This window comes from Polypterus senegalus, chromosome 1, assembly GCF_016835505.1.
Source record: "Polypterus senegalus isolate Bchr_013 chromosome 1, ASM1683550v1, whole genome shotgun sequence".
NCBI classification, from domain to species: domain Eukaryota; kingdom Metazoa; phylum Chordata; class Cladistia; order Polypteriformes; family Polypteridae; genus Polypterus; species Polypterus senegalus.
Window position 1 is genome coordinate 305,961,698 of NC_053154.1, and position 125,242 is coordinate 306,086,939.

The 125,242-nt window shown below is 39.0% G+C and overlaps 1 protein-coding gene and 1 non-coding gene across 2 annotated transcripts; one reads left to right on the plus strand and one right to left on the minus strand.

Moving 5' to 3' along the window:
* Positions 1-28,364: 28,364 nt before the first annotated feature.
* trnas-uga lies at positions 28,365-28,446 on the plus strand. The gene has a single exon. It is a non-coding gene; the product is annotated as a tRNA-Ser (tRNA).
* A 29,912-nt stretch (positions 28,447-58,358) lies between these two features.
* dnajc12 (DnaJ (Hsp40) homolog, subfamily C, member 12) lies at positions 58,359-119,033 on the minus strand. The gene is made up of 5 exons (XM_039735088.1): positions 118,824-119,033; positions 88,569-88,647; positions 77,483-77,622; positions 70,527-70,722; positions 58,359-59,870 (listed from the first exon to the last, which is right to left on the minus strand). The coding sequence occupies exons 1-5, from the start codon at positions 118,902-118,904 to the stop codon at positions 59,785-59,787; spliced, it is 582 nt and encodes a 193-aa protein (XP_039591022.1). The 5' UTR covers positions 118,905-119,033; the 3' UTR covers positions 58,359-59,784.
* Between the last annotated feature and the right edge of the window lie 6,209 nt (positions 119,034-125,242).

Consider the following 125,242-nt stretch of genomic DNA (forward strand, 5'->3'; position numbering starts at 1 on the left):
ATCAATGTCAAAAAAGCAAATTAAAACCATTGTGATTCAATGTTGTAAAGCAATAATAGATAAATTTCATATACTTGTATGTCTGGGGTCATTTTTGGTTCAGTTTCAGCATGTGGAAAGATGACTATTTCCCTGTAGAATTCCCTGATACCAAATAGAATCCATTTTTCCTTTAGTGATGAGAAGTCACAGAAGACCCAATGTATCCAAACCAAGGTTATTATAGTTTTGCCTTTTTATATTAGTTTTTATTTCTATATTTTTTCTGACCTTACTTGGAAATTCAGTTTAGTTTTAGTTTTCCTTCATTGTGTATTTTTAGTTTTAGTTTAGTTTTTATTTTAAAAATACATTTCTATTTTATGTATATATATATATTAGTTTCAGTTTTAGTTTTGGTAATTATATTATGGTTAAAGAGCTACTATGGTGTTTAGTTTTTGTGTCACAATGAGACAGAACTGTACACTTAACGAGTTTGAATATAATATGAATTTAATGTTAGTGGAAGTTTACTACACTACACGATAGAGTTTACTATTTGGCTTTGGTTTTGTCTGATAAAAACAAGCATAATCAAAATCAGGCACTGAATATGAACAATCTTACACAATTTTATAATTTTTAAAATATTTTCTATGCCATTTGTGCTAAACACATCTATGTTGCCTGTTGGAACTTTTTTTCCTTTTCCTTTTATCGTCCAGAATGGGCCGATTTGTAATGAAATATTGGTGAATTTTAAGGTGTGAGGGTTTTTTACTCTAAATATCTACAGCACACAACATCTCCTGTTCCAACGACAATGTCCTTATAATGAATGCCTTCAATATTGCATTCAAAAATCTCAAATACTTTGCTTTGTTATTTTCTACCAACCATATTGATCTCTGATTCCATCTCAAGCACAATTTATAGACAGAATTTTGCCACCTGCAGGCCTGAAAAGATAAAAAATTAGAAAACAGAAAATACTGTGTCCTGGCAGGTGTGATCATAAAAATCATGGGGGCTTAGGAAGAATAAGGCTCTTGGGCTTGAATCAGTGTGCAGACCCCACCTAGCTGTATTGAGGGAAATAAAGAAAATCAAGCATGTAGTGCCAAGATTAGGAGCAGTGAGACTTGAATAGTCCATCATAAGAACAGTAAACCCATAATGAATATGTGTGGGTGGCTGGTGGTGGATGACTTTCAGTTTTAGAGTTAAACGTTATCAGGGTTCAAAACTAACAGCAGGAATATTCATTCAAAAACGAAAACTAAAATTATTTTAGTAAATTATTATTTTCTTTCAGTTAGTCTTTTCAGCTACGTTAATAGTTTCATTTAGTTTTATTTTTTCATTTCGGTTTTGTTCATTATTTTATTTCAGTTTAAGAAAATGTTTTTTTAATAATAGTCTCAGTTTTGATTTTAGTTCTCATTAACTATAACAACCTTGATCCAAACACCACCAATCAATAACTGGACCTCTATCAACCACTGGGCATGAGAATTTTCAGGGTTTGGTTTTCTAACGTAAACCGAATCGTGAATAAACTCTTATGATTTGTACTATCCGCAATCGCCACTAGATGTCACACTTCGCTCATACATTTTCAGAGCCCAACTACAAATCCAAAATGGTAAGGATTCTCGTGGCTGAATAATCAACTCTGTAGGGGAATCTCGCACATAAGACACTTTTGAGTCGACTTAAATGAGTGTTGTTGTATATATGACATCTGATGTTGTGTGTCAAGTATGATATATGCATTCAATGTCTGTTGTTGGTATGCTAATTTAATTCCCTGAATGAACCTGTAGAAAAATGTGCATTTTTGTGCACTGGCGGCAGTGAAGTTATGGATTTAGTTAGACGACGTTCCCATTGCTGGACAAATATCTAGACCTCAGTTTCTGGTATACCCTTAATTTCCTTTGTCACGCTACGCTGGATGTGAGAAATGGTTAGTAATCTTTCACCTTTCATTGATGTTTTTATTTTTGGGAACACCCAAAATTCACAAGGGTCTAAAGCCTGGTTTATATCTAACGCATGCAGAGGGAACGCAAACCTCATCGTATAGCGCTTGCGCAATGAGCAATTTAAACACTTACTTGTTGCGACCTTTTCAATCGGCGCATTGATAGTCACTTAGTCAACAGTAAAAGAATTTGGACAGTGTCGCATTGCAAATAATGTCACGACAGAGGTTATGAGACTATACGGAGGAAGAAAAGAAGAAGGTGGAGTTGTCAGACCTACTGATCGAAAGTGGTTAAGGAAGGGCAAGTGTAATATTCTTGTGAGTTGGGGACCTACATGATGAACAAATGCATTTCAAATGTTTTTATATGTCTTCCTTGCGTTTTGATTGCCTTTTGCGTCATATTCAGTCCATCGTTTATCATTCTGGTACCCACGTAACCAGCCTCTCCTTGAAATGTACCATTTGTAATACACAGCCGCCACCTGCACTGCACCGCACAGGTTAGAAAAATTTTTGCGCGGGGCGTGTCTATAAAACTGACGTAATTTTCGCCGCACAGCCCTCGTGCCTACCGCGGATGCGACTGATTTAGGGAGGTGAATACGGTGAATTTGGCAGTTAGTTTTTTGCCAGGACATCCTGAATTTCTGGCATCATCGTTAATATGCAACTGTCCTGCTTTTTCTCTTTCTCCTAGTCTTGCTTTCTTTCCGCTTTTTACTTCCAGACATGTAAATCCTCCACAGCTATATATATATAAAATCCAACGTCTGTCTGTCTGTATGTCTGTCCGCTTTTCACGAGAGAACTACTTAACGGATTTAGATCAGGTTTTTTTCTACAATTTGCTTGAACATTGCAGTTGATTTTGCGACATCCCTCGTTGCGCTAAGAATCGCCTGCAGGAGCGATATATTCAAGCTAATCGGAGAGAGATGCTGCGGGCCGAGGGGCGGGGAAGCGTGACGTCAGGAGTAGGGAGCCGGGCAGGGCCCTCCTCACTGTCCAGTTTCACTACTACCCGGGCGGAGTGCGGGGGACGATTAGTGAGCTATAAAAACGATATTACAAAAGTAACGTTCATCACAAACACTCGCACAATGAAGATTGGGTCCCCTGTGCTGGAGTCTCGATTAGGTCATTGTAGCGTGTCAGTGCTATGCTTCAAGGATGGCTTCCCACAAATTTATCATTACAATGTTCCTATGTAAATGAACATCCTTGGGGCACTAAAAACAATTCTCTGTTTTAATTTTTTACGTTGTGACCAAAAGAGGATACCCCACAGCCCCAGACTCCTGACACAAGTGCACAGACACAGTCAGGGGTTTCAATCAAGTGAAATTTTATCATATAAAAGTATCTTTCATGGGTTCTTACTTCTAGCACTCAAGCAACCACGATGTAATAATGAATTTCCACCACTATCCACCAGGCAAGCCAAGTCCTCCACCTCCCAACTCCAACTTGCCTGGTTGAGGCGGAGTGTCCTCCTTTATACCAAACCTTCCAGTGCTGCCACATTGCACCTAGGAAGCACTTCCAGGTCAGATGGAAGCCTCACAAAGTAGGGACAACCATTCCATGCAGCACCTCCTGGCGGCAACAATGGACTGCAACTCCCAGTGTTCCTGCTGTTGTAGATTTGGGTACACCAGCCCAGGAATGCTGCCATTCCGTCCAAGTTGACCTGGTGTGTCCAGCTCCTGGCTGAGATATGACATGCCCTGCCCCTGAATATTCACTGCTGTGGCCTCCTGGCCAAGCGACAAATGAGGGTCCATTCCGGCCAGAACCCCAACCCATTCTGGCCCTTCACTACAATGTATTTTGCTAAATGACATGTTTGGTAAGTTTTTAAGCTTTCCCTCCATGCCCCAAAGTCTCCATTATAAACTGCCAGTGCAGATAAGATATATATTTTTTAATTTATACAAAACGCTTGACTGTTTCAAATGCATATATACCATGTTTGTGAAAAAATAAGTTTGACTTGAAAAATACTGAACTCTTCCTTTAAATAAGAATTTCAATGTACTGTGTACATATTACAATAAATTCAAATTGGAATTTTAGAATATGCGAGAAAGCTCAAGCAAAGGCGAGGACAATGTGTCCACTTGGACTTAATGTCACTCCGTGTGCTACCAAAATCATCCTTTACATTTATTACATTCAATTTCATAAAAAGAGATGATGTTCTAATAATTCAATGATGGAAAATGCATTATGTTCTGGCCCTTTGAGTTTCAAATTCAAAGTGTTTAGAAGAGGGCAGTCGATGAAGATGGGGGATAAAATAAAATTGTATCTAGATTCAGACAATACTTTGCCTTGATATTTCAGTGTTTTTGAAGTTTATTAAAAAAAATACAATTGACCTTAAACATTGCACTGCTCCCAGGACACACAGTGTGAGAAAAATACAGGTTTCAACAGAAAGCTGTCAACAGCTCACTTCAACATGCTGGAGTATCTGTAGAGGCGCAAATTGAACACCAGAGCATTCAAACACTCCTGTAGAGCAAATCCAAAGGTGACATGCACTCTAATGTAACATGTGAAAAGAAGCATCACTGAACTGATTTACACAGTACTGGCAGATGGGCGACTTGGCGACATATTGGTGAAGACTTCATTACCACAGCAGTGGCCCAAGTTCATTATCCAGCACATTGACTATATATGTGGGGTTGGGCTTGACCACCAATGTCATGAGGTCCTTCTTCCAGTACTTAAATGTCTTTATAAAGACAGGCATGTAAGGTTAGCAGATGTCTCTGAGCTGGTCTGGTAGATGTGCACGCTCCCTACAATTCCCTGCTGTCCCATTCAGAGTTTGTTACTGCCTTGCACCAACACTGTTAAAAATAGTATTTCTTTAGGACAGTAGAAAAACCTTTTGATGTTAACAGGCCATTCAGCCCAACATTTGCCAGTCCTATCCAACTTATTCCTCCAAAATAACATTGAGTCAAGTTTTGAAGGTCCCTAAAGTCCTATTGGTAATTTATTCCATGTGTCCATTGTTCTCTGTGTGAAGAAAATGTTCTAACATTATTGAGCTTATTTTAAAGTAATAGCCTTGATCCATGTTACTAACTTCTTTCATAATTTTAAAAACTTCATTCATGTCACCTCTTAATTTCTTTTGATTAACCTGAAAATGTTAAACTCTTTCAATCTTTCTTCATAACTGCAGCCCTAGATTCAGCCTTGTCCCTCTTCTTTATACTTGTTATAGCATTGCCACTGAGGGGAATGCTATTCACTCGACTCAGGACCCCCACTTAGGATGCCGACTCAGGCTGCTCCGTTCATGACAGCATGTCGGTTAGAACACACAGATGTATCAGGAAGGTTGATAAAGATCAATAGGCATGTAGTCTTCAGTATTCTTTATTAAAGGATCATGCTGCATTCAAATAACAAATTCAATAGTGTAGTAATCTGCATCTTGCCATTCATCCTTTCAGATATATGCACAAAACCAGCAACAGTTGTAATTTAGACATGAACAAACATAACAGGTAGTAGTAAGAAGATTGTAGGTTTACATCCTGGGTCCTCCCTGCGTGGAGAGCACTTTGAATAGTAAGAAAAGCGCTATATAAATGTAAAGAATTATTCTTATTATTTACATTTCTTCTATAAATATAGCGTTGAATTGCAAACTAAACTTAACTCTAACTTAATGGACACGCAAGTAACTCTGCCTTAATGTGTTACACCATGCCGCCAGCTGCACATCAGCCATTTTTTCTTTTATCTTCAGTACTCCTGCTGCATCCACAGCCACTGTACACAAATTTGAATGGCTCTGCCTTTCTTACAGCCACTCTCTTTAAAATCAAGGTGCCAATGTGGTTCTTCAGAGAGATACCATAGGGGAATCATGTTTGGCTCCCAAAACAACCACCATCATGATGGTTCAAGAAAGAGTTTGTATTGTTTAGATACATAACAAGGTCCAGAATAACCATTAAAAGATAATAATAGATTTGTGAGAAAACAATGGGTACATGATTTTAAAAGAACAATAACTTGGACTAACATCAGGTTTTCTAAATGTGTTTGTATCCTGCTAGGTAGCTGACATTATATATTAAAGGTTTCTGGTTTAGATTCACATTTTCACATTCTTTTTCTTGTACTAACAATTTTATTATAAATGGCTACATTATAATGTTCACATATGTAACACTCTTAAAAATAAAGGAGGCAAAGTGGTTCATTAGAGTGATGTCATAAGGCAGAGGTGGGCAATGTCGGTCCTGGAGAGCCACAGTGCTGCAGGTTTTTGTTCTAACCCAGTTTCTTAATGAGTAGTCAATTATTGCTGATGAAGTGCTTATTGCTTAAGTGAAATTTCAGTGCTTCAGTTTAGTGGTCTTGCGTGTTAAGGTTCCCCACCCTTAATTGCTTATTTCAGTCTTAAATAGCTGCATTCACTGTTTTAATGTCTCCTTATTAGCAATATGAAGTAAATGACAAAGCAGCAGTAGATCTCCATCTAACTTATTTCCATTTACACTGGATCCTTGGTTTGCGAGCATAATTCGTTCCGGAAACTTGCTCGCAGTCCAAAGCACTCGTATATCAAAGTGAATTTCCTCATAAGAAATAATTGAAACTCAGATGATTCGATCCACAACCCAAAACTATTCATATAAAAATGATTAATACAAAATATAAAGTAAAAATACATAAAACAAATTAACCTGCACTTTACCTTTGAAAAGAATCATGACTGGTGTGAGTGAGTTTCTAAACTCTTGTGGGATTCCACCCAACGGGACGACACGCAGAAGAGCGTCTCAAAGCAATCACAGTCTCCCAGCACTGTAGCAGAGACACACACACCCGCGCACGTGATAAGAGCCATCAGCTCAGTTGTGGTCACATGACGCTCAGAAGACAAAGCGTATCCATACTACTCGTATTGCAAGACCTCGCTTGTTTATCAAGTCAAAATTTATTAAAGATTTTTGCTCGTCTTGCAAAACACTCGTAAACCAAGTTACTCGCAAACCGAGGTTCCACTGTACATCTGTATGCGTTCATCACGAACTGCTTGATTTAATAAAAAACTTAATAGAAAAATGTGACAGACTGAAAATGATCCCTTTTAGGATTCAAATCATTTGGATGATATCCTTGAAAAGAAAAAATCTACGGTATAAGAACCTAACATTGCAGACTAACAAGCCATATAATTAAATACGGTATAAGATTGGCAAGGATTGGTTTCTAATGAAGCAATTGGGTTGGAACAAAAACCAGCAGCCACTTCAGCCCTCCAACACTGACATTGCCCACCCCTGTCATAGGGGAACCATTTTTGGTTATCAAAAGAATTATCCACATGATGGTTCCAGAAGTAACCTCTGTTTATGTATATCCATAACACAGATCCATAACTTTTATATACCATTAGTAGTATTTTAAAATCAATTCTAAAGGACACGGTTAACTGATATAACAATGCTAAGACTAGTGAGGTGTTCAGATTTTCTTTTTCTAGCTAAGATCCTTTCTGCAGCATTCTGGACTAACTGCAATGAAATGATGTCTTTCTTAGGTAGACAAGTTAGGAGTACATTACAGTAATCTAGCCAACTCAAAACAAAAGCATGAATTAATTTTCCACCTCTTGCAAAGTTATAAGAGGTAATTTTGCAGTGTACTGTACTTTAAATGGAAAAATGCATTTCTAGTAATCTGGTTAATACGTGATTTAAAATTTAAGTCCAGGATTACACCTAAATTCTCTATTGCTGTCTTGACTTTTAATTCTAAGATTATTTCTAATACCCTCATTATTTCCAGTTTTATTAACAACTAAGATTTTAGTCGGTTTTTTAGAAGCAACAAAAACGGGCTGCTCTATCCGAAGAGGAAAAGCCCGCACGAGGGAAAGGGATCAGGTGCATATGATTATACCAGACCAAATGGACAACCCATATATCAACTAAAAAATATAAGGTCTATGTTGATTACTTGATTTCAACCTGTCCTAGATGAAAAGCACAGCTAGTAAGTTATAAACTTCATCTAATAATTTCTTACATGTGTTATTGCGCAGCACCCTGGTTTTTTTGGGCATTTTGGTTCCAAATGTCGAGCAGTTTATGCAGTCTTGTGTTGTTCTTAATTCCATCCTGGGCCTAAAGGCACACCATTTCATTTCACCATGTACTTTGAAATGGGATGTGAGAGCTAAAAATAGTACTTGACTTGACAAAACTCCTGGGCAAGACATACAGCAGACCATGATGGATGCAATCACAAAATAACAGATTAATGCAAGTGGTGCCACACAAATACAAGAAGCGGGAAAAGTTTGAGGAACATGGCAGAGAAACTTTATAAAAATAGCCAGACAGAGATTGACAAATGCTGTATTCCATTTGAACTGGGAAGTTGGAAATTCCAAGTTCCTAGTTGAAATTTGCAAGTAGAAGGCTAGAGGCTAGTCTGTCAAGTCCGAGTTTGTCCAACTTCAGATTATGACATCAATCCAATCCACCGCAAACCTTAGTGAAAGCTGTAGTATTATACTGTTTATTACCACTTCTGTCTAGTTGTGTTTCATTAAATCTGTCGTACACACAGCACTGTCCAAACTCTATCTGTGGACATTTTGTAACAGTGTTTGGATGTGCAAAATATAATCGATTGTTAAATAGCTGTCTACATTCCAAACGAGCAAGCACAACAAAGGTTTTCCTAGAAGCATCCATATTTTCTTCTTCACGTTTAACTGGAATGCAATCAACTCAGGTGTGACCTCATCCCTAATTCTGACATCCGACTTCTGAGGTAATTGGAACGTAGCAAAAAAAACACAACAGCCCTGCTGTTCACAGGAACAAAGTTACTGCAGTGATCAAAAGTTTTACCGAGGGGTATATATCTGATTCATAGGATTCAGGTTACAGCTAATGTTTGGCCCCACTGAAAGGGGCCTGTAATCCCGGAAAGTGTTGGTCTTGAAAGATAGTGGAAGAAATTTCCAGGACATCTGCTTGTATTGTGAATATTATGGCTTTACTGGTTTAGGATATTGATACTCTACAGTGGTGTGAAAAACTATTTGCCCCCTTCCTAATTTCTTATTCTTTTGCACGTTTGTCACACAAAATGTTTCTGATCATCAAACACATTTAACCATTAGTCAAATATAACACAAGTAAACACAAAATGCAGTTTTTAAATGATGGTTTTATTATTTAGGAGAAAAAAATCCAAACCTACATGGCCCTGTGTGAAAAAGTAATTGCCCCCTGAACCTAATAACTGGTTGGGCCACCCTTAGCAGCAATAACTGCAATCAAGCGTTTGCGATAACTTGCAATGAGTCTTTTACAGCGCTCTGGAGGAATTTTGGCCCACTCATCTTTGCAGAATTGTTGTAATTCAGTTTTATTTGAGGGTTTTCTAGCATGAACCGCCTTTTTAAGGTCATGCCATAGCATCTCAATTGGATTCAAGTCAGGACTTTGTCTAGGTCACTCCAAAGTCTTCATTTTGTTTTTCTTCTGCCATTCAGAGGTGGATTTGCTTGTGTGTTTTGGGTCATAGTCCTGTTGCAGCACCCAAGATCGCTTCAGCTTGAGTTGACGAACAAATGGCCGGACATTCTCCTTCAGGATTTTTGGTAGACAGTAGAATTCATGGTTCCATCTATCACAGCAAGCCTTCCAGGTCCTGAAGCAGCAAAACAACCCCAGACCATCACACTACCACCACCATATTTTACTGTTGGTATGATGTTCTTTTCTGAAATGCTGTGTTCCTTTTACGCCAGATGTAACAGGACATTTGCCTTCCAAAAAGTTCAACTTTTGTCTCATCAGTCCACAAGGTATTTTCCCAAAAGTCTTGGCAATCATTGAGATGTTTCTTAGCAAAATTGAGACGAGCCCTAATGTTCTTGCTTAACAGTGGTTTGCGTCTTAGAAATCTGCCATGCAGGCCGTTTTTGCCCAGTCTCTTTCTTATGGTGGAGTCATGAACACTGACCTTAATTGAGGCAAGTGAGGCCTGCAGTTCTTTAGACGTTGTCCTGGGGTCTTTTGTGATCTCTCGGATGAGTCGTCTCTGCGCTCTTGGGGTAATTTTGGTCGGCCGGCCACTCCTGGGAAGGTTCACCACTGTTCCATGTTTTTGCCATTTGTGGATAATGGCTCTCACTGTGGTTCGCTGGAGTCCCAAAGCTTTAGAAATGGCTTTATAACCTTTACCAGACTGATAGATCTCAATTACTTCTGTTCTCATTTGTTCCTGAATTTCTTTGGATCTTGGCATGATGTCTAGCTTTTGAGGTGCTTTTGGTCTACTTCTCTGTGTCAGGCAGCTCCTATTTAAGTGATTTCTTGATTGAAACAGGTGTGGCAGTAATCAGGCCTGGGGGTGGCTACGGAAATTGAACTCAGGTGTGATACACCACAGTTAGGTTATTTTTAACAAGGGGCAATTACTTTTTCACACAGGGCCATGTAGGTTTGGATTTTTTTCTCCTAAATAATAAAACCATCATTTAAAAACTGCATTTTGTGTTTACTTGTGTTATATTTGACTAATGGTTAAATGTGTTTGATGATCAGAAACATTTTGTGTGACAAACATGCAAAAGAATAAGAAATCAGGAAGGGGGCAAATAGTTTTTCACACCACTGTATATGCTCAACAGTTTGTGGACACCTGACTATCACACCCATATGAGCTTGTTGGACATTCCAGTCCAAAAACCATGGGCATTAATATGGTGTTGACCCCCTCTTTATGGCTTTAACAGCCCCTGCTCTCTGCTTTTCTTCAAAGTAGCAGTTAAGAAGAAAGTACCATAAAAGAGACACAACATCCCAGTATACAGGTAGTATCTACTCCATTCAAGACTGTAAGGCACTACTGAGGGCTGTAAAGATGTCAAAGAAAGTACCAGCAACCAGCTACCCTCTGCTCAAGAAATACACAACACATACAGAATTTGAAAAACAAATAGGATTATTAAAGACCTCAATCATCCTGCACAGCCAGTTTTCTCACTCCTCCCTTCTGGCAAATAATACAGGAACACTGGCACTAACTTCAGTATATTTATGGAACGTTTCTAACCCTGTCATAAGGTTACTAAATAGCCAATCATAATAACAAATGTTTCTGCATGTATACACTATATAGCCAAACTTTTGTGGACACCTGACCATCACACCTATATGAGCTTGTTGGACATCCCATTCCAAAACCTTTGGCTTGATTATGAAGTTTAATCCTCACCTTTGTGGCTATAACAGACATTCACTCTTCTGAGAAGCCTTTCCACGAGATTTTGGAATATGTCTGTGGGAATTTGTGCCCACTCAGTGGAAAATCATTTGTGAGATCAGGTATTGATGTTGGATGAGAAGATCTGGCTCACAATCAGTATTCCAATTCATCCCAGAGGTGTTCATTAGAGCTGAGGTCAGGGCTGTGTGCAGGCCACTTCCATATTCTTCCATGTCTTTAAGGACCTAGCTTTGTTCACTGGGGCACTGTCATGCTGGAAAATGTAATATTAACAGAACTCTTCACTGGAGTAAATGGGTCAAGCCCAAGCCCTGAAAAAAGCCTCAGTCCATTAGTCGCCTCCAATAAACTTTACAGAAAGCACTATGCAGTCCAGAAGTTATCAATCACCTGGCATCTGCCAAACTCAGATTCTTCCATCAGATTGTAAGGTAATGAAGTGTGGTTCATCCCTCTAGAGAGCATGTTTACACCGCTCCAGCCGATGCTTGGTATTGCACATAGTGATCTTAGGCTTGTGTGCAGTCACTCAGTCATGGAGACCTATTTCATAAAGCTCCCAACTCACAGGACTTGTGTTGGTGTTGCTTCCAAAGGCAGTCCGGAACTCTGTTGTGAGTGATGCACCAGACAGTAGGTGATCTGTTATGCGCTGTGTACTTCGGCATTTGGTGGCCCCGCTCTGTGAGTTTGCATAGTCTACCACTTTGTGACTGAGCTGCTGAAGGCCCTCAACACTTCCACTTCACAATAACAGCACTTATAGTTGACCAGGGCAGACCTAGCAGAGCAGATATTTCAGCTCTGACTTGTGACAAAAGTGGCATCCTATGACAATGCCATGTTTAACATCCCCAAGCTGTTCAGTATAACCCATTCTACTGCTAGACTTTATACCCTTGTTAGCAGTGAAACATCTAAACTCAATAATTTGGATGGGTGTCTGCATTACACTTTTGGCCATATAGTGTTTGTATGTTCATGAAGCTACAGATGAATAACCTGATATGCCTAAATTTAAAAAGTCTATCATTAAATATTGGACCAAAAACAATAGACCTGGAGCCTGTAACAAGACAAATATAGTGTAACTTGTTTAAAAAGAGAGGTCCTTTTTTTGGAAGTTATCATTATACATAGCATTCGGGGTGGATATCTCAGATAGCCTTGTCTTCTTCATGTTTGTATCTTTGTGATGATGTAGTCATTCAATAGCAGTTCACAATAAACAAAAGAAGCATGATTTTTCCAATGAAAATTGTAATTTTAAGACGTGAAAATTAATTTAGATTTTTAATAGGCAGACACGCATGAAGAGACCTTTTCAACTTTTCTCAATGTTTTGAACACTATAGAATTAGAATCTGAACTTAACTCAATAGCAAAATTTTTGACCCCATAACCAAACTTCCACATACATGGAAGTAAAAAGAATAAAGTGATGATGACCTCAAAAAGGAAAGAAAGAGACTAACTACCACAATTGAAAAAGGAACAGATGAACACCCTATGAGATTAGGTGAGTATTGTTACTAAAAAAAATCAGCAGCAGAACTGTAATGACCAATGAAGCATTCAGAAAATAAAAAGTGCTAGTAACTTTCACTCTAAATACAAATGTATCATGTCAACAAAGAATTATCGCAACAGTTTGCTGCTAGCTTTTTGGATTCTGTCTGTTTTTGATAAAATTAAGCTGGTCCACTGTAAAGTGAATTAAGTTTTCCTTTACATTTAAGTGCATTTTAATTACCACGCATTTAATAATTAGCAGTATAAACTCTAGATGCCCCAGAGGACATTTGGCCATCCTGCCCAGGATGGAGGTGAAGTCCTTACCCGGCCATGATACTGTAATGGAAGGATGGACTAAATGGGGGCAATTCCCAGTCGGGGGATGCCTTACAATCCTCATCCTGAATGCTCAAAGATTACAAGAACTGGCAGGAGAGCATGGCAGGGAGCAGTTCATCTCCCACTTTAACAGGTGGTAGTGTCCCTCATACAGAGCCCCAGTTTGGACACAAGCAGGTCTACATGGGAGTTGGAGTCTGGAAGAGAAACCCTGTAGGGATCCTTGGAGAACGACAGTGGGTGCTGCTAGGGGAGGATCTCCCTGCTTTTCTTGTATCCCAGAAGTGCTTCCAACTGGCTATATCATGTCACCGGATGTACTCATGGGTCCTCAATAAAAGAGACTGCACTGCCTTGTCAAGGGGAGTTGGAGCTGGGAGGAAGGAAGGCAATGCTCATCTTGGAAGAGTGTGTTGGAGAGAGGGGGGAAGAGTGAAAGAAGGAGATATGTCATGTTTATTGTTTGTACAAGGTATTCTTGTAATAAAAAACCCTTGTATTTGAACCCAGTTATTTGAACCCAGGACTGTTTTTATACAGATTTGTGTTTAAGGTTCGGGGCTTGGTGGTGCCCTTTGGCTTTCACAAAACCCAAGTTTTTAAGTTGGCTACACAAAAAAAATTAAATTGTTCCAAAGTACTCTTTTTACAATGTGTAAAGTGTTTTGAGCATCATCTGTCCCTCCTGAGATGGAAAGCCTGGTCTCCTTATTGTGCCACCAAAGTCCTACTGTGCCACCTCTTTATGTATCATCCATCTATCCATCCATTTCCAACCCGCTGAATCCAAACACAGGGTCACGGGGATCTGCTGGAGCCAATCCCAGCCAACACAGGGCACAAGGCAGGAACCAATCCCAGGCAGGGTGCCAACCACTGCAGTTTATGTATCATGTACACAGCAAATAGAAGTAGATATATGAGTTTTTAAGCTGGCAACATTTACCACATTTAAGTTGTTCCAAACAGTTTTATCTCATTATTTTTTAGCATTTTCATGTTAAATTGTGACATCAGCTTAAAAACAGTATCCACTACACAGACATCACTTTGATCATAGCAATGTGTTTATACAGTCACTGTCACTCTAAGCAAGTGTGTTGGCAAGTTAAGTTGGCAGAACTGAGACATCCTACTTAAAATGAAGGTGGGGAATAATCACACCACTCAAGTGACTTCATTAAGTCACAACACAACCATGTTTTTTAACACTGAATTAAGGAAATAGAGTTGAAATTGCTTACAACAGTTAGTTGAAGTAATGACTATTATTATTGTGTCAGCACAATGTACAGTATTAAATTATAATAAACTTGAAGAAGGGAATAATAGAGCATTAAACCTGGAGTGTGGTGGCATAAGTGTGTGAGTTGTGGACAATGAAAAATACATTAAGTTTTAAAATATGCATCTGGTGAAAGCTGAGTGGACTAAAGGAAGACAAACAAAGAGGTCCTGCATCTGGTAGAAAATGAATGTGGGCTGGATTAATCATTAAGCAAAATAAGCACGTGCCGAGGGCATCAAGGGAAGGGTGGGCACCACAAAAATTTTCCATTCCCAGATTTACCGTGGGCCATATAATTTTTAAAGCTTTAAAGCTGCTAATGCTGCAGCTGAAGCAAAAAGGGGCTCCAACACTGAATGAAAAAATTACATACATACTGTGTATTACAATAATACAAAATAATAAAATAGTAGTGATAGAGGTTAATGATATATGTTAATCTTGAGAATTCAACAAAATTAGAATCTGGTAACTGCAACGTAGTGAACCGAGGCAATAACACTAACTTCTCAGCTGAGCTTCAGCAGTTTCACTCATACGTATGTGTATCATAACTTCAGTGCAACAAAAAATGTAAAAGGAAGATTCAGTTACGCTGAACATTATAAAATAATTGTAGAAGCCAATACCGTATTGAGTGTGTCTGTCTAAATTTAGACATTTGTTTTTGTATATTTTTAACATTAATGGTCACAAATTGCTCAATTGAGCATTCATTTTCTCAGTCAAAGTATATTAAAAAATCCCAACAAAATAACTATGCAAAAAGGCACGCTGGACGCCATATCGCTGCTAAGTATAGAAGCAGATGTGTTACATAAGATTAGTTTTGACGATCAAAGGCTTTGCAAACTTTTCAAAAATAAATTAAGTAGAAGTATACAAAAATAAACTTTATTTTCCATCTTACTATTTTGTTTTTTGTTTTTTTGAAAAATACAATTTTAGTTTATGGTGTAAATGACTGCGAAATCATTCCACACGTAATGATGTACAATACCGGAAATGTGAAGAAACTGTGAGGAAGTAACTGAGGACAAACGCGATCTCTGAAACAGTGACCTTTGGAATTGTTGCACCCCTTGGTAAGTGGAGCGAGGTACGCAATTGATTATATGTTGTTTCATTTGTTCATTTTTTCTGTTTCTTTGTAGAATATTAAAAAATTTATGTTTATATTTTTTGCTTATAGTTTTCACTGTGCATAACAACAGTAATAAAGAATTAAAGTTTGAGATGTGAATAAAGATACTGTAAATGCACCAGTCTGAGACTCTTTGCGTGTCCAATCAATTAAATCAAGGGCTGCTACATATGGTTTTATTATTGTTTATATCCATCCATCCATTTTCCAACCCATTGAATCCGAACACAGGGGTCTGCTGGAGCCAATCCCAGACAACACAGGGTGCAAGGCAGGAACCAATCCAGGCCAGGGTGCCAACCTACCACAGGACACACACAAATAGTGCCAATTTAGAATCGCCAGTCTACCTAACCTGCATATCTTTGGACTGTGGGAGGAAACCCACACAGACATGGGGAGAACATGCAAACTCCACGCAGGGAGGACCCGGGAAGCGAACCCAGGTCTCCTAACTGCAAGGGAGTAGCGCTACCACTGTGCCACTGTGCCACCGTGCCGTGCTATTGTTTATATTTTTAATTAAATATACATGGTGGCACCAGATCTTAGTGGCTTAGGGCCTCTAAAGGTCTTAATCTGGCCCTGGAGTGGACTCATCCAATTAATCATTAAAAGGAAGAAAATATGGACTGGACATGACCAGAGAGGGAATGACCTGATGGAGAAAGTTATTGAGAGATGATTCCTGGAGAGAGAGCCAAGAGGACAGAAAAAGATGGCAGTGTTGTATAGAATATGGAGACATGGGCAGATGAAATCGGAACAGATGTGGACGAGAGACTTGTGACTATGTGATAATGTAAATAACCATGGTAATCCTGTAGAAGGTAGTAGAGCACATATTAGGGGAACTATATACAGTATCGTATGCAGAAAAAGTGTTAGCAGCAATGTTATCACCCCTATGTCTATGTTTCTCTGTTTTTGTCTCCTGAGTCTATGTTTCTTCATCACAATCATGTATTTCTTTTAGCACAATTCTTGAACTACAGTTTCTTGTGCACATAAATTTATTGTTTCGTACTTCTTAACAAAAACTGCACATTTCTAAAATGTAATTACTAGTTTGTGCATAACCAAATTAACTTGGTGATTGTAATTGGTGACATGTGCCTTGACATCACATCCTGCACAGTGAACATGCCTTAATGTCTGTCAGTCATGTGCTGATGGCAAAAGTGGTCGTTAAATATTAACTGCTACACTTGGAAACCAACAAAATCTGCCATCAGAGACGTTAATGAAGGACAGTGCCATAAACCATGTGTTGTGAGAAACGGAAAAAGTACAAACAGGAAAATTTTAAGTTAAAATTGTTGATCTGAGTGAGGATGAGCCCTGTTTAATGTTCTGCTCCCAAGCTTGAATTTGACATTTCCTGCTTAATTATCGGGAATATGATACAGTTTTTTGACACTTAGATTTATTTGGCAGGCATGTGCTGTTGTTGTATTTAATTAGAAAATTCCTTGTACTGTATACCTTACTAAACATGTCTGTGTTTTTCTGTTTATTGAGTTACATGGTCTATGTTTTTCCTAAAAGCCAAGAGTGGTTGCAGTTGCTGCCAGTACCAGCTTAGAGAAGCATATAGTTGTAATGTTTCTGTAATGATTTAGGATTGTAATAAAGTTCACTTAAAGAACCCCCAGTTTGTTCTTATTTAAGTAAATAAACGACACGATACCAGAAGTAGACCTGGAAAAAGTCTCCAGAAGGTTGCTTTGACGAATAGTTTCAGAAGTGTTTGTAGGAACGAAAACTGAACTGAAGACGCCGACCAAAAGTGTGAGTAATAGTATCTGTCAGTCGACATGGAGAGCGTGAAGCCGCCTCAACCTGTGAATTGGACTGTGAATGTGGATAGAGAATGGCGTGTTTTCAAACAGCGTCTCATGCTGTATATGCAAGCGGTTGGCTTAGACAGCAAACATGACACATGGAAGATTGCGCTGCTCCTAACAATCGCCGGACCCCGGTATTCAATACAATTGTGTTTGGACAAGCAGATGATACACAAAAAATCGATGAAAATTATCGAGAAATCCGACGAACGCTGTTGGCCAAGGAAGAACGAACCCTACGAGAGGTATGTCTTTCGCACTTGTACTCAACGGCAGGGAGTGACTCTCGATAATTTCTTAACGGACCTTAAATTAAAGGCTAGCTCATGTAATTTTGGGGAATTACAAGACTCCATGATAAGGGATCAAATAGTATATGGCATTCAAAATGAAAAAATCGAAAGAAAGGATGCTGAGAGAGGCTGACCTAACAATGGCGGGAGCAATACGCCGCGTATATGAGATTGGTCGTCAGCGCCACACGAGAACATTCTGTGAAAAGTCGAAAGCGGGTAAATTAACAGGAGCAGCGAGGTAGCCGCAGTGTTTAAGAAAGGGCACGCGAAGAAAAGCGCTTCTAATAAAGTAAAGCAGAAACGAGAGGAAAGCAAATTTAATTGTAAAAGACGTGGAAAGTAGCATGCTCCGAAACAATATCCTGCCTTTGGAAAGCAATGTGCAAAGTGTAAAAGACTGAATCATTTTGCTAACCAGTGTTTTACTAAGCACTAGCACGGAAAAGTTTGAGGGGCAAAACAAGCCATAAATCATATATTTTTGTGCGCAGCCTGTTGGTTTATATGTGAACACTATTGGTTTATAAACATTTACTATCGGTTTGCGTGCGTACAATAGCGGTTTCATTCATATGAATTATATTGGTTCATGTCCGTATATTATCGGTTTGTGAATGAACTGCATCAGTTTGTATATGCATGCCAGTGGGTTGCATATGAACTATACTGATTTGAATTGGTTCCAGTACGTTTGTTACTGGTTTGTGAACGAACTGCACCGGTTTACGCGCACATACTGTCAGTTTGTGTATGAACTATATTGCTTGCATTTATATACTAATGCTGTGCTGGTATACCAGTAGATTTGTGTATGCATTGTAGTGGTTTTATGTGAGTAACATGTCGGTTTTGCCCAATGTTATTGATTTTATGTGTGTACTATGTCGGCTTCTCGTATGAAACATACTGCTTACTTCTACACAGCCTATCGCAGCTTTATGTATGAACTATATTGGTTCTGCGTGCGAACTATATCGATTGTTCACGTGATCTTCAGCGGAAATGGGAGGGGCAAGAAACAGGCACTGCCGGTGTTCTGACGAAACATCCTACCCATCGAAATGATCTACTCACTGGTACTACGCGGTATAGTCATGGTCCGTGAAGAGAAGTTATAATAATAATAATAATTATTATTATTCTTTGCATTTATATAGCGCTTTTCTTAAAACAGCGCAATTATTTACGTTTGCGAAAGAACTTGCTGGTAATTATTACTATTTAACAGAATCTAGTCTGAAATGAACACAAGACTGACGTTAGGTACTTATTCGATCGTCTTCTTTTTCGCTCCTAAGCTACATGCTTGCTTGCAACCCGACACTGTACCTTTTCACACAGCTTTTGTAAACCAGTTACTTATTATAAAGGCAAAATATTCTGCATTTATGACTGATACTTCTGGTTACATGTCTTTTGCCCAGCGTCCCCGCACCGCGTCGCACAGACAGGTGGAGTGACTTGCTTATGGTCACACGGTGTCAGTGTCAGAACTTGAACCCACAAACGCAGGATTGAAAATGCAAAGCCGTAACTGCAATGCCACAATGTCTGCACATCTACAACGTGTATATTAATTGACATAATAAAAACGTTTCCATTCAGGACCTGCTTTGGGAGAGAAATGTCATATTAGCCCTCCTTACCTTTCACAGTTTTGTGACAAGGCAGATGCTATTGTTAAGATGCAGCCGAGTTTTGCCCTGCACACTGCGGGTACCTGGGTGAAAATGACAAAGAATATCTACTCCATTATCTGATAAATGGGATTTACAGTGATATTTAAAAGGCAGTGTAAACGGTTAAATCACGTCGGCCCACCTTCATTTTTACAGCTTTGTGACAAGACAGATTCCTTTGTTAAAGTTGAGTTTAACATTTTCAACCCATGCAGGCCCAAAATGTGCAATATTTATTTTTTCAAATCATGGATCAGTTTGTAATGATGCTGATTAATGTAGGCCAACACGCTGTGGAATATTTTGCCTTGTTAAAACAGAATATGAAACGGGTTTCCAAAAGCTGTGTGGATAAGTAGCTGACTGCAAGCAAATATTGTATGTAGTTTGGTGAATTTTAAAGCCAGCTGGATGTGTACCTAACTTCAGCCCCGTGATCATTTCAGAATTAAGGGAAAATGAGTGTTAAAAATAATTACTATAGAACCATTTCACAAACATACAGTGATGTGCGAAAGTATTCGATCCCTCTAAAAGTCATTTTAATTTTCTGCATGGCAAAAGATTTGCCCAATTTAATATGAACTCTTATGCTGTAACAATACATTTCCAAAGTCAAAGTAAACCATTTGTCTAGATATTTAACAGAAGAAGAAAAACTCCAAAATTTGTGTTTGCATCAAGTATTCAAACCCTACATCATTTCAGAATTAAAGGAAAATAACTGACAATAATTACTACCAAGCCATTTCACAAACATACAGTGACGTGGAAAAGTATTTAATCCCATTAAAAGTCATCCTGATTTTCTGCATGATGAAAGACTTGTCCACATATTTATCCATTCAGTATTTTTAATGTGAACTATTATGCTGTACAATACATTTCAAAAGTCAAAATAAAACATTTTCTCTAGATATTGAACAGAAGAAGAAAAACTCAAAGTTAGTGTTTGTATAAAGTATTTAAACCTATGTGCTTTGGAAGCTCCAGGTTTACACAAATGACCCAAAAGTGACAATCTTTTGACAGTCATAATCTTCTTATATCATACGCTACCATGGCTATCCATTTGTCTGTCTAGGATTTTGAATCACCAGTAGCTCGCAAACCGTTTGAACTATTGACCTGAAATTTGGCACACACATACTATGTGACGTCTATCGTCCGCTTTTGGGGTGATGCTTGACCTCCAAGGTTATTCCTCTTTTTATTTTTATTTTATTTTATTGTAGAATCAACTCTCGGCAGCAGCCAGCAGGGCGGCCATGCAGTGCATGCATACGGGTGCCGTTCTCATCCCTTCCACCTTCACTGTCACTTCCCCAACCTCTTCATATCTTAAATCATTCTTGAGGAGATTGAAGACTTAAATGCCAGCCTAAGTGAAAAATTAAGGAAAATGTATTACGTAACTGCAAAACAAACACTGACTTAATCAGTTGTAACGTGAAAAGATGGTGACGAAAGAAGAGAAGCAGCAGGCCGCTAGGGTATCAACCTCTGAGCAAACGAATGCTAAACATACAAAGAAAGAGGAGATTAAAACTAGAAATGCTCAAGTCAAGTGTATTCATTGCACGTTATTGTGCAGTGCACCATTACTGGTTAAGCATAATTAGGTACGACTTGTGAGACCTTTATATCTCTGAATATAAAAAGCACCCTTTGCAAGGGCCATAATCTTCGTTAGATAATCACTGCAAAAATGAAGACAAAGGAGCATTCTGCTTTTGTGAGAAACGAGTCATTGAAATGCACAACACAGGAAATGGCTACAAAAAATACAGAAGAGTTTAAATGTCCCTTTAAGCATCCATCATCAGAAAGTGTAAGGTTCATCACAGCACTCAGACTCTATTTAGAACAGGCCATCTCTCAAAACTAAACATCACAACAAGATGTGGACTGGTGAGAGAGGCGACTAAAAATCCAACTGTTGCTCTCAGAAGTCTTCAGTGCTCTTTGGCTGAAAACTGGAGTGAAGGTGCAGGGGTCCACAATTTCAAGAGCTCTCCATAAAACAGGTCTCTACAGGAGGGTAGCAAGAAAGAAGCCATTCCTTAAGAAGGTTCACATAAAAGCACGTATGGCATTTGCTACAAAACATGAGAAAGACCCTGTTTCAAAGAAGTATGTGTGGCATAAAACAAACACTGCCCATGCCTCAAGAAACAACCTACCTATGGTGAAATATGGTGGTGGTAGCATCATGCTATGGGGATGCATTTCATGTTCTGGGACAGGGAGTCTTGTCAAAGTTGAAGGGACAATGGATGGACACAAATACCACATAGTATTGCAGGAGAACTTGTTCCAGTCTGCTATGAATCTAAAACTTGGGAGAAGACTTATCTTTCAACATGACAATGACCCTAAGCATAAGGCCAAAGTGACACTTGTCAATCTTGTCGAAGTATTAATATGTAGGGTTTGAATACTTAATGCAAACACAAATTTTGGAGTTTTTCTTCTTCTGTTAAATATCTAGAGAAAATTGTTTGACTTTTGGAAATGTATTGTTACAGCATAAGAGTTCATATTAAAGTGGGCAAATCATGCAGAAAACTAGTATGACTTTTAAAGAGACTGAATACTTTTGCACGTCACTATGTTTGTGAAATAGCTTGGTAGCAATTAATTTTAACAGTTATTTTCCCTTAATTCTGAAATGATGACGGCACTGAAGTTAGGTACACATTCAGCTGGCTTTAATATTCACTCCTAGCTAGTGTGACAGATAGAGGGTGCTGTCATCCCCTTGAACCCTCGGATCAGACGCCAGACACCATATAAAAGTCCAAAAGTTGACTTTATTTAATTTGCACAAAACACCCTCCACTCCACAATACTCATAACTCACAATACAATCAATAATCAATAATCCTCCACTCTCCCAAATGCGTTGCCACCCTTCCTCCCAGTTCAACTCAACTGCTGGGATCTCCCACAGTCCTTTTATATTCCCTGACCTGGAAGTGCTTCCAATCCCCCCAGTCCATGTGATTCTTATGACTTCCAGGTCAGATTAAAACTCTTCTTTTCTTCAGCCCGGTAGTATGTCATCTCCTCTGTCACCGTGACTGGGAATTACTTCCGGGCTATATGGACGATATAAGTCTCTGAGCCTCCCTGCAGCATTCCCTTGCGGTACCCATAGTATCCAGCAGGGCTGTAAAGGAAGACTACAATATCCATGATACCCTGCTGGAATTCAGGGCACCTCCATGCTGCCGGAAGGGCTCCATCTAGCGGCGTGGGGTACTGGCCGGGATGAACAGCCGGCCATATCTCACACTAGATACAGTATATGCTTGCAGTCAGCTTCTTATTCACACAGCTTTTGCAAACCAACTTCTTATTTTGTTTTAACAACAAGGCAAAATATTATACAGCATATACATTAATTGTCATCATTACAAACTCATCCATCATTTGAGAAAAGAAAATTCCATATTTTGGACCTGCACAGGTGGAAAATGTTAAACTCAACTTTAATTTAACAATAGAATCTGTCTTGGAACAAAACTGAAAATGAAGGTGGGCCAATGTGATTTAACTCTTTACTGTACCCATTAAATATCGCCATTTATCAGAAATTGGACTGGGAAAACTTTGTCAATTTCACCCAGGTACCCGCACTGAGCAGGGCAAAACTCGGCTGCATCTTAACAATAGCATCTGCCTTGTCACAAAACTGTGAAAGGTAAGGTGGCCCAATATGGCGTAACTCACCCATGCAGGTCCTAAACATGGAATATTTAGCTTTTTAAACAATGGACATGTTTATATTATGTCAATTAATGTACATGTTGTAGATGTGCAAGCACTGTGGCATTGCAGTTACAACTTTGCACTTTCATCCCTGTGTTTGTGAGTTTAAGTCCTGACACTGACACCTTGTGACCATGAGCAAGTCACTTTACCTGTCTGTGCGACGTGGTGTGAGGACGCTGGGCAAAAGAAATGTAACCAGTAGTATCTAAATGTTGTGTGTTGGATAAAGGTGTCAGTCATAAATGTAGAATATTTTGCCTTTAGAGTAAGTAACTGGTAAAAAAAGTACATATCGCAGGCTGCAAGCATGCATGTAGCTTGGGAGCGAAAAAGAAGAAGTTTGAATATGTACCTGACTTTAGCCTTGTGTTCATTTCAGACTGAAGGGTAGATTCTGTTAAATAGTAATAATTACCACCAAGTCCTTTCGCAAACGTATTGTGCCAAAAAAATATATTGCGCCGTTTAATGCAGATCTGTCTCCTACCCGCTTCTCTTCACGGACCATGACTCTACCGACACTTGAGTTTGTTTCTTGCCCCTCGCATTTCCACTTAAGATCATGTGAAAAACTAATATAGTTTGCACGCAGAACTGGTAGAGTTCATACATAAAGCTGTGATTGGGTGTGTATGCATAACCAGCATGTTTAGTATGAGAACCAGACATAGTACACATGTAAAACCAATAGTGTTCAAGCGGAAAACTGACATGTTACCCACGTGAAACCAGTATGTGACGTGCATGAAACCATTATAGTGCATACACACTATACCAGCACAGCATAATTCGTTCTGGAAACGTGCTTGTAATCCAAAGTACTCGTATATCAAAGTGAATTTCCCCATAAGAAATAATGGAAATTCGTTCCACAATCCAAAACTATTCATATAAAAATGATTAATACAAAATATAAAGTAGAAATACATAAAAGAAATTAACCTGCACTTTACCTTTGAAAAGAATCATGGCTGGTGTGAGTGAGTTTCTAAACTGCTTTGGGATTCCACCCAACGGGGCCGACAGGTGGAAGAGCGTCCTCAGGCAACTGCAGGCTCCCAGCACTGTAGCAGCTCACCGTAAAGGCGAATCCAAAAAGATTGCGGACATGCTATAAGCGCCTGCCGTTGATGGGTGATACAAGGAAAATTAAAAATGCAGGGCACAGTATTACTGCCTGACTGCTGTGTCTGTGTATAGGAGAGTGGCAGATCCAGCTACAATAAATAACCGTGCTGTTCCTGTTTCAAGCTGAATAAAGTTGGTGATGCTAAAGTACTGAGACTCAGCTTCATGTTTTGGGGTGCAAGACAGGGACTCACACGTTACAACACATACACGTTGTCACAATGCTATAGTAAATAGTATACGCTCGTACAGATTTTTTTACGATGTATCTCATGGGTTTTGGCAGTTGAAATTGCATAACGGCAGTTCAGTTATGTACATTTAATACCCCTTATGGCCGGTACATGTTTTTAAGGTTACTATTTGGTATTTCATCACGCCATGGAGCACATTATTGAGGGTATTTATGGTGTACGTTTTTACATAGACGATATTTTATTATGGGGGTCGGCACTGGAACAGCACAATGAAAGGCTTACCAGAGTACTGCAGAGCGTACAAAGGTATGGACTGAAACTAAATAAGGCTAAATGCCAGTTTGGTGTTGAAGAAATTACATTTCTGGGTGACAAACTGCCACAAGATGGTGTGCAACCTGATAGGAGTAAGGTAAATGTGATTCTGAATATGACCAGACCAAGAGACCAAAAAGCTGTACTATGAGTACTGGGAATAGTTAGCTTAGTTGTGAAACTGTGTATATGAGAGAACTGTTATGTAATGCAAATGAGTTTAAATGGACTAATAAGCATGAAAATGAATGGCATAATTTGAAGACCATTCTAACAACAGAACCAGTTTTAACTTTCTTTGATCCCACAAAGCAGACAAAGATATTAACAGATGCATCTAAAGATGGCCTTGGTGCAGTTCTCTTATAGGAAGATGGTGCAACTTGGAGGCCAGTGACATATACTTCAAGGACAATGTCTCTAGCTGAGTGTCGCTACGCACAGACAGAGGAAGAGTGTCTTGGTCTCGTGTTTGAGATGGAGAGGTTTCACAGCTACAGTATGTGTATGGTTTATCATCATTCCTAGTAGAAACTGATCATAAACCTTTAATAGCCATTATAAAGAAAAACTTGAATGTCTCCAAGACAACAGAGACCATGATGAAGCTTCGACACTATGATTTTGAGCTGATTTATACTGCAAGCAAGTTGTGTTAGCTGATGCTCTGTTATGTAAATGAGACCTTTACAGAAACTGATGTTGAGGTTCATGTTAACTTAATACTGGGAAACCTGGTGTCAGACATTGAATCCAAACAGATTATAACAGAAATAAAAAAGATGAAGAGTTGCAGAAGGCAATTGAACATTTGAATAACTGGTGGTCTAAAGGTTTTTGCAAACAATATTTTAAAATCAGAAGTGAACTGAGTATTGTGAATGGATTGTTGTAAAAGCAAGGTAGAGTTGTTATTTCTCTGTCTTTAAGACAAGGTATGCTTAAGAGATTACATGAAGGTCATTTAGGGAGAGAAAAATGTAAAAGATAGGCCCGAGCTGCAGTTTATTGGCCTGGAATGAATGCTGATATTGATCAAACGGTTTCTAGCTGTGAGGCATGCTCCAAGTATCAGTGGACAAACAAAAGAACTAATGATCATGGCTGATTTACCTGAGGAACCTTAGCAGAAAATTGGAACTGATTTACTTCATCTAGATGGTTAGACATACCTGTTAGTGATAGACTACTTGTCAAGTTATCTAGGGATGGCATTACTATCTAATTTATGTGCTACTTGTGTAATCACACACATGAAGTTTATCTTTGCAAGGAATGGGATATCACAAATAATATTTAGTAACAATGGACCTTGTTTTAATTGTGAAGAGTTTCAAAAATTTGCATCAGACTATGACTTTCAGCCTAGAACTTCAAGTCCTCTTTGTGCTCAGTCAAACAGCAAAGCAGAGAAGGACGTTCATATTGTTAAGCAGTTAATTGAAAAAGAAAAATAAAGTAATTCAGATCATCATTTAGCTTGGTCAAATTACTGACCGTCCACTTTAGAAAATGAAATTTCACCAGCTGAGATTTTAATGGGTCATAAGTTACACACTACACTGCCATATACGTTTAAGCCAAAGGAACATTGATGGAAGAAAAAACAGGAGCACTTGAGAAACAGGCAAAAGAAAAATTATGATAAAATATCGAAGACATTGAAGCCTTTAACAAAACATGATAGGGTAAGAATTCAAGGGATAAATACATGAAATCCAACGGGCAGAGTTCTAGAGGAAGTAGGTCCAAGGTCTTTTACAATTCAGACAGACGATGGACATATTCTGAGAACTAAAAGTCTTCTGAAAATAAAACAGCCACAGCACGAACAGACCAGCTGAGACAGATGATCCTAGCACAGTTCAGCAAACACCATTACCAGTACTAAGATCTACTCCAATTATGAAAGCAGCTGAACGACTAAATTTGTAAAATAGGATTTGAAAATCTAAAATCCTGTATTTAAAATGTGTGTAAGTAATGTCAATATATATTAGCAGGAAGTGCCCAGCTTTATTTAGTACAGTGTATTATGCAATATATTTGTTTAGGGGATGTGGTGATGATGTAAACAAGCATGGTAATCCTGTAGAGGGCAGTAGAGTACATAATAGGGAAACTATATACTGTACAGTACTGTATATAGAAGAAGCATAAGCAGTATTGCAGTTGCTGTCACTACCTGCTTATACCTTTAGTTGCAGTGTTTCTGTAATGGTTTAGAATTGCATTAAAGTTCACTTAAAGAACCCACAGTTTGTTCTTATTTAAGTAAACAAACAACACACGATCTGTCTAAAACAGAAGACTTAATGATGCTAATGATAGTAAGCCGGGCACTCTAATACATATATAGTCAGGTCGTTTGCAAAGTGCAATGGGCAAATTAGCTTCGACGTTGTAACAAGAATTTCATTCCCATATAATTCGTTAGCTTCCTCGAGTTTCCAGATTGTTTTTTAACGTCTTCATCCCTGGGTGCTTCTCACAATTTCAACTACTGCATGGCGCACCTGGCAACGCGCGGCGTCCATAGTTTCAAAATGCCCGTAAGAGGCAAATGCACGAAAGTAAGCGCGATGAAACCAAATGCCCAAAATCGCCTAACGTCTCAGGTCACTCGACAGCCTTCATCTTCATACTGATATATATCAATAAGTAATGGCACTTATAAGTGGATACTTGAAATAATGGATTATATTTGTTTGTCCTTTATAATTATTAAAACGTGCCTATTTTTGGATTAAGAAAAGGCTGTGAATACCCTCACGTAAACAGCTCACTAATGTATGTAGGATAATGGCAACATTTTTTGTGACGTGCAGTGTACTGTTTGTGTGCCTAAATATATACTGGCATCACGGCATGTTCTCTGTATTAACGGCCAGTGAGTGCAGGCACACGACTTTAAGCCTCCCTTCCTCCATATAGCATATACTATGTATCCGATTTTCCCATTCCAGGATCTCAGGTTGTAAAGAATAACCAATACTGAAAAAGATACACATAAACACCAGAAATATACCTTTCAGAGACACGTTTAACATTCCTTAAATATAGGATAAAACAAATAATAAACAAGCCAACCCGTTCTACTTCCTCATCTGCTAACCTACCCGATTTGACAGATTGCCTTCTGTATGCACGTATTGCAGATATTTGCGAACCGCGCCATCTTGTGGCGCTATATAAATGCGCACTGAGCGAACGTGGTAAATGACACGTAGCCGATCACCATGTCTCGATCAGTCATCATTCAATTTTTTTTTTCTGCCCTGACTGAATTATTTGACCCGTCGTGCTCTGTAATTACACAAGTCAGCGATTTTATTTAGGTGGGCCTTTCTGTGGATTGCAATTTTAGTTTTCACTTATAATACAAATACCACGAAAAGTAACATTCGGAGATAATTGTTTTTCTTCCAACAGAAGAATAGGAAATGACCTGAATATAAGAGTAAATAAAACTTTCACAGAGTAAACATACTTTTACAAACATTCATAAACTGAACCGATTGAATGCGGTATTGAAATACGAATGTAAATAGAATACTGAACAGCCAAATAGCAGCGATGGCCGAGTGGTTAAGGCGTTGGACTTGAAATCCAATGGGGTCTCCCCGCGCAGGTTCGAACCCTGCTCGCTGCGAAAAAAAGTTTTCACAATGTTTTAGCTACAGAACTCCCTTTTTGTAAAAAGACAAAAATACTAACGAGGCGACCCCTACCGTCAGTAACACCAAGTTTGAAAATAAATAAAATCCTCATCATTAGCAGCTTGAACGTTGTAATTCATAACTGAATCGGTAGGTAGAAGCGACACTGACAGGTGAAAAGGGACACATTTCTAGAAATCGACAGAAGATACCCGGATGTACAGACAACCGCTCCAGTCAGCATTGGCAACATACGACAAAAGGTCACAGGGCTAACCAGCTATGTGCCTCTTTTATCTCTTTTATGTTAGTGTACACTTCTCAATTTGTTCGCGAGCATTTATACCGTCTCTTTGATAACTTTCTGCTGCAATTCTTGAGAGACGATCTACCAGAAATTATTGCAGGCACGGGAGTTAGAATCCCGCTCAAGGCACATTGCCGAATGGAAAAAAAAAACTTCCTCTTCAACCAACGGTGCTTTGAATCCTACATTGCAGTTGTAGTTTGTTTATTTTTCTTTTTTGATTAAACGAAAACTGTTTAGTGAATGATTTGTCAAGGAACACACAGACAAGCAAAGTTAAAAATCACACTTAAACAAAGTGCCCGCCCATTCTATTGAATCAGAATTATAACAAATAATAATGCATTTCACTTCCTTATATAGTGCCTTTACTGTGGTCTGAGACGGCTGCACAGATAATCAAGAAGGATAAAATAAAAATGAAAGCACAATAAGAATGAATAAATAATAGTGCACAGCTTTGTGTTTGTATGTATTTATAACATTTGGGAAGTAATATATTCTAGTTGATGCTGACAATTAATTTGAAGTAGGTAAAAATAAATATTTGGAAATATTGCTAAGGGAAATGTTTATATACTTAGTGCAAAATAACTATGTGTTCTAGTAAACAGCATACACACCACTTATATATACAGTATAGCATCGTCTGAGTATTAAAGGTGTAGGTCTACTTTATAAGCATAACTTATAACATCAATGTTAATATAGAGTATTATTATTATTATATATTGGCCTTGATATGAATGATTTGTGAAATTAGTGTTAAGTATTTAAAAAAAAAGCATACCAGTCTCTTGTTTTTACAGGTACATATACAGTATACACAGTATATATATATAAAATTTTACTGCAGTAATTCATGAACAATTATTGGTCTTTATATACCAGAAAGACTTTCCAAGGGTCTTTTGTAGGAAATATGTACACATAGTTGATTTTTCATTTTCAGATAAAAATGAACTCGCCCAAACAATTCAGTTTAAAGTTTTTAAATTGGCAAAGATAAAGTCAAGAAAAAAATCTTTTCACTTTCTATGATTTGTATTTTTATAATTATAGAGCACTTCATATTATTATTTTTAAAGCTCACTCTGTAAAATTGAACTGATTATACAATTCAATGTTTATTATATTTATAGATTATTATATCTGTCTTTACACGTGTTGCACAAATATTTAATAAATGTAATAAACTTAACCAAGAATGTTTAAAAAATCATTAAAAAAATGTGCAGGTAAATGTAAATATATCTGCACAAACTGACATTCTTGAAGTAGGTAAAATTAAATATTTGAAAATATTGCAAAGGGAAATGTTTATATACTTAGTGCAAAATAGTTATATGTGTTCTAGTAAACAAGCATACACACTACTTTTATATATATATATATATATATATATATAAATATACTGTATATATATCATTAACTATATATATATCTATAATATATATGCTATTCTACAGCATGAGTAGAATCATCTGAGTATTAAAGGTGTAGGTCTGCTCTATAAGAATAATTTAGTGTTAAGTATTAAAAAAAAGCATACCAGTCTCTTGTTTTTACAGGTACATATATATATACACAGTATATATATATATATATATATATAATTTGTACTGCAGTAATTCATGAACAATTATTGGTCTTTATATACAACAACAACAACAACAACATTTATTTCTATAGCACATTTTCATACAAACAGTAGCTCAAAGTGCTTTACATATTAAAGAATAGAAAAATGAAAGACACAATTATAAAACAAAATAAATCAACATTAATATCGAATAAGAGTAAGGTTCAATGGCCGGGGGGACAGAAAAAACAAAAAAAACTCCAGACGGCTGGAGAAAAAATAAAATCTGTAGGGATTCCAGACCATGAGACCGCCCAGTCCCCTCTGGGCATTCTACCTAACATAAATGAAACAGTCCTCTTTGGATTTAGGATTCTCACGGAAGGGCTTGATGATGATGATGGTCACGTAGACTTCTGCCTTTTAATCCGTCCATCATTGTTGGTGCATCATGAAGCTTTGAGTAGGTGGTGGTGCCGGAAAAAGAAACAGAAAAGAGAGTAGGGGTCAGTACGGATTTTAGAGCCACCATGAATAGTTATTTTGAGGAGATTGAACATACAGAGTATCAGGATTAAGTTAAGTTAAGATTAAAAATGAAGTTATAAAAAGGCCATGTTAAAGTAATGTGTTCTCAGCAGTGTTTTAAAGTGTTCCACCGTATCAGCCTGGTGAATTCCTATTGGCAGGCTATTCCAGATTTTAGGTGCATAGCAGCAGAAGGCCGCCTCACCACTTCTTTTTGTTCTTGGAATTCTAAGGAGACACTCATTTGAGGATCTGAGGTTACGATTTGGAATATAATGTGTCAGACATTCCGATATATAAGATGGGGCGAGATTATTTAAGGCTTTATAAACCATAAGCAGAATTTTAAAGTCAATCCTGAATGACACAGGTAACCAGTGTAGTGACATTAAAACTGGAGAGATGTGTTCGGATTTTCTTTTCCTAGTTAGGATTCTAGCAGCTGCATTCTGCACTAGTTGCAAACGATTTATATCTTTTTTGGGTAGTCCTGAGAGGAATGCGTTACAGTAATCTAGTCGACTGAAAACAAACGCGTGAACTAATTTCTCAGCATCTTTCAGTGATATAAGCGGTCTAACTTTACTTATGTTTCTTAAGTGAAAAAATGCTGTCCTAATGATCTGATTAATATGTGATTTAAAATTCAGATTACAGTCAACAACCACCCCTAAGCTTTTTACCTCCGTCTTGACTTTTAATCCTAATGTATCCAGTTTATTTCTAATAGCCTCATTGTATCCATTATTGCTGATCACTAAAATTTCAGTTTTCTCTTTATTTAACTTGAGAAAATTACTATTCATCCATTCTGAGATACAAGTCAGACATTCTGTTAGTGAATCAAGAGAATCAGGGTCATCAGGAGCTATTGATAAGTACAGCTGTGTGTCATCAGCATAGCTGTGGTAGCTCACTTTGTGCCCTGAGATAATCTGACCTAACGGAAGCATGTAGATTGAGAAGAGCAGCGGACCCAGGATAGAGCCTTGTGGAACACCATATTGGATATCATGTGTCTTCGAGTTGTAATTCCCACAACTAACAAAATATTTTCTCCCTGTCAGGTAGGATTCAAACCAATTTAAGACACTGCCAGAGAGGCCCACCCATTGACTAAGGCGATTTCTAAGAATGTTGTGATCAATGGTGTCAAATGCAGCACTCAGATCTAAGAGGATGAGAACAGATAAATGGCCTCTGTCTGCATTTACCCGCAAGTCATTTACTACTTTAACGAGTGCAGTTTCTGTGCTGTGATTTGTTCTAAAACCCGACTGAAATTTATCAAGAATAGCATGTTTATTTAGGTGGTCATTTAACTGCATAATGACTGCCTTCACCAGAACTTTACTTAAGAAAGGCAGGTTAGAGATGGGTCTAAAATTTTCAAGAGCTGAGGAGTCCAGATTATGTTTCTTAAGTAGGGGTTTAACTACAGCAGTCTTAAGACAGTCTGGGAAGACCCCCGTATCTAATGACGAATTTACTATGTCCAGAACATTATCAATTAGCACGCCTGATACTTCTTTGAAAAACCTTGTTGGTATCGGGTCAAGGACGCAGGTAGAGGGTTTTAATTGAGAGATTATTTACTTTAAATCAGGTAAATCTATCCTAGTGAAAGAGTTTAATTTGTTTATAACAGGATGCTGGGGTTTAGGAGGATCCTTAGTGTTGGGGAGATATATTATGTTATTTCTAATATCATTAATTTTTTGATTGAAATATACCAGAAAGACTTCCCAAGGGTCTTTTGTAGGAAATATGTACACATAGTTGATTTTCTCTATGTATTTTTATAATTATAGAGCACTTCATATTATTATTTTTAAAGCTCACTCTGTAAAATTAAACTATGATTATACAATTCAATGTTTATTATACTGTATTTATACATTATTATATCTGTCTTTACACGTGTTGCACAAATATATAGTAAATGTACTAAACTTAACCAAGAATGTTTAAAAGAATCATTCAGAACATGTGTAGGTGAACGTAAATATATCTGCACAAACCGACACTAGTGAGTAACATTTTTAGACAGTTCAAAAAGCAACGCAAATCGCGAAGCGTCTGTGTGCCGACTCGGAGGTTGGCCCGCCCTCTTCGAGTTTTGGTAGTCGTGATTCGTCAATTCTTGGTAGCAGAGCGAGCCGTCATTGGCCAATTCTTGGTAGCCGAAACGGGGCGCGATTGGTCAATTCTTGGTAGCCGATACGGGCCGCGATTGGCCCGTGCTTTCAATTCTTGGTAGAATCTTGCAGTGTTTGGTTCATGCTATGTAAATTATTTAGTTAGAAAGAGCCTGAGATGGTCGGGAATTTATAATGGAAAAAAAGACTATTCCGAAAAATATCCGAATGATGTTAACTACTGCACGTTGCAAAAGGCACTATATTAAGTAGTAAGTTATTTTAGTGGATTGTTTGAATTAAGGTCGGAATTCTGTTACAAACTGGATTTAAACACTAATTAAAAGTTATTTATTACTCTCAGTTACTGATTCCCTGTGATCCTGAACTGAATAAAGTGGGACTGAAAAATGAATGGAATGGATGTCAATAAGAACTCTGCTGTTAGCTTCTGGATGGCTGTCTGCTGGCAGAAAACAGTGTCATGCAATTTTGAAATCTTTACGCTAAATATATGCCCCTAACATGGATGAGTTTGTAGTCAAAGTGTCAGGGACAAGCATAAACACTACAAGACATCTCTGGCTCATCCATCTTACTGCTTCCTCCAATGTCCTTCTGGCTGGGTAAGGTAGGGCAGGCCTTCCACCCTGACAGGTGGGTCAGTCCATTTATTTACATTCTAGGTTATTTTGTGCCTTAGGCTAACAATATTAGTCCACCAACCGACTGTTCGGCAGCTAAACTGTGTGGTTGGGTCCCCCCCGCTCCCCCCAGGCAATTACCATAATGGTGGCACCATCCTTGTATATGTTTTACATATGTGAAAAGGAAAGGAAAAAAAATCTTTCCATGCTGAAAAGGAAAAAAATTCTCTGGCAGAAGCATACCGCTACAGCCATTCCCTAGATCTCTCTATATACAATGTAAATATATATAAAGACAACTTTTCGATATAGCACTGAGTGCAGACACAGAGCACAATGTACAATTCTCATTTTAATTGTAAGTATAGAATATGCTAATTGTATGTTATATATATACTGTATTTTTATATGTATACAGACATACACATGCACACAGGGATTACAACTTTCAGCTTTGCTTAGAGAGTCTGGACATTCGGCAGAAGTAGCTGGAGCAAGTTGCTTAGCACAGGGTAACCTGGCCTGTCACCTTTGTTTTTTTTTAACAGTCTGTTTTGTACCAGTGATGCTAATTTATCTGAGGAGAGATTTAAAGGTGTATATAGAAGCAATAAAAAGCATTCACCCTTAAGAAGTTTTCACATTTTATTGTTATAAAGTCCAGCGCCATCTTAATGTATGGGCACAGTGGGCACTGGCCAGGGGTCCCAGGACCGTAGGGGCCCACAGTGTTTCTGTTGTCCATGTATGTTTCCGATTTGCTATCAAAACTGGGGCCTCAATGCACTGCTTTGCCTGGTGGCTTTTTATGCTGTTAAGATGGCCCTGTAAACAACATTGAATCCCCTTGACCCTGCTCTGGATTAAGTGGGATTAGAAAATAGTGTGGTGTGTTATGGTATGGTATGGTAGAACAATTAATCATTGAGCATTGAATCACAGTGGATATGATTGGCATTTCTGACACTGATCAACAAAAAAGACTCTTCAAAGTCAAAGTGAAAACAAAGTGGACTGAATTAATGCCAAAAATAAAACACAAAATAATTCCTCAAATATGTATTTGCCCTGTTCAAGTTGTAGCGGGGCCACATAGTTAGTGTTTAATGTCAGTTCTGAGTGTGTCTCGTTTCATTGTCCCATTGGCTGTTTGTATGTGTATCAGTTAATGCCGTCCCCGTAAAGGAGGACGGATGATGGAAGGAGACCACAGCCGCAAACCTGGAAAATACCTGTGCTTAATCAATCAATTACTGCCGTCACTGACTATTTAAGAGGAAGGAGAGAGAAGAAGGGGAGAAACCGTGTTTTCTGTCAACTACTTCAACTTGCTTGCTGTCTCATTTCATTGCGCTTTGTTCCAGTTTGTTTTTCATTAATCAGGACTGTCTTTCAACCTGCGTCTGCTGAGACCCCAGGGTCGATTCATCATCCACCATACGCCGAGGAATCACGGTGAGGTTGCTCCAAACGCCGGGAAAATCAAACACCACAATTGCCGCTAGTTCAGTCATCCGTAATCAGGACATTTTTACTTTCGGACTCAAATTCACAACCATTCTGTTCATTAGTCATTTTGTTGCTTGTGTGGTGTGTGTTATATGTTACAGGGACAAGGGAGGAGTTTTTGTATGTATATTTGGTGCTGTCTTGAGGTTGCTGGGGTGGAGGTAGATTTATATGTGCATTTGTTTTGTGGCATGTCTTGTTTCATTTAATACATTTACTCCGTTTAATTTTACATTCTGCTTTTGTGTACGTGCATTTATACCGTCGATTGTGGGGAAAAGTTTAATTGTGTAGAGGTACGGCTTGATAGTAAGATTTCTCAGTAAATTATCCAGGCCACAGGTCTTGGAGGTGTAGCTGCCGGCTGGGTAAAGGGGTCGGTCGTTACAAAGTCAGTATTTAATAGGTGCACCTTGGCACGCATGACAGCCTCGAGTCTGATCACATCTGCACACTACCATTTCTCCATTCCTCTTTGCAAAACTGCTCAAGCTCTGTCAGGCTGCATGTTGACCATGAGTGAAGAGCCTTTTTCAAGTCCACCTAAAAATTCTCACTTGGACTGAGATGTGGGCACTGTTTTTTGCCACTCCAGGACAATAACATTGATTTTTATGCCATTCCTGAGTAGCTTTGGCAGGCTTTATGCTTTGTGTCGTCGTCTTGCCGAAAGCTGAACTGATCTCTTGCCAACCCCATCAGGTTTCCTCCAGATTTTCATGTATTTTACTGTATTCATGTTCTGCTTACAAACCTTTCAAGGCACGCAGCAGAGAGGCATCCCTCCAGGCTGATGCTGCCACCACCATGCTTTACTGTGGGGATGGTGTGTAGATACAAAGATGTCCTAAACTATGGATTTTTTGATGGTGACTTTATCTTTGCCAATCAACCACCTCCAAACTACAATTGAAAGGGGCAAATAAAAGAGTTACTACAAGAATCCTGAACTAAAGGTGTTGAGAAAGTAAGGATAAAGTGCATTTAAGACAGACAGCAGGGACTACTTCAGAAAAAGAGTCATTGAAATCTGTGGAAAATTACTGAGTCACGAGGTTGGAAACCTTGACAAATTTTAGAAAGTATCTGGATGAGATATCAGGACAACTCAGAAAATAATCAACCAAACAAGTGAGGAATGGATGTAATGGCCTCGTCTTATTTGTCAGACTTACCTGGTGGTCCTTCAGCCCTTAAAGAGCCTTGGCATTCTTTATGATTTTTCAGTGTTCTGGTCCATCAGCTACTTTCCTTCCCAAAGTTTTTACTATTAGTGTAACTTTTTATTGCTGTTTAACTGGAGAAAATTGTAAGTCATCCATGACTTCATGTCTTGTAGACATACCATAAGAGTATTTGAAGGGAAAACAGAAGTGCATTTAGTGAATGGATAGATACAGCTGTTTGATATCAGCATAACAATGAAATTAATACCATGGTGTCGAAAGAAATTACCTATTGGGAAGATGTAAATGAGAAAAAAAAGCAGCCCCAAAACATCATACCTCATGCACAGCGATGAACAGTCCTACTTCTGCCTTTTTCCCACACTGCACTGGGTCTCTTTCTACTCAAATAAGATGAAATCCATTCAGGATTAAAAAAGTTTCAGTGTGCCTGTATGTGCCATGACCTGCTATGAGAGCAGAAAGTTCGTCCATCTTACCTGAAAGCAATAGAACTTTATCTGTTACAGTGGATGGCAGAACAATTTTGAATCCTTTTTCCCTTGCTTTTATTCTTATGCTAGCTTGTTGCCTTCTGCTGAACCAGAAATATACAATCCTCAGGTTCCAAATCCCTAAAGAAGATCAAAAAATGTTTCCAAAATTGTACATGAAGATAATAAAATGTTTCTGAACACTTTCAACTATAACCGTGACTAGCTTGGATTTGGACCAAGTTTCCTAGAGCTCTAAGGTGACTACACCACTGTGCTGTTCCGGTCACAAAAACGTCTCCAGTAGTTGTTGTCCTGTACTGGCACATCCATAGTGAGATGTGGTGGGGGAGTGCAGGTGTTGCACACAGGCATCCACTTTGGCCAACCTCCTACCTTAGTGTGAAGAAACAATTCTTGAAAAAAGCCAGCAGGAAGCTAAGATTCGATTTGTGCCTCTGTGGGGAAGGCATGGCATCAGGACAAGCAGTTCACATGTGCTGACAGTTGTGAGGTGGAACTGGAAACAAGATGTCAGGACAAGTCCAGTTATAGTTATGATATGGCCAAGTGTCTTTTCTTTTTATTAAATCATTTGTTTTTCTTTTAAATATTGTTTTAGTTTTTGATTATATTATCCTTGTCTTTGTATTTTATTATTGAATGTTTGTGTTTAATTTGTTATGGTCAAGCCATCGTGTTTAATGTGCTTTTTGTTTTCCTTGTTTTATATCCAATATTGTTCATTTTTTCCTTTTGATTTTTATCATATTGTTGTTATATTCTTTTATTATATTGTTCTGTTCCTTTATTTGTTTAATTATGCATATTCTGTATTTTTTTTTCTATTTGGTTATTATGTAGTATCTATTTATCTTGTAGTTCTCTCATGTTCCTTGCATTTTGTGGATGGACCCCCAACCCTTTTTGAATTTGGGTTTGAAGTCCAGTGCAATTCATTCTAAATGCACTCTGGTAAATTTTGGTGGGTCTCGTAAGTAGTATGTTTTCTGGGATTTTTGCTCTGGTTTTTGACGTATTTTTCTCTTATGTGGTTTGTTCTAGTGGATTTTGATTGGGACTCCTATACGTTGGATTTCCATTTAGGCAAATCGTCTTTTGATCATGTTTTGTTCTTTTGCACTTTTGTTGTATTTTTCCTTTTGTGTAAAGAAATCCACATTTATAAATATTTATTGTGGCTTTGCTCTATACAAGCCAGGGGCTGACAATTATCCTCTCCCTTGTTTGATTGTTTTATAGAGTTTATTCAGCTTGAACTTTGAGAGTGTAGCACATTTTGGCCCAGTGTAGGTCAAAGCCAGGGGACTCGAGTGTACTGATGCCTTTAGGTGCATCTCCTCTAGGCAGGCTGGTGGGATTCAGGATTGCTTCCCAGGTTGTTTTTGAAGGCCTCGTACTATTCTTGGCTACTTGTGAGGCATCATTTTTTTGCATTGTTTTATTTTTTCATAATTATATTGTATTTTTGAATTATGTTAATTATGTATTTACGTGTTCCTTGTCCATTTTATGTTGAGCCTAATGGGTTGTGGCCCCTGATATTCCTGCGGTGGGATGACCCCAAGGCCTATATAAACCTGTGAAAGCCTTACACTGGCACTGAGGCTTTCGTATTTCACTGTTTGGCTTTCCTTCTGCATTTACATTTTTTTAAGTTTTTTTTTTCTTAGTTTTCTTTTGTGTGTGAACGTTGGCTCTGCTTTGGATTTAATTGAGTGGATTATGGACTAGTTTTGTTGCTTTTAGGTTTTCCATTAAGCATATCTCTTTGACACCTATTTGTGTTATGATATCTTCTAATAAAACCTTTCTAGTTTTTCTGTAATTTCGTATGTCGTTCCTATAAATCTGCATCAGGTTTATATGGTTTTGAGACCCAATGAATTCAAATATGGGGTCTGATTTTTGTCTAGAGCCAGTTTTGAGAAAGGTCATCATTTATTTCCATTTTTGTTATGACGGCATGTTTGTTTCCAGTTTAGACACAGCTGTGTTAAGTTTGTATTTCTGCCTTCTCCATGGAGCTGTGACCCAGAATTCCCTGGGTGGGAGGGGATGCACTCATTCATGACGTTAATCTGGTGAAGATACAAAGATCATCTCAGGCATCTCTAGGATGTCAGAGCTTGATGGCTAAGCCTTGTTTCGCTACATTCATAGATCGTTATTTAGGTCTTCTGGTTTTTTGAATCCCCGCTATTGTTTTTGACTCTGAATTTTCTGATTACATTTTGACTTTGATGAAAGATCTCCTCTGTGGTGGGCTGGTGCCCTGCCCAGGGTTTGTTTCCTGCCTTGTGCCCTGTGTTGGCTGGGATTGGCAGACCCCCGTGACCCTGTAGTTAGGATATAACAGGTTGAATAATGGATGGATGGATGAAAGATCTCCTTGACTGCCAGTTTTGACCTTTAGTCTGTTCTTTGACTTACAATTCTCAAGGTCCTTCCTTCTTTTCTTGAAAGTCAGTATCAATTGTGTCTGCTTTGTTCTTGTTTTTTCAACATTTGTTAAATAGATCCCTAAATATAAAGGAATATTTTGTTATTGTGGACCAGGAGAATTTTTTACCATTTCCCGCTCCCTTTTATCAGCCTTGGGTTCATTTTTGCTTGTGTAGGCCATATAGTCTTTTTTTGAGTTTGTAGCCATGCTGTTTATTTTCATTTTGTATTTGATTGTTTTTTTCCCCCTAAGCTTCATTGAAACAAACTCCAGTGCTGACGTCTGACAGTGATTCTCCTGAACATGCCAAGGCCTGCAAACTCTGGTTGAGCCAGCAACTCCATTCAAATGATTAGCCCAATAAATAATAAACACAGGGGTTAACGCTCCACTTCAGCCCAGATACAGATAGTGGATTTTTCCCTTAAGTTCTTCTTCCATCTTGCAAACACAATCAGGTTAAGGTGACTCTAAATTGGCCTGTCATGAGTGTAGGTGTGTGCAGGAATGGGCCATGTAATCGACTGCCACCCTTTTCTCTACAGACCACAACCCTAAATGATCCTGAATTAGGTTGAGCGGAGTTGAAAATGAATGGATAATTACAATACAGTAGAGTCTCCGGCACACAGCAGCTTTGGATGCATGGATGGCTGTCTTTGAAAATGGATGGATAAGTAACTTTACATCTTTACAACTTTATCTTGTTATGACAGAACCCCTCTAACCACTAAACAGGACTGAGAACTCAAAGTAGGCCTGGCCTTGAAACTCAAAATCTGTAAAATGGCCCAGTGGGTGTGCATGTGAGTGGCACCCTAACCCTTACACCCAATGCTACCAGGATAGACTTCAGGCTCCCATGACCCTAAACTGGATAAAATGAATTTGAAACGGGTGGATGGATGAATGGATGGATGAATGGATAATATTTTGCTCTTAATGTATTGCCTTATAAATATCTTACAATGCCTATTGCAGTTCCGTACAATATTATGGTAATAAAACTCTAATCGTTATGAGATAGCACAGTGCTGCAGTATTGATTCTGCTGCCTCATGGAACCAGTACACTGGACTCGACTTGTCTACTAGGTCATTGTCTGCTTTGAGTTTGAATGTTTTCCTCATATCCGTATGAAAGTTGCCTTCATTCTCCTAAAAATGTGCCAGTTAGGTTCATTGCTGATCCTCCAATGGCCATTGTATGGGGTTTGGGTGTGAGTAAGCACAATGATGGACTGGTATCCTGTCTGCAGATGCTTCAGGCCTTGTACTTCATGCTGCCAGGATCAGTTCCAAGCTGCCTGACACCATAAATTGGATTAAGCAGGTTGGAGAAGATCATGGTATGCAATGGCATCTAACAGTTATGGTCAGGTAATTCAGGAGGAAAGACGAGAAGTGGAACAGATTCACTCTCCTCACAAAGTCAGACAGCTACCAGCAGGTTCAGTTAAATACAGACAATGTTAAAAATATTCAAGAAGGTCTCAACACCAACAGTACTTCACATAATGAATATTGCATACTTTAGGGAAGGCGGAGATATAGGAGTGTCTTGTGAGGGTGGAAGAGCAGGAATGTCCTGCACAGGTGCCATATTCTAAGATGGATTTGTTTAAAGCTGATAACAGTTAGTAGCTGGATGTATTTTCTATGAAAGGCATTGCTACCTTAAAGAGAACAAAACTTTTATTTTAATCGTTTTCTTAAAAATGTAGAAAATCAGGAACACGTAGAATGTGCATCTTTCTTTTTAATCATTTTTCATGTAGTAAACATAAATACAAGATTGCCACCTTGTGGACAAATTAAGTTGGCACTGTAAGCCTGTAAAAACACTCATGTAGTGTCACTAGAGTTCAGTTCCAATTTGATCACAAGTACGTTGTTTTTCTTGTGTTTGTCTTTTTATTTAACTAATAAACACAGGCAGTGACCTCGATACACAGACAACATAATACAGAATGTACAACTCCTGAATTAGAGCCGCCATTAATAAAAATGTCAAAAACAAAATCAGATAATGAGCAGCAAGTTGGATGTTATCTCTCGAAAGCCCAATAAATAAATAATATGATTTTTTTTTATCAGAAACCTAGACATCGTGATTACTGAAGACCATTATTTTTAAAAAGAAATCAAGCAAGTCAAAATTTTAACTAGAATTCAACTTATTTAATGAAACAAGTGAATAAAACAACGTGCAGAGAAGCCCTAGTGTGAACAGCTTTCTGCTAATGAAGGGAATACGTTGCAATGTATTGGGCTTTATGTTTAGGCTACTTTGTTTCATGAGAAATTGCCACTGGCTTGGTTTTTGTATGTTTATGCAAGTGAGAATTCACAACACTGACTCTATAATATTGGTTTGTGTGTATGCAAACAATAGAAAGTAGCAAATGTGACGATTTTGTCAATACAGACCTTGAACTTCAAGGTAAATTCAGTTATTTCAGGTAAGGAAAACAGACGTTTTGAGGTAAAGAAGAGAGACATTTCGGGGTAAAGTAGTTCCACTCACTATTTAAAGTGAATGAGAATGGTGATGTGTTGTACATTGATTAGCACAGGTGACAATAATGACCCTATGAAGCTACGTGTTATTATTCTGCATTCATATGAATTCTGTTGGCCTGCATGTACGTGTTACTGAGCTACACACACACACACACTCCTAGTTTGTGTTCGCGTGTGTCTGTGGTCCGCTTGTGAACAGAATGCATTTGTGTGAATAATGAATTGGTTTATGTCTAATTATAAAGATTTATATGTAAACCTTATTATTACTTTCATGTGAACATTTTATTGGCTTCTTCTCTGAATGATCTTCGTTTGCTTTAAAGTATTACTAAAACATACGAGTTTGTGTGTTTGTCTTTTCAGTTTGTGTCTGCTTATATTGGTTTACTTGCATACATTAAAGTACACTATATGGCCAAAAGTATTGGGACCCCCCTCCAAATCATTCAACTGAGGTGTTCCAACCACTTCCATGGCCACAGGTGTATAAACTCAAGCACCTCGGCATGCAGACGACTTCTACAAACATTTGTGAAAGAATGGGTCACTCTCAGGAGCTCAGTGAATTCAAGCGTGGTACCGTGATAGGATGCCACCTGTGCAATAAGTCCATTCGTGAAATTTCCCCACTACTAAATATTCAATGGTCAACTGTTAGTGGTATTATAACAAAGTGGAAGCAATTGGGAACAACAGCAAGTCAGCCACAGAGTGGTAGGCCACATAAAATCACAGAGCAGGGACAGCGCATGCTGAGGTGTGCGGAAATCACCAACTTTCTGTAGTCAATAGCTACAGACCTCCAAAAGCTCAAGAACAGTGCAGCATAGAGCGAGAGCTTCATGGAATGGGTTTCCATGGCCGAACAGCTACATCCAAGCAATGTAAAGCGTCGCATGCAGTGGTGTAAAGCCTACCGCCACTGGACTCTAGAGCACTGGAAACATGTCCTCTGGAGTTTCGAATCACGCAATCCGATGGACGAGTATGGGTTTGGCAGCTGCCAGGAGAACGGTACTTGCCTGACTACATTGTGCCAAGTGTAAAGTTTGGTGGAGGGGGGATTATGGTGGGGGTTTGTTTTTCTCAAGGGTTGGGCTTGGCCCCTTAGTTCTAATGAAAAGAACTCTTAATGCATCAGCATACAAAGCCCTTTTGGACAGTTTCATGCTGTGGAAACAGTTTGGCGATGGCCCTTTCCTGTTCCAACATGACTGCACACACCCCAGTGCACAAAGGAATGTCCATAAAGAAATGGATGAGCAAGTTTTATGTGGTGGAACATAACTGGCCTTCACAGAGCCCTGACCTCAACCTGATAGAACACCTTTGGGATGAATTAGAGCGGAGACTGTAAGCGAGCCGGGCTTTCTTGTCCAACATCAGTGTCTGACCCCACAAATGCTCCCCGGAAGAATGGTCAAAAATTCCCATAAACACACTCCTGACCCTTGTGGAAAGCCTTCCTAGAAGAGTTGAAGCTGTTTTAGTTGCAAAAGGTGGCCAACTCCATATTAAAGCCTATATATTAAGAATGAGATGTCATTAAAGTACATGTGTGTGGTAAAGGCAGGCGTTCTAATATTTTTGGCAATATAGTGTATATTAATTTATGTGAATGCTATTGATACATTTATTTAAATACATGTTATTGGTTCGCATCTAAATTGTGTCAGTTAGTGTGCAAATACAATTGGAATGCATATGGAGTAAATCTGTCTGCATGCATATGAACTGCATGGTTTGGGTTCATCTACTACTTGAATTATATTGGTTTGCTTAACAGTATTAATAAATTGTTTTGTAAATATATTGGTTTATGTGCATTCATTATTTGTCTGAATCTAAATTGTACTGATTAGAATACATACAGTATTTTATTCATTTGCCTCTAACATATACAGTATTCACTATTCACATTACGTTACGTAGCTGCTAAAATTATTTAAATTAATTTTTTAACAACATCAAGCAAAACTCAATACCCCAGAATGACAAAGCAAAAATAGGATTTTAAAGTATTTTGCAAATTTATTAAAAACTATACATGAAAACAGGTAACAGAATAAATACAAAAAAAATATATGATATCTCTTGCCATACATGTACCTTCAGCACCTTTTCTCTGGATGGGTGTTTTCTGAACCTCTCTTGACAATGGTGCCCTCTGTTGAGTGCATTCCCATAAAGCCTTCTTCTCTGACTCATTTCGTGGTGCCTTGCTCACCTCCTGTCCACTTTTATACTTCTCGTCCTTGAAGGTGACTCTTGATGTGCCTCCTATGCCTTTACACCTCCTCATACATCTCACATTGGAACGTCCTCTTTTGATCATGTCACCAAAGCAAAGATGAACAATCAGATTGCTCAGAGAGACTGGACAAACACACAGACCTTAACATTGTATTATATAGTAGATAGTAAACTGAACTATCACATCACATTCTTCTAGGGTATGACGCAGTAAACTCCATATACCAGGATTTGGGGGTTTTCTGCTGTTATTCTCTGCTGATCCTCTCAAGCCTCTGTCAGGTTGGATGGAGACCCTCAGTGGACAGCTTTCTCCAGAGATGTTCAGTTGGGTTCAAGTCCAAATTCTGGCTGAGTCACTGAAGAGTATGCAGAGAGTTTAACCAAAAGCACATTTGTCTTGTCATTGGTTTATGCCTAGGGCCATTGTCCTGTTGGAAGATGAAACTTCAGCCCATTCTGAAGACAAGAGCACACTGGAGAAGGGTATCCTTAAGAATATCTCTGTACTTTGCTCTGTTCATCTTTCTTTCTTTCTTTCTTTCTTTCTTTCTTTCTTTCTTTCTTTCTTTCTTTCTTTCTTTCTTTCTTTCTTTCTTTCTTTGTCTCCCAGTCCCTGGCAGTGAAAAGCAACCCCACAGCATGATGCAACACCCCCATTCTTCAATGTTGGAATGTTATTGTGCAGGTGATAATTTCCTCTCTTCATGATACTAACCTTGGTTTCATCAGACTTTAGAGTCTTGTTTCATACAGTGCGAGAGTCTGTAATGTGTCTTTCTGGAGGAGAGGCTTCTGCCTGGTCAAGATCGATGGAGTGTTGAAGTGAAGGTTGTTCTGAAAGTTTCTCCTATTTACACACAGGTTCTCTAGAGCTCACTCAGAGTGACCATCAGGTTCTTGGTCACTTCTCTTACCATGGCTCTCCACCCATGATTACTCAGTTTGGCCAGTGTCCAAACTCTAATAAGAGCCGTGGTGGTTCCAAACTTCTTCCATTTCACAACTGTTAAGGCCCCTATGCTCCTGGTAACATGGTTTTATCCACCTGTCATGACCTATCATGGAGGTTTCCAGAGAGGTCATTGGACTTTATGCCTTGGTTGTCATGCAGATTTTAATTGTGGACTTTCATATCCACAGTGGTATGCCATTCAAATTGATGTCCAATCAAATCATGTTGCCACTGGTGGACTCCAATCAAGTTCTAGAAACATCTCAAGGAGAATTAAAGCAAACAGGAAGTTCCTGACCACAATTTGGAGAGCCACTGCACTCCAGCAGTTTATATATATATAAAAGATTTCAGTTTTTGCTTTTTAATACATTTCCAAACTTTCTGGCAACATTGATTCATTTTGTTATTATGGGTTATTAAGCATATGGGCAAAAATGGCAAATGTATTAAAAATAAATCCACAACAAAAAGTGTGCAGAGGGAGAAGGGGTCTGACTATCTTCTGAATCCCCTGTATTTGCATACTAAATGCAGCAATGCACATTCAACATAAATTGCATGTACTTTCTTTTAAATTACAATAAAATGTGCACTAACCATGTACAGCTGGAATATACAATTTACATTTTTTTTAGTCCCACTGGCTGAACACAGGAAAGGACATGGCCAGGCTATTTAGCTAATTTTATTTTTCCATGCCATTAACAGTTATAATGAAATGTATTTTCCTGGCGAAGACAGTTGTCATAGAAACACAACATCTCATTTACTGGATGTAGCATTAGCAAGCTTGGGAAAATTTATAATAAAGTGTGCCATCTAATTGAACCCTGCAGTGGTTGCAGATAATAGGTGCATGACATTTGTTTTGATTAATAATTTTTTTAATTTGCTAGTTGTATTCATCTCATCTGCACTTGATCAGAAAATATGCTGACGGCACCGTTTATCACAAGTGTTCAAAACAGACATATGAAATAGTTATTAATACCTTCTTAACTTCAGCTGCGTGATGGACCACAGTAATTGACGACAATGGGAATCTTCTGAGCTCTGTGGATACGCTTATGGAGACCCAAAAGACTGCTGCACATTGGACGATTTCACTACGAGTGTTTTCTGAATGCACAAGTACTGCCACATGTACACCTGCCCATCAAATCTGTCTCCATGGAAACCGATGGTAACAGTGGATTAGGAAGGATGCGGCAGCAGAGGTGAAATCGCTGCAGCAGTTATGGGTTATCTAGAGTTTTGCTCCCAGATAATGAAGACAAAAGAAAAGCTGGCTGCTGGCATTTACTGTATAGAGATACTGCATATGAGAATTAATCGGAAGCGGACCTAATTTACAATCTGTGCCACTGCCACGCTACAGACTGATACCCAACACAAAGTCCCCCTGTGACTCTCTTGTGAGTGAATCATTTTGAGGTAACAATAGTTAAGTATTTTGGTTTGCAGTAGAAATGTCATGAAGAGAACTACTGAAATGGTTAAATAAATGAAAGATAAAGATGTATCAGGAGAAGTTTGATGTAATACACAAAATGTACTAGGAGATGATTGAGAAATCAGCAGATGTCCTGTAAAGAACAAGACCGGACAGTTGCTACATACACAGAGATTTCAAGGGTAATAGCTAAGAGATATGAGAAGGACAAGACTGTAGTAGAATAGACTTTTAGTTAGATAAGTTAATTTGGTTGTAAGTCAAAGATTCAATCAAAGTAAATGTGTATGCATTATTTAGCACTGTTATGTAAATTCAGTTGCATATAAAACTGACCTCTGCCCTTATTTTTCTGACCATTCTGTAACAGACTGGGATGAATGCTCCTGAAGAGTAAATAAAAGACGCAATGAACGGGTGTTCTCCTCTAAAGAGGTTTTTATCAAACTTGTCCTAGTAGAGGGAGGGTAAGTTTCTCTCTTTAATTACTATGTTGATTTAAGAGTCATAGTGGACTCTAAACTATCGACTTCCAGACAGTGTTCAGAAGCCATTAAGAAGGCTAACAGAATGTCAGGTTATATAGCGCCTTGATGTGTGGAGTACAAGTCACAGGAGGTTCTGCTCAAGCTTTATAACACACTGATGAGGCCTCATCTTGAGTACTGGGTGCAGTTTTGGTCTCCAGGCTACAAAAAGGACATAGCAGCGCTAGAAAAGGTCCAAAGAAGAGCCACTAGGCTGATTCCAGGGCTATAGGGGATGAATTATGAGGAAAGATTAAAAGAGCTTGCAGTGGGTTGGCTCAATGCCTGGGGTTTGTTTCCTGCCTTGCACTCTGTGTTGGCTGGGATTGGCTCCAGCAGACCCCCGTGACCCTGTAGTTAGGATATAGTGGGTTGGATAATGCAGGGGTCCTCAATCCCAGTCCTGGAGAGCCGCAGTGGCTGCAGGTTTTTGTTCTGACCTGGTTGCTTAATTAGAAAGCAATTCTTGCCAATAAAGCACTAACAAGCTATGAAATTAAATTAACTCTGCTATGTCAGGTCATTCTCATATCCTAGATTTTCTTTCCCTTTCTATCATGCAAATGATTTGAAGGCTAAAATGGACGAGTAATTCTCAGTCCTTCACTTTTTTCTCTTCATTTTTCTTCCAAGTATTTAATTAAACCCAATAGTGCAGATAAATACACACAGGTGTAAATGTAAATAAGCTAAATGGAGAAATGCTGCTCTCTCTTGTCATTTGCATGTTATTGATAATAAGGAGCAACAAAAATAGCCGTTTAAGACAAAATTAAGCAATAAGGGCTCAAAATCACTAAAGTGAAGCAGAAGTGTTACTTTAGCAATAAGTGCTTTTTATTAAGCAACTGGGTTGGAGCAAAAACCTGCAGCCACTGCGGCTCTCCAGGACCGTGATTGAGGACCCCTGGGATAATGGATGGATGGATTAAAAGAGCTGAGCATTTACAGTTTAAACAGAAGAAGATTAAGGGGAGACCTGACTGAAGGGTTTAAAATTATGAAGGGAATTAGTCCAGTGGATCGAGACTGTGACTTTAAAATGAGTTCAACAAGAACACGGGGACACAGTTGGAAACTTGTTAAGGGTACATTTTTCTTTACACAAAGAATGATAGACACTTGGAATAAGTGACCAAGTAGTGTGGTAGATGGTAAGACTTCAGGGACTTTCAAAACTCGACTTGATGTTATTTTTGGAAGAAATAAGTGGATAGGACTGGTGAGCTTTGTTGGGTTGAATGGCCTTTTCTCATCTAGATTGTTCTAATGTTCTAATGATAATTCTTCATTAATAAAATTATTAATTTAATAAATAAAATATTAAAAATGAAAACAAAAGAAGCAACATGAGATTCTATCGCCACCCAAAACAGCGAGAAGGAGAAGAGAGAGACGGATAAGAAGGAAAAAATATATATTTTTTGAGAAATGATAAAATGACCGGTAGCATTAAAGAGTCAGTCACAGGCCCAGCATGCTAATTCTAATATATTATTAATGAATTCTTGTCTTGTTTTAAAAAGTTTTGATCATGTCCTTTAAGAGCGAATTGAATTTTTTTCTAATTTGATATGACATAGAATGTTGCTTACCCACTGAGTTACCGAGGGTAGGTTGGGATTCTTCCAGCCGAGCAGGAGAAGTCTGTGCACTGGTAGTGTGGTGTCAGCCATTTGCACTTCAGTAGCCTCCAAGGGTACACCAAATATCACCATTAATGGTTTAGAAGTGATTGTAACACCGAGGCTGTCTGTGGAGTATGTTGAGATTTTTATTCAAAATGATCGTAATTTTAGTGCATTCCCAAAACATATGGTCTAGTAGAGCTGCAGCTAGATGGTAGCACTCACAAGGTGGGCCTTGCCTGGGTACATTTTAAAAAATTGTATTTATTTACTTTATTGTTTTTTATTTGAAGAAAACAACATTGCATACAATCAAGTCAAACTTGTAAAACAAATTAATTTATTGTCAAACTAAAAAAAAAAAGTAGAAAACAAAAACATTAGCAAGTTTAAAAAAGAAAGCAGGAACAAAAGGAGATGAAACCTAATAGAAATAGAATTCAGCTCCATTTTGTACAATTTTAAATAAGATAAATGTGATTGATGAAAGATCTTTATTTGAAATATGGAACGCCTGGCACATACAGAACTAAAGTCAGACATTTTCTCACCCACGTAGTCCTGAACAGGGTCGGGGTGGATGTTGGAGCCTATCCCAGCTGGCATAGGGCACAAGGCAGGAACAGACCCTAGACAGGGTGCCAGTCTATTGTAGGGTGAACACACACACACTGCTCCTCTGTCTGGAGATGGTACTGTTCAGTGGATGCAGTGGTTTCTCCATGACTGACAGGAGCCTGCTCAGCGCCCGCCGCTCTGCCACGGATGTCAAACTGTCCAGCTCCATGCCTACAATACTGTAGAGCCTGCGTTCCTCACCAGTTTCTCCAGGTGTGAGGCGTCCCTCTTCTTTATGCTGCCTCCCCAGCACACCAACCGCATAGAAGCTAACAACATACGTGCTAAAACAACATATAAGAAAAATTTGGTCCTTCATCTCTTTTGATGTCTGTTTTGTTTGATCAGCTGGATGATATGGAATCTTTTGTTTCATAATTCTGCCACTGCTTTGGATAACCAGAAGAAAGTTTACCCATCAATGTCGTCTCTCAAATGCATTTTACTGGAAAAAATGATGCACCCCACCCCTCCCAGTCATTAGTGTTGTTCCCCAGGGATCGGTGTTTGGCCCCTTACTCTCTTGAATATATCTACTCCCTTTAGGTGGTACTTTTAAGAAATTTGGAATTGATTTTCATTGTTATGTAGACGATACTCAGCTCTGTATATCTACAACGCCCAACTCTGTCCTCCTCCTTCCTGCCTCAATGACTGTCTATTTGAGGCAAAATCTTGGTTTTCTTCTAATTTCCTCCAAGGCAGAGGTTCTTTTTATTGGCTGCAAGTCTACTTTATCAAAATTTAAGTTTCTCGCTTAGCATTGATGGTACCTCATTCCCCTCAGGTTAAGAGTTTGGGGGGTATCTTTTGATAGTACTGTCTTTTGAATCCCATATCAATAATGTTACATAGTCATCTTTTTTTCATCTCAGTAGCATCGCACACCTGTGACCCTCCCTCACACTAAATTGCACCGCCATCCTTACTCATGCATTGGTCGCTTCCCACGTTGATTATTGTAATTCTGTTCTCATTGGTCTCTCACCTAAGCTTCTTCATAAACTCCAGCTTGTTCAGAATTCAGCTGTCTGTATTATAACTCAGACCTCTTCCGTGTAACACATTACCCATCTCTTAAACAGCTTCATTGTCTTCCTGTAAAATTTTCCATTGATTTTAAAATTCTTCTACTTACCTTCAAAGCACTTCATATGCTTGCTCCATTATACCTCTCTGACCTCATACATGTTCATACACCTAATCACACTCTTAGGTCTTCTACTTCTGGTCTTCTCATCACCTCCCTGCACGTCTGATCACCTTGGGTTCTCCCAGGGCATTTAGTCGTAGAGCTCATCGTTTCTGGAACTCACTACCACAAAACATTCAGGACTCCCTACCTATTTTCAAATCTCGTCTTAAGACTTATCTATTATTATTATTAGCTTACACTACGTGACCTTAGGCTGTATTCTTATTGCTGTATTTTCAGTTCCATAGATATAGATGAATATGTGTATGTGTACATTCAAGTTTTGTTGGTTTTATGATTTTATTATCCGTATGGTGTCCTTGGGGGTTTAGAAAGGCACCTTGAAATAAAATGTATTATTATTATTATTATTATTATTATTATTCTGCTAGCAGCATTGGTTGTAACCCTGCAAATCTAAAATCTGAAAAATATATTGTTGAACAGCACCACACAATAAAAGCATCAAAAGATAACAAAAGCTATCCTCTTTTTGAGGAGGAATTCTATTGTAACTAATCAGGCTGTTCAATCCATTAGGTGACACAGGCAATTTTTTAGGGCACCATCACCTGAGGGACACTGTCTATGAAAGACAAGGGGCACACGTGTTCCAGACAGCAAGAGGGACACTCATTGTCCTCAAAAGTCTAACAATATTGAAAGCATGGCACAGAGGTGTGCCATTTTGGTAACTCAAGAAGTACCCACTCTGAACACAGAGGGGGACCCACCCCCCTAGTCTTCAAAGTCTGATAATAGATAGATAGATAGAAATGAAAGGCACTATATAATAGATAGATAGATAGAAATGAAAGGCACTATATAATAGATAGATAGAAAGAAATGAAAGGCACTATATAATAGATAGATAGATAGATAGAAATGAAAGGCACTATATAATAGATAGATAGATAGATAGATAGATAGATAGATAGATACTTTATTAATCCCAAGGGGATTAATTAATACTGAAAACATGCTATGGGCACAGAGCCCCCAAACTTCTGTCCATTTGAGTAACTCAAGGGGTGCGCACCCCAGCCTAAGGGTTCCATTTCGACTGACTATTTAACATAAGTTTGTTAATTTTCATATGTCAGTATGCTTAAAAGATTCAGCCAACCAGTTTTTTTATGCTTAATGTTGGCTTATTCTGTTTTGACAGACATCAGTATATTGTAATATAAAATAAACTAGATGAATGAACTGTAATCATATAAATTATCCTGCTAGCTGCATCGGGTGTAACCCTGCAAATCTACACTTGCATGTGGGGCCAATTTAGTGTTGTAATTAACCTAACATGTCTGTAAGAAGGGAGCCACAAACCCAGCACAGACAAGAGGAGAACTTGCAAACAGGTATGGAATTCAAACCCAAGATGCTGCAGCACACGCTGTCCACAGACATTGCAGTTTGTGAAAGACAGAGTAAGAAATGGTTAAAAAAAAAAGGGAACACAGAGCTAGGCCTGTCAAGAAGATAAGAAAACTTTAATAATAAAGATGGCATACAATACAGAGCATCACATGTCTTCAGATCACACGATAGAGAAAAGCAATAACACTGCAGCTTGCCACGTCACTGCAATAAACAGAGGGTCTTTAAATTGGTGCTTAATGTCATTTTGTTGTCAACTCTAGCCTTTATAAAAAAAGAAAAATCACCATGGGATTACATCAGCATTGAAATTCAGGAAATGAAAGCCCCTGTGTCCAGAAGGTATCTGCAGTTTACTGTTTCATTGCGGTTGCTCTTTTGTGTAGTCTACCTCACATCACAGAAGCCATAATCCTTTAGGCATACATCTTAAGTAAAAAAAGAAAAAGTAAATAAAAGACTTGTTTTGGTGTGATGAGCTTATCTGGAAATACTGATCTCTGGCTTGATGATGATGAGAAAGGACATCAGCCTCAGATTAAACCATCAGCATTAGAAACACACAAGAGACCCTCAGCTGTAGTCTAAATGGCACAAGGTGAGAATCCACAGGTTAAGAGGTGTTGATAAGAGTCTGTCCAGTAGTAACCCGTGTTGTCTGAGCATTGCAAAGGTGTTTTATATATACAGTATATGCTCAATGCACAGCTTGGACTCTGGAACCAATCTCCTTGAGAGGGGCTGGACTCTCTACCACTCTGGAGTTGCCACCAGTGAGAGGCGCCGAGCGGGTGTGGGCATACTTATTGCTCCCCAACTTGGAGCCTGTACCTCGGTGGACGAGAGGGTAGCCTCCCTCCACGGGTTCTAACTGTTGTTTGTGCGTATGCGCCGAACAGCAGTTTTTAGTACCCACCCTTTTTGGAGTCCCTGAAGGAGGTGCTAGAGGGCATACCTTCTGGGGACTCACTCATACTGCTGGGAGACTTCAATGCTCACGTGGGCAATGACAGTGAGACCTGGAAGGGCGTGATTGGGAGGAATGGCCCCCCCGATCTGAACCCGAGTGGTGTTTTGTTATTGGACTTCCGTGCTCGTCATGGATTGTCCATAATGAACACCATGTTCAAGCATAGTGATGTTCATATGTGCACTTGGCACCAGGACACCCTAGGCCTCAGTACGATGATCGACTTTGTGGTCGTGTCGTCGGACTTGCGGCCACATGTCTTGAACACTCGGGTGAAGAGAGGGGCGGAGCTGTCAAATGATCACCACCTGGTGGCGAGTTGGCTTCTATGGTGAGGGAGGATGCCGGTCAGGCCTGGTAGGCCTAAACGTGTTGTGAGGGTCTGCTGGGAATGTCTGGCAGAGTCCCCTGTTAGAAGTAGCTTCAACTCCCACCTCCGGCAGAACTTCGACCATGTCCCGAGGGAGGTGGGGGACATCGAGTCCAAATGGGCCATGTTCCGTGCCTCTATTGTTGAGGCGGCTTACCGGAGCTGTGGCCGTAAAGTAGTCGGTGCCTGTCGTGGTGGCAATCCCCGAACCCATTGGTGGACACCGGCAGTGAGGGATGCCGTCAAGCTGAAGAAGGAGTCCTACCCCGAATACAGGCGGAGAGTCTCCTCCGCAGGGTGTCTGGGCTTTCCTTTAAAGATAGGGTGAGAAGTCATCTGGGAGGGGCTCAGAGTAGAGCTACTGCTCCTCCGCATCGAGAGGAGTCAGATGAGGTGGCTCGGGCATCTGATCAGGATGCCTCCTGGACGCCTCCCTGGTGAGGTGTACCGGGCATGTCTAACCGGGAGGAGGCCCCGGGGAAGACGCAGGACACGCTGGAGGGACTATGTCTCCCTGCTGGCCTGGGAACGCCTCGGGATTCCCCTGGAAGAGCTAGAAGAAGTGGCTGGGGAGGGGGAAGTCTGGGTATCTCTGCTCAAGCTGCTGCCCGACCTCGGATAAGCGGAAGAGGATGGATGGATGGATATATATCTATAACTGGTTTAAGAGCTCATAAAAGGCATCGTTAGGGATCTTGTATGAAGAACTTAACAGCCAAAATAATCGGTCTGACATTTTTGTGCTTCCACAGGTGTCACCAAGTCCGGTCCTGGCGGACCACCATGGCTGCAGGTTTTCATTCTAACCCTTTTTTTAATGAGTGCCCTGTTTGTGCTGCTAATTAACTTCTTGTGAATTTATTTTAATTGACTTCTCTTTTAAGATTTGTTCCCCAGATCATTTCTTTGAATTGCTTCATTTCTTTCCTTAAATGGCACCTAAACAGAAATGAAATTTGAAGTGAGTGAGCCGACAGAAGACCAACTAAGTCAGGGCCTCAAACGCCAACCAATTTCACTCCAACCAGCTGCTTAATGAGGTGTTGATTCTTGTTGATACTTAAACTCGTTCTTTAATTTCATGGCTTGTTGCTGCTCTCATTGTGTAATAGCAGACATTTCTGGAATTGTTGATTTTCTCTTTTCTGTTAAAATGTTTTGTGGACCTGAGCAGATCAACATTCCTGAGAGCTTTGTCTTTCTTAATTTTCAGATATTGTATGACGGACTCCAGTTGTTTTGGCACATTTTGTATCTCATTATTGTTTGGCTGCTAATTAAGGAAAAAGAAACAGAAGGGGCCCGAGTCTTCAAGAGCAATTAAATTAAAATTAGTTCAAAAGAAGTTAATTAGCAGAAAAACAGGTCACTCATTAAGAAAAGGGTTAGAATAAAAACCTGTAGCTATGGTGGTCCTTCAGGACCGGAGCTGGCGACCCCTGTTGTATAGGACTACCAGGAGCAAAAGTGACATCAAGATGTCACAGGGCAGAGGTCAGTCCCCAGTAAGGGATGGAAATCAAGTACAATGTGTCCCTACTGGACTAAGAGAAAGCGTAAAAACAAGGTCATAAATAGTTGACACAACTCTGGTTCGGTTCTACCAAGGGTGAGAGCCGCACTGCCAATTTAAAATGGCTAGCAGCTATGAAGCCACCTTTAAGGCCTGGCAGTTTCAGGGAAAGTCGTGACTCAAAGATTGAAGGATACCAGAGGCCAGCAGACAGAATTCTGATCTGGTGGTTCTGCACCTTATAGGCATAACCCTGACTCTAGGAAAAACACCAGATTGGGGTATACAGTAAAGACAGCCAGTGCTACCATAATGTTCAAGTCAACTAGGGACTTAGGCAAGGGCTTTCTGAAAGGGAAGAAGGAGACCAAAGGAACAAGAAGAAAGGCGAGTGCTCGATTTTATGGTTTTGATCGAGTGGGCAGCCTCCCAAACAATCAGGCAACATCCTGGTCAGGAAGGCCAGTGGGGCAGCAGGTGTAGTTCTCTTTGTCACTCCCACTTAGATACCACAGTATCTTTTTCATACAGTTTTTCTATTATATTGTCCACCTCGTATAGCTTAACAAAGAAAATGAGTTGAGAATTTCTTTGACTATCAGTGAACTCATTTATTTTCAAATGAGCTTCAGCAGGGACAGAAATAAAGCAGAAATATACTGCCCAGATATAACATCAAGGTGTTCTAGGTGGGTATCCATGGGCCCATGATGGCAAGGAGCCTTTTAACCAAACAACGGTCGATTATAGAATGGAGTATCCATGAGCCAAAATGATCAAGGGAGATAATGAAGCAAGTCTCATTATCAAGAGTCAGATATACTACACTGCATGAAACGATTCGATGTCCATGCCCTGCATCTTTAAAAGCTTCATCAACTCTCTGTCAAGGAGAAAAGTCACCCAGGAGTGGGGGGGGGGGAATCTTAATCTGGCCCTGCTCACAGGACACTCTGAGGGAAAAAAAGGATTTAATTAATGGATGGATCCCATGACTGAGGCCTAGAAAAATCCAACTTCACCAAAAAATTCCCATAATTGTGTAGAAATTGAAGAAAACCATAATGATATTTTGTATTTCATTGTCAGAAAGGACAATCTTAGTGTCGAGTTAGCGGAATACCGTAGATGGCAACATGTCTGACTGTTTGTCACTGGTATGAGTCCTACCTGCATCACTTTTTTATTTTTGATCTTTTTCATTTTTTGTATATAAAAATATATGCAGAAAAATAATCATCATTACTAAGGACGGAATATAAAAAATGATTACTATAAAATGATCTCTTATCATGGAAAAAATAATTCTCCTGTCCTGTTAAAAAAATTAAGATATTCACACCATTCATTTTTTAATTTTATCTGTTGTTTATGTTTAAAGATATGCAATTTTTTTATTTTACTGTCTGAAACCAAAGTATTTGACTTGCTATACATTTTTTTTGTAGTCTTCTGCATTCTGTAACTTAAACCGATTATATTATCACTTTATCATTTACTGCACATGAAGGAAACCTATCATTGTTTCTGACAAGCGTCTGATAGCATGCTTAAAATATGTACACGTATGTTAAAATGACTGGATCTTTTAGGAGTGTGGGTCAATGAAGTCTGCAAACCTCCCTAAAGAGATCAGAACAGTCCCTATCTCTATCTATCCCCAATTATTATTATTTACTAGCTGTGTAAGCCCATGCTGTAAAAAGCCTAGGCTCCTAGAAACCATGGATTCTGGTGCTTTAATCAATCAGTCGCATCGGTTGCACATTAGCGGCTAAGCGAGGTTCTTTTTCCTTGGCGGTTTTGTTTTGCCGAAGTCCTTGCCTTGTTTGTGTGTCAGAGGCTAAGTGACTTTCTCTCTCCTCTGAGGTTTTGTTTTGCTGACGTGCTCACGTCCATTGTTTATCAGCAGCTAAGTGAGTTTCTCTCTCCTCTGAGGCTTTGTTTTGCCGATGTGCTCGCCTCGCTTGTGTATTAGCGGCTAAACGACTTTCTCTTTTCTCGGCGGTTTCACTTTGGCGACAGAGTCGCTTTCTTTGAGCTTCATGCTGTAGCCTCTCACTTCCGGGCCGGACAGACAGACACACGTAGGCGTTTATATATAAGATTAGTTCACATCTGAATTGCAGCTGCAAAATTATTTATCTGGGTCTTTAAAATTATCATTCCAGTTCATAAATACATCATTTGTATTCTAACATGATCTTCTGTCATGACACTTTTGTTATCCATTTCTGAAAACCAAAATAGCTTGTTTTTATAATCAGTAATTCAGTTATAAAGTTGTCATAACCTCCAAGTGTAACAATGTACAAGTCAATACATTTTTGCTTTCCTTTTTTATATTTTGCTCGTCATGATCTCCATCACTATGGTGCTCACACCATGTTACACAAATTATGGTCAGGCATCTCGAAATGTGTTTGAATTTTGTTGCAAAATAAAGGAACAGCTCTGCAAGAAAGCCCAGTAATTACGCAGTTCTTTTCCGACATTCTCCTGGTTACAACTTTGGTATTGTTAATGACTTTGAACTTAGTGATCTCCTTTGAACTTCGACATATGATCTTTGGACCTTAACTGAACTGGACTTTGGCTAAATCTAACTTTCTATCAGTAAGTATCCCTTAAATGTCTGTCACCTGATCTATTTATTAGGACTTCCTTGACCTTTTATGGAAAAGTTCCCAACAGTCAGGACAACAAGGAGTCCACAGCAGGGCACACTGAACCAACTTAGAGCTGGCAATCAACCCCACATGCACATCTTTAGGACGTGAGAGGACTATCCATACAGATGAGGTTGGGTGATGTGCAAACTCCAAACCCCCAGTGCTCTGGAGCTGTAAGGCAGTAATGCTAAACACTGTGTCGTCATGTCACTCTACTAATACAATAAAAAAAATGGGGTGTAAAACACAATATGAATAATTTTCAATTAATGGCCCTACTTATACAATACTGTTATTTTGTATTAATGCCCAATTCATAAAGCCCCCAGCCCACCACAGCTTATGAATTCCTAGTCATCTAGTGCTTCCAGGTAGTGGTTCTGGGACTTTAAGGATGGCAGTTTATTTACCATTTTTCTTAACTGTGTGACTTATCCTGCTAGGCTCCAAATGTCAAAAAATATTGCCTCAAACTGTCATAACCTATCCTAAAATTGTAAGTCACCTAGTATAAAAGCATCTGCAAAATACATTTTTAGAAATAATAAAATTGAATTCTACAGCAGGTAATTTCCACGTTCCTTCTTTTCACACATATTTTGAAAAACTATAATAAGATGTATTGTATATAATAATTATATAATAGTAATAAGCTCTTATTTAAGATTTTTATAAATACATCATTTTCTCTTGTATTGCATGCTCAATGTCAATGACATCATATAACACAAAAGTGGAATGATTAATAAAATACACACAAAAAAGTACCTTGTACCTTAATGCAAAATTAATTGCAGTGATCATTCTGAACGTTTCAATATGCATATGGATGGATTGATATACAGATTGATCAATAACACACTAGGTACATTGTCCCATTAAGTATAGGATAATCCAAATCTGATTGTATATTATATTGTAGAATACTTTCCTATGGCATCTTGCACATCATAAGATGCCCTGCAGCAGCAAGCACAGTCAGGTAAAGCTAGAGGACAGTCCTTCTGTTCACTTTGCTTTATTCTGTAATATGTACGCTGAACATATCAGCAAATACCTTTAATGATATCGGATATCATCCAACATTTATAATACAATACTGCAGATTTATGTATTCTTAAAAGGAAGTCTAGAGGATAAACAATATGCTCTGTCTAACTAAGTCACATTCCCTGTGTAATCCCTCCATTCATTCATTATCAAACCCACTTAATCCAGCTCAAGATCACGTATCACGGATCACGCATTGGGTGAAGGACTGTAAGAAATTCATATAATCAGCTTTGAAAATGTGTGCCATCTAAGTCATTAAGCTGTTGCCACTCCCCTGTATAGTCCCTGCTAGGGAGCCTTGAGAGAAAATTCTGTCCCATCCAAAGCTCAGGGCAGCTGCAGCCCAATTGAATGAAGCCTTTCCTACCCGAAGAACCCAGCAGCTCATTTGAAAATGGGGACATGGGTAGAATGCTCTTGCTGTTACTTTTACTATACATCTTACTTCACCACAACCTCACGAGAATCCTATAATACATCTACACACAAAGACGAGGCTCCTAGGAAGTTAAAGGCTGCTACGGTTAATACAGGAAATACCTGAAGATACCTGTATGTGTACATTTACTGCACATGAAGAAAACCTATCATTGTCTCTGACAAGCTTCTGATAGCATGCATAAAATATGAACACATATATTACAATGACTGGATCTTTTAGGAGTGTGGGTCAATGAAGTCTACAAACCCCCCAAATTAGCAACAAACTCCTAAATAGGGAAAGAGATGGCTCTCAAACCAAGATCTGGAAAAAAAACTGCCCTCATACATTGACACAGGACACGGTAGTTTCAAAAGGAAGACCGGGGTAGCCGAATACATTTGGGTTTAAATAATCGAGTACCTTTTGCTTGTGTGATATAAAACAAAAGACTAAACATGGAGTGTTTATAGCATACCTGGGCCATGGTTTGACAACTGTCACCCTTAAACCTGTGACAGAACCTTAGGGATGTGAAGTTATTTGAATAATCTTTATTTGTAAAGCATCACTCTGGTGGATTTTTGGTTCTTCACTATGGATGTTACTCTCAACAGTGAGGACCCACCAAATATGCCTATGGTGCTGCTGCAGGCTGAGGAATTAAATACAATAAAATACATCTTTGGCCTAATAATCTAGAAGAATAGACAGTATCTGAACAGACACAAAACACTACAAACAATACTCTTGTGTATGTAGATAGAAATGAACATCTAGACATAAATGTCTAGCACTCCACACGCATTAAGACACAACACAAGCTAAGAGAAGCTGAGCTGCGAGGTCAGAAGATAAAGATGTTATGAAGAAATGCAACATATATAGCACTGGGACAAGTACACAAGAGGCTGACATTAAGATGTTTCCTTCAGCAAAGGATGGGGTCCCATATCAGATTTCATAATTTCGGAATTTCCTCAGGAGTTCAGAAGGGGTGTCAGCTGACCATCGGAAACGCAAATGCCAGTAGTTCTCATCTGCAAAGAAACATTAAATTGCAAGTTAATAGCCAACCTTTTCAAAGGTCAATCAATATATATATTCTTACATGAATCCATCACTTTTTGAAATGAGGCTAACGTAATGTATGGCTTCTGGGAGTTGGCATCCAACTCAGCAGCAGGGCCAGCCCTGGATTGGATAGCAAACCTGCATTCACGTTTATTGAGGAGAGCTAATTAACCTAAAACATCCTGCTTTGTGGTGAAACTGGAATTGCTTGAGAAAAGCCATGCAAAGAGAAGACAGAGACTGAGATTTTAACAGAGCTGTCTATTAATCACTGCACTACAGTACATGCTACCCTAACAATCACACACTACAACTAAACCAGATATAACATAAAAGTCACTATATAAAAACTGATTGATTTACATTTCAAATAAAAAGTATTCACCCCCCCCCTTTTGGAAATGTAACATTTTATTTTTATAGAACATTGGATTACTGTGAATTTTATTTGGCTTTTTTGACACTGATCAACAGAAATAGACTCTTTTAATGTCAATGCCTATATTTATTAAGTGGCTCAAAATGAATCCTAGGAACTGCACTGAAAGTCTGACTAGGGTAAGAATTTATCCTGCCTCAGAGTAGGACATGAGAAGTTGTTATGTAGTGTTTTACTCCCACACTCCCAGCAAGGGGGAGGAAGCTACATTTAAGAATGAATGACATCATGATATAATGGCATTCCCTGGCCAGAAATTTGCACTCATAATGTTTTGTAGTTTCTTGATACAAATGCTAACACTTCACCACAAAGATAATAATAATTATTATTATAATAATATGCAAGGTAGATGAAAAAGAAGAAAACATAATCAGGTAGGATATTGTGCTAAGATGCATGTAATTGCCAGCAACTCACAACAACATTAAGAAGAATACTGTAACGAACAACAAGGCAGAAAGACAAAGATGAGCATAAAGAATGAGAGTAAAGCCCAATAATGGGCACACTTATTTGGCAATGAATGATCCACAGCTGCCAGAGGAATCACATTCCTGCTGCTATGGTCATTTATCAAACACCCTGGGAGTCTGCCTGCCTTCCTGAACCTTCCTAGGCTTGTTAAGTCTAACACAAATGTTTCAGGGTAATGTGGAGCTCACAGGGATGTGCAGTCAGGGGAGGCAGGTGAGGCAGAGCCTCACTGCCATCATGAAAAGTAAGAAACTAATAATCTATATATATAATTCACTAAGGCAAGACGACCATGGAAAGCACGCCGGAAGGGGCGTGGATTCACTAAGCCGACAAGTTAGACACCTATGGCGCACGCAGGAAGGAGCCACGGCCACCAACTCCAAGACCATTGGATACGACGACAACTCGCAGAGCCACGCCCACCAACTCAGAAGCGACGACACAGAAAAAATGGCGTCATTTATATTCATCTGTGGTAGAGGCAACATGCAGCTCCTACCCACGCTGACTGTTAATAGAGGCATGTTTCTCGCGGAGGTGAATCGCCATATGCAGCGTGTAAAACGGTTTGCGAGGGGTATCCCATGGGATCCTTAAAACATTCCTTTACAACTGAGGTTAAAACACAATAAAGTAAGTAGTCTTTAAAAAACGGGTTTTCGGTTACGATGCACGACCGCGTACACCCTGGTAAACTGTTTTACACTCTACATACAGCAATTCGCATCCGCGACAAACATGCGTCTTCTTAGATGCTACTGCACTTTGTACACACCCCCCTCCCACCTCGCTACTACTGTGGTCAGGTGTCTTGGTGGATTATATATAGAAAGGCAGCCAAAACCGCACAGAGCAATGAAAAGTCTACGTGAGTCACAGGTGCATCTGGACTGTACAAAGACAACAACGACTCGAGTGACGAGTTGAAGGTGGGCACATGAGCAAGCAGTGCATACTGAACGAGAAATCAGCAGACTAGCATGACGGAGGGAGCAGAGTGGTAGTCCTTCTCCTCTCCTCCCGTTCCACCCTGAGCGCCGCACGGACGATTGTGTGTTGATTCGTTCCGTGCATTGGTTAAAACCCAATGAAGGAAGCAGTCTTTAAAAACCAATAAGCCCTGTGCCTCTGTTTCATTACCGTCTCACCTGCTTCACCAATGCAGGCCCCACAACAGGGCAGCCAACCGGGTAACCAAAGTCTTTGGGTTCAGGGAGGAGTATGGTTACAAAGCTGAAACTTAAAGGAATTGACGGAAGTGCACCACCAGGTGTGAAGCCTTTCGCTTCATTTGACTCAACACAGGAAACCTCACCCGGCCCGGACACGGAGAGGATTGACAGATTGATAGCTCTTTCTCGATTCTGTGGGTGGTGGTGCATGGCAGTTCTTAGTTGGTGGAGCGATTTGGCTGGTTATTTCCAAACAACGAGACTCCCACCTGCCAAATAGTTACACGACCCAACAGCAGTCGGCGTCCAAATTCTTAGATGGACAAGTGGCTTTCAGCCACGTGAGATTGAGCATTAACAGGTCTGTGATGCACTTGTATGTCCGGTACTGCACGCGCGCTACACTGAATGGATCAACGTGTGTCTACCCGGCGCGGGGAGCCGTGCGTAAGCCGTTGAACCCCATTCGTGATGAAGACCGTGGCTTGCAATTGTTCCCCACGAACGAGAAATTCCCAGTACGTGCGGGTCATACGCCGCACTGATTACGCCCCTACTCTTTGTAACCCCCCATATGGTCTGGTGACTTGGTGGATTATATATAAAAAAGCAGCCGGAACCGCAAAGAACAATGAAAAATCAACGTGGAAACCGACTGAGGCGGTGTTTGGAAAATTAACAGTCAATGTGACTCACAGGTACGTGTGGACTGTACACAGACGAAAGCGACTCAGGTAGGGAGTTGGGGGCGGGCACATAAGCGGGCAGTGCGTACTGAATGAGGAGAAGGCTTTGGAAGGAGAAGGCACGACGGCGCTCCTCCGGTTTTCAGTCACGGACAATTGTAAGTTGGTTCGTAGCGTGCATTGTTGCAATGTTACTTTTCTTGGTGGTTTATTAAATTACGGATTTTTCAAATGTTTATTTTTTCCTCTGTGCTTAAAAATCATTTAAACAGCGGCCTGATTATGCGGCGTATGCTATGCCGCGGGTTGGCTAGTGATAACATAAAATAAATGTGTCCCACTGGTCTGTGCTAGAAATTTATTTTCTATATGATTCCAATAATTGCAATCATTTTTATAGTCAAAATCGCTGAATTGGCGCATTTCCTGTTCAAATAAAGGGGAGAAACGCGAGGTGTGGCAGCGACAAGCCTCACCTCATCTCAGACTGCTGTATCCCTCACACACGGGGTTAATGCATGCGATTGGCGAGTGCCTGTTGCTGTCTCTCTGTATGTTGCCAATATAATGTTTGCAGACACGTCTATTATACACCCTGACTTTCCACAGTCTGGCTAATATCTTTAATGATGTGTGTGACATATTTAGGCTCGCTGATCGGACAGAAAACCGCAAGGAAAAGGCACAAGGTGAGGCAGACGGTACCGTGCCACACTGAGTGGGGCGCATGTGAGCCAAACAGGTGCTCATTGCTGCTGTTCTACTATGCAGAGGTGCCAATAAGTTAACGATATCAGAAAGTCAAGTGCATTGCAGTGGTATGTTTATTTTTATTTTTTGATCTGACCGACTGCCAAAATGGAACATTAAGATTTTTAAAACTAAAGCAAAATAAGGAGGACTTTTACAAGAAAGTGACAGAGATTTTTGTGGAGAAGGATAGGCACTTGGACATGATTTACAAATAAAGGTAAGACCATAAACGGTTTTTAATTTTATAAAAAAATGGGATTGGACTAAGAAAAAAACAATCCAATATTTAAAAAGTAAATTTTGAACTTAAATAAAATATTATTTTGTTTTTCTTGTTATTCTTTTGTTGAACTGTCTGTATTAAAATTGATTAAAGCATCAGAATTAAAAGCTTTTAAAAACAACTAAATATTTCAATTAAGGTTGAAAATGAAATCTGTTTTTTTATACAACACTATACTTTCATTTGTATTGAATGAGTATGAATTGTGGAATTGCAACGGCAAATTTAGAACACACGGAGGGTGAGGAGCAAATGCTCTCTGCTCTTTCTCCCCGCTATAAATGTAACGTTCTTTCTTATCCAAATATGCACCTTACCTATGTGTGTATAAAGAATGCTGATGAGATATGAAACATAACCAGTAGTCAATGTGCAGGCTGCCAGTTGAATAGTGAATAAGCTATTCTTTTGGGTTCATATATTTGTAAATCTGACTCTGAAGGAGTCAGTGCCTCACCATCGATGACCCTCACCACACGTCACTGGGAGCTCAGTGTGTCTGTGTGACATTTCGCTGTTAATCACCTATGCATTCCCACTTATCCTCAAGGTAATGAAGTAAAAGTAGGACCAAATCTGAGTTTTTTAAGCCATTTTGGATCATTTTCCCACTCCAAGATGCTTAACAAATACAGGCACAGATCTCTGCAACATGGTCTAAATTAATTACAAATGCAAAACACAAAATAATCGATCACATAAGTGGGACCAGTTGACGAAAGAAAAAAAAAAAACAAAACAAAAACAGCAGCATTCCAAATGAAAATAAACCTCGGAATGGGGGGTGTCCAAAAGACAATGTCAGACGCAGTCACAATCCTGGAGACCTCAGCTAATTGTCCACAGACCTCTTCCTGAGTATTCTACAGTACAGTCTGTACTGAGCACTCTAATCTGATAACATATTCTTTCCATCAATGTTAAAACAAATCAAATCAAAAAAATAATTGTGCACAAAAATTAAACTTTCAGTGACCTTATCAAATTCAGAAGGAGAGGAAGAAGCAAAAAAAGAACATGATAATGATGATCCACATAGTAGCACAGCGGTCAGCATTCCTGCCTCACAGATCTTGGGTAATTGGGTTAGACTCTGTGCCTGATCATTGTCTGCAAGAGTTTTCTCCATATTTGTGTGTGTTAGGACTGTAAATTGGCTGTATGTGAATGATCCTTGTCATTCAACTGGCATCCTGTCCAAGGGTGGCTTCTGCCTTGCACCTAATTCAACCTTAATGACAAAATGATTTTCTTACAAGTGCTGACCCTTACACATTTGAGCTCAACTATGGTAACATGAGTGATCAGCCAGTACAAATTCAATGTAACTTCTTGGAAAGTAAACATTGTCACCTATTACAGCCTCATCTGTTTTCCTTTGGCTAAACTGTTAAAGCTAAAACTAGACATGAAAATAGTGGTCATGTCAAATGACATGAGGATTTTAAAGCAAAGGTCTTTTCAAAGTAAACAAATAAACCTATTCAAAGGTCTGTGTACACTGGTCTTCAGCACAAACAATCTTGCAAACAGAACTGGTAAATCAGATCAGAAGTAGCGTTGTTTATTTTACTGGATAACAAAATTCTGTGCTGTGTTGTTGTTTGGCATGATATGCTGTCTATTTTATTATGTTCTGTGCCTTTTCTATTGTATGGAAACTGGTTTACATTAAGGTACTTCAATAAAGTTTCCACACGTTATTTTCTGACATTTTTTAAAATAATTGATAGACTACATCTTTGTGTAGTCTCCATGCACCTCAGTTTAAATATCCCAGTGGTCTGCAAGCTTCTAGATGTTTGGTTGAATGGGAACCCTTGTGGGCACTGCTTCTTTCACTTTGTCACAACCTGCAAATCTACAGCCTCCCCTAGCTGCAATGCATTTCCTTTGATCGTTACTCTTCTACCCTAGCTTTCTTATATTTCTCGATAGTGCAAAGAATGCAAAACATCACCTCAACAATCTCCTACAAAACGTTCCATCTTTTTTTGCCCTAAATCTTTTTCCATTTGTTATTTACTAATTGTGGCTTTCAATATTTGAAAAAAATAAACCAAAATCTCTAGAAAAAAAATTACAAGTTGAACAAATGGGTTGGATGAGATAATAGTACCCAGACTGCTACTTTGTGCAAGTTCTTTTAGCTTGAATTACACCCTAGAGTCTTGTTTGGATAAATCTGTACCAACTTTGCAAAACGTATCGGGTGGGAAATTTGCCCATTCTCCTTCACAGATCTGTTCAGTCTTCGTCAGACTGTATGGTGACCATTGATGGACTGCCCTCTTCCAGTCATTCCAAAGACTTTCAATGCGATTTATGCAAGGGCTCTAGCTCGGCCACTCAGGAAAATTCAACTTCCTTGCCTTTCATCCACTGTATTGTTGCTTAGGCTTTGGGTCATGTTGAAAGGAGAACCTCATTCTCATTTTCAATGATCTGGATGCAGGTTTTCTTCAAGAATTTGCCTGTGTTTTGCTCCATCTATCTTCCTTTCTATCCTAAAAATAGCCCTGATCCCAGCTGGATAGAAATAAACTCACGACAGTGTGTTGCCACCACTGTACTTTACTATGGGAATGGTGTTCTTTGGATGGTAAGATGTATTTTGTTTTTGCCAGATGTACCATTTTACTAGCCGTAAAGTTTAATTTGGTCAGTTGATCACAATGACCAGATATTGCCATTAACAACTGTAGCTCCTTCAAAGCTAGCACTGTCCTCTGGGTAGTCTCTCTGAACAGTCCCCCTCTTGCTTGGTCATTCAGTTTGGAAGGACGGCCTGATCTAGGCAAAGTCTAGGTGGTGCTATTCACCTTCCATTTCTTAATGATGCCCTTCAAGCTGTTGAAACCTTTTTAAAACCACCTCCTGGCTTATATTCTTTCTGCAACTTCATCTCAAAGTGCATTAGAAAGCACTTTTCTGAGAGTATTCTTTGCTTTGAAATGCACTTACAAGCAGTTGAAACCTCTTCAAACAACTGTGTTTATTTTGAACTCTTCAAAATCACCACAAGTGTTCACAGTTTGTTTTGTGATCTCTAAGGCGATTGGTTATTCTCGAGTAAGCTTACATATCCAATTGTTCACATAGCTAAATAAGGTATTTACTGTTGTACAAGGAGCTTACAGTCACCAGCATCTTACAGGTGCTTAATACGTCTCCTACTGGTGGATAGTGTTGTAACTGTGTTTTGGAACATAAATATTCATTGATCGTAGTGCCTGAGAATGAAAACATTTTATATGTTGATTAGCACAGGAAAATATGAATTTCAAAGTATTCTTGTACGTGACACAAAATGACCATATAATCCTCTAATATTCTTCTCAAAAACTTTAAGATACTGAACACATCTAATTAAATTTGCTTTAATTTTCAGAATGTAATATAACAAAAGACATTAATGTTGAAAGAGGGTGGTGACTTCCTATACCCTTCTGTCACTCTGAGCAATCTGCATAAGTAAGACTGGTCTGACTATTTATAAACAGTTACAGCTTGTAAATACTTACACAATGTAAAGTAGGAATGTGCAATATGTATCGTCTACGATAATATCTTAATTGTTGTTTAAACGATGTGCAGGCTGAAATTATCGAGTATGTTACTCACTTTGTAAAAAACAATCAAAAACATGTCTTGAGCATCTGCACATTCTCGGTCTGACATAAACAAACAGGATAGACTACTGTGCATGCGTTCGTGACCAGTGCACCGCAAGTGAAGCTAGCGTACCTGCCTAAACCTGGGTGAGCAAGCAACACCGGAGATAAACAGCCTCACAATCTACGGTGTTAGATTTAATTGCAAGATGTGGATCATTCTCATTCGCATGGAGATGGTTTGGCTTTGAAAAGACTGACAGCAATCTCAAACTATGTCGGAAATCGTTTATCATTAAAAACAGCTCAATAATTAACTTGTTTCACCACCTCTGATGTGAAACTGATCTAGTACGGAGCACCAAAATTCCACTCGAACAAATGATTTTTATTTTCTTAAGAAGCATATACCTATCTGGCGCCTTTAATTTCGCAAGCCTTCTTGGTTGGGGGTCCTTGATTCCAAAGCACATTTTTTTCTTTCACTATTTAAAACACTCACACAGATTCCCACCTCTTCACCTCGCTCCATTCCATCCCTATGGCTGCAGAAGTTGGGGCAGGTGATGACACAAGGGAGGGAGCAAAACAGAAACATTAAAATATATAAAAAATACACAAACACAGGAATTCAGAGAAGGCACGTTTCTGCGCACTGTCATTGAGAAATAGATCAAGATGATACTTGATGATACCCGAGGTGGACAGTGATGTAAATCCACTTGAGTGGTGGAAATCACAAGAAGTACATTTTCCCCAAATTGGGTAAACTTGCAGAAAAGTTCCTGTGCATCCCTTCCTCAAGCAGCCCGTCTGAGAAAACATTCAGCACCGGAGGAAATGTTGTAACAGGTAGCCATGCTGCTCTGAAGCCAGACTGGTGTGTCTGTCACACAAGTTTCCTCAGTAGAATTTTATAAATTGTTTTATTTTTCCTGGTATCTTTGTGAAGTATTGGACAGAACTTGAAGTTTGTAATTTGTTTAAAAATGCTACAGGTTTGAGTTTTTTGTATCTTTGTGCAATATATGGCACAACTTGTTTACAAATGCTACAGTTTGGATTTTTACATAATAGTATGGTATGTTAGATTTTTGTTCTTGCTTCTATGCTGCACAATCCACCCTACAGCATAGCAGTTTATGTTTATCCAGACTGTAATGTTCCTGCACTGTAGTTCAATTATGATTAGTGTTTTCTGCCCTTTGGATTCATATCTCATTTAAAATGCTGCCATTATAATAGTTTTGTTGGTGTTAGTGCAATTGTTTGTGTAAATCCTGTAGGCCACTTTGAAATGGTTTACTCATACTTGGACCGGTTGATCTCAGTAATACTTTTACTGGTAATTTTAATGATTTGTGTTTTTTTAATTCAGTTTTAAGTAAATACACAAGACCTGTTTTTCTTAACTGTTGTTTCCATTTATCTCATTAGTAAGCAACAATTAATAACCTATTATCAAGATCAAGCTATAGCATGAAGACTTTTTACAAACACGTTTCAAAAGGATGCAAAATATAGTGTAATTATTGTTATCAGTTATTGTCAAAGTCATAGAAAACATTGAGATATAATTTTTTGATAATATCACACACCCCTTATTTATCTATTAACTGAATGTGCAGCCAAATATATTTTAAAAAATGTCATATTTGTGTCACACCTGAGACAAGCTTTCAAATTCATAGTTGGGCTACTAGCCAGCCAAGCAGATTTCATTACACACAAATCGCTGACATTTTGCTAGGATGCCACAGTGGACTACTTTTTGTTGTGAGTTTTACTCACAGATGAGTTATGATCAACTATAATTGAATTCTGATACTCAGATGTTTCATACAAAGCAGTGTTGTAAGATCACTCTGATTGGCACTGTGAAACTGCGAAAACATTACAATACTTTCTTTCTTCTCTATTATGCATGAAGAAAGTTAAATTAGCTAGGGACAAAATCAAACTGTTACTGGCTACCAGTGATATTTTTCTCCATCAATTTTGCCTATTGGCTGTGTCTTTCTAACTACTTTTATTAGTAAATACTAGGGAATTATGATTTGAGTACGTAAAACTAATGCCAAATGGTTCAGTTTCAAAGCATATGAACCACTACAGCTTTAATACTGCATGTATAATATAGTAATAACACATATACATACACATAGGGGATATGCCCACCTCAGCAGTGCCAATTCTCATGTGTTTCTTCATTAAATGTCAAGATACTAGATGCACTATTTTTATGTCTTATGCCATTAGTGCCAGTTCAGTCTTGCAAAAAAACATTTTTCCTAGTTATCTATCAAAAGGACTGAGCTTCACCGCATGAGATGGATTTGGTCTGTCAATATCATTACAGTCTTTGTTGGATCATATAGACTTCATAATATTGTTGGTAAACCAAGGAGCAGCTGGGGGGCTGACCAGCACAGGCAAATGCTTAATGCTTGCAAGTTGTTGGTTTTCTGCTTCTTCTTTCTGAACACTGATGCTTATGGAAATATCTGGTAAAGTGCTAAATAAGAATATTATTAATGTATAGAAAGTGGTAGGAGAAAGTTAAGTGAATGTTAAATTATTTATTTCAAAGCCAATTTATTCATTTTGACATAGCTCATCCCAACAAACAAAAGTTGCAAGACAAAAACTCAATCTATAGGGGTGACAATCCATCGCAGTAAACTAATAGTTCCTACCTGCTAACATTATTGTGCTATTTGGACATTGCATCAATTAGACCTATTCGTTTCTAACACTGCCAGATAGATTTGACTCAGTATTGTATGAGGAACTGTCTTTGTTTTGAATTTTATTCCAGTGAATACTTCTAATAGATAGGACTAGGTGTCACATTCTGCCTAAAGATAATAAATGGTTATCAAAGATGAACACATTAAATTCCCATATTACTGCTGGATTTGTGAAGGCTTAACATGGCTTTAGATTGTGCTACATTTGGGTGTCAAAAAGCCATCCTTGTGCTCCTTAAACAAACAAGTCTTCAAATCAGCTAGCTTGACAGCAGGCTGCAAATCAGCACACAACTTTACTCACTTACCTGATCAGGCTTAGAAGACTGTCCAGATGGTATCAGTCAATGTAAGAGGTAAATGTCAAGCTCTTTGTGAAAGATAATGTGGTTGCATCCAGTGTTTAATTCTATGTTACACCCCATTAATGCCCCTTTGTACTTACTTGGAGAGGATGGAGAATGAGGTGAGTCAGCTTTCTGATTATCAGCCAGTATTTCAGAATCTGGCGTATCAATCTGCTCTGATTTGCTATTACAGCCTTTACTCTCCTCTGTGGAAACATGGCAGCTGTAGTTATGCTGCTCTTCCGGGGCCTCCAACATAGGTTCCTTCTTACTCTTCACAGCCCAGTGCATAGACTAAGAAAGAAAGAAAAAAAGAAAGAAAGAAAGATTGGATTTTAGGGTTATATTGACTGTCTCACTTCGGGTCCATCGCAACAGTAAGCAGTTAAGATTATGAGAACAACAAAATATTTGCAATAATGAGAAAACTAGCCAATGAATACAGTAAAAAGAATGTGAAAATAGCAAATGGCAATAACTAAAAATCAGTAATGGAGAGCATGCTTATGTGTGTACTATAACTGATCACCTACAGTGTTAAGTCTACCTGAGGATCCAAGAAAATCTGGCGAAAGTGAGGAGGAACTACTGTTTTGATCCTTAAGAAAGCAGACACAGAAGGGGGAGTAAAAGTGGCAATAATTAAGGAAACAAAAAACTTAAATGATGACATACACTAATGTCCCTTTAGCCAAAGAAGCTTCTTTAATGTTTGATTGACGGGATGTTTACACTAAGCCCGGTTATGCACATTAAATTTAAAAAAGAAAAATGAGTATAGAACAAATAGCTTGCATAGTATTTGGTGTAAATATGGTTCCTTTCTATGTCTTTTAAGGAGTAACAGTTTAGAAATATTTTATTTTTGCAGCCTGTTCACCATACCAGTGTCCAATTACAGAATGGCAGCAAATAATGCAATACCTCGAATATACCTCAAATTCAGTTCAAAGAATTTGTTTCTAGTGTAAGGAAAAATGAAACAGCAATAATGAAGATGATGAATACCATCAGTATTTTCTAATGTAAATGCCCACGCTGCTCAGGATGCTTGAGGAAAACTCACTGAAAAAACTGCAGTGATACATATTTTTTACTCTGCTTTTATCCCATGAATTTAAGCAAAATCGTGTGCTCCATGGAAATGTGCTAATTAAGAATTTCAGCCACCCAAAATTAACATTTTGTTCCATAATAACAATAGCCGAGATACAATATTAGGACAATTTAATAATAGGACAACTTACTTATAAAATGGTCAATACCCCCATATACACACAACAGAGGGAAGCCAATAGGAGAAGAATAATTGTCTAACAATGATTAAGTGGGGTCCTGACAATTGTATAACCATTTTCAGAACAGCTGGAGACATTTTCCTAGGCATGGCAGTTGGATGTGTTCAGTCTGTCCAAAGATGAGCTACAGATTCTATGAGCTGCTTAACACTAGAATTACCAAAAAAAAAACTGGTAATCCCGGCAAACCTTAAATCTGTTCACACCTCTCCGTCAGCGTCTTTTGTGTTGTAAATGTGTCGATCAACACAAGCAGCAAATTGAATCCAGAGTCCTAAGCAAACCCTGAAATGTGGGATTCCACCAATATAGTCTACGGTCCAACAGCTAAGCCTTTAAGCAGAAAATATGACTGCCTATTACAGACGCAAACAAAATGCATTCTTATTCAAGTGTTATGTACAAAGTGCAGGGAAAAAATAAATTGCTTTGAGGTGATTTATCTCAAACAGTGTACAATGAAAGAAGACAGCTGCATTTCAATGACTGATGAGTCATTTCAAGTGACAAAACAGAGTGCCGGGAGGAATCTCATATTAAAGCACTTTTAGCAACAGTATAAAAGGAAATAAATTCTTTTGTTTTATGCTTTTGCGCTGTACAACATAAATGAACTACTCTTCTTTATTTTTAACAAATGCATTTAGGTCACGTTTGTACTGCAGGAACAAGAAACAGCTTCCTATCCCTAATATGATTTGGCCACCCATTGCCTAGCTCAGGAAATTTTGCATGAGAAGTAACTTGCTCATATTTTGGAGTATCTATATATTTGAGCAAGTTAGATGCTAAATGAAAAATAGACATCTTCTGCTTTAGCCCACCAGCTGAGTTAGTATTAATCAAGTATTCCTTTAAAAATTTTCAACTTATGTCCCCATGCTCTTTTTGAAGAACCCATTTTAAAATAACAGTTTGATTCATGGTAGAAATTCCCTTCATTATTTTGAACACTTCAACAATGTTGCCGGTTTTGATTTCTTAAGCTAAAAAAATTCAGCTCCCTTACATCTTCTAGAGAACAAAATTGCATAACCTCCCTTGACTTAACTTCATGCTATACAAAATAACATCCTATTAGCCTTCTTAATCAGTTCTGTACATTGCTTGAATGTAGAAAATCATCTACTAGTCCAGGGGTCCTCAATCACAGTCCTGGAGGGCCGCAGTGGCTGCAGATTTTTGTTCTAACCTGGTTGCTTAATTAGACTGCAATTCTTGCCAATCATTTAATTTCATGGCTTTGTTAGTGCTTTAACTCTGCTATGTCAGGTAATTCTCATATTTTAGATTTCCATCCCCTTTCTAATGATATCATCCAAATGAACTGAAGGCTAAAATGGATGAGTAATTCTCAGTACTTCCCTTTTTCTCTTTATTTTCCTTCCAAGTATTTAATTAAGCCCAAAAGTGCATGATAAATACACACGTGTAAATGGTAACAAGCTAAATGGAGAAATGCTGGTCTCTTTGGTCATTTGCATGTTATTGCTAATTAGGAGCAATTAAAAACCAAGAATACTGTTGTTTAAAACTAAAATATGCAATAAGAGTTCAAAATCTTAATGAGACACCTAAAGTGAATCAGAAGTGTTAATTGGCAATAAGTGCTTCTTATTTAGCAACTGAGTTGGAGCAAAAACCTGCAGTCACTGTGGCCCTCCAGGACTGCGATTGAGGACCCCTGTACTAGTCATAAGGTGTGCTTTCAACTTTCAAACCTTCCATTATGCATTCAAATCTAACATTTTTGTTTCTAATATTTTACATTTGTTTATATTAAATTTCATCTGCATAAAATTCAAATTCTGCTCAGGTCCATGTTTAACAATCCGAATGATAAACCTAGCTTTGTATTAACTGCAGAATTAACCAGTTTGTTACCTAGCAGCTCAGTAACATGTACTATACGTGTAAAGAATAGCTGGGTCATATTAAACAATTTGGAAATTACAGAGAACTAAGAAGCTATAAAGATTAAAAAGGTTTAAAAGAGAATACACTTATTTAGATGGATAACATTTAATCAAGAGTCCTCACAGATGTTATTGATCACATATCATACCTTTAGTATCTACCACTTAACCAGACAGAGATAGATAGATAGATAGATAGATCTTTTGTCCTCACATGGAAATTTGGCTTTTTACAGAAGCTCTGTAAATAAATATGCACAAACATACACACTATGGTCTAAATACACATTAGAATGACACACATTAGAAAAAGAAAACTTCTGGCTTGGCAGTCACAGTCCCAGTGAGGCATTACACTGACGTACTGCTGTTTGTATAAAGGAGCCCTAGTCCTAGCCCATATTTATCACACACTTCTGCTGAATAATTTGTTGGCTGAAAGTCCTCTGTGTTTATTCATAATGACACACAGTTTTGTTTTAATCTTCTCCTTTGCTGCTACCTCCAGGTGATCCAGAGTATATCCCATAACGGAGCTTTCCCTTTTAATTAGCTTGTTGATTCGGTGAGCCTGTCTTAAAGTGATGTTACCAGCCCAGCACTACACAGCACAGAAAATTGCACTGACCATTACAGAGTTGCAGAAGATGAATGATGTCACTTCACACATTAAAGGAACACTGTCTCCTAAAAAGAAGGTCTATGCTGACCTTTCTCATATAGTTACTCTGTGTTACGAGACCAGTCCAGCTTGTCATTGATGTGAACCCCCAAGTACTGTCTGTTCAGTCTGTTCTCCTTTATCAATACAAACCATGTGCAGAATCACCTGAAAAATTCTGCCAGTGACATGACCTGGTGTTATGTTTACAGTCAGAGGTATACAGAGTGGGTGGCACAATGGGTAGCGCTGCTGCCTCGCAGTTAGTAGACCTGTGTTCGCTTCCCAAGTCCTCCCTGCGTGGAGTTTGCATGTTCTCCCCGTGTCTGCATGGGTTTCGTCCAGGTGCTCAAGTTTTCTCCCACAGTCCAAAGACATGCAGGTTAGGTGCATTGGCAATTCTAAATTGTCCCTAGTGTGTGCTGGATGTGTGTGCCCTGCGGTGGGCTGGCACCCTGCCTGGGGTTTGTTTCCTGCCTTGCACCCTGTGTTGGCTGGGATTGGCTCCAGCGGACCCCCGTGACCCTGTAGTTAAGATATACAGTGGTGTGAAAAACTATTTGCACCCTTCCTGATTTCTTATTCTTTTGCATGTTTGTCACACAAAATGTTTCTGATCATCAAACACATTTAACCATTAGTCAAATATAACACAAGTAAACACAAAATGCAGTTTTTAAATGATGTTTTTTATTATTTAGGGAGAAAAAAAAAATCCAAACCTACATGGCCCTGTGTGAAAAAGTAATTGCCCCCTGAACCTAATAACTGGTTGGGCCACCCTTAGCAGCAATAACTGCAATCAAGCGTTTGCGATAACTTGCAATGAGTCTTTTACAGCGCTCTGGAGGAATTGTGGCCCACTCATCTTTGCAGAATTCAGCTTTATTTGAGGGTTTTCTAGCATGAACCGCCTTTTTAAGGTCATGCCATAGCATCTCAATTGGATTCAGGTCAGGACTTTGACTAGGCCACTCCAAAGTCTTCATTTTGTTTTTCTTCAGCCATTCAGAGGTGGATTTGGTGGTGTGTTTTGGGTCATTGTCCTGTTGCAGCACCCAAGATCGCTTCAGCTTGAGTTGACGAACAGATGGCCGGACATTCTCTTTCAGGATTTTTGGTAGACAGTAGAATTCATGGTTCCATCTATCACAGCAAGCCTTCCAGGTCCTGAAGCAGCAAAACAACCCCAGACCATCACACTAACACCACCATATTTTACTGTTGGTATGATGTTCTTTTCTGAAATGCTGTGTTCCTTTTACGCCAGATATAACGGGACATTTGCCTTCCAAAAAGTTCAACTTTTGTCTCATCAGTCCACAAGGTATTTTCCCAAAAGTCTTGGCAATCATTGAGATGTGTTCTTAGCAAAATTGAGACGAGCCTTAATGTTCTTTTTGCTTAACAGTGGTTTGCGTCTTGGAAATCTGCCATGCAGGCCGTTTTTGCCCAGTCTCTTTCTTATGGTGGAGTCGTGAACACTGACCTTAATTGAGGCAAGTGAGGCCTGCAGTTCTTTAGACGTTGTCCTGGGGTCTTTTGTGACCTCTCGGATGAGTCGTCTCTGCGCTCTTGGGGTAATTTTGGTCGGCCGGCCACTCCTGGGAAGGTTCACCACTGTTCCATGTTTTTGCCATTTGTGGATAATGGCTCTCACTGTGGTTCGCTGGAGACCCACAGCTTTAGAAATGGCTTTATAACCTTTACCAGACTGATAGATCTCAATTACTTCTGTTCTCATTTGTTCCTGAATTTCTTTGGATCTTGGCATGATGTCTAGCTTTTGAGGTGCTTTTGGTCTACTTCTCTGTGTCAGGCAGCTCCTATTTAAGTGATTTCTTGATTGAAACAGGTGTGGCAGTAATCAGGCCTGGGGGTGGCTACAGAAATTGAACTCAGGTGTGATACACCACAGTTAGGTTATTTTTTAACAAGGGGGCAATTACTTTTTCACACAGGGCCATGTAGGTTTGGATTTTTTTTCTCCCTAAATAATAAAAAACATCATTTAAAAACTGCATTTTGTGTTTACTTGTGTTATATTTGACTAATGGTTAAATGTGTTTAAAGATCAGAAACATTTTGTGTGACAAACATGCAAAAGAATAAGAAATCAGGAAGGGGGCAAATAGTTTTTCACACCACTGTAGCACATTGGATGATGGATGGTATACAGAGTGAAGAGAAAAGGAGACAAGAGTGTTCCTTGTGGTGCTCCAGTGTTGCTCGTATCCATAACAGAGACACAATTCTTGAATCTCACAAACTGCAGTCTGCCTGACAGATAGTCCATAATGCAAGACACCACAGGCTCATTCACCAGCATACTGGAGACATCAGAATCCTCTCAGTGCTGTCAGCTTTATCCAGGTGAGAATACACCCTGTGGAGCAAACAGACAATTGCATCCTCCACTCCAATGTTTGTCTGATAGGCAAACTGCAGTGGGTCCAGGTGGTCTACTAGTCACATAGTCCAAGACCAGCCTCTCAAAGGTCTTCATGATGTGAGACGTACGTGGCACTGGCCTGTAGTCATTAGGTGAAGCGGTGCAGGTCTTCTTTGGGACAGGAACAATGCAGGATGTTTTCCATAACAGCAGCACTTTTTGCAGCCCTAATTTTCGACTGAACAGGTGACAGCAGACACCACAAAGATGGACAGCACACACTTTAACAACTTGAGGACTGACACTATTGGTCTCACAACATTTCCTGTGTGTAGCTTCTTCAGATGTCTTCACAGTTGTTCATTAGTTATGGAAGGCCCATACTTTCCATGGTCAGAAGTAGACTCATTTCCATTGCTGAGTACCCATTTGCAGAGGGAGGAATAGAAACATTAACATGGATGATGTAACGTATGACAGTGATGTATTTGGGAAAGAAAAAAACCACAGACATTGGAACAATATAACAGTTGTACACAGAGAATGACCAAATCAGAATTTAAAGCCAACCTCCTGGAATTGTGAGGCGTCTGGGCAAACCACTGCACCAATCTATAATTAAATCTTTCTATAAGTAAGTTATACCCAATATGTTAAAAAAAAAACCTCTCTTGAATTATTGTATTTTTGTCAATCTGTGCATCCCCTTGAATGAGAAGACAGCTGTATAATACAAATAGAATTGATCCATCAAATCAAATGCGCTGCACAACATTCAAAAGCTTACCGTTTTTACAGAGTCGCTGAGTGCTTCCCATTCTTGAAAGGGGATGGCGATTTGGCAGCGTCTCCAGTAGTCATATCGTGAACGACTGTCTTCATTAAGGAGGACATCTTTGGCTTTCTGCAGTTTTTGAAACTCTTCAACTATAGCCGATACAAGGAACAAGTCAAAACAAACATTTTGAGGGTCACATTTAATAAAGTTCATTAAGTCAAGACTCCTTTTCATCTACAACCATTACAGTACCCTTTAAAGGCCTTCATCTTGTTGTTAATTTTATGTGGCTTTCTAGTGAAAATATACAAGTAAAAATTAACTAAACTGGCAATTTTCTCTTTGCTCTAGAAAATATACTCACACGTATATCATGACAGCCTAATTCCTAAAAGTTAAAAAAAAAAAAACCAACTTTCTATTTAAACTGTAAAAACATCTATAAGTTGCCCGCATAAAATGATAAGTCATCCATCATCATCATCACATTTCTTTTTTTTTTCTCTCTAATCCTGCTATGTTACTGCCACTATATACAGTGGGTACGGAAAGTATTCAGACCCCCTTCAATTTTTCACTCTTTGTTATATATGCTTCACTGTGGGGACTGTATTGGACAAGTGATGAGCAGTGCCTGGTTGTCTCCACACATACCGCTTAGAATTAAGGCAAAAAAATTCTATCTTGGTCTCAGCAGACCAGAGAATCTTATTTCTCACCTTTTTAGAGTCCTTCAGGTGTCTTTTAGCAAACTCCATGCGGGCTGCCATGTGTCTTGCCTCTCCTCAGTGTGTGGAGACAACCAGGCACTGCTCATCACTTGTCCAATACAGTCCCCACAGTGAAGCATGGCGGTGGCAGCATCATGCTGTGGGGGTGTTTTTCAGCTGTAGGGACAGGATGACTGGTTGCAATTGAGGGAAAGATGAATGCGGCCAAGTACAGGGATATCCTGGACAAAAACCTTCTCCAGAGTGCTAAGGACCTCAGACTGGGCCACAGGTTTGCCTTCCAACAAGACAAAGACCCAAAGCACACAGCTAAAATAACGAAGGAGTGGCTTCACAACAACTCTCTGACTGTTCTTGAATGGCCCAGCCAGAGCCCTGACTTAAACCCAATTGAGCATCTCTGGAGAGACCTAAAAATGGCTGTCCACCAACGTTTACCACCCAACCTGACAGAACTGGAGAGGATCTGCAAGGAGGAATGGCAGAGGATCCCCAAATCCAGGTGTGAAAAACTTGTTGCATCTTTCCCAAGAAGACTCATGGCTGTATTAGCTCAAAAGGGTGCTTCTACTAAATACTGAGCAAAGGGTCTGAATACTTAGGACCATGTGATATTTCAGTTTTTCTTTTTTAATAAATCTGCAACAATTTCAATAATTATTTTTTTTGTCTGTCAATATGGGGTGCTGTGTGTACATTAATGAGGAAAAAAAATAATTTAAATGATTTTAGCAAATGGCTGCAATATAACAAAGAGTGAAAAATTGAAGGGGGTCTAAATACTTTCCGTACCCACTGTATAGTAAGCTCCTCGTCCTGCCCATGCAAAGAGACTTTGAAAAGGCGGAGAACCTAAGGCATAAACAACATTAGATTATTGTATAATTCTATCATATTACTGCATGTCTTGGTGGGGGTAGCTAGATATTTGGCCTAGGTCAAACTGATTTTGACTTTTATTGATTCTAAAGGACTACGCAGCAAATTCTAAGAGACTCAGTGGCACCTTGAGGTTTATTACTTGAGAAATGACCACATGCTCTATTCGCTTCATTTTGCTTCTTTTACTAAATTTTCCTTCATTTGCAAATTTATACTCTGGTTTCTTCCCACAGTCCAAAGACATGCAGGTTAGGTGCATTGGTGATTCTAAAAAATTGTCCCTAGTGTGTGCTTGGTGTGTGGGTGCGTGTATGTGTGTGTGCGCCCGGGGTTTGTTTCTTGCTTTGCACCCTGTCAGCTGGGATTGGCTCCAGCAGACCCCAGTGACCCTGTGGTTAAGGTGTAGCGGGTTGGAAAATGGATGGATGGACAGATACATCCTAAATTCCTCCTATGGCAATAGCAAAGAAGAGTGAGAGAGGTCTTAAGTGCTCCATTACTACACATTTAAACAGGTACAATACATACTAGAAAGCAGTGTGGTGTAGCAATTAAGGCTTCAAACCCTGAGGTTGTGGATTCAAATCCTGCTGACACTGTGGCCATGAGTAACTCACTTCACCTGCCTGTGGTCCAACTGGAAAAGTAAAAGAAATGTAACTGATTGTGTCTTAAGTCACTTTAGATAAAAGCATCAGTCAAATAAAAATATATAAATAGTAAGTAGTAAGTAATAATTAGGGTTGACAAAAGGGAAAAAGGCATTCCTGTCAACTCCTGGGTCATCTGTAGTATAGTGCCCAGGGATATCTTGTATCATACCATACCTCACAGGTCCCTTTGTCTACAGACCTTGTGGAGGACCTTACTGCCATAACAATACCTTTCTCTTTTTCTTGGCATGTGGACATCTTGCAAGAGATGTTTCCATATCTTTCCATGGGCAATGCTGGGTCATGCACTTGTTCTGCTCCTTCATTTCCTGCCTGCAATCTCCTGTTAATCTGGCCACTCATCACAATATTTGCAGATGATTCTTTTCTGTTACTGATTTACATTTTAATTCTGTGTAGAATTTTGAGTCTGAATTCAATTCAAGTGGAAGAATAATTGAGAATAAAGTGCTTTGACTAACTAAGCAAAGTATCTATCTATCTATCTATCTATCTATCTATCTAAGCTTACACGTCTTTTGAATCAGTGATTGGTGGAAGCATTAATTAATTAACACCACTAAATAGAAATGAAATGTTAGGAACAACACGGTAGCTTGGTGGTTAGTGTTTGGCTTCATGGAACTGGGCTCATTCCCTACCTCTGTGAAAAGTTGCACCTTCTCCTTATTTCTGGATTTCATTTTAAATTCTTGAGAAAAGACATACTGGGGGTAAAACTATAGAGAAGGGAGCTGAGAACTTAACACACCTCACAGCATGTCCTCAATTCTTTTCAGGAATAGGCTGGAAGTGAATCACAAAAAGCACACACTAGAAGGAAAATTAGATATACCAGAGAACTAAATTAACCCTGGTGGTTCAAGAGTTGAAAGGAAGACTGAGACCAGTGACACGAATACAAGAAGGTTGAAAAGATGCCCAAACCACAGTACTAAGGTAATTATATTGCAACCAGGTAGTTGGAACTCTGCATGGCTGGCTGCATCAGACACCCTGAACAGACAATAAATCGCTGAATCGGCACTTAATTGAAATAGACAGTCATAGTTAAAAGCCGGTAATGGAAATAAATTAGTGGAACAGTTTGAAATCATTAATACATGGTCTTAGGAAAGGACCGTGGTGCAGTGGTGGTGTTGTTGCATTACAAGTTCAAATCACCAACATATGTGTTTTTCTGAGTTGCATCTACTTCAGGGGTGTCAAACCTTTTTTCCCCTGAGAGCTACTTTTAAAAAATGAAAATGGCCGAGAGGTACTCATGTATTCTGATGTTTATTCTCATAGCTTATTTCAACCCAAACAAACTGAATACGCTTGTTTTGCCTGAACATTTACAAAATGTCAGTGTCCACAACTCACATTAAAACATCACAAAAATATTTAGTTCACCTGCAAGTGCATTTTGTATGTCTGTATGCATTTTACACTTTAGTGTATCTCACACTATTGAATTAAAACATGAATGGTGTCAAAACAAAACAGTGCAATTACAAATACACAGATATGACTTATTCCTTTGTTATTTTGTTACATGTTACTGTTTCACGTGTCCAGTTGCATGTGTGATGTGTTTTTTAGTTAGTCAGATGACTGGCACTGCATGGAGTAAAAAAGAGAGGCGGGTGTGTGGTGGAGTGCAACCCCTTAGGTTCACTTTTATGGAGTCATTTAAATGTTCCTCTGTCAGTGTTGTTCTGAACTTTGATTTCATGACATTCATGTCAGAAAAGGCAGACTCACAGAGGTATGGAGACCCAAACAAAGCAGACATTTTCAGAGCTGCTTGGTGAAGACTCTTATAGTTATCTGGCTCTACTAAGCTCCAGAAATGCTGAGAATGCTGTTGAGACTTTAACTGCACATTATTTTGAAGGTTTACTAATATATAATATATAAAATCCAATGTCTGTCTGTCTGTATGCCTGTCCGCTTTCACGAGAGAACTACTTAACGGATTTAGATTGGGTTTTCTTCTATAATTTGCTTGAATATTCCAGTTGATTTTGTAACGTCTCTGATTTCACTATGTATCGTAGTTCACTTGCGGTACCAATTTATTTGCGTAAATCTAAGATCCACGCAGCGGGCCAAGTGGAGGGACCTTCCTCACTCACTCACTCGCCAGCTTCGGGAGAGAAAAATTGTATTCAACTTTGTTTGTTTGATATTTAAAATAAAGTGTTACTTAGGTCTTGATGAGTTTGAGTTTGGATATTCTCTTAAGTGTATGCCACATTGAAATGATAGATTGCAATTCAGATTGTGGATCGTGATTTTGTGTTGAAAGGATTGTGATATGATTTTTTTGGAAAGATTGCCCACCCTGGTGAGCTACTTGGAAAGGGACTGCGAGCTACTGGTAGCTCGAGAGCGACGTGTTGGAGACCCCTGATCTACATGTTTTCACTATGTCTCCGAGGCATGCGTGTTTGATTAATTGTTCATCCAACACTGTTCCATGAGAGAGTGTGGCTATGTATGAGTGGGTCCTGTGAAATACTGAAATTTTGTACAGAACTGACTTCTGCCTTTCAACTAAGTGAGCCAAGATAGGCTCCAGCCTCCTGTGACCCTAAATTGGATTAAATATGCTTGAGACTGTTATGTAATGTTATTTTTGAAAGGCATTATAAAAAAATAGGCTGTGATAAGATGCATGCTATCTCTCCAGCTACAAAACAATTTAGTATTCCCAGGAGGTTTAGGTTTACAAGTTAAAATCTTCATGATTTTAGCATGCAGTCTAAATGAAAATGATGAGAAGTTAATTATCTCTTAGTTAAGAGTGATAACACCCATTGCTTAATACTTTATTCTCAGGCTGATATCTTGCACTGACAAAAAAAACACTCAGAGGGAGCTTGTCTTAATGGCAATAAAAACAAAACCCTCTTCAGGCTATGGCAAGAAAATGTGACGAGGTCAATGTGTCAAGCAACCTTAACTGAAGGACCTTTTCTTCAAAGACATCCTGTTATAAAGATATAAAGTGACATTTGGAAAAAATTAAGCAAGAAAAAAAAATCAAGGATCTGCCTGGAAGCGCATAATCTGGAGCATTGAGCTTCAAATAAAACAACAAAGAAAAGATAAAAGTCATATAATCAACTCATACCTACACAAACTGTTTATTTCTTTACAAAGACTGAGCAAGTTTCCTATTTTTCTTAACCTTTTTCATGAAGGATGTAGGTAGATGGATCTTATTCTAACAGCATTGGGTGGAAGGCAATATCCCATCACTCATTTTCACAAAGGACATATCTACACCCTTTGCTCACCAACTAATCCAACACTCATTTCCTTGGCAGTCCCTCTACAAAGACCACTCACAGATGTTGACTGACTCCATAACTGAACTCAAATAACTGCCCATTTTTTCCAACAAGGAGTTGAAGGCACCAGTACAGCAAATATGCCACTCATTTTTTTTAATCCATCAACCTTTGTGTTTTTCCATTGTTAGGGGGAAGGACTGTGATAACTAGCACTCCATTCAAGGCTGGTTCCTGCTTTGCGTTCCATGATGCTGGGATAAGTTTCACCTTCTCAAGTCCATAAAAATTTTAAAGTTCCAAAAATAAATCACCTGAAGCCAGCAGTTTAAGTAAGCCCATAGTAACACTAATTACCTTTTGTTCCTTGGTAGATGATTAAATATCTAACACTGTAATGATATCTGACCAACCATTTATTTTTTAAGAACTCTCAACTCCTGGTAATGACCTTCTGAGGTATAAAAACTGAGCCAAGAGGATGAATAGTGGAATGATGTTCCTCAGTGACTGGGTGGCAGCAAGAGACATAATGAAGGGAGTAAGGAATCAAGCTACGACAAAGCCAGGTGCAACCAAAGTAATGCTTTAGTTGTCTACAACTGAAAGCCAGTGTCAAAAACACAAGACAGGCAATAAAAACACTTAAAAAGCACTAAGCAGAGCTTAGAATCCTGAAAAGCAGACAAAACGCGAAAATACTAAACTCAGAACACAATGTGCCAAGTTAGGGCAATGAAAGACTGAAATTATCCATTTTCATTTCCCCTTCTCCTTCGATCATTGTGACTGTGGCATAATTGGTGTTGTTAGGCAAAAGACTATGTTGGGGGGGAAGGGGTGAAGATCAAATGATAGGTCAGGCAATGGTAGACCCCATGAAATGTTTTTTTCTTTTTAAAAATATGTGGGCATACCAAGATTTAATATTCATTTAAACAGTATTGTTAGAGAAAGGTGATGTAATTGAACCAAAACAATGAAAATCTGACTTTGCAATGATTTATTTGACAAAAAACGAACTGATATGCCATTTCCATCTCTGGAAAAAAGTAAGTCCACCCTTGGCGCTAATAGCTAGTATCAGCCCCTCAAATGGGTGTTTCTGATAATTATCTAGCACTCTTTGGCATCAACTGGAAGAAAGTATTTTCCACTCCTCCATGCAGAATTCCTTCTGTTGTGCGGTGTTTGAAGGGTGTCTTGTGTGCTCAGCCATCATCCCTCGAATCTTGAGTGGTTTCAGACACTGGATTTGACATGGTCATTCTAGAACCCCTGCTTTCTTTTCAGCCATTCTTTGGTGGTGTGTTTTTGGACATTGTCATGTTGTAAGATCTAGACTTCAATATTTGGATAAATGGTCTCACATTTTCCTCAAGCACCTTGTGATATAATGAAGAATTCCTGGTGGATACTATGATAGGGAGCTGCCCGAGCCTTGATGCAGCAAACCAGCCCCAAACTATAACATTTCCATCTCAATGCTGTATATCTGGTATCAGGTTCTTCTAGTCAAATGCTGTCTTTGGTTTTCACCAAACATATCTTCTGGTAGCACGGTCAAATTACTGTAACTTTACCTTGTCTATCCAGAGCACATTGTTCCAGAAGTCCTGGTCTTTGCCAAGGTGTTCATGGACAAACTTTAGTCTTGCCCTGATGTTCTTTTTGGTCAACAAAGGTTTCCTTGTGGCACACCTCTCAAGTAGATCAAATTTGTCCAGCCTCTTTCTTTTTGTTTTTTTTTTATAATTTCATTGATTTTATTGAAATTACACAATATTCCATACAAATAGATCAATTTTACAAGAATAGGATTGAAAAAAAAATCAACCTCCACCCCTGAGAAAGAGAGCATGGGCAGCAGAATAAAAGTTAAAGCTAGTAAAAATAAGTAAATAGATAAATTAATAAGTCAATATAGATAAATGGAGAAGAAAAAGAAATGGGAAGAGAATCTGCTTCCTCAGTGCTTTAAAACCTTATTCTAAAATCTTATTGATTAGATCCTGCCAGGTTTTGAAAAAGTGAGTTTCAGATTTTTTTACAATTTCAAATAGTATATAACATCAGTTACCCACTGACTTAAAAGAGGAGAGTTAGGATTCTTCCAGTTTAGCAAGATACAGTAAGTCTCCATGCCAGTAGTTTAGTAAAGGCAATCACAGTTTGTTTGTCCTTCTCCACTTTAAGCCCATCTTGGAGTCCACCAAACACAGCTGTTAGTGGGTTAGGAGGTTTTGTGACACTAAGGCTGTCTGAAGGACATTTAAAGATTTTGGTCCAGAATGATGTTTATTTTTGTGCAGGCCCAAAACATGTGACCCAGTGAGGCCAGTACTTGATTGCAGCATTTGCAGGTTGGATTTTGCCCTGGAAACATTTTGGACAATTTTAAATGAGACAGATGTTCTCGATATACAATTTTGAGTTGAATAATTCTATGCTTTGCACATATGGAGCTCGAGTGAATTCTCTGCATTGCTACCTTCCACTCCTTTTCTGAGATGTTGAGTGAGTGATCCTTTTCCCACTGTCCTCTGGGGTCTTTGAAAGGGAGTGACTGTAAAATGGTTTTATATATTACAGAAATGCTGTCTGAGTCCTCAAGACTGATCAATGTTTCCAGCATAGAGTGAGGTGGGAGGTGAGGAAAATTGGGTAGGTTTTGTTTAACAAAGTTTCTAATTTGAAGATAGTGAAAGAAATGCGTTACTGGAAAGTTAAATTTAGAATGTAATCGTTCGTAGGATGCAAAGACGTTGTCTATGTACAGATCTCTAAGTGATTTAATCCCAGATGTTTTACAGACTTTAAAAACTGCATTCATTTGAGAGGGTAGAAAAAGGTGGTCCTTATGCAGAGATGCCACCAATAAAAGATTCTCTATCTTAAAATGCTTCCCTCTCAAGTAGATATGATTTGTGCAGCCTCTTTCTATTGGTAGTTTCATGCACTTTGACATCAGAATTGAAAACAGCTACCTGTAAGTTACATGATGAAATTCTAGGGTTCTTAAGAGACTTCTTTCAGCATCTTACATTCTGCTCTTAGGCTAAACTTCATGGGGTTGCCTTGTCTGGAAAAGTTGGTAGCTCTTTGAAATCTCCACCACTTGTAGATGATCTTCCACACAGTAGATTGGTTGACTTCTAATTGTTTGGTGACTTTTTCAAATCCCCTCCTAGATACACAAGCATCTATAACCTTCATCCCGAAGGCTTCAGAGAGCTCTTTTAATATTGGCATGGTGATAACATAACTTTTCAACAACAGACAGTAAATTAAACTAAATTTCTGAGGTTTAAATAAGACAATTTCGGAAAAGATCCTCTTTAATGATGTTTTAATTAAGTGCACCTGATCTGCTGCACCTAATTTTAATTTTAGGTACTGTATTTGAGGTAGTGAAATGTAGGAATGTACAGGAGTATACGCTTTCCACATGAAAAATGTGCCTTTATGTTTATTTAAATTATACACAGAACTACAAAATGCCGTTGTGGTATGGTGTTTGTAATACTTTATCACCTTTATGTATACTAGGGGGCTTCGCTCGCCAACCCCTGTGTTTGGTCTTCTGGATACACACTTTTAAGATTTTTTCTTTGAATTTCATTAGTTTCACTTTTATTTCAGAACTTCTGTAAAAACAATATTTGGAATCTTTCGAGTCCAAATATGCTGAATCTTTTTAATGAGGTCAGTGAGACACGTGTTTAATGACTTTGTACCATAATTCAGGATAGGTTTCTCTGTTTGGAATTTCAGCACAGACAGAACGATCTACATCATAAGCAGTTAATAATTTTTTTTTGCAAAGTAACCAATAAACGCATGTGAGGTAAACTCCGTTTTTGAAATTCTCCGACTTAAACTTCAAAGCCTTACAATATTTACATACTTCTGACATATCACCTATGTCCATATATTCGATCTCTATTCGCCTTTTCATTATTTCTCTGAGTAATAATTTCTCTTCTTTTGTGCTAATGCGATGTTTACTTTCTTTGTTTTGACACTGTCGTTTTTTTCTGCTTTCATATTCTGTATCTTGCTCTGCATGTGTTTCGCGCCTACGTTTTTGTCTTTTGAATTCCAGTTCTCATTTTCTCTAACCTGCTCTATATGTGTTTGGCCCCCATGTTTTTTAACCTCTTTATGACGTTTTACCACTCTGTCTTTTATTTTTGACCTCGCTTTGTCCTGCTTTTTCTTTTCCAATGACACCTGGTCTGTGGTGGTGATTTTCCCTTTTTCGAGTAATAATTTATGTTTGTTTGCGCTACTGTGATCTTTACTTTCTTTTTTTTATACTTTCTAATTTTCCTACTTTTTTTATATTCTTTAACTTTCTCCACATGTGTATCGCGCCAACGTTGTTTTTTTTTGAGCCTTTCGAATTCCACTGCTTTCATAATCTCTAACCTGCTTTGCATGTGTATAGTGCCAACGTTTGTGAACGTCTTTATGAAGTTCTACTTTGTCTTTTACTCTTTGTCTTTTAATTCTGAGCCAGATTGAACATGCTTCTTTTTCAGTTCCACTTGTTCCGGGCTGATAATTACTTTCCTTATTTTCTGAATTTGCACCTAGATTTTTCTTTTTCTTTTTTTTCTCTCCAATGTTTTTGAGTCTCTTTTCTCCACACTGCTTTCTTCTTTGCTTAGTCGTCTACGTTTCATTTATAACGTATTGTCCTTATACGCTTTATATGTGCTGAGAGCCTTGGATCTGTGTGTGCTCAAAGCCTCCTTTACACGACTGAGTGTTTTGCTCCTCTGGGCTTATTTGATATTGATTGTAAGTAGGGCGTGTCTTGCAAGAATCTCATGTTCCACGTCATCGCGAGACGGTCCTGGGTCAATCTCTTGGCACAAAGTCTCATGTTTAAGGCCCCCACGAGATGCTCCGTGGTCAATCTCTTTCATCTCGCGGTTTCTTTTAAGTGTCGTCTCGACACCCTAGTGTTTCTCTTCAGTATTTTTTTTTATAATAGAGAGATAAACACTTTAAAAGAAGATCAAATCTTGATATGCCCACATATGTTAAAAAAGAAAAAACTTTTCAAGGGGTCTATTTACTTTTTCACATGACTGTATCTTACAGTTATGGTGGTGGAGGCAGTATTCTTTTCTTTACTACCTAATGGAGCATTGACCACAACTGAAGGGTAAGTAGACGGAGTAAAACTGAAAGACTGTGTATTACAAGAAAGTTAACACTGAGAAAAACATGGAAGTGAATTAAGTGGAAAATCAAAGCAACAATGCAGGAGTCAAAAAACAAAAGGCCAATGTCCTGCAGTGTCTAGAAACTGACCCCAATTGAAAATCCTTAGAATAAACCCAGCAGTGTCCTCCATCAGTGCTCCTTGAGTATAAACATGTCTGTAAGGCAGAATGAATGGACATCGGTAAACTTAGACATACTTACCTGAAGGGGAGAATTGCTTGAAAAAGGAATGTTATAGAGGCATAAACATTTGTAAAAGAAAGAACACAAGAAAGATAAAAAAAATAACCTGCTTGTGGGTTTCCTGGCTGCTTGTCAGGATGACGTTCAAGGGCTCGTGCCTTAAATTCAGTAAGAATCTGTTCTGACTGAAAAAGAAAAAAATAATTAAAAAGATTTAGAAAGTGTAAAAAAAATGGAGCCACTCTTATTCACTGATATACATTCTTTGAAAAAGATGTTTAGCTTTCAGTTTATGGCACTGCTGTTATAAATTAGGCACTGGATTTTAAATTCATTCATCCATCCATTTTGATCTCCCTGATGTTTGCAATTGCAAGATCCTAGCGTGCTGAAGACTACCATAGAAACATTAGATATAAGGCACGTGACAAGTGGGAACAAAATCAGAGTACACAGAAAACAAAAACCCACACGGAAACAAATCTGGGCTGAGAGCATGAACCAAAGACACAGGATCTATGTGGCAGCCCAACCAAGCACTGCACCATTCTACTGCCAACTAGTTAAAATTATATCATAAGTCTATAATAATAGATATTTGAACTCAGAACATTAAATCTTGAAAAGGCTTGCCAAATTTGCCCCTTCTACATTTAAATTGGTGAGTTTGTTGAGGGACAAACCGAGAGGTCTTGAGGCCGGCCAGGCAGTCAGTCAAATATATGTCAAGCACATGTGAGTGGGGGATATTTTCAAGGGTTGTGCCAGGTAAGCAATACCCCCAACATAAGTAGGGGTGGGAGGCTTTTGTGTAAATCAATCTCCCTTCTCCTCCGCAGTTCAGAGGAATGCCAACCAGAAAACAACTGACATCACTTCCTCTCCAGCCCAGGAAGCCCCTGCCCTTTCTTGAAATCTGCTATAACTGAGACTCCAACCAGAAGGGGATGTTCACTTTGGATCCAAATCTGGTAGACACAGACCTCCTGGTCAGAAGCACACCTTGTTGTCACTTATTTGTATGTCTTGCAGTGGTTGCTATTTTGTACCTTTGTAGTGATTTATTCTTTAATTTTTATTTCATTTTGCCATCATTAAACACGGTTTTCCCACAGTGGCACCCCAACTCATTTTACTATCTAACATTCATTATTTTCACAATGTCATACCAAATTTTAATTGCATGAGCAACAGAAGTGCTCTTTATTGTGACTTCTTTGTATGGCCGGCAGTGGTCGCCATTTTGCATCTTGTAGCACCTTATTCTTTCCCTTTTTGCCATCATTAAAAGGGGTTTTCCCACAGTGGCACCTCAACTCATCTTACTGTCTAACATTCATTATTTTTTACAAAGTCATACCAAATTTTAGTTGTATGAACAAACAGGAAGATCATTTTTGTCATGATGGTTGGATGAAGGTTCTCATGCATGGTACATCAGGAGAGGCAGCATAACAGGAAAACTGGTGATTGATGACTAAATGAACGTTTTCCAACATCTAAAGAGATGTGGTGTCCTCTCAGTAAGGCCTTGGAGCACTGGCTGACGGCTCACAGGGTGGAAGTCTTGTTATTCTTAGGCAGCATTAATGAATCCTTCTTCTACACTGGGAACTGATGTTAACCTGAATCACAGCTAAAGACAATATGGACAAGGGGGCAATCATCACACATTCTCTATCAACATTTAGCCAAAAAAGAGGGTGCCATGGCCTGTGCCATCATAACCTGGGTATAAACTATAACTATCATTTATTAATATTTCTATTGAACAACGACGTTATTTATTTTTATACCGTCCTACTTATTACTGCACTAATTACGCTGGTTGGACATGCAGGCAATAAAATTATTGAATCATTTAGTCTTCTTCCTATTATTATCCTATTCCTAAACAGAATACCAGCCAATGGTAAGGCACTCTCATGCTAGACCAGTGTGCAGCAGTCAATTAACATAGGTTTGAGGAAAACCCCAAGAAGACAAAATAAAAATATATGAATTCCAATTAATTAAAAAAAGAACACAAAGATCATTTTATAAAATTTAAAACCTTATGTTTGGAACTAAAACAAGCCAACCTCCACACTTTTAAAATAAAAAATAATATTACTCAAGCACAATGAATCCTACCTTTTGCCGTCCACATACTAAAAGATTTAAACATTAAATGGATCAGGTAATTGTTAATGACTCCATTTTATTATATATCCAATTTTTTTTACAAAGGATAACCTCAAATTGAAGCCATGTCTCTAGAGATATGAGACAGCAGCTCTAACCACTGTGCCACCTTTCTGCCATGTCAATATCAGGAAATTTGACTTAAAAAGATATGTAACAGGACCATTATCAAGCACTTAGCCAAGCAACAAGCAAAGCCAGCGCAATTAAAGCGAGCACAGTATGTGTACACAGCACGTTACACACAAGTTCATTGATGGGTAAATATTTTTATAATGCAGTGAAAGCAACATGGGGTGGGCCTGAAATCAAAAACAACCCCATGTTGCTTTTAGCATTTTTCATTGTTTTGCCAAAAATTGGTGCCTTTCACAGTTACCAGGGTTACTGAAACTCACTTTATGGTCAGCCTTTGCTACTTCCTTAAAAGGGCAACAGCTTTATGCAGATTGGCCCCGACTCCCACAAGATAACAGTGATGAGCCACAGCTGCTCCAATACAGCTGTATTGTAAAACACAACATTTTAAAGTAACAATGATGTGGGCCTTGGCTTTGCTTTTCAATATGGAAAAACTAAATTTTTAAATTACCCATGTCATATTTAGTCAGACAAACTTGGCAAGTACTCAGATACTCACTACAAAATGTCACAAGCCTGACAAAATACAACTTTTTAAAAAGGGTTAATTGTTTTATACACTTACACTGTGATCTGCATGTCTGGCTATTAGCCATTCAGATTTTAACACCACATAAGCCTTGACGGCCTGTGAGTAGCTCTGAAGCCAGTGGTATAATTAATCCAAACCCCTTAGACACTTTAAGCCTCTTTCAGCTTTGTGGCACACTTCTCATCAGTCTGGAATACTCCTGTCTGTCTGCCAAGGAAGCTGTTTATAGCTGGCATGGCCCCTTTGTCGGGAGTTTGGACTGGTACTACAAGGATATTGGTTCCATTGCCACCAGTGACTTACTTTGTTATCCAGAGCAAGATTCCTGATATGAATGGGCCCAAATATGTACAGTGGTATTTGCCCCCTTCCTGATTTCTTATTCTTTTGCATGTTTGTCACACAAAATGTTTCTGATCATCAAACACATTTAACCATTAGTCAAATATAACACAAGTAAACACAAAATGCAGTTTTTAAATGATGGTTTTATTATTTAGGAGAAAAAATCCAAACCTACATGGCCCTGTGTGAAAAAGTAATTGCCCCCTTGTTAAAAAAAAAATAACCTAACTGTGGTGTATCACACCTGAGTTCAATTTCCGTAGCCACCCCCAGGCCTGATTACTGCCACACCTGTTTCAATCAAGAAATCACTTAAATAGGAGCTGCCTGACACAGAGAAGTAGACCAAAAGCACCTCAAAAGCTAGACATCATGCCAAGATCCAAAGAAATTCAGGAACAAATGAGAACAGAAGTAATTGAGATCTATCAGTCTGTTGAACTTTTTGGAAGGCAAATGTCTCGTTATATCTGGCGTAAAAGGAACACAGCATTTCAGAAAAAGAACATCATACCAACAGTAAAATATGGTGGTGGTAGTGTGATGGTCTGGGGTTGTTTTTCTGCTTCAGGACCTGGAAAGCTTGCTGTGATAGATGGAACCATGAATTCTACTGGGGGCAATTACTTTTTCACACAGGGCCATGTAGGTTTGGATTTTTTTTCTCTCTAAATAATAAAAACCATCATTTAAAAACTGCATTTTGTGTTTACTTGTGTTATATTTGACTAATGGTTAAATGTGTTTGATGATCAGAAACATTTTGTGTGACAAACATGCAAAAGAATAAGAAATCAGGAAGGGGGCAAATAGTTTTTCACACCACTGTATATATATAATTCACTAAGGCAAGACAACCATGGAAAGCACGCCGGAAGAGGCGTGGATTCAAGCTTCCGACAAGTGAGACACCTATGGCGCGCAGGAAAGAGCCCGCCACCAACTCCAAGACCATTGGATACAACGACAACTTCGCAGGGCCACGCCCACCAACTCGGACGCGACGACACAGAAAAAATGGCATCATTTATATTCGTCTGTCATAGAGGCCACATGCAGTGCAGGTCAGGTTAATGTCATGTGCATTGACTGTTCATAGAGGCATGTTTCTCGCGGAGGTGAATCGCCATATGCAGCGTGTGAAACAGTTTGCGAGGGGTATCCCATGGGATCCTTAAAACAATCCTTTACAACTGACGTTGAAGCACAATGAAGTAAGCAGTCTTTAAAAACCAACTTTTCGGTTATGATGCATGACCGCGTGCACCATAACAAACTGTTTTACACGCTACATACAGCTATTCGCTTCCGCGACAAACATGCGTCTTCTTAGATGCTCCTGCAGGAACACAGAAGATGTTTTCCTGCCCACCAACGCTCCTTTTTCACCGGCCAGTGTCTACCCTCGCTCTCTAGGCATTCACACTGCCTGCCCATTTGCCCGGACGCAAAAATTCACCGACCACCCAGTTAGTCTCTTTCGTCTGCGGTAAGAGTCCACATGCACGTCTGTTATGCCACGGGTTCACTATTGTGTTGTATTTTGCTCTCTCCAGAGTTCCATCTTTTCATTCACTTACTGTTGTATTCTCACACCAACCCGTTTTAGATATCCGTGTCTTTCCAGAAGTGTTTAGCATTCAATAAATAATTATGCATGACATTGACCGTGTGTCTACCTAGCGCAGACAGGCATGGGTAAGCCGTTGAACCCCATTCGGGCTGCAAGCCGTGGAATTCCCACTAAATGTGACTCATACGCTCCCACTCATTACGTCCCTACCCTTTGTGCACACCCCCCTCCTACCGTGGTCGAGTATCTTGGTGGATTATATATAGAAAAGCAGCCAAAACCGAGGGGTATCCCATGGGGTCCTTAAAACATTCCTTTACAACTGAGGTTAAAACACAATGAAGTAGGCAGTCTTTAAAAAAAAGAGGTTTCGTTACGACGCACGCCTGCGTGCACCATAGCAAACTGTTTTACACGCTACATGCAGCAATTCGCTTCAGCGACAAAACATGCGTCTTCTTAGATGCTCCTGCACTTTGTTCACACCCCCCTCCCACCTCGCTACTACCGTGATCGGGTGTCTTGGTGGATTATATATAGAAAGGCAGCCAAAACCGCACAGAGCAATGAAAAGTTCCATCTTTTCATTCTCATTCTGTTGTATCCTCAGACCCTCCCTTTTTAGACAACTGTATCTTTCCAGAAGTGTTCAACCATCAATAAATAATTATGCGGCGTTTGTTATGCCGCGGGTTCACTATTGTGTTGTATTTTGCTCTCTCCAGAGTTCCATCCTTTCATTCACTTACTGTTGTATTCTCACACCAACCCATTTTAGACAACCGTGTCTTTCCAGAAGTGTTTAGCATTCAATAAATAGTTATGCATGACATTGAGCAAGTGTCGACCCGGCGTGGATAAGCCGTTGAACCCCATTCGGGCTGCAAACTAAGTCCCACTAAGTGCGACTCCTACGCTCCTACTGGTTGCGTCCCAACCCTTTGTACACACCCCCCTCCCACCTTGCTAATACCGTGGTCGGGTGTCTTGGTGGATTATATATAGAATAGCAGCCAGATCCGCACAGAGCAATGAAAAGTCTACGTCACTCACAGGTACATCTGGACTATGTAAAGACGCCGACTTGACGAGTTGGAGGTGGGCACATGAGCGGGCAGTGCATACTGAACGAGAAATCAGCAGACTAGCATGATGGACGGAGCTGAATGGACGTCATTCTCCTTTCCGCAGGAGAAGGTGCGAGGACGGTGCGCCAGTTTTCAGTCACTTCAGACGATTGTGTGTTGGTTCGTTCCGTGCATTGTTACAATGTTGCTTTTCTTGCTGATTTATTACATTACCGATTTTTCAAATGTTAATTTTCTCCCTGTGCTTAAAAATCATTAAAAAACCGGCCTGATTATGCGGCGTATGGTACGCGCGGGTTGGCTAGTATGATATATATCAAATAAATATGGGCCTGAACTGGATTAAGCAGGTTTGAGGAATGTTACCACTCTAAGTGTATAATGTACAGACTACACAAAACTAAATATTACAAACAAAATTTATATTTTTATGTTGTTTACCCAATTCAGTTTGTAGTGATGGCTATTATCATGCAGAACAGAGATACATATAGATCATATATAATAGGAGTCTATGATGACAAAGACTGAAAAAAAGCCTGTGAAAATAAAATCTCATGTTACTCATGTCACATAATCCACATGTCAAGTCATCCAGGCATATGCTCACAAAGCCCTTAGCAAATGTATTTTTGCTAATATATTGTAAAGTTAACCAATCTCAGAAAACGCTCAAATGTGCCGGAACAACTGAACTGAAGACTTGCCTTCCTGTCCAGCCCAATTTCAGCTAATATCGGCTAACATGGCACTTCATGTGGTATCCACAAAAAGCATGCACTGAAACAAATTTACAACTAACATTTAAAGGAAAGTGAATAAAGACGTTATCAGGAGGAGAACCTGCCTTGAACTTGTGTATATCCGAGATGCTACAACATGCAGAAGGTCAATTCACCCATGCAGTAGCACAGACTGGCACCAAATAACCCCAAGATACTCCAGTTGTGGATCACCACTATGAATATAAATGTAACGATGGAAGGCAGGTCTCCACTTCAAAGCTTATATATGTCTGAGCGCATTCCATTTTCATTCACGAGAGCTATTTCCAGCTTAATAAAGGATAAGCACAGTATGTTTGTGTCTATATGTGTGTCTGTTCGGTTGCTGTGTCTCTGTCAAGCTAACATAACATTTTATTAATAAAATGTAATGAATTTGTTATTCCAGTAGATACACATCACAGACAAAACAAAAATGAAGAATGCTGTTACAAAACCCATATCAAATGGCATATAACAGTGACATATGCATTGCAATTCTCTTTCCAACAGATGACGTATTGCAAACATTTGTAGTAATGCATTTTATTTGTATATGTGTTACAAAATACATTACAATAGATGGTGCACTGCAAACATTAACACTGAGGTCTACGTTAATTACTTAGATTTCAGCCTGTCTTAGAAGCATAGCTAGTTTAACTTCAGTAAAAATACATGCGCTTGGGACTTTGTGAGCCTGTGACATGTGAATTATGTGACATGAGTAACACAAGATTTTTTTCATGGACATTTTGCTACTGCTTGCTGTTGTCAACACAAATACTTATTGTATCTGATTTGATCTAATGTCTTAGCAGTATTTCTGAATGGATAAATAGTAACTTCCATCCATCCATTTTCCAACCCACTGGATCCAAACACAGCGTCACGGGGGTCTGCTGGAGCCAATCCCAGGGCACAAGGCAGGAACCGATCCCGGGCAGGGTGCCAACCCACCACAGGACACACACAAACACACCCACAGCACACACTAGGGCCAATTTAGAATTGCCAATCCACCTAACCTGCATGACACGGGGGGAACATGCAAACTCCACGCAGGGAGGACCCGGGAAGTGAACCCGGGTCTCCTAACTGCGAGGCAGCAGCGCTACCACTGCGCCACCGTGCCACCTGAATCGTAACTTTCTTAAACTAAATACGGTAAAAACAGAAATCTTAATTATTGGCAAATATGGAAATAGTGCAGGCATTACAAATAAACTTGATCTCTTAGGTTTAACGTCAAGGCAGAGGTAAAGAATTTAGGGGTAATCACTGACCCTGAACTAAACTTTAAATCAGATATTAACCAGATTACAAGGACTGCATTTTTTCACTTAAGGAATATAGCTAAAGTTAGACCTCTTATAACTTTACAAGACGCTGAAAAATTAATTCAAGCTTTTGTTTCTAGTCAACTAGATTACTGTAATGCACTCCTAACAGGACTACCTAAGAAAGACATAAAACAGTTATAGTTAGTGCAGAATGCAGCAGACAGAATCTTAACTAGAAAAAGAAAATTTGAGCACATCTCACCAGTTTTAGCATCGTTATACTGGTTATCTGTGTCGTTCAGAACTGACTTTAAAATACTAGTAATGTTTAATAAAGCCTTAAATAATCTTGCTCTGTCCTATTGTTTGGAATGCCTGTCCCTCTACACTCCAAGTCATAACTTTAGATCTTCTATTGGAGGTCTGCTTATAATTCTAACAGCCAGGCTTAAAAGGAGTGGTGAGGTGGCATTTTGCTGTTCAAATTCGCCAAGCTAATTCTGTGGAACATTTTAAAAAACTGCTAAAAACCCATTATTTTAATGCAGCAGATGGATGGTAGTGGATGCACAAAAAGGGTATTTGGTGCAACTGGCGATAGGAACACTCAATGGAGTGGAACAAGTTGTTGGTACAAAGTAATATCTGTGGGCCTGTAGACACGTAGTGAGTGTACAAGTGGTGGGTATTAAGCGAAAGTGGGATGATGGTGTAGAGTGGCATACTGTGGCAAAGTGGGGCTGTGCTGGTGCTGCAGTTTGAAGAAAGGTTTAAATTACAGTAATTCATGTAATTATTAACTGTTTTCTCATGGTTCCATCAATCTGTTGTCTGAACCTGCCTTTGTTTGTTAAATCAATAAAAGGAAACTAATCACAAAACAGAAGTAGAATATCATCATGCAGCGTGCTCAGAATAAAACAATATTACATTTTTTACATTAGATATGAAAAGCAAATGTTTAAATCCTAACATTAGCTTCATTATTATTTTTTACTTGACTGCTTCTGTTAAAGAAGCCTGTGTCCATAAACCTTCCCCGTGATTCGTTTATGCCGCATAGAGATGCTTAAATGCACACACAGTGACACACACGTGCGTGTACAGAAGTTAATGGCCAGGAAGAAATGTCAAGTATGACTCACTTTACTAAAAATAAAACTCAAAAGCTTCAGGTACATGGAAATACAATGAGTTACAGCAGCTGCCATGAAAGAGCCAGGAGCAGCACTGCAAACGGCACCCTTGTCAGCCCGACACGCCTGGCTACCTTTATTGCTGCACTCACATTAGGCCCTCTTTACACCTGCCATTAGCATGTATTTGAATGTGGAGTGTGTTATTTAGCTGGATTACATTTACACCTGGGCGGCACGTTGGCGCAGTGGTAGTGCTGCTGCCTCGCAGTTAGGAGACTTGGGTTTGCTTCCCGGGTCCTCCCTGCGTGGAGTTTGCATGTTCTCCCCGTGTCTCCGTGGGTTTCCTCCAGGTGCTCCGGTTTCCTCCGACAGTCCAAAGACATGCAGGTTAGGTGCTTTGGCGATCCTAAATTGTCCCTAGTGTGTGTCCTGCAGTGGCGCCCTGTCAAGGATTTGTTCCTGCCTTGCTCCCTGTGTTGGCTGGGATTGGCTCCAGCAGATCCCTGTGACCCTGTAGTTAGGATATAGCGGGTTGGACGATGACGGACTGACTGACATTTACATCTGGCATTAAAATGCGTTGCCAACTGTCCTGATCCTGTCCACACAGAAGTTAGATGCCACTTTCAGCACATAAACCTACACAAATGATGTGAGACGTTTCTCTATTTTTGCTTTTCCAATGGGAAAGCAGGCAAGGGTGGCAGTGGTCTGCTGTGATTGGCTTGCAATGTTAAAGAGATGTGCTTACCTTCATCGACAAAACCAACGGCGCTTGGATTGTTACAACAAAAATATGTGAGTGTGCAAGATAGAAAAATCATTTGCCTTCATTCTTGTATTAAATTTTTAATTATAATTTCTGCCTACCACCGAATGTGAATTTACACCTGATGTTTTAAAGTGGTCAAGTGCTATCTGAACATGATTAGATCAATGAAAATGCATGTTAGCACTAGGAGCTAAAGGTGGCCTTACTTTACCGAGTGCCCATAATCTCCAGACCCATTGCACTTCCCGCACAACTGAATCTTCAGACAGTGATGATATTATAAGTGACAGATCAGAGTGTAAATCAGAGACTGGGGGTCAAGACTACAGATTTAAGCAACACTGATTACAGAAATGAAATGGGCAACACGCATATTTGGATGTATTGTGTGTCAGAAAACAGACTCAGTTGTGTTTTGCATAAATGCTCTGATTGGTCAGAAACAAACCATTGATAAAGCAGGCTGACGTGTAGACTGGGCTTAAATCAGTTAACAAATACCAAGTATCTCAGTGGTGCTGACAGAATTATATCATAATTCACTACCATCTCACTAAATGGGGCATGACAGACCACAACTGAATCCAGTTTAGTCGGCAATAAACAAGATAGTATAGTTGCATGGAATGAAGGAACATAAACACAGGAGGACTGGGAAAACATCACCTGGTCTGACAAATTGAAGTTCTTGCTGATTCTTGGTCACAGAGGAAACTCCAAACATTCACGGATGGATGGATGGATGGATGGATGGATGGATGGATATTCAGATCAATCTTTATTTGTAACAAGGGGACAGAATACCTCATACCTAAGAGTCGACAGTGCAGACTGGTGGTGTAATGCTGTGACATGTATTTAGTTTCACACATTGACGTTTTGAATGACTACAGCAACATGAGCAGCAGTGTACCCTTTGGTGAATGCACTTTTTCTTCAGGATAAAGCTTCAAACTACAAGGCTGGAATGACTTCAGAAACATAGCAGTATCTCAGTCCAATTAAGCTTATGGGGAATGAGACAGAAGTAGTTTTTTAGATTAGAGATTCATTCATTAATTAATTCCTTCTGTTTAGCAAATGAAAAGGTCATGACCATGAAAAGGTCAACCACTAGGTAATTTGTCACATCTAACTGACACACTGGAGAGAATCTTTAAGCAGCCTATATACAGGTGCTGGTCAGAAAATTAGAATATCATGACAAAGTTGATTTATTTCAGTAATTCCATTCAAAAAGTGAAACTTGTATATTAGATTCATTCATTACACACAGACTGATGTATTTCAAATATTTATTTCTTTTAATTTTGATGATTATAACTGACAACTAATGAAAGTCCCAAATTCAGTATCTCGGAAAATTAGAATATCAATTAAGACCAATGCAAAAAAAGGATTTTTGGAAATGTTGGCCAACTGAAAGGTATGAACATGAAAAGTATGAGCATGTACAGCACTCAATATTTAGTTGGGGCTCCTTTGGCTTGGATTACTGCAGCAATGCGGCGTGGCATGGAGTCGATCAGTCTGTGGCACTGCTCAGGTGTTATGAGAGCCCAAGTTGATCTGATAGTGGCCTTCAGTTCCTCTGAATTGTTGGGTCTGGCATATTGCATCTTCCTCTTCACAATACCCCATAGATTTTCTATTGGGTTAAAGTCAGGCAAGTTTGCTGGCCAATCAAGAACAGGGATACCACGGTCCTTAAACCAGGTACTGGTAGTTTTGGCACTTTGTGCAGGTGCCAGGTCCTGTTGGAAAATGAAATCTGCATCTCCATAAAGTTCGTCAGCAGCAGGAAGCATGAAGTGCTCTAAAACTTCCTGGTAGACAGCTGCGTTGACCTTGGACCTCAGAAAACACAATGGACCAACACGAACAGATGACATTGCACCCCAAACCATCACTGACTGTGGAAACTTTACACTGGACCTCAAGCAACGTGGGTTCTGTGCCTCTCCTCTCTTCCTCCAGACTCTGGGACCTTGACTTCCAAAGGAAACGCAAAATTTACTTTCATCAGAGAACATAACTTTGGAGCACTCAGCAGCAGTCCAGTCCTTTTTGTCTTTAGCCCAGGCGAGACGCTTCTGACGCTGTCTCTTGTTCAAGAGTGGCTTGACACAAGGAATGCGACAGCTGAAACCCATGTCTTGCATACATCTGTGTGTGGTGGTTCTTGAAGCACTGACTCCAGCTGCAGTCCACTCTTTGTGAATCTCCCCCACAGTTTTGAATGGGTTTTGTTTCACAATCCTCTCCAGGGTGCGGTTATCCCTATTGCTTGTACTCTTTTTTTCTACCACATCTTGTCCTTCCCTTCGCCTCTTTATTAATGTGCTTGGACACAGAGCTCTGTGAACAGCCAGCATCTTTAGCAATGACCTTTTGTGTCTTGCCCTCCTTGAGCAAGGTGTCAATGGTTGTCTTTTGGACAACTGTCAAGTCAGCTGTCTTCCCCATGATTGTGTAGCCTACAGAACTCGACTGAGAGACCATTTAAAGGCTTTTGCAGGCGTTTTGAGTTAATTAGCTGATTAGAGTGTGGCACCAGGTGTCTTCAATATTGAACCTTTTCACAATATTCTAATTTTCCGAGATACTGAATTTGGGACTTTCATTAGTTGTCAGTTATAATCATCAAAATTAAAAGAAATAAACATTTGAAATACATCAGTCTGTGTGTAATGAATGAATCTAATATACAAGTTTCACTTTTTGAATGGAATTACTGAAATAAATCAACTTTGTCCTGATATTCTAATTTTATGACCAGCACCTGTAAGAGTAATAACTTTCCTTCAAGTATTCCAGTGACACGACTCATTTATTTACATTGAGATTAAAGCTTAGTTTAATCAAGGTGAAGTTTAGTATGGGTGTTTTAACAAAGTGAAAACAGATCTCTTCAAAGAGGTCTAAATTAATTACAAATATGAAACACATTTAAGTATTTACCTAATTTAATGTCACAGATAAATCATCACTGGTTCAGCCAATTGGTTTTAGAAGTCATATAATTTGTTCAATCTGCGGTGGGTTGGCACCCTGCCCAGGATTGGTTCCTGCCTTGTGCCCTGTGTTGGCTGGGATTGGCTCCAGCAGACCCACGTGACCCTGTATTAGGATTCAGCGGGTTAGAGAATGGATGGATGGATAATTTGTTCAATGGACTTCACCTGTCTGAAGTCAAGGGGTTTTAATTGATTGTAGTATATAAATGCACCTGCATGTGAAAGGTCCAACTTGTGGTTAGTCAGGTGGCTTAACCAACACAATGAAGACAAAAAAAAACACTCCAGGTAACAATATGAAAAGTGAATAAAAAGATAAAAATCGGGAGTGCTCTCCCGTAGACTTTCTCGTATACTCGGACATGGGGATAGATATTTGAGAAGTAAACCACAAGACAATAATTATTTTTTTATATTATGTACATTAAAGAACCATCAACAACAAATCAAATAAAATCTATACTAATAAAAGGCAAAGCCCTCACTCACTCACTGACTGACTCATCACTAATTCTCCAACTTCCCGTGTAGGTAGAAGGCTGAAATTTGGCAGGCTTATTCCTTACAGCTTACTTACAAAAGTTGGGCAGGTTTCATTTCGAAATTCTACACGTAAGGGTCATAACTGGAACCTATTTTTCTACATATAATGTAATGGAGTTGAGTTGGAGATGGCTGTGGGGAGTTTAGTGTGACATCATCACGCCTCCTACGTAAGTACGTAGAGAACAAGGAAGAACTCCAAACAGCGATGAGCACAAAACGCCATTTCACAATTGAGAAGGCAGAAAAACATTATTAAGCAAATGATGCATACAAGCATATTCATAAGTACAGCTACTGCGGAAACAAAGCACGGCATGAACCATAAGTTTATATTAAATTAAGTTCATAGACAGGCTGCCACTAGCGTTTGTAATTTAGTGCCTGCCCATATAAGGCCGTCCATCAGCGGCAATCCAATACAAACACTGCCGGTAAATGTTCACGGGTGAAGGACTGTGCTTATGCAGAGGAAGATGAGATGGTCAGGGTGGTGTTTGGCACAAACTCAGCGAAACTGCGAGAGAAACTTTTAAGTGCGGGTCTTAGCTGACATTACGAGATGGCACCAGCACAGCTGGGAACCTTGATGCAAGAACACCAAGCGGCTCCGTGAACTGGCGCAGTGCACAGACAAAAGCAACAGTTCCAAAAGTGCTGAACAAAACCGAATTACACAATTGAGAAGGCAGCAAAAAAATATGAAGCGTCTTATACATACAATCATATTCATAAGTGCAGCTACTGCGGAAACAAAGCACACGGTGGAAAAAGTGAATGTCCGCTAAAGGAAGACAGTGTAAAAAAACCGTGCATGCAGTTTGTCATCTCAGATAAAGAGGAAGGCGAGCTGTTTATTGATGCAGTAAGAAACTAATCGATGAATGAAACCTCTTATCTTTACAGCGATTGACAAACACGGAATGTAACTTGAACAACACATCCTACAAATACGACCTGATTGAAAGAAATAATGATAATCAAATCCTTGATGACAGCAACATTCAATAACACTCACAAAACAATTACTGTATATTGACAATCATGTTACGTTATTTTTAAAATGTTCCCTTTTCTTTTCATAACTTCTACTTCTCCACTGCGATACGCGGGTATATATATATAAATGTATATATATACCCCGATCTACAGTACATACTCTCGCATAGACAAGCCACACTGTGGCTAATTGTAGAGTCTTAAGCCTCTAACGCCGACATTGAGGTTGATTCGAGAGGGATGCACTGTATGTATGTCGCGCTACCGATTCATTTTACCTTCGCATCTCCTTGGTTTGGGGCGTATGAAAAAATATTAGGTTAGCAGAATCATGTTACGTTATTTTTAAAATTTTCCCTTTCTTAGCACAAGCACAGCTGAGAAGCTTGATGCATGTACTCCATAAGCGTTAAAAATAGCGCATTTAATCACACTTTCAATTCCAAGCAAGGGAACTTTTGTCAATGCATGATTTCCTGGTACATCCATTACACTGATGCACACATCACAGCTACAAAAATGTTAGAGTCGGAATAAAGCGCGTTCCTACGACTGATCATTTCGACTACCGGCGAAGCCTTGATAAAAGCATGGTTTTGTGCACACTGAAAAGCAAGCAAAATTAGATGCATTACAGAAAGCGGACTTTGTGGCTCTTACTGGGGATCATTGGACTTCCGTGACCGTTAGTAATTCTAAATACATCTAATTACAAAATGTTCAATGATCACACTGTTTTAGCCTAATGTACAAAATAATTTTGGCTAATGTTACTCAGAGTTTAAAGGTAAGCTGGTCAAATTACCTTTTATGTTTCTGACTTATTTTTTTAAGAAGAAAAACGGCACTTTATGTTGAAATTTTGGTTATTATTATTTAAAGACAATACTATTCTGAAAATGTACTTAAAGTACTTAAACTACCACTTTATTTTTAAGTCTGCCCAATTTTAACCAGGGATGATATTTTTGTTTCTGTTTTGAATTCAAATGCAGTTTAAAGGCTTTTTTTTCAGAAATTAAAACAGCTTCAGTTTACAATATTCATGTCCATGTCTATTATTTGATTCTGTAAGCCCACTAAAACACTTTTAAATAAAAAAAAACATTTGCGATTTGGGGCAAATTCGTGTCGATTACATACGATTAATCAAGATTAATTCTTACACAGCCTCTAATTAATTGGATTAATTTTTTAATCGAGTCCCACCCCTAATATATATATATATATGGATATATATATGTAGATTTGTATATATATGTGTATATACAGTATATATGTAGATATGTATATGTTGTATATACAGTATGTATATATGTGTGTGTGTATATATACAGTATGTGTATATATGTATATGTATATATATGTATGTGTGTATATGTATATATATATATATATAACTGTGTATATATATGTGTATAGATGTGTGTATATATACAGTATATATATATATATGTTTATATATGTGTCTGTGTGTGTATATATATACATATATATATATGCCAGCAACACTCATGACAATGACAAAACAATTACATTGTCAATCATGTTACGTTATTATTAAAATGTTTCCTTTTCTTTTTACTTCTCCGCTGCCAATCGCAGGTATTTTGCTATATATATATATATATATATACATATATATATATATATATATATATATATATATAAATAGATAGATATGACAACAACACTCATATCAATGACAAAACAATTACATTAACAATCATCTTACGTTATTTTTAAAATGTTTGCTTTTCTTTTTCATAACTTATTTAACACACTACTTCTCCGCTGCGAAGCGCGGGTATTTTGCTAGTTAATAATATATTGAACAATTATTATAAAAGTAATGTTAAATAAAAGGTAAAGTACCACTTCCGGTTAACAGAAATAGCCCAAAAGTTGATAGAAATATATGTTTTGTACCTAATACTTGTATGCAAAATTTGGTTGACCTAAGTGAAAGCGTACTCAAGTTATCATGTTCACACACACACACACACACACACACACACACACACACACACAGACATAATTCCAAAAATGGTATTTTCGGACTCAGGGAGGTCTAAAACGTCGAGATTCATCAAAATCTCTAAATGGAATTTTTGAAGGATTCCAATACTTTCCTTATACTTCGTATAAGAGGAATTCAGGGAGGTCTTCAATGTCGAGATTCATCAACATCTCGACATCAAATCTTTGGACAATTACAATACTTTCCCTATACTTTGTATACAAGAAAGTAAAAAGCACAAGTCAGGAGATGGAGACATGAAAATATCTAAGTCACCAAATATCCCTTAGAAAGACTATGGCACAGTTGTAAATCTTACCTACACAAAAAACTGAGTGATTGTGTAAGGACATGACTGGTGAAGGAGGCCATCAAAAGACCTATAGGAACTCTGAAGGAGTTATAAACTACAGTGATTAAGACTGGAGAAATTGTGCAGACAATAAATGGATTGAAGAAATTGTGCTGACAATAAAGGTCACCTGGGTGCTTCACAAGTCACAGTTTCATGGGAGAGTGGGAAAGAGAAAGCCAATGTGGAGGTTTCTCTGCACGCGACCCTGGAAGGATTAAGGGTAAAATGAATGCAACTGGGCGGTCTCGTGGTCTGGAACCCCTACAGATTTTTTTTTTTTTTCCAGCTTTTGGATTTTTTTTTTTGTTTTTTCTGTCCACCCTGGCCATCGGACCTTACTTATTCTATGTTAATTAATGTTGACTTATGTTTATTTTTTTACTAGCAGAATACCAGCCAGCAGCGGAGAAGTAGTGTGTTAAAGAAGTTATGAAAAAGAAAAGCAAACATTTTAAAAATAACGTAAGATGATTGTTAATGTAATTGTTTTGTCATTGATATGAGTGTTGTTGTCATATGTATCTATTTATATATATATATATATATATATATATATATATATATATATATATATCAAAATACCCGAGATGGCAGCGAGAAGTAAAAAGAAAAGGAAACATTTTAATAATAGCGTAACATGATTGACAATGTAATTGTTTTGTCATTGTCATGAGTGTTGCTGGCATATATATATATATATATATATATATATATATATATATATATATATATATATATATATATATATATATACACACATCTATACACATACATATATACAGTTATATATATATATACATATACACACATACATATATATACATATATACACATACTGTATATACACATATATATACAAATCTACATATATATATCTACATATATATTAGGGGTGGGACTCGATTAAAAAAATTAATCCAATTAATTAGAGGCTGTGTAAGAATTAATCTTGATTAATCGTATGTAATCCACACGTAAATTTGCCCCAAATCGCAAATGTTTTTTTTTTAATTTAAAACGGTTTTAGTGGGCGACAGAATCAAATAATAGACATGGACATGAATATTGTAAACTGAAGCTGTTTTAATTTCTGAAAAAAAGCTTTTAAACTGCATTTGAATTCAAAACAGAAACAAAAATATCATCCCTGGTTAAAATTGGGCAGACTTAAAAATAAAGTGGTAGTTTAAGTACTTTAAGTACATTTTCAGAATAGTATTGTCTTTAAATAATAATAACCAAAATTTCAACATAAAGTGCAGTTTTCTTCTTAAAAAAATAAGTCAGAAACATAAAAGGTAATTTGACCAGCTTACTCTTTAAACTCTGAGTAACATTAGCCAAAATTATTTTGTACATTAGGCTAAAACAGTGTGATCATTGAACATTTTGTAATTAGATGTATTTAGAATTACTAACGGTCACGGAAGTCCAATGATCCCCAGTAAGAGCCACAAAGTCCGCTTTCTGTAATGCATCTAATTTTGCTTGCTTTTCAGTGTGCACAAAACCATGCTTTTATCAAGGCTTCGCTCGGGTAGTCGAAATGATCAGTCGTAGGAGCGCGCTTTATTCCGACTCTAACATTTTTGTAGCTGTGATGTGTGCATCAGTGTAATGGATGTACCAGGAAATCATGCATTGACAAAAGTTCCGTTTGCTTGGAATTGAAAGTGTGATTAAATCGTTATTTTTAGCGTTATGGAGTACATGCATCGAAGCTTCTCAGCTGTGCTTGTGCTAAGAAAGGGAAAATTTTAAAAATAGCGTAACATGATTCTGCGTTAACCTAATATTTTTCATCGTCCCAAACCAAGGAGATGCGAAGGTAAAATGAATCAGGAAGCGCAAACATAGTCAGTACACCCCCTCTCGGGAATCGAACCTCGAATGTCGGCGTTAGAGGCGAAGACTCTACAATTTCGCCACAGCATGTGGCTTGTCTATGCTAAAGTATGTATTGTAGATCGGGTATATATATACATTTATATATATACCGCGTATCGCAGTGGAGAAGTAGAAGTTATGAAAAGAAAAGGGAACATTTTAAAAATAGCGTAACATGATTGTCAATATACAGTAATTGTTTTGTGAGTGTTATTGAATGTTGCTGTCATCAAGGATTTGATTATCATTATTTCTTTCAATCAGGCTCGTATTTGTAGGATGTGTTCAAGTTACATTCCGTGTTTGTCAATCGTTGTAAAGATAAGAGGTTTCATTCATCGATTAGTTCCTTACTGCATCAATAAACAGCTCGTCTTCCTCTTTATCTGTGATGTGACAAACTGCATGCACGTTTTTTTTTCACTGTCTTCCTTTAGCAGGACATTCACTTTTTCCACCGTGTGCTTTGTTTCGCAGTAGCTGCACTTATGAATATGATTGTATGTATAAGGCGCTTCATATTTTTTGCTGCCTTCTCAATTGTGTAATTCGGTTTTGTTCAGCACTCTTTGGAACTGTTGCTTTTGTCTGCGCATTGCGTCAGTTCCGTGAGCAGCTTGGTGTTCTTGCATCGAAGGTTCCCAGCTGTACTGGTGCCATCTCGTGTAATGTCAGCTAAGACCTGGCACTTAAAAGTTTCTCTCGCAGTTTCAATGAGTTTGTGCCAAACACCACCCTGACCATCTCATCTTCCTCTGCATAAGCACAGTCCTTCACCCGTGAACATTTACCGGCAGTGTTTGTATTGGATTGCGCTGATGGGCGGACCTTATATGGGCAGGCACTAAATTACAAGCGCTAGTGGCAGCCTGTCTATGAACTTAATTTAATATAAACTTACGGTTCACGCCGTGCTTTGTTTCCGCAGTAGCTGTACTTATGAATATGCTTGTATGCATCATTTGCTTCATAATGTTTTTCTGCCTTCTCAATTGTGAAATGGCGTTTTGTGCTCATCGCTGTTTGGAGTTCTTCCTTGTTCTCTCGTACTTACGTAGGAGGCGTGATGATGTCACGAAACTCCGCCCACGCCATCTCAACTCAAGACTCCATTACATTATATGGGGAAAAATAGCTTCCAGTTATGACCCTTATGCGTAGAATTTCGAAATGAAACCTGCCCAACTTTTGTAAGTAAGCTGTAAGGAATAAGCCTGCCAAATTTCTACCTTCTACCTACACTGGAAGTTGGAGAATTAGTGATGAGTCAGTGAGTCAGTGAGTCAGTGAGTGAGCCAGTGAGTGAGTGAGGGTTTTGCCTTTTATTAGTATAGATTGCGTCTTCTATTTTTCTATTCATTTTGTAAAGCACTTTGAGCTACATTTTTTTGTATGAATATGTGCTATATAAATAAATAAATAAATGAACAAAATACTGGAAAATTCTGGAGGAAAAAAAAAAGATGTGTATTCCAGCAAGACAACAACCCCTAGAATAAAGCCAAAGCTACACAGGAATGGCTTAAGAGCAACTATGTTAACATCCTAGAGTGGCCGAGTCAGAGTGCAGATCTTGATCCAGCTGAGAATTTGTGGCAGGACTTGAAATAGGCATGTTTGCTCATGATGTCCAAGCCATATGACACAGCTTAAACAGTGAGGCAAAGAAGAATGGGGAAATGGCGCAGTCTCCAGATGTGCAAAGCTGATAGAGAGAGACAGACCTGTGCACAAAGACTCAAGGCTATCATGGCTACCGGAGGTGCATCTACTAAATACTGACTTGAAGTGCTGAATACTTATGTAACCAATTATTGTGTTTTAAATGTATTAATTTAGACCACCTTGCAGATAGCTGTTTTTACTTTGACATTAAAGAGTTGCTTTATGTTGATCAGTGTCAAAATAGCAAAATAAAATCTAATTAGATTCAATGTTGTATAATAAATAAATTAAAAAAAAAACTACAAAAGAGTTGAATATTTCTTATAAACACTGTATCTGCAGGTATAATAAATATGTTCTTTGAAAAGGCAGACATTAGAAATGATACCATAACAAAAATTAATTCAGTTATCCATCTATGCCTGCAAAACCACATCCCCAGAATATCAAAGTTGCACTACGCCACTTTATAGAATATTCAGCCATCTATATATATAATTCACTAAGGCAAGAGAACCATGGAAAGCACGCCGGAAGGGGCGTGGATTCACTAAGCCCGACAAGTGAGACACCTATGGCACACGCAGGAAGAAGCCCACCAACTCCAAGACCATTGGATACGATGACAACTCACAGAGCCACGCCCACCAACTCGGACCCGACGACACAGAAAAACCGGCATCATTTATATCCGTCTGTCGTAGAGGTCACATGCAGCTCCGACCAACGTTGACTGTTAATAGAGGCATGTTTCTCGCGGAGGTGAATCACCATATGCGGCGTGTAAAACTGTTTGCGAGGGGTATCCCATGGGATCCTTAAAACGTTCCTTTACAACTGAGGTTAAAACACAATGAAGTGAGCAGTCTTTAAAAAACGAGTTTTCTGTTACGACGCACGATCGCATGCACCATAGCAAACTGTTTTACACGCTACATACAGCAATTCGCATTAGCGACAAATATGCGTCTTCTTAGATACTCCTGCACTTTGTACACACCCCCCTCCCACCGTGGTCGGGTGTCTAGGTGGATTATATATAGAAAGGCAGCCAAAATCGCACAGAGCAATGAAAAGTCTACGTGAGTCACAGGTGTATCTGGACTGTACAAAGACAACAACGACTCAAGTGACGAGTTGGAGGTGGGCACATGAGCAGGCAGTGTATACTCAACGAGAAATCAGCAGACTAGCATGACGGAGGGAGCGGAATGGATGTCCTTCTCCTCTCCTCCCGTTCCACCCTGAGCGCCGCACGCGACGATTGTGTGTTGGTTCGTTCCCTGCATTGGTTAAAACCCAATGAAAGAAGCAGTCTTTAAAAACCAATAAGCCCTGTGCCTCTGTTTCATTACCGTCTCACCTGCTTCACCAATGCAGGCCCCGCAACAGGCGATCCGGCAGCGTCATTCCCATGACCCACTGGGCAGCCAACCGGGTAACCAAAGTCTTTGAGTTCAGGGGGGAGTATGGTTACAAAGCTAAAACTTAAAGGAATTGATGGAAGGGCACCACCAGGTGTGGAGCCTTTCGTTTCATTTGACTCAACACAGGAAACCTCACCCGGACACGGACACGGACAGGATTGACAGATTGATAGCTCTTTCTTGATTCTGTGGGTGGTGGTGCATGGCAGTTCTTAGTTGGTGGAGCGATTTGGCTGGTTATTTCCGAAAACGAACTAAACTCCCGCCTGCTAAATAGTTACACGACCCAACAGCGGTCGGCGTCCAAATTCTTAGAGGTACAAGTGGCTTTCAGCCACGTGACATTGAGCATTAACAGGTCTGTGATGCACTTGTATGTCCGGTACTGCACACGCGCTACACTGAATGGATCAACGTGTGTCTACCCGGCATGGGTAAGCCGTTGAACCCCATTCATGATGGAGACCGTGGCTTCCAATTGTTCCCCATGAACGAAATTCCCGAATACGTGCGGGTCATACGCTCGCACTGATTACGTCCTTGCCCTTTGTAAAGCCCCCCATGGTCGGGTGACTTGGTGGATTATATATAAAAAAAAAGCAGCCGGAACCGCAAAGAACAATGAAAAATCAACGTGACTCACAGGTGCGTGTGGACTGTACACAGACGAAAGCGACTCAGATAGGGAGTTGGGGGCGGGCACATAAGCGGGCAGTGCGTACTGAAAGAGTGCCGTTCAACCCCATCCTTCGCTTTGGAAGGAGAAAGTGCAACGGCGCTCCTCCGGTTTTCAGTCATGGACAATTGTATGTTGGTTCGTAGCGTGCATTGTTGCAATGTTACTTTTCTTGGTGGTTTATTAAATTATGGATTTTTCAAATGTTTATTTTTTCCTCTGTTCTTAACAATCATTTAAAAAGCGGCCTGATTATGCGGCGTATGCTACACCGCGGGTTGGCTAGTTAAATATAAATTATACTAAAGTCATCAACGAATCCAGCTACAATTCCCTTGCATGGACTGCATTCCACTGTATACTAAAAGATGAGAATGTACCACCTTAACAAATTGTGTTCCTGCTGCCGTGAGGTGATTAAAACCATTCCCAGCCCACACGAGCAATGCATCCTTAAAAAACTGTCTACGTGCATCTTGTGATAAAGTTTATTTCATAACCAAAATTGTCCTGTGACTTTCAATCTCATGTCTTTAGACAGCAAATTAAGCAATCTTTTCATGATCGTCTTGTGATTCTAAAGGACAATGGTTTTTTGATTCTGGCTTAGGAATTTGACAGCAAGACTTTAAGGAGGAAAATAACCGTTCTCAGCACACCATGTGTTTCTATGCAAAACAGAAACTGAAACATATGCCATATGGTGTGGATTTCTGTCCAGACCCTCAAGCCAATGTCATTGTTAACATCCAACATACCTTTCATAGGAAGAACTAAGAAAGACCATTGTTTCTTAATAACGGTGCACCACAACTATTTCTTTTAAAACTCAAATCATACTTTGCTAATTGAGCCTTCTTGTATGTAGATACCAGGATATCAGCAGTTTCAATGACATTTTTCTCCATCCTCTTTCTTTGCCTGCTGGTCATTGTCCAGTATCTCTAGAACCTATACTGACAACAATGGCCACACAGCAATGTAGGGTTTACCATTATAGGGTAAGAAACGTTTGCAGGAAGTCACTCAACCAAAAGGAATGATTTTTGGACTGTAGAAGGATAGCATTTGTCCTGGAGGAACCACAAAACTATCAGGCTACACAAATAAATTGCCCAACCTGGAAATTAAAACCAGTTTCTAAGCGCAGAGGGACCATAATGCTATCTTCCACACACACAAACCAGAAGATTTTCATACAGTTGATACCACAGTCTGACCAAACATTTTAAGTATTTGCACTCCATTTGGTCAACATGCCTATATTGATTTAGTTAGCTGCTATCTATTCAGTTTTGATAACAGATTTAAAAAGCTTTGGATACACTTTGTTGACACCTGGTCAAGAATTCAATGACAAATGCATTCAAATGTGGCCAGCACTTTCATCAACATACACAATGTACACAGAAAACTTTAGTCAAGATGTACAAATTCAAATGACTTTGGATAATATATCTGCATAGTTAGCATATCCTAATAGTCTTGAGACCAATTTAATCCAGACATCCAGAAGGTGTTGCTAACAATTTGAACAGGATATCCACAGATGTCCCTTTAAATTTGAAGAGTTTGGAAAAGGGACCCAAATAGTTAAGCCCATTTGACTGATTAATAAACATAACCATTTAAATATTATATCCTGCCTGATAATGCAGAAAACTCGATTTGCTCGCCAACCATACTATGCGCCGTTGTGAAGAGGAGGGCTGAATATGCAGCTTAAGGAAATTGGGGCGCTCCTCCATAACCCCTCTTAAACAGTGATACAATGGAAAACTATTTTTTTTTTTTACCTCCACTTTGCTCAATCAGCTGCTGGCTTGCTGCTGTTGACGTGCCACATGATCTGAACTTCGCTCGCATACCAATTCCCCCCTCTGCCAGATCTAAGCACTGTTGTGAAGAGGGGGGCTAAACACACACCAAGGAGACACAGTCGCTCCTCTGAAACCCCTCGTAAACGGTGATACAATGGAAAACAAGTAACAGTTGTTTTTTTCACCTCCTCTTTGCTCGATCAGCTGCTGGGTTGTTGCTGCTGTTATGCCGTGTGTTCTACATTTCATACGGTGCTTCAAACGTTTCAAAAGGCAGAGTCTACAAGCGAAACATTCTACCGAGTCTTAGAATTAGTCTTAGAATAAGTGGACATTCCTTGCATTATCATGAACATAAGACATACAATGACTATGAGTTCCCATGCCTATGTGGCAGGAGTCTATTTTACAGTACGGCTGTCAGCAGTATGACTAAATGAATACATTTGTGTCTGTTGTACCACTGATTTCATCTGTCGGTCTTTATCTATGTACTGACATAATTATTATTCTTGGGTTGTTAGTGAAGTCCCAAAGTCAGTTATGAGTGAAACTTTATTGGCTGTGGCTAACTTGGGTTTTCAGCTGTTGTCTCTAGTCAGTTAACATTTTTTCTATGCAGCTTGTGACAGTGCTTCTAGATGGAATGCAGAATCAAGGTACAAGTGATTATCTGTCAAAAGTCTTTGTTGAAAGCCATGCTGACTGATACTGTGCCCTTTTCTAACACGGTACACAACCTCTGTGTGATTTCTTATTAATATTGGTTATCAGATTTTCCTAGCTAGTGCTACAAGTATCAATATAAGTATCAATAAGGAATGTTGCCGTCACCCAACTCTACATAAAACATGCTTGCTGTGCATGTGATAATGGACAGTAGCTGTGTTGCTTTTAAATTTCAGCACAGTATTACTGTTTGTTCAAAACTTTCCCATTCTCAGCTTTGTTTAGCACACTTTATTTTCTCTAAAGGTATCCTTTAAAAATGTAAAATGATCAATGATCTATGTCTCTTTTATTATAAAAGAAAACCTTGAGAACAGACTTTTTCAAGACCCTGGAGACGAGACTTTTGCCAAGAGATTTTGTCAAGTCCAGCCCTCCTCTCAACCATTTACAACCACGCCCACGGTCCACTCTCCTTCGTGTAAGTGCTTTTGTCAGACTTAGTTCCTGCGCTCTCAGCTCTTATAAATTTTTATGTTTTCCTCACTTTAAGTTCCCAATAAAAGAAGACTTATTATGTTGAAATCTTATTGATGAATTTCATCCTGAACGGTTATCAACAGAAGAAATGAGTACACGGGCAATCCTAGCACCGAGAAACGAAGTCAAACAAATTAACGTGAAAACTGTTGATCGGTTACACAGCAATGACATGTAAAATTTTAACAGGCAACAAGAAAGGTGATGTAGTACATCTTCCTCAGATAACATTAGACACCAAAGGAGTATTTGATATGCCATTCGTATTAAAACATTTACAGTTTCCTGTTATAATAGCTTTTGCTATGACAATTAACAAATCACAGGGACAAACATTCAAGAAATTCGGTTTATTTATTAGAGAGAAAGAAATTATATTCACTCGCAGGGAGTTATACGTTGCGTTGTCACGATGTAATTCCAAACACGGAATCAAAAATTAATGCGAGATTGACGAAATGTTAATTAAAAAATTGTTTTTACTGAAGTTTCACTGAAAAAGAGTGAAGTTTAAAAAGTATTTGCATGTTAATTTCAAAGCCAAACAGAACGAATACATATAAACGCAACGAATACCTCTAACGCAACATGGAACATAATTTTCTTTCAATTTATTATTTTTTACTATGGTTAATTACTTGCTGCAATGTAAAATAGTTAGTTGTATTATGCATATGTAACAATTCCCATGAAAATAAAATCTGTTTAAATTGTACATCCAATTCCCCATACACAAGCAGCAGATCCACGAAGTGGCTAGTGCGTAGTGCCCGTCCTGTGGTTGGGGAGCAAAGCGAGCAGGGAGCAGAGTCCCCTAGTCTATTAAATGAACAACATATCTCAAAGTGAGTCTATTTCAGGCATTAGAATGAAACAAGGCAATTATATTTCCTATCACAAATTGAACTTAACCATGTAATTAATAGGATTGTTCAGTTTAAATGCTTAATGTAAGCTAAGTGAACAATAGCTAGTCATTAACAAATCTAGTCTGGAAAGAACAACTAAATGGTATTGAAAACAGCTGTCCAGAACACTCACAAGACTTAGTCTTAAAGTCTGATGAGGATGTCTTTGAGAATTTGAGAGCACATTGGTCAACATACCCATATGATATTCACAACATTTAGGTTATGATGTTACTATGCCTCTTGGAAGACGTTCCTCAGTATATTGATATGGTTTTGATAACTCTTTCATCAGTATGTTGGGTTGGGTTGGAAAACAGTCTGGTCAGGACACATATACTGTACTACAAAAAATCCATATAGATACTCATCTTAACAGGTAGTCCACAAGATACTTAGAACACATAATTTTCAGAAAACTTTGATTGGTATATCAACAAGGTTTTAAAAACAGATGAATCAGGATAAACACTAGACATTGATAACAGTTTGATATAGGACATCTCTGTGGAGAACAACATAGTCAGGACAACCATGTGGTGCTGAGGACATTTTGACTAAGAAATTTATTTTGTATTAATAACTCTCTAATTAACACTAGAATTACCATAGCCTACGAGAAAATTCATAAATCCGGCCCACCTTAAATCCGTTCGCACCGCTCGTCAGCGTCTTTTGTCCTGTAAAAGTGCCAATTAATATAAGCAGCAAGCAGCCAGCTATTCCATCCCCCCACCGTCGCAGAAAGTTCACACATTCTATAGTTTATGCCTACATTTTGTAACATTTATTACTAAAATATGAAAAGGTTTCTGTTTTAACAATGTGTTTACACAGATTACTGTAGAAACGGAACACACATGAAATGCATGTGTTCCAAATAACAATCTATTATTTCCACTCTAAAACTCCAGCAGTTCACTCACTCCCAGATAATCAAACAAGGCATGAGCTGGGAGAATTTTGTGAACTTTCTGCGATGGTGGGGGATGGAATAGCCAGCTGCTTGCTGCTTGTCTTAATCGGCACATTTACAGGACAAAAGACACTGACGGAGAGGTGCGATAAGGTGCAAGGCAAGAAGAAATTCACACATATGGCAGCATTCTAAACTTCTGAGATGGTATACACTATACAAAATTAGTCAACTACATGTGAAAGTTCTATTAATAATGGATCGATTTATGCTGTACTGTTACGGTCTCTATTTCTTCGATTACGTACTCTATTTATACATCTTTTATACTTGCAGTCAAAAATCTGTCAAGTACATTTCCAGGCTGCTTTTGTTCCTGTGAGTACTACATTTTCTGTAATTTCTATGTTTTTTATTATTTTGCTCATTTTGCAAATCTGATATCATATGACTGTCTTTTCGGCCTTGCGATAGTGTTTGCTGTTAAAGGCACTATAAAATACGGTTGATTGACAGATTGGCAAGTACTTAGCCTGGGAACCCTCACACTGTTTTGAGATTGTTAGATGTTCTTACAGCCCTGTGGTGGGCTGGTGCCCTTCCCGGGGTTTATTTCCTGCCTTGTGCCCTGTGTTGGCTGGGATTGGCTCCAGCAGACCCCCGTGACCCTGTAGTTAGGATATAACAGGTCGGATAATGGATTGATAGATATCCTTACAGGTTCATCTTCAGCTAAGTAAATCTGAATAAAGAAAAAAGGATGTTGATGTGGCATTTTACAGTATTTCCTGTAACAAAGCCATAAACGTTATAGCCTCCAGGACCAGACACCAAAAGGAGAAACCAGTAAATTTCAGAATATGAACTTGCTAACACAGTTTCAACAGAGGATAATATCTTTGTGAAAGGAGCTATACTAATTTAGCAATATAACAAAAAACAAGAGAACTTCTAAATCCAATGCATTTCACCTAATAAGATAAGATAACATCTCTCAGACTTACATACATTTAGGATTCAATTAAATCCAGAAGAGCAACTGGGCATTGCCAGTAAAGTTCTGAGCTCACCTTGAGCTCTGCTTTTATTACTATATAATGAAAGGTTTTGCTTCCCTAGTGAGTGACCCAAAAGACCAAAGTCTTTGTAGTTGTGATGACAGGAAGAGCTTTCATGTTTTCTATTACCTCCAAATAAATGAGTTTCACAGCTTCGGATGATGAAGGCAGGGAAGCTTTTAATTTATAGCCCTGTTTTGGGTACAACAGGAAAGGCCAGCGCAACAATACTCTTAAGTAATAAGAACATTTAAAACAAATGTTTACAAGCACAGACTCTTTGTGCCCAACATAGTTTTTTAGTTGTAACATTTCTGTACCTACAGTATCTGTTGTGATTTGAAGGTCTTTTCATACTGTAACTGTTACTTAAAATCCTCCAAAAAAGGAAGAAATAATTAGAAACATTTGATCTTCCAGTTCTTCCTCTAACCCAGCTTTCAGTAGCATATCCTGCGTCCGCATTAAATAAATGACTTTAAATCTCCGCTCTCATAATTAGGAATCCTGCACTTAGACCTTCTTTTACATCATTGTTTGCTACTATAGGCTCTTCCATGTAGTCCTTAGTCCTGCATTAAGTGTGTGTCGCTGTGCACCTTTCTCTGCAGTTTTCTATGTGTGTTTGTATGACACGGTGGCCCATCCTGCATCCAATATTCCAAATGGAGTATCTAGTGCATTAAGAAGCTTATTAAAGCAATACCGTGACTTGCTTTCCACAAACAAAGATATAAAACCTACCGTAGCACCTGGAATGCACTTTGCATTATTTCTGCTCACTGTTAATTAAGCGAGATGTACCAAATAAGATAGTGATTATTAAAGTGTTAGTCTGCTTCACTAATACTGTAGGTATCTTAGCTTCATATGAAAAGAATCAAAAACAGTATTGTTAATGAACATTTCAATTTCAAGGGCAAAGAAACTACATAAGAGAATGAAACAAACAAAACATTATGAGACGCTCCTATATTTTATTCGGCAAATTCTCTACCAAAAAGGGATGGGGATGTAAAGCAGTCCCAACTTCCCACGCATCCTTTAAAGGGAAATAAATTCAGCCCTTCATTCACATTATTATAAATTCTCGCAATGCATCCATTATGTTTCCATCCCACCTGCTTATTACATTTCAGGGCTACTTATGAGTCTATCTGAGAAGCATTGGAAGAAGGCTTAGACAAGATACCCACCCATAACGGGCACACTCACTCACAAACTCATGGGGCCAATGTAAAATGCCAAATTAACCTGACATGCACATGTTTGAGATGTGGGTGAAAAACAGGATTACATCACGAAAACCCATGAAGTCAGGAGGAGACCTGTGAGCAGGCTGGGAGGTGAAGGCTTTTATTTTAGCCTGTCGATTAGCTAAAGCAGCACTGCTTGACATTCATTCAAACTTTTTTCTGATGCTCCTTTTAGCAGTACAGGCTCATATAAAGTTGGAGCCAATTTGATGAAGTCAAGAACCAACTGTAGATGTAACAGCATCCTTTCAAATACATCATCTTTAAGGACATCAAATTACAAAAGAATCATTTACATTAAAAAAACAAAAACTTAAATCAGATCTATATGTGCAAAAGTACATCATAACGCTTCCAGTGTTTTGCAGCTATACTCTATACTACGGACACAAGATATAGCTCAGATTAGGATATAAAATCCGTCAATGTTTCAATGAAATTTGCTATCAAAAATAAAAAATACTCTGAATTGATTGAGTTGATATATAACATTACACAGAGAACGGAACTAGTATGTAATGAACATGTACATAAATAATCAGATGAAAACAGATTTCCCAACATTCTGTTTACAGTATTATATTTCTACTCATTAAATGAACGATCAGAATGTCGTTATTTTGACAGACGGATGGTGACAAAGCTGCATTATGAAAAAGTTATTCCTCAGCCTCCGACAAATTTTTGATATTGATAAGGAAAACGTTATGTAAAAGTTGGTATTTTCAAAACATAAAACAACATGGACTTTAGAAAATGCAACAACCAGTTCTGTCACTCTTACCGAAGACAGCTCATCGCATCCTAGCAAAGCGTAATAGTCCTCTAAATCCTTGGACTGGCAGTTTAAAATCGCGTCCATCATATGAATGTTGTGCTGCTTTCAAAATGTTGCAAAAAAAGGCCCAACAGATAACTAAACTATGAGATTTGGGTCTACCTTGTTAGCTTTACACCACAAACTGCAGACAACTACAAACAGCAACGACTACCAAGCCACTGAGGTAAAAAAAAAGCAATGTGTGTTCATAGACTGTCATCGGATGAAACGCCCCCTGCTAGCCTTGTCTTCGTATTGGTTTAATAGGCGCCTGCGTAGTAATAAGAGAAACGCGAAGACTACTAGGAAGTGTAGTTTCGAATTCTTTGTCTCCTGTTGTTTTGATTCGTCCACAATCGGAAATCGGGGAAAAAATTCGGAAGAAAGAAATTGAATTTGTGTACTTTCAATTTTCGATGCTCGCACATTTCTTGTAGTTTCCGAGAAACAATTTGAAATATAATGAAGGCCATGTCTTTTACTATATTTATACTTCACATTCTATTCTTGCATCATCTTCAACCACACAAAAATGAAAATGTGATTTTGTGCAAAATGTGATAGAGACGGCAAAAAATATCACACTAGTCTTTAACAGCTTTATCTTCTATTCTCTGCCACATTTATATATAACTACTTAATTCAAATTAAGGCTTAATTAGACAATATTTTCTAAGGTCACTTGGATTTGCTTTTTGAAAACCAAGATATTGGTTGAATATTGATTTGCTTGTTTGTGTTTTAATTATTTTATTGTACTTCTATTTTTCCTTTTTTTCTGTATTGATTTTGAAGTAAATGGTTTTGGCTGTTATGTTATTATTATTATTTATTTGAGTAGCATGCAATTGTAATGTTCATATTTTTGAAAATAAAATGAAATATATAATAAATCAACTCTGCAGTTGTAGATTCTCTGTAGAGAGGGCAGCGGGGTCCTGGTGATCTTCTCAGTAGTCTTTACCTGTCTCTGCAGGTGTTTGCGGTCCATAGCAGTAATGTTGCCGTACCACACAGTGATGCAGCTGGCCAAGGATCTAAGTTGACATGCCAAACTTCCTCAGACTCCTTTAGAAAGTACAGCCACTGTTGAGCCCTATTGACCAGCTTTGTGGTGTTAAGTGTCCAAGTGAGAATGAACAGTGGCCAGTGAGGTCTTCTCCTCTTCCTCGTGTCCACTATCATCTCCTTTGTCTTGTCTGTGTTGAGGGTGAGATCCTCACACCATGATGCCAGACTGTCCACCTCCCTCCTGTAGACCGCCTCATCCCCACCAGTGATGCGTCCTATCACTGCAGTGTCGTCTGCAAACTTTAGGATGATGTTATCTTTATGAGAGGCGACACAGTCGTGGGTGAACAAGGTGTAGAGGATGGGCCTGAGGACGCATCCCTGTAGGGTGCCTGTATTTGTGATAATGGTAGCTGAAATCCTATTACCAATCCTGACAGACTGGGGCCTGTCAGTCAGAAAGTCTAGGAGCCAGTCACAGAGGGTGGGGTGCAGGCCAAGTGCAGACAGCTTATGGGTGAGTTTATGGGGGAAAACCGTGTTAAAGGCTGAGCTGTAGTCAACAAAGAGCATCCTGATGTAGGAGTCTTTGTTCTCCAGATGGGAGAGGGAATAATGTAGTGAGGCCACGATGGCATCTGAGGTGGACATGTTGGGCCGGTAAGCATCCTGCAGGGGGTCTAGAGTGTCCGGTATACTGCTCTGAATGTGGGCCAGCACCACTCTCTCAGAACACTTCATGATGATTGGAGTGAGTGCTACTGGCCTGTAGTCATTCAGGCAGGTGGGTGGGCTTTTTTTAGCAAGGTGGACAAAGATTGTAGTCTTAAAGCAGGATGGAACGATGCTCTGACTGAGGGAAAGGTTGAAGATGGAGCAGAGAACATCAGCCAGCTCGTTGAGACATTCTCTGAGAGCCCACCCAGGGATGTTGTCTGGTCCTGCTGCCTTATGGTCTTTGATCTTCCTTAGTACTTTGTGTACCTGACCTGAAGAGACCGTTGGATGGTCCAGATGTGTGTGTATGTGTGTCTCCACTCTGTGCTGTTGCTGGATGTCTCAAAGCGGGTATAGAAAATGTTGAGATCATCCGGCAGACTGTCTGTGGAGCTGATTGTGCTGGTGGTGGTCCTGTAGTCTGTGAAGACTACACAGATCGAGACACAGATCATTGGTTGAGCTGCTGAGCTGCAGGGCCACATGACTGTTCTGTTCTTGTATTTTTATCTAATTACACTAGAAAATATATTTCTTACAAGTTGTGCTTTCTTTGCTTTGTATGCTTTCTGAAAATTGTTTGTTGATTGTGAGAAAGGATTCTAAGCTGAACACAAATATAATTAGAGATTGACAGTATCACATAGCAATTTGGAGAAATATCAAATTAACTTGTACTGAATTTAGTATGTTCAATTACTTAATGATGCCGACACATTGCTTTAGTTGCTAAAAATATTTTGTTTGTGATGTTTATTTGTACTCAACACCTGATGCTTCTTGTTTCAGCGTCCAACAATAGTCAGCTAGCATTGATGGATTCCATTTCCATTGCTTTCCATCATTGCAATGACTGCACTAAGATTATCAGGGAAGATGTCCAAGTGTGAATGAAGAAAATGAATCTTCAGTCTCATGTTGCACTTCATGGTTTTGTATGCTTCAATACATGTTGTCAACTAGCTGGACATAGTTTGGTGCTCTGTAGTTGCCAAGAAAATTCTCAGCGACATCTTTGATTGCCTTCCATGAGATTTCCTCCAGTCTCACACACAGATCCCTCATCTGTGGACTGACAAACATACCTTCCTTAAAATGGGCATCAATTATTTGTGGAAACATCAGTCTAAAATATTGAAATCCTTCACCTTCCTTGTAAGCTGCCAACTGGACACCTCCCTGGTGAGGTGATCCGGGCACGTTCAACTGGGAGGAGGACCCGGGAAGACCCAGGACATGCTGGAGGGACAATGTCTCCCGGCTGGCCTGGGAACGCCTTGGGATTCTCCCGGAAGAGCTAGAAGAAGTGGCCAGGGAGAGGGAAGTCTGGGCCTCTCTGCTCAAGCTGCTGCCCCTGCGACCTGACCTCAGATAAGCAGAAGAGGATGGATGGATGGATGGATGAATGGATGGATGGATGGATGGAACTTAATTTTTACATGAACAGGAGGCAAAAATCTCTTTTTTGGGTTGACAAGTGGCTTATGTACCACACTTTTTTGCCCTTACAGAGCCGCCAGTACCTTGTAATGTATTGAGGATCTTTAGCACAGCTGTCCCATTCAGAAATGAAGCATCAGGACTTGGGATATGTGAGCTGAATTCCTAGTAGCAAGGGTGGCATGAAGAATGCTACTTCACAACCTCCTCCTTGGAGTTTTCATGTTCTCTCCGTGTCTGTATGGGTTTCTTCAGGGTGCTTCAGCTTTCTCCCACTGACATGCTGGTGAGGTGAATTGGGTGTGTTCATCCTCTGATGGACTGGCGCCCTGTCCAGGGTTTGCTCCTGCCTTGCACCTTATTTTAGCTGGGCTAAGTTCCAAACTCACCCAAAAACACAAAAATCCTGGTCTGGATTAATTAGGTTAGAAAAATGACATGACATTCCTAGTAGTAGTGCCTCTCGTTTTAGATCACCACAGATGTTCCAATGGTAGTTACTGTACTGCATATGTACACATATAGTATGAGAGGAAATTACAGAAATAGACAATTACAATTAAACAGTACATGATAGGGAAATAAAAAAGGTGATTGTTTGTGATAAACTTGTCAAAATCCATAACATACACCCTAAAGTGTTCAGGAAGCAAATGTTCATTTTCCAGTGTTTTCAGCTTGGGTGTATTGTTTGTGTTGTTTTCAAATTCTTTTCACATTCATATAGTTTTCCTCTAGGAATTTTTGCTTAATTCTATAATCCAAAGACATGCACTTCGGAATACCTGGCAACACTAAATTGTATTTGATGAGAGTGAGTGGACAGATGGGCATGGCTTGTGATAAAATGCCATTCCTCACACTTGGTAGCTGCTTAACATCTATAGATCAATGACAGACTCCCATGACAATGACCTGGAGAATGTGGGCTCAAAATATGATTTGGTGATCACTGTGCCTTCTAATGAAGATTCCATTTTTGAAGATACACCGGGCATCAGCCTGACAAATAGTGTTTATTTTTGTCTTAATTTGTATCGAAACAAATCTCCTCACTGCGTCTTTGGTTAATTGTCGACGCCAAGCTGGCCCAGTGCGAGTGTGTGTCTGTGTAATGGAACTTATGCCTAATAACCATTTTTGCACCATCTAGTGGTTATCACTTGGTAAGACAATTTAGCTTAGCCTGCTTTTTTCTGTGCAATAGCTGCAGTCACGTGATGCAAAGCACATAGTTTAGCGGTCAGCATCTAGTAGATATCAAATAGTCAGACAATTACTTTAGTCTGCTTTTTATATGGTGGTCACAGGGTGCAATGGTCATAGTTTAACAGCTATCTTTATGCATGTAGAGTGTTTATGCTTTAAAGAAGCCCAAGCTGTTCTCCCTCTAATCCTTTGCAATTCACCTGATTTGAGATTTGTGTCGGTTGGATCACAAGTTAAAGCTCAACTTAAGAAAATAAAAATAAGTCAGAAATGGACTATCAATACTTAATATTATGTATTCTTATTAGGTGCTTTTCTGCTTATGAGTCCAGCATGCTGTGCAATATTGTATCTAAATAGTATAAAAAGATATGTACCAAAAACATAATTTTAAACATAAGTTGAAGGTGGCACAGTGGTAGCACTTCTGCCTCACTGTAAGGAGACCAGGGTTTGCATCCTGGGCCCTTCCTGCGTGGTGTCTCTCCTCGCTTCTGCATGGGTTTCCCAAGGGTGCTCCAGTTTGCTCCCACTGTCTAAAGACATGCAGGTTACGTTTTTTGGAACAAGACTCCATTTCCAATGGTTCTGTGGAATACATTCATTGGGAAGGAAGAGGCACTGTCCTTTCAATCTTGGGGCTGCCATACTTTTTGTAGCTGTGTGGTGTTATTACTGTGTATGGGCCATATCTGGGTATGCTGTCATTCTCCAGTTTCTCCTCTGGCCTTGTGGGCTTTGAGCTTGGTTTAGGCCCTGGAACGCAGTGGTTGACCTTCATTGGGCTTCCCTGGCCCTGTAAGGCTGAGTCAGGGTTAGGTTCTGGGAAGTTGCTTCCGCGCCTCTAAGCTTCATCCTTGGCCTTGTTTCTTTGGTTTAGCTCTCGTAAATGCATCTTTTTGTTACTTTGTACCAAATATCCGACCCACATCACAAGGAGATAGATGCTATAGTGAGTCTCCTACATTTCTATTTGTATGCCTAGGCTTCCCATTAAACTAGGGTCAGAAACCCTAAGACTAACTCCCTGGAGCCATGCTTACTTAGGCAGAGGAGCAGATGTAGGATCCACTCCCTTATGGAGGTACAGGATGTGAAGTTCTATTATTAAGGTTTCCCCCCTCCGGGACCACCTGAGCAGTTCCTCTGTTTTTGAAAACTCGCAGGTTAGGTGATTTGGTTACACTAAATTGTTCCTAGCATGTGTTTGGTGTTTGTATATTTGTGATGTGATGGACAGGCACCCTGTCCAATAGTTTGTTCCTGCCTTGCATCCTATACTCTGTGACCCTGCTCTAGATTAGGCATGTTAGAAAGTGACATAGCACAAGCTGAGGAACGTGATGCAATGGATATACAGTATATTTTAAGTCCAAATGCTAGTCTTCATGTTTCAGCCAAATTTAGGAAAGGACCAGGTTTTGTAACCAATTTTTTACTGAAAAAAGACCTTAACAAAGGATTCTTCACATCTTCACAACTCTTATTACACATCAGTAGGTTGGTGATTCATCTCTGTGCAGTGTGGAATATTAACACAATGGTAAAATGACTTGTTAATATGGATTCACAGGTCTTGTACTAAATATGTGATATCTAGAGAAATGTGTCTCAGTTCGGCCACCTCCGACCATTCCAAAATGATTTTTATTAGCAGGTCACATTACAGAAATGAATAAACACTTTCCTAATGCTTTGTAAGTGTTATGAAGACCCAAAGAAGTGTTTGTTACATCAAGTGTCTTGTTACATAAAGTAATAGTAACTAAGTTATAGATGCCTTTTTCACATTACCAAAACAAAAAACAAGGGAAGGAATAATAACAACAGCACATGTTGAAATTACAATAAAACAGGTAAAAAACAATGAGAATCTCTACTGTTGAAACTAGCACCAATAAAAAACAGGAAAATTTTATATAAATATATTTGTAATATGATGCGTGTAATTGCATTAGAATAAAGGGAAGGAAATGAAGTATTTCTAAGAATATTTTTTAGAATTC

Excerpts from the sequence above, each read along its gene's own strand:
- dnajc12 (XM_039735088.1), bottom strand. The coding sequence starts at position 118,904 with ATGATGGACGCGATTTTAAACTGCCAGTCCAAGGATTTAGAGGACTAT. Across the intron at positions 70,723-77,482 it reads TCAGCGACTCTGTAAAAACG|TCTATGCACTGGGCTGTGAA; the intron begins GTAAGCTTTTGA and ends TTTCTTTCTTAG. Across the intron at positions 59,871-70,526 it reads TCATTCTCCATCCTCTCCAA|ATGAGAACTACTGGCATTTG; the intron begins GTAAGTACAAAG and ends GTTTCTTTGCAG.